The 125,959-nt window shown below is 45.9% G+C and overlaps 1 protein-coding gene and 1 long non-coding RNA gene across 2 annotated transcripts; one reads left to right on the top strand and one right to left on the bottom strand.

Annotated features, from left to right (window-relative positions):
• The first annotated feature begins 2,697 nt into the window (after positions 1-2,697).
• LOC146175041 (uncharacterized) lies at positions 2,698-3,275 on the top strand. The gene is made up of 2 exons (XR_014702080.1): positions 2,698-2,845; positions 3,093-3,275. It is a non-coding gene; the product is annotated as an uncharacterized LOC146175041 (long non-coding RNA).
• Positions 3,276-4,540: 1,265 nt separating this feature from the next.
• LOC146175040 (A disintegrin and metalloproteinase with thrombospondin motifs like) lies at positions 4,541-99,708 on the bottom strand. Its single transcript, XM_084584385.1, has 13 exons — positions 99,551-99,708; positions 88,812-88,904; positions 88,264-88,387; positions 85,135-85,191; positions 70,999-71,117; positions 50,478-50,549; positions 49,654-49,775; positions 48,902-48,951; positions 46,136-46,244; positions 12,951-13,118; positions 8,628-8,763; positions 7,233-7,352; positions 4,541-4,785 (listed from the first exon to the last, which is right to left on the bottom strand). The coding sequence occupies exons 5-13, from the start codon at positions 71,008-71,010 to the stop codon at positions 4,741-4,743; spliced, it is 834 nt and encodes a 277-aa protein (XP_084440511.1). The 5' UTR covers positions 71,011-71,117; positions 85,135-85,191; positions 88,264-88,387; positions 88,812-88,904; positions 99,551-99,708; the 3' UTR covers positions 4,541-4,740.
• Between the last annotated feature and the right edge of the window lie 26,251 nt (positions 99,709-125,959).

The following is a 125,959-nucleotide window of genomic DNA, read 5'->3' as shown; positions in this document are numbered from 1 at the left end:
AATGTCCAAAGCGACTCAGGCTATGAGAGATACTGTAGTGCAAGGCTCTGGAAATTTCGACCACCTGAGGTGCTTTAACGTGCACCGACAACACAGAGCACACGGGCACCTTGCGTTTCGGCTCCACTGAAAAGCGGCTGCCCTGGCTGGGATGCTGTTTATGAGGCTGGGCTCACAGACTGCATAATTAGTAGCATAATGATATTTTTAAATGAATGTCAATTTGATAGAAACGACAAAAGACAGACAGTGCTATTTTCTTAAATTCGTCAAGACAACCATGAAAAAAAAATCCCAACTGCTTCCTTTCATTTTAGGGACTGTTACTTCATTCGTGTGTATATTGATTTGGAAGAGTTTTTGTGAAAGCTGTAGTGATCGGAAGTGCAAGGTTACTTTTGTTTACGCTTCCTGTTGAGCATACTTCGCTTGGGCTATAGCAAAGCCCTTTTCATCAGAAAAGAGATTTCCATTAGCTTGTTTAATATTCAGCAATTTCTTAGGTTATCAATCCCGGAAGGCCATCTTTTTGCACTACAACTCGAATGACGCAGCTGGTGCTCCTCTAATCAGTCATTTTAGCGACTTGGGCCAGTCATCATGGTATTCAAGCTAATGTGCATATAATCCACTTGCACCTGACAGCCACCTGCAATGTCACTCTGGCAAGTCAAAGGCAATTAACCACCATGGTATTGCCAGGAGGGTCTCCTTTGAGAAGGAGTTGTGGCTTCTTAAGCTGATCCAACAATAGCTCAATTTCACTTTAACCCCTTGAGCACTATTATTTCGAGATTTTTAGCTAAAATTGCTTAAAATTACGATATCGTTAAAGGCCCCATTACATGAAAATTTGTTGTCTGTGTTGTGAGTGAAACATCAAGAGCATGGCGCTGGCAAGTGGCATGGCCGAACACACATTCTTCGATGATTTGTGTGGCTTAACGAGACCACATGATATCCAAAAGTTAGGAGGAGCTGCTAACTCCAGTCGTTCATTTGAGGTGGGAAGGTGAAATACGAATCAACATTCCAGTGCTCTTCAATGCTGAGTCAGGCTTGCTACACCTAGGCTACGCAGACATGTTGATACAGCTTGGTTAAAGCAGGGCTTTATATGTTGGGTGGTAGCCTACACTAGTCGCATCATACCCTTAAAGGCGGAGCTTAAGTGTCCCTTTAGTTTTTATTTTTACTGCTGGTTTCTATTGGTAGTGTAATAAAAAAGGAGGTATCCGAGACAAAAATATCTGAACCAGAAACTAAGTCAAATTAGCGCAGTGAAGTTTATTGCTCATTACGTGAAAAATCAACTGCCCGCCAATAAGCAGCAATCTAATCGAGTAACATATAGCGAGGTAACTGGAAATGTTTTACAAGGGACGACCCAGAATGGAAGCCCAGGGGGTTTCATCGGAATGTTGTCAATTTTCATCCACTGACACAGAACTCGCAATAGTATCGTCTGAGCTGTCATCATCTTCGTCGGAAGAACTACTCATGTCATCACTGTCGTCTTCACTTCCCATAACAATGCAAAAATTGGTGTCTGATCCATCTTCGGATGGCGAGGATGGCAACGAAGAAAAGCTTCTTTCCCGCGATGACGGGCCAGCAGTGCATGTGTTGCCTCTACCAGGCACCATTTTTCTCATTAAGGCTGCTTAAAAGGCTTTCAAGCGGTAGAACAAAAAGCAGTTAACGGGTCAGTGGTGCCATCTGTCAAATGGCGCATGACCTAAGCCACAGAGGAGCGCTGTACTCACCTAAAACTCTCAGGGTGAGGATCTATCCTGCAAGGACAAGCAGTCGTCCAAAATGGCTTGAGGGCATCTTTGCAAGGACGAGCTGCTTGTCCAAAGCGCTTGAGGGGTTAAATTATGAAAGCTACCTGTGCAAGCTGGAAACTAAATGTTGCCTCAAAGTAGCACATACAGAGCAGGGAGTGCATGCTTTTGCTAAACCTTCATTGGCAGTTTTTTTAATTGGTTGAGCTTCTGATGTACGAAAAGGATGTTAGTATTTTTAAACAGGAGGTGACAATGTGGGCACTGTGCTCTGTCTAAACTGGCTTTTAATGGCCTTTGCAATGTTAATGATGAGTAAATCCCTTTATTTTCTGACTTAAAATCTGTTTTTTTTATTGTTGAAATGCAAGCATAAATTAGGTCGTTAAAAAATCTCTTATTTCTTGTTTTTTCTTCTGCTATAGCAATGCACTATTAGCGCTCAATCCGTTGCGGAGCATTATGTGGCCTCTTTTTGGCTAGTTACTTTAAATACATATTACACAATTGTCAGGTTACACTAATAAAAATGTTAAAAGATGTTTGGCCTGATTCAAAATTAGATCAAAACACCGCTCGGGAAGGTGTCAAAAACATCCAATAGTTTTCGTATGCCTTCATTGTTGTACATGTTAAAGTACGGCTTCTTGAATGTGTATTTTTACTTGCGAACAAATGACCTTAATTATGCATTTTGGGGTTTCTTTGAATGTTCTTAAGCTGGTCTAAGTTTTTTGTTGTTTGTAAAGCCCCTTCATTTTCTTATTGCATATCAAGGAATACTGTTGTATGTTACAATACTGGTGATAGTACTAATATTTGCTTTTTGTTCTTGCAGGTGCACATTGGCAGCAATATTATGGTAAATCAGCAGTTGATTGACCGCATGAAACTCAGTGCGGGCAATCAAGGAACAAAGTTTGCGTGTAACTTGGTGCGGGTTGTGTTCTCACCCGAAGAACTGGAAGAAAGCTCACTCTATGGCCGTGTCTGCAATGCCCGCAAGGAACAAGCTCCAAAAAAGGCACTGGGCTGCCCAAAATTGGATGCTGTTATCTGTAAGTCATCGAGCTCATAGCCTGTGCATGTGATGCAAGAGCATTCTGAAATATTGTCCAAACAGCTGACTTTTCAGTGATGGTCAGGGCCATAATGCTTGCCTTAATGCATAATGCTGTGGTGCCTGCATGGCGCTCACACAGTCTGTGCTCTGTATATTTAATTTACAAAAGCTAAGGAAGGCTGGATGGAATCTAGCTTGTTCATTGCAGTCATGCTTCTAATGTTTTTTTTTTCTTTTTGCAGCCTACACCTGCTTGCTCAATGGGGTACTAGCCAAGGTGGTCACCGGCAGTTGCGCAAGTTTGCACTGGGATTGTGGACAGTGATCCAATTTTTTGTCGCAGGGTCTTCGAAAGCAGGCCTAATTGCAAGGCCTAAACAGAGGAAGTACATCTATTCAAATAAATATAAGCTCATACAAACAAATGTTTCAGTCTGAACCTACTTCCTTTGAACATCCACCAAATATCCCATAGTCATCATTCCTTCGAACTTCCTTTGAACCAATAATTGGCCACTGCCTGTGAACTCAACTCAAACTGACAACGGTCTGTTCCCTGGGAGCTCAAAGGAAATTCACAGGATGGTCAGAGAAAGTTAATTCACTGTGAATTCAAAATCAGTAGCCAATTCTCAGTTCAGAGGAAGTTGCTTCCTTCTGACTTTTTTGAGTTCACATTGAACTCAAAGGATGTTCCCATTTTTATAAGGGACGTTACACAATGTTATATTTTGTTTCACCATCTTTGCGAATCTGCGGCGCTGTAAACACGAAGTCGATACCGCGAATTGTGTATCTTTCAAGACGAACTAACAAGAGTGTTCGCTCGTCTGGCTTTACACAGCTACGCGCCGAGTAAAGCTTGCGCGATCAGTCACAGTCCTTGGGCGAGACAATCCATATTTATACATCAACCTCTGTTTTCGGTTCAACGCCCCTATGTCCGAGGCTGAATAATTCAAGCATATTACGAAGGTCATAGAAGACGACGCCTTTCAGATGCTACTGATGCATCCACGATTGTCCAAGTCATGAGTCCACCCCAGTTACGATAAGCTGCACAAGCGGCGCCTTCACATTCGACAACATCCCGCGCATGTCGAGTGACGTTATTGTAGAAGCTGAAAGACTTCGTCAATGAGGAGATTCTCGCCAGATCTGACTTCTTCCTTTCAGATCCAAGCTGTACCAAAATCTGGCTCCCCTTTGACAATCCATTGCCGATCACGTGGTGGGGGAACTTCCTGGTTTTCATGGTCAATATGAATACTTAAGCCACCATCAGCCATTCGGAAGCTGACGTACGCCGACGCCACTGTTGCTTCATCTGTGACATATGGCGCCACACCTGCCACCGCACCGGCCGCCGTTCCACTCAACTACGCCACAGCTGTCGCTGGACTGAGGCCACCTCGGCTAGACCTCCTCCTATACGCCTAAAGGGCCTGCGCCGCATTTGTTTCAGGTACCGCAGCCTTTTATCCATCGCCTCCGTCAAATGTACTAGCACTTTACTAGTTACTAGTTACTTTACTAGTACTAGTTACTTTGTGTGTTTTTTTTTTGTGAAAGTTGCAGGCTACTTGCAAGAATAAAATGAGCAAGCGCGTTACTTATTTAAATGCATACTATCCAGTACCCTAAAAACACATTTTTTCCAAAGGACAAACAAGAAATGATGATTACTCTTCTTTTATATACTTTATTATACAGGTATGTCTTTGAGATTGCCTAAATGAACTTGGTTAACTTCCCTGCCTTTCCTCCTCATCTTCCTCCTCCTCCTCATTGAACTTGTTAGGAGGTTCAATTGTCATTCGTGAGCTTAGAATGGCTCGTTAGTCAAGATGAATGAGCTGCCTTTGATTTAGGCTTCGCAGATTTCGGGATTTAGTTCGTCCAATAATGCTTTGCGCATGCACCTCGCCTACATGTCTGAAAACAAAGATGGAAATATTCAGTTTAAATTTGTAACAAACTATAGGGCGGAAGCATTGTTGAGAATAGTGTGTTAATTGTGGAATATTTCTCAATAAATGAGAAAACGTCTTACTGTAATGAAATAGTCGTATGTGCTCTAGCAAAATAACGGACAATGGGGTATATGAGTGCATAATAGTAGGTAGTCTGTGTTCACAAACGAAAACGCCTAAAAATGGGTTGAAGAAATACTTCCGCGATGGCACAGCATTTTCGGTACTTTTTGTTTTGAAATGCATGAAGATTCTGTAAAGTCTCGTGATTAGAAATAAGAACCTCATAAGTCGTTCTAGCTGGACACCAGAAGAAGGTCCAGTATAGATTCAGCAATTCCCAGATCGGCTTTAATGAAGTCATTTGTGAAGTTATATTCTAACTATGAAGCTTTTGCTGCTTAAATATAATAGCACCTTTCTGCTTTTAGTCTTCTATCGACAGGGAAAAGCGGCTGCAACACGGGAGAAGCGTGTTATGTGCCGATACCTCAATTTAGGTGATCGCTTGGGGATCGCCAATTTAGGTGATCGTCAATGCATCTTGATTGGTATTTCATGATTACCAACTCTGACGCTCACCTAAGGTTATGCTCAAAACATATTCAACGGCTGTAGAATTGTTAAGTTAGGGTGCCTGTGTTCTTTGTAGGGAACATTGTGAGTTCGAGTAGTTTGCTTAGTTGATATCACCTTTGGCTACCTGATCAAAGTTGATAAAGGGCGGCCTCGTGGACAGTACGGAGTTACTTTTGATGTGTTCGCTTCAACATGGCTAGCAGCGACTTGTCATACTGATTTTTATTATTTGTCTAATTTCATTTTAACTTCTTCGGCAAAATACCATGACTTGCTGAGTCCTGAAGAGAATATGTTGCATCAATATGCGTAATACTTTGTTGGCTTAAGTAACCTGTGAAAATATTGTGCTGTGCATCGCCCGAAAATATGTCGGCAATTTTCTAATGGCTTTTTATTTTGCAAAACGGAGCGTTAGTACAGCGTGCGTTTACTGCAAATAAAGTTTATCAAAATTTTCTTCTCCTCTATGTGCAATAATAGCCACTATATGAGTGCTAGAATGGATGCTTGCTGTGAATGGCGCTGCAAACCATGTCATTTGATAGATATTTTGATTGGTACTAGAGGCAGGAACAGCATGTCGGGATGTGCATGTGCGATAGATAGCTGAGAGCATTTAAAAAATGATGATTCGTTTGGCGTGAAGGATAATCAGAGCACCGAAAATTATATTTTAATGAGAACGCAGATAGTTTCATGGTCTCTACCAATAATAATGCCCGAATGAGAGCATGACATTAGTTACCATGTGTCTGCTTGAACCAGCGCCACGACAGCTACGGGGGCTCGGAAGGGGCCATTCATACGAAGAAAGTGATTAGGTGGGGCAAAAGCTTCCCCTTCACTATAACGCAGAGAGCGAGAGCTCAGAATAACATTTTGCACGACCGTTTTTAATGTGCTGTGCTCATGTTAGTAGGTAATGAATGTCTTTATGCAAGTGCCTGCTTTATGGTAACATCTCAACGGTGGATATGAATAATGAAGTGGGTAAGTTGATCAGGGCTTCGATTTCTGCATTTATTGTTCCTGTGTATGTCTCCTCTTGACGAAAAACACCTATAAATCCATGTAGCATAGGTCTAAAGGATTGCATTTTCATATGGGGTCGTCAGTAATTGCAACCGAATTGCTGTTTAGTGACCTTGACAGATTGGGAATTGTTACAGGTTTTTCGCTACAGACTCATTTTTATTAACACTGTGATAAAGATAGATTACAAGAATTTACTTTCTGCTAGCCGATATATTGGATTTGTCACACTGAAAGCACAGGAGGCTTTGAAAATCCAAACATGCAAAGGTACTTTGCGGATGATATTTAAAGCCTTCAATGTGTCTGAATTTGCTTTATTGCTACATCAACATTTTAGTTATCTTGTTGCGGCGCCTGATTCATAAGGTATCGCGGAGAACCGTACTCTCTTTTTCTGCGTATGATTACCGAAATTAATTTTCGTTAACGTATATTTTACGTCTGTATGCACTAATATTAGACGCCTACTTTTAATTTATTAATAACTTAATAAACAGAAATTGCTTCGTTACGTCCATAAGACCTCGGTAGATATGCTTTTAATCAGAACGCTATTATTTCATGCACAGGAGATAAGTCGAATTTACAAATCCCTACTTAAAGAAGTATCTTCTGTATGTGTATGATGCTTTTTGAATATATTGTGCTTAGCAGGGATGTAATCGAGAATGATGCACTTAGGTTTCATGACGGAGTGAAATAATTGGCAGTAGGGATATACTGAAAAAGAAAGGTTCGAGATGGTTTACCTCAGAAGTTCAGAAGGTGTCAAGAGGGCAACCTTGTGCTCACCTTTCCTCGGTCACATCTTAACCCTTCTGGCATGATAAATACTTTGCAATAGACATAGTTTTCCTCTTCGTCTTTAAAACAGCAATCAATAAGACACTTCAAGTGCAGCTCTTCATGTTTCTGCGTTGAGTAAAACATGATTTCATAAGCAAGTTCAGATTTACGAATCATTTAGAGATGCCCATGACAGTCATCGGCAAAATGCCAATTCATGTAGCCCTTGTGCTCAGTAATAAATTTGTTTCTAGTATTACTACAAAGTCTTTCATAGGAATTTGCACCGCTACGAATATAATGGCCTAGAAAAGGCACTTATCAACAGGGTGTGTCTTAACGTTCTGCCAGCAATATATTTTGAAATAATATTAAAAAGTAATGAAACAACAAACCAAGCGATGAAAAGGGGGAAGGCACAATACACCAGTAATATAATTGTCGCTCCTAAAATAATCAAAAGAAAAATATAAATGACAACTATATCCACAAGGCCGTCAACCTCTTGAAAGTTAGTGCTAATGTTACAGGGCTACCCAACGCGCTGGTATATATTCCGCCGTAAAAGAAAGCTGAAAAATTAGGAGTGGCTTCAGTGGTGCTGCTGATTTTAAATAGTGTACATTACTTCAAAACTTTGCCTGTATGTGTAACGAATTGCAGTTTTCAAAATATCTTAATGGTCGCTTAGAAGCAACACCTCAGGAATAGTAAAACGAATATTTTCATGATTGCATATGCAGCGTTCTAGCAAGACCGCAAATAATTTGGTTTAGAATAAATCAAGGGCAGAGACTAGGAAAGGAGGTTGCTTAAATCGTTTAATTCTAGACTACAATTTCTTTATCAATTTCTATTATTCTTTACATATTACACACATGTCCGAAGAAAACCATCGTCATTACGATTCCTAGAAATCAAATAGAGAGAAGGCCCGTTAGGGGCAAGCCACATTTCGGAAATATTATACAAAAGCTGCCAAGAGCATACCTTCGCAGGCTTTGTGCCTGACTCCCCAAGAAGCATCAGTTTGCAGAATTCTCTACGAGTCATATCTAATAGAGAGAAGGCCCGCTAGGGGTAAGCCACATTTCGGAAATATTATACAAAAGCTGCCAAGAGCATACCTTCGCAGGCTTTGTGCCTGACTCCCCAAGAAGCATCAGTTTGCAAAATTCTCTACGAGTCATATCTAATAGAGAGAAGGCCCGCTAGGGGTAAGCCACATTTCGGAAATATTATAAAAAAGCTGCCAAGAGCATACCTTCGCAGGCTTTGTGCCTGACTCCCCAAGAAGCATCAGTTTGCAAAATTCTCTACGAGTCATATCTAATAGAGAGAAGGCCCGTTAGGGGTAAGCCACATTTCGGAAATATTATACAAAAGTTGCCAAGAGCATACCTTCGCAGGCTTTGTGCCTGACTCCCCAAGAAGCATCAGTTTGCAAAATTCTCTACGAGTCATGTTTTGGCCCGGATATGACTCGCTTGTACAGCAGGGTTTTTCTTTAACTTGAATACATTCCGTTGACAATTTCCTGCACAATGACACAATAGTCATTTTAATCATGATAACCTAGTTATATAATAAATCTCAAAACTAAATTGCAGATAGCCTACAGCATGCGTAGGCTATATGTATAATACGCACACTGCCTTTGTAATATACAGATATTAGTGCTGTCCGTACGATCATTGCTCTCCGCTTCCCTTAAAGCAGCCTTTTAATTTCTCATTTCCTTTTCTTAGAGCGCATTTCAGATTGGTTGTATTCATGCACTAGAGCTTTCTTATAGGAAAAAAACGGCCTTCATAGCAAAAGCGTTTGTTGACTGGAAGCCGTAAGATATGCGGAGATGGTGAGCACCTATAGTTCTATTTTATATTTTTATAAAGAATTGCTGTGCACGTACTGACATATTAGGCTGCACTGCCATTTATTTGCAAATGGGATCAAGGGAGCTTTCTGCCTACATAAGCGCTATCCTTGAGTGCGGTGAACCTCGGGGCCTCCTCGAACTTTGGCGACGACCTCAGTTCAACAAAGGAATCGTATTGTGAAAGCAGACACACATTCTAAACATCCTCTTCAGCGTCCTTCATATCGCTGCATGTGCTCGGTGCCAACATGACTGACCACGAACCATCGTCGCTTCTGAAGCCGTGGTCCCAGATCCTTTGAATAGAGCTTTATTAACAAGTGCTTGCCCACCATCTACCAAGAACTTTTTGCGGCCATTCGTGTTTGTATATGCCGTCGCTGTGATGGGCTTAGCTCTTTCGTGAGGTGGGAACGGCGTGGACTCTTGTTGGCATTGCGATATGTCCGATGTAGTGATTCCAACACGCGGTTCTCCAACGGTCCTTCAAGTTTCCTAGCCAACCATTACCCTAGCATGACCTCTTGTTATGATTTCACGCTAAAAACCGTCGGAGCGGCGGTTGCGTTCCTTGTTTATAACCCCGCTTATATAGCTAATAATTGATGCGGCGCCTCCAGATGGCGCCAGAAAACCGTTGTCTACGCGATAAAGCTCGCAACCGCCCCAAAGCCGATTGCGACGGTAACCGCTTATTTGATCACAGAAACTTCATTTGTCAAAAGGATAAATGGGATTGAGATAGTGGCCACATATCTGCAGTCTTGGCTAAACCTCCGCGATTTGGCGCGACGGCTCCGAGATGACGCCACATGTGCAGTTCAAACTGAACGCTCCCATGCCTTGGTACTATACTCTGTTTAACAGAGACAGTCCGTGCCAAATTTCTCAAATACTCCGAGGTTGCCTAATGACGACATCTGCCCTTAACCTCGATAACAGCATTCTGCCGACCGCTTGGGTTCATGACAATGTCACCACTAAGCCACTAAGCCACTAAGCCGGCTGTCATTTGTCCCGCCTTTTATTGCAGGCTGAGTCCAGTAGTCCTCAGCGCTGCCCATGAATATGACATGAGAGTTTGGCTCATGATGACAAGAGCGACAACGTTTAGTTTATCTTAGCGACGCGCCTAACTCGTTGTACCGGGACCACGAGTGAGTCGATTTTTCGGACATTCAAGAGAAGTTTCTCAGAGGTATTTGGTGCGAAAACTCCGGGCCGAATTACGTACATAAAGTGGTGTCGCAATTGACTAGTTACGTTTTTGAAGATACATATGTATCTTTTGTTCAAACTTGTTAATGTCAGTATATCAGAAGTTGGCTAGATGAGATCGGTCTTGAAATGGGGGGGGTTGGTCATGGTGCCTTTGAAATGCTGTCATCGTGCGCGTTGCGCACAGTTACCGAGCCTTTATGGCCTGCCAAAGCTTAAAGGAGCTGCTGTTGGACAGATTCTGGACTCGTAAGGGCCTAGCTCCGGCTATGTGCATTTCATAGCTGTCGCGTGTAGCTGAAAATTGCTCTTTATTACAGCAAATAAAAAACTTGGTAAAAATAAGGAGCTTCAGTTTTCCCTTTCTGCCTAGCCACTATCTCTTCGATACAGTGTTAAAGACCTGGCTTTTAAGGTGCGTCATCCCAGGTATTGCCTCTCCACGCTCCAGACTTACCTATTCCCCAGACCTACGCAGATGGTTTCAGAAAATCATAGCCGTCTACCGGCCGATCAGTGTGCTATCGCCGCAATTTTATATTTCACAGACTCGGAGTAATATCAACTCTTCCTTACAAATTGCTATATTATGGCATTTTCAAATGGTCGCTCCGGAGCACATTTTCTTGCTCTGGGACGGCGATTTCGAATTCCACTGGTCGGCAAAGATAGGTTGGGCGTATTCCGCTGGTCGTTTGAAGCAACTCGAAATGCTCTAGCTCAAACCGGCGACCAAGTCGGATCTCGCCGGAAGTTCTTGCGGCTGATGTCGCCACTTCCGGAGGCTGCGAGATTTGTTTGGCTGTTCTATCCGTGTTAGCAATGTCGATAGAGAACACTGGGCATCATCGTTTTTTTGCGCAAATACGTCGAAGTGCGCCTATAGTAAAACGCCTGCAGCGTTAAAATCATGCGAAAACAGGTTGCAGAGGCCGCACTCCTCACTATGTATCAATCGCAAAACCTTCGGCCTTATGCTGCGACTTCATCTTTCGGAACCGGCTCAACGTTATTTCCGCCGAGCGCTCGACCCGTTCTGCTGACTCGCTCTGTAGCGCTTTAGGTCGGTTCGGGCGCCCATACCCGATCGACCAGTGGAAATCGCCATTATATTGATCATGTCAAGAAACTTTTATTGAAAGAACAAAGAGCGGGAAATTTATGGAAGGATTGGTCGGATGCTTAGTCCGGGATACCGGTGGCTAAGGCCGCTGGCCCTGCTCTTTCCACGAGGGCTCGCTCGCTCGTCCTGAAAGTCCGAAATGGGCAGGGCGGCTTCGCATCCTTCCGACGTTGGTTGCATTATAATGCCTAAATCTTTGTTATATTGTAAGGCCCATACCTTTTGGTACAAATTTGCCGCCTTCCCGCGAAATTTACATCCGGCTGGAAAAGGATTCAGGTTCGATATCGTGAAACATTAGATACGGCTTCTGTCAAGTCACTCCATTCTAATAGAATGCGCTAGTGCTGAAATTGGTTTTCTGATCAGTTCAATCGCTTGCGAGGCATTGCTCCTTCTAAGCCCTGGCATAACTCCTCGTCGCCACATATCCATCCTCCTTCCTGCGCTCCCGGGCTTATACTCCTCTCTTTTTACTCTAGAGATGACACTGTCCTGCACGCCGGCCCATAAATATCTTTACAGCATTGCTGTACGCAGTTGTCTCAAAATTGTCCAACCCAATGCATCTCTTGTCATTCTTGAGAAGCTTGAGGATGCCCCTCACCTCGGCAGTACTGTGCTCAGCGTTTACAGAGACCGCTCCTGCCTCTAAAAGCTTCTTCGCTTGCTTTATGGACGCCAATCCTTCTCTATTGCAGCGGGTGCAGCTTCTCAACCTGCCCCAGCTGTGCTTCTCTTTCCACTTCACCACATTCGTTTTCGACTTCAATAAAAGTCTCATGTACTTGTCTGTTTGGTCGATATCAACGCTGGCTTTCATATTGACAGATCTGGTATGCACCAGGGTCTATAATGAACAGCCAGGAAGAGTTTATCTTCTTTTACGGTGTATTGAGCACTATCTGACCCGTAAGTAATTACGTTGCTTATTCGCTCTAACCGCAGATGTTAAAAACAACCCCTCATGTTTTCCTTGCCAACGCTATTAGTTTGTTTATATGTGGTTCATAACAATATATTCCTTTTATCTCTCTCTCTCTCTCTCTCTCTATATATATATATATATATATATATATATATATATATATATATATTCATACAACATGTTTTGCTATGAACAATTACAACTGTTACTTTAAACTAAGTTTTATCATAGGCTTTTTCTCAATTTTTTTATGAGGGTATTTTTATGGAATTGCAATGGAAATGTTTCTTCTTTACTATTGTTCCAGTATGTACGGCCTTAATAACACTTCTCTCAGACTTTTGAGATCATAACAAGAAAATATTTCTTCAGGAAGGTGGTGATGCAATTGTGTTTCAGTGGTCACACAAACCACTGTACGTCCAAAACATGCTTTTTCTGGCCTTTTAGGAATATGATTTTAATGTTGAAACATTTAAAGTTTCAAAAACATTTCCGCATTAACGTCTGTACAAGTAAAATAGAGGTGTTGCATGAAGTATATAGATCAATATAAGGCTAATTCCTATTTCATACCTGTAAAAATATCGTATTTGTTCTTGCGAGCAGTTCGACAACCTGTACTTATTTGTGCCACCATCCGCATAACTCATTAGGTAGCCGTCTTCCGAAGGACAATCCTCAGCTCCGGGATAGCCTGGGAATTGGGCAATCGTGGAGGTGTTGTCATGACTGGCTCCCAGTCTGCAACGGATCAAGAAAAGGTTGCATTTCAGATGCAGACAATCCACTTCTCACGTCAAGAGAAATCCCTAAACGTTTTGCCGCATGCATATTGGACGTCCGGCTACGCTTGCTTCCACAATATAGTACACCAAAAGTATCATAACTATGATCACTTGATATTTTGGCGTTCTTAACTTACGATTTGTCCAGCCACACTCATCCATTCTGCGAAATACTGTGTGGTTTAGCTGAACAATTATTCTTTACCTTTATTCAAGCAGATTTAAAAATGCATTTTTTTCTGCACCGGTTTTTTGGATGCCTACATTAAATTTACCGATGCGTAAACGCCGTCGGTAATTGTCGTACACAATTGTGTCGCCCTATAGAAGCATCTTCCTGATGTTTCATTCATGTAAATTTATTTTACTATGTTTATTAGGAGGGGCGAGGAATTCTGGTGTACAAAGCCCTTCATTGATATCAAATATAATAAAGCGATATCAAAGCGTTTCATCTCTGAAGGAAACACTGGACATGCCATCCCAATCAGTGCGTAGAAAAATCACCCGTTTACTGTATATTGATACACTTAATCATAGTAGCACTCCGTTCACCCTGTCGCATATTTTTCCAACCCCTCATACGTCACATCGCGTAGATCCTGCCCATAGTGCTAACCCCGGTTTTGCCCGACGGGAAACTATAAATATTCACCATTTCTCTTATCATTAAAAGAATGGAATGAACTGCACTCAGATTCGCCACGATAAAAGAAGGACCTTTATTTCAGTCAGCATTACAAACCTACCTTGAATCATTACACTCTCGGTAAATATTTTGAACCACTATGCCGTCTTTTTTTCCTGCCGCTATTTTCTTTCTTTTCCATGAATTTTAATCGCGATTGCATTATACTCAATTTCAAGGATATAATTCTATGTTATCTCTTGGTGTTTTGTTTATGAGTGCTACTTCACCATCACTATTGTTCTGTTTGTTCGATGATTGTTTGTTTAACCAAAAATTGTATGCTGGCTGATGTCCTCTCTATGTAATGATGGATCCAGAGGCCCTTTAGGGTATCTGAACAAATAAATAAGCAAATAAATAAATAAATAAATAAATAGATAAAATGTTCTTATGACTGAATAGTGTTATTTACGTGCAATTACAATGCAAAGCTGTGCGCCATGGTGCTTGCCTACCTAGCACCGTACTCATTCCTACGGCTGGAATTTGATTCCGTAACGGAGGTCTGAGTAGTTTGACTGCATTGTTTCGTGTGCCGTAAAGTACCTATACCATTTACCATGGGCACGACACGTAGCGGCAAAGGCTCAGGTCGAAACTTTCCGAAGCTTAACTAGTGAAGACGCAAATTATATTGTCTGAAGTGAGAGTTTTGAAAAACCTAACAATATAATATACAAAAATATGCAATTGATTTCTTTTTACTTGTTTGGCTCATTTGGGTCATGTGTCAAACCTTTTGCCCATGTACTAACTATATGCCGTTTGAAAATATGCCTCGCTATCTTGCCTTCCAGCTTGGACAACATGAGGTCTGCAGTATTATGTAAATAAATAAGTAAAACTATAGACCACCCCTCGATTATGACTCCTGTCCCGAGAATAGCACTTTTTCTATGAACTATGACAGTTAACTTGATCCGGTTTCTTGGATTCGTCAGGACAAGTAAGTGAAAAGCCAGATGCAATATCAGTAAAAAATTGGGACGATGCTTAAGCCGCGTTTGAAGGCTACAATGCGACAGTTTTAAACTGCAGTCTGTGGTTTGACTTGCAGTTCTTAATTAACAAAACTTGGACTTTTCCAGTCGCTTAAGCTCTACTCACATAAGTTTTGCCTATGCTATGCACACACTCATTAGTACATAGTTTAAGGTCTCTCAATATTGACACATGCCATTCATAGACGACGAAGATTGGAACGGGCGATTCGGAAAAGACGACGAAGCAATACGGTGCTGCGCTTTTGTGCTGCCTTGACTGGCTGTTGGTGTTCTTCGGTGCCAGAGTGCCAGAAAGCCTTCTCTGTAACGTTACGTTACAAATCTGGTGGAGGAATAGCCAGGTATCGATCCAGTCCTGCATAATCAACCAGTCAATACGGAGCTTACCCCCGTACATCAACGCCTCGGCCGCCGCCTACGTGGAGAGCCCCCTGAATTCGGACCCCTTCCGGCCGCTACCAGGACGACGCACCCTCAGACGGCCGTAGAACCTGCTGCAATGACATCTGAGAGCGGGCTTCCCACCCACATTCTGTGTCATCAGCCGCGAACACCCCCCTCTTTTCATGGCGACGTGTTCGAGGACGGCGAGGACTGGCTTGAGAACTACGAGCGAGTTGCTCGTTACAACGGGTGGACTGATGAGCGTAAGCTCCACAACGTGTACTTCGCTCTTGAAGAGTCTGCACGGACATGGTTTGAAAACCATGAGGCTTCCTTCCCATCCTGGGCAGCCTTCTGTCGTGATTTCAAAGCCACGTTTCCTAGCGCCGACCGCCGGGAGCGAGCAGAAGCTGCGCTACACTCGCGCATTCAGCGCCAGAACGAGAGCGTGCGTATGTTCTTTGAGGACATGACACGCCTTTTCAACCGTGCAGACCCACAAATGCCAGAAGATAAGAAACTGCGTCACCTGATGCGGGGCGTTAAACAAGAACTTTTCGCGGGACTGGTGCGCAGTCCACCACGCACTGTGGCGGAGTTTCTCAGCGAGGCAGCGACCATGGAGACAACGCTGCAACACCGAGCCCGTCAGTACAACCGTGACGTGAACATCATTAGGTCCGACGCACCCCCTGTACATGTCGGCAGTGACATGGACTCACTACGCAATCTCATCCGTTCTGTCGTGCGGGAGGAACTGCAAGCGCTCCGGATGCCTTGCAACACAGCATCTTTTCCTTCATTGGCTGAAGTCGTCCGGGACGAGGTGCGTATGGCAGCTCAGCAAGTTGCTGACGTTGTTCCCCAGCAGCGCGTTCCTCACCAGACGTTTGACGCGAGGCCCACCTACGCGTCCGCCCTGAGTAAGGCTCCCCCGCCAGACCATAGTATCAACGCTGCAGCTCCAGCAATGGAGCCGCAGGGTCCCCGCATGGAGCACCTCGCATGGAGCCGCATGCAGCCTCGCTACTCCCCTCCGCCAATCTACCAGCCACCCCGTAAAAGTCAAGTATGGCAGCCCCGGGATCGTCGGCCCCTGTGCTATCATTGCGGTGAAGCCGGTCACCTTTACCGGGCGTGCCCGTACCGCCGCGTCAACATGCGGGGTTTCGCCTCGGAGGGCCCCTACCCTCGGAATGCAGAACGGCCTACTGAGATTGCAAGCGACCTTGCAGCGCGACAGTACCCCGTCACATCCGGTTACCAAGAGCGGCGGTCTACGTCCCCGACGAGCAACCGTTCGACAAGTCCCCACTCTTCCCGACGCCGCTCTCCCAGCCCTGGTCGGGAAAACTAATACCAGCGGCCTTCGGAGGCAGGGTCGCTGATGTCGGGAAATGTGAAGATCCTCCGTCATCGTCAGGCCGACCCGACGAGATTTCACTTGTGTCAGGTAGCGACAGCATCCGGCATACTACCTCCGATTTGTGTGTAACGATTGATGGAGTGGATGTCACCGCATTACTCGACACTGGTGCCGATTATTCTGTAATGAGCCGTGGTCTCGCCCGAGAATTGAAGAAAGTTTTGACAAATTGGTCCGGCCCGAAAATTCGTACGGCGGGAAGTCATTTGATTGAACCTGCAGGCAAGTGCACAGCGCGGGTCGGCATCCGTGGTTTTGTATATGTCGGAGAATTTATCGTGCTTCCTGAGTGTTCGAAAGACTTGATCCTTGGTCTAGACTTCCTGCAGACCAACGGCGCTGTCATTGACCTGAAAGAAGCGCGTGTTTCCTTTTCGATGAAACGAGCCGTGGCGCGCATTGAAAACGAAGATCCGGGTCTGAACGTTTTGCGTATAGTTGACGATGACGTGAGGGTTCCGGCACGTTCTAGTGTGCTGGTTCTTGTAAAGCATGATTTGTTCCACGATTATGAGGGCATCGCGGATGGGCACCTTCCGCTACTACTCGAGAAGGAATTAGCCGTTGCTCGAGGACTCGTACAACTCCAGAACAGTTGTGCTACTGTCCTCCTGACAAATTTTGCTAAGGAGATGCGGCATCTCGCCAAGGACACGGCTGTTGCCGTCCTTCACGATGTTACTGCCTTACCTCATTTATGCACCGCCGGAACGAACCCTAAAGAAGTGGCCGCACCTTGTCATGCTCTGCAAACCGTTAAAATTAGCCCCGACTTGAGGCCCGATCAAAGGAATCTTCTCTCGGCTCTTCTGAGCGATTTCGCAGACTGCTTCGCCACAGGCTCGAAGGTCGGTCGTACTCCTGTCGCCAAGCACCGCATCATCACCGATGAGACCACGTTACCGGTATGCCAGCGCCCGTACCGGGTTTCTCCTAAGGAACGTGACGCCATTAAAACGCAAGTGGATGAAATGCTTGCGGACGACGTGATCCAGCCTTCGACGAGCCCATGGGCGTCGCCAGTGGTCCTTGTCAAAAAGAAAGATGGCACCTTGAGATTCTGTGTCGATTACCGAAAGTAAAATAACGTGACCAAAAAGGACGTCTATCCGCTGCCCAGGATTGATGATGCCCTCGACCGACTACGCGATGCCAGGTACTTCTCCTCATTAGACCTCAAAAGCGGATACTGGCAAATTGAAGTGGATCAGAGAGACAGAGAGAAGACTGCATTTGTGACGCCCGACGGCCTATACGAGTTTAAGGTGCTTCCGTTCGGTCTTTGCTCTGCACCGGCCACGTTCCAACGTATGATGGACACGGTTTTATCAGGTCTCAAGTGGCAGTCGTGCTTGGTGTACTTAGATGATGTTGTTATTTTCTCGCCTACTTTCGAGCAACACTTGGACAGGTTGCGCATCGTGCTTCAAGCACTCAAAGGCGCGCAACTAACGATCAAGCCTGAGAAATGCCACTTTGCTTTCAAAGAACTACGCTTCCTCGGCCATGTTGTCAGTGCACAGGGCGTTCTCCCTGATCCCGAGAAGACTACCGCAGTGTCAAATTTTCCACGCCCTACCGACAAAAAGGCACTTCGACGATTTCTAGGTCTTTGTTCGTACTATCGACGCTTCGTCCAAGATTTTTCTAAGATAGCTGAACCACTGACAGCACTAACCAGAGATGACATACCCTTCCTGTGGGGAGACGATCAAGAGCAAGCCTTCCAGGAGCTTAGAAGCCGCCTACACAAACCCCCAATACTCGCCCATTTCGATGAAGACGCCGCCACAGACGTACATACTGATGCCAGCAACGTTGGCCTCGGCGCGGTACTCATTCAGTGGCAAGGCGGAGTAGAACGGGTTATCGCCTACGCGAGCCGAACACTCTCACGGTCAGAGGCGAACTATTCGACAACGGAGAAGGAGTGCCTTGCGGTAATCTGGGCCATCAGCAAGTTTCGACCATATTTGTACGGACGACCCTTCCGTGTTGTCAGCGACCATCATTCCTTGTGCTGGCTGGCAAGCCTTAAAGACCCGTCTGGACGCTTAGCTCGTTGGAGCCTCCGTCTTCAAGAGTATGACGTTACTGTTGTCTATAAGTCGGGACATAAACACCAAGATGCGGATTGCTTGTCACGCGCGCCATTGGACTCCACCGCAGTAGAAAACGCCGACGAGTTTCTCTTTATTGGGGCCATTACTCAATCCCATATGGCTGACCTTCAACGCAAGGACCCGGAGCTGGCGCCGCTCATCGATTATCTGGAAGGACGCGGTGGTAGAGTACCGCTTGTTTTTCGTCGTGGCTTGCAGTCATACGCTTTACGAAGTGGAGTTCTCTACAAGCGCAATTTTGAAAGATCAAGAGAGACATTTCTACTCGTAGTACCTACGCACCTACGGCCTGACATCTTGAGCGCTTGTCACGACGAACCGTCCGCCGGCCACTTGGGAGTTAGTCGTACGCTTGCAAGAATTCGGGATAAATACTATTGGCCGAAATTATTACCTTCAGTACGATCCTACGTTAAAACCTGCCGTGACTGTCAACGCCGAAAGACTCCACCCGTGAAACCAGCTGGATTTCTTCAGCCGATCGCTCCACCGCAAACTCCATTCCAACAAGTGGGAATGGATCTTCTTGGTCCTTTCCCGAAGTCAACTAATGGAAAGCGTTGGATTGTTGTCGCGACAGACTACTTGACCCGATATGCTGAAACCGCGTCGCTCACAAATGGAACTGCCACCGAAGTAGCCGAGTTTTTTGTCCACGACATCGTGTTGCGTCATGGCGCTCCGGCTGTTATCATTACCGAGCGCGGGGCAGCTTTTACGGCCCGCCTGACTAAGGCTGTGTTGAACCTTACACATACTAGCCATAGACGGGCCACGGCATACCACCCGCAAACTAATGGCTTGGTGGAACGGCTAAACAGAACTCTGGCCGACATGCTGTCTATGTACGTGGATATAGAGCATAAGACCTGGGATCAAATCCTCCCATATGCCACGTTCGCATATAATACGGCACTTCAGGAGACGACGCGGCTCACACCCTTCGAGCTTGTCTTCGGCCGTCGAGTGACCACTCCACTGGATACAATGCTGCCCGTATACACCGACGACGAACATGAGCTTGACCTGGACATTGCTAGTTTTACTCAGCGTGCGGAAGAAGCGCGGCAGCTGGCAAGACAGCGCATATACCTACAACAGCAACTAGACGCTGACCGTTACAACAAGGGACGGCGCTTCGCTGCCTACGAGCCTGGAGACTATGTCTGGATTTGGACGCCCGTTCGTCATCGTGGACTCTCTGAAAAATTGCTGCGTCGGTACTTCGGCCCATACCGTGTCCTTCGCCGCCTCAGCGACGTTACTTATGAAGTTGAATCCGCGACCCAAGATCCCTCAAGCCGCAGACGACGCCAGCTCACTGATGTTGTGCACGTCGTCCGGATGAAACCTTACCACGATCGCCCCGCTGACTAATCTTCAGACTGATGGCGCCCCGTTTTGTGCTGTGCTATCCCCATACCAAACTAGCATACTATGTCAGCTCATCGCATCAAGCAGCATTTGCAGCATCGAGGCGATGCTGCCAAGAAGAGGGGCAATGACACATGCCATTCATAGACGACGAAGATTGGAACGGGCGATTCGGAAAAGACGACGAAGCAATACGGTGCTGCGCTTTTGTGCTGCCTTGACTGGCTGTTGGTGTTCTTCGGTGCCAGAGTGCCAGAAAGCCTTCTCTGTAACGTTACGTTACAATATTTCAAATGTCACGCAACACGCGCTTCACCAAGCCGCACAAAAGCTCCTGCGCATCTGATTCAGCATCCAAGAATATTTTGGGCTTGAGTCGCCTCACCCTCAGCTGCCACGATTGGTAACTCGCCCCGTCAGGCAACCCATCGAACAATTCGTACTTGGCCATGTAAGTTGACAACTATCACCAGCCAGAAGCATGCGCACGAATTTTCGTTCCCAATGCTGATATCCAATTTTTCGGAGATCGGGGCAAAAACGCACTCAGGTTAAAGCGGTGCAATATAGACCACTAGAAAAGGCTTGAGGAACAATTCCCTTATCTTATCATTATCTTGAATTATCTTGAAGTGGATGACGCGACACCCACAGTTACGGGCTTTTGACGATCAGGACAGCAAGCGGAGACACCGCGTCCAATACCTTTGCAAGTCGCTTTATCAGTAGCCTGATAGAGGGTGTTTAAATGAAGATATTAAGTGTTTAAAAAATTGCTGATGCTCCCGTACTAACACATGCCCACGGACGATGGAAAGTCGGCGAGGGCGGTTTCGAAAGCAGCACGAATGGAATGGAGAACTACACAGGACAGCCGTTTCCGAACCACTAGCGTTTCTTTCTTAATCGGAGAAACGATGACGACAGCAAGTTTAGCAAAAAACGTGCGCATTATAAAATTAAAAAAAACTCGTCTAAAGAGGAAAGGGCGCGAAGAAGAATAAAAATGACCGTGGTGGGGTAGATGTTACTGCTCGGACCCAGCCCCGCATTTTATTCCCGCTCAGGGACTCGAGAAACGTTCATGTTGGCCGGCTGCACGGTGGAGCCAGCTGATATGTTCTCCTTCTCGCGAATTCCGGCTCGCGGCGCAAAACCCCAAGGTGTGACGGGAACACAGCCGCCCTCGCTTATAGAGGGATTCCAGCACCCGGGCAAATACTGCTTATTGAGGGAAGCCTGCTCCACGTCTTGGTGCAAGCGGAGGCAACTGTTTTGTTTTATCATCCCTATACCTATCTAACATACCCAACGATGTTAGTTTAATAAAACATCACTTTAAAAGAGCCTCAGCAAGGCCGTCCCGACTACAACTACCATCGAGAAGGAGTTTCCACCCACTTCTACTCTGACAGGTGGCACCCGCGACCTGTGGGTTATAGTTGTGGCATGAACGGACACATCTCTCGGTATTGCCGTCGGCGGGGCCTGCTGCCACAAGGAGATCACCCGCTGCCCAACGTTTCTGATCGTCTCGACGCAGAATTTTATCCGACACCGAGTTTGGATACATACCGCCCGGCAGAGTTGCGAAATGGATCGCCTCCTTCCGACCGCAGCCCGACGCCGCCAACCCAGACAGCGACGTTCGCCGTTCCCTCGGCGCCGTCCTTCCCCTTCGGGAAACCAGAAAGCGCGGTCGATGGGGGTGAGTTTGCTGGAGAATAAATATTACCAATACCTCTACCTCCTTTATGGTAAAGAACAAACTCGAAGTATTCATTGGCGGCATCCGCACCATGGCACTAATTGATACTGTGGCAACCGTCTTTATTACGAGTTTAGCATTTAAGAATCATTTAGGACTTCAAGTTATGTTTAGCATGAATCAAGGTAGGGTAATCTGTGGTGTTGGGGGTAAATCATTGGTGCCTTTGGGTGTATGCTGTGCGAACGTTGTGATTGGCGGCCATGCGTTTGAAACCGAATTCACAGTGTCGCCTTATTCCACACATGAAGTAACTTTAAGTATAGACTTTATGCAACTGTGTGGTGCAGCGTTAGACTGACGAAGTGAGCAGATCTCGCTAAATATGACCTTGATTTCAGCTCCTGTAGAAACCTCGCCGCTCGAGTTAGAAGCGTTTCTGTGTCTGAAGATACAGTTGTACCTGCTTTGTCCGGAGAATTCTTCCAGGTTATTTCATCTACACATTAGTGCGGGAATTTAGACGCCGTAGTGGAACCTACAACAGCTACCTGTGCAAAAGGTGTCTTTGGGCCTCGTTGCATAGTTTAAGTTACCAGAGGCTACTCCTTGCCGTGGACTGTGAACTATTCAAACGACCCAGCACTGCTACCTCATGGCATGAAGCTCGCTCATTTCGAGGAAGGTGTGTCGAATTCCGTGGCGGCACTAAGCGATTCTGCTCTTGAAGCGAAAACCCACCCTTTGGCAGAGTCTCGAATCTAGGTAATGATACATCTTATGGAACACAAGAGCGTCGAGTTTAGACTGACCTGCTTTCTAAGTATGTTTCGGTTTTCGACTTCATTCATCATTCGATTGATACTGGAACCTCAGCCGACCAGACAGAAGCCCTACCGTATGTCGCCTAGCGAACGTAAGCTTATTGATGAGCAAGTTCAAGATATGTTCCAATGTGGAGTTATCCAGGAATCTTCAAGACCTTGAGCGGCTCCACTTATCCTCGTTAAAAAGGAAGACAACACATGGCGTTTCCGTGTGGACAATTGTCGACTTACTGCCGTAACCAAAAAAGATGTGTATCCGCTTGTACGTATTGATAATGCAATCGACTGTCTTCACTCGGCGTCATACTTCTCTTCGGTAGACTTGAGATCGGAACACTGGCAGATGCCGATGAACCCGAGCGACAAAGACAAGACGGAAGATTTGACAGACAACGGTATTTATGAGTTCAACGTAATGCCCTTTGGACTGTGCAATATGCCTGCCACCTGATTCATGGACATCATTCTGCTCGGACTCAAGTGGAAAATTTCTGCTTTTTGAACGACGTTGTGAGCTTCGGACAGACCTTTCTAGAACACAATAGCCACCTTGCGATCGTTCTTGACAGCATTGAAAGAGCAGGCCTAGTCCTCAGCTTTAAGAAGTGGAGCTTTGGTGAATGCTCAAGAATTGTTCTTGATCGCTTGGTCGATAAGGATGGTGTTCGGCTGGATGCTCACAACATTGAGGCTGTAACCACTTTTACATCATCGAAATCAGTGAAGGCGCTTCGGACCTTTTCAGGACTGTGTTCCTATTTTCGGCGTTTTGTGCTCAGATTCTCCGATAGCGCCTACCCACTCACGTGCTTTTTGCACGAACATGCACTGTCCAATTGGACTGATGCCAGCGAAACTGCATTCCAAGCCAGCTCGAATTCCTTCTGAGGTCGGGACCCATCATAGACCACTTCTGCTCTTTGGCCCCGATCGAAGTTCACAAAGACGCTAGCGGCGTGTGCGTTGGAATGCGCTCATCAACGCCATGGCACCATCCAGCACGTGAGAGTTTATGCTAATTGATTGTTGAGCAAGTCGGAACGTAAAAGCACCGTTACTGAAACGTGTCTCGCAGTCTTTGTTATGGTGCAACGATTTCGTTTTACCTATATGGAAATGTTTTTACCATGGTCACCAACCACCATTCGCTCTGTTGGCTCGTAAATCTTCGTGACCCTTGCGGCCGACTTTCTCGATAGGCATTGCGTTTGCATTAGTTTAGCTTCACTGTGGCATACAAAAGTGGCCGTGAACATGCTGTCGCTGACTGTCTGTCACTCTTGCCGCTTTCGTCTACTAGTAGTCTTGGTAATAACTTTGATGACTACCTGGCGCCTATCTGAGCAACGTTTCCTGATCCTCAATTGTTTCAGACAGAACAACACGATGATCAGACTTTGGCACCGCTCTTCTCTGCGGCCCATGCTTCAAGAGATGCCCAATTCTGCATTCGGGCCGGCATGCTTTACAAGAAGAATTTCAAACCCGGAGGAGCACGTTTTCTTCTCGTCGTGCAGGAAAATCGCCGCATTCCGGTTACTGAAATGATGCACGACGATGCCACGTCGGGCCACTTAGGTATCGCCCGGACCTTTCATCCTACACAGGAAGGATTTTACTGGCCCAAAATGCTGCCACCCATTCAGCGCTATGTAGCTAGTTGTGTCAATGACCAGCGGTACAAGCTCTCTACTTCCCGTCCATCAGGGCCGCTTAACCCTTTTGCGCTTCCGACTGCACCCTTTGAGCAAGTGGGCTTCGAACAGTAACCGATGGATTGTGGTATGTGTTGACCATCCCACTCTTTATTCAGAGACAACCGCATATCCTGAGCCACCTCTTACGAAGTATCCCTATTTCTTCTACGATTGTGCGTTCTGCGCCATGACCCTCATCGAGTTCTGATCAGTGAACGTATGCGCGAATTTACGGCTGAGGTTATTCAATAACTCCTTCGTCTGCAAACTTGCGGTTACCGTCATCCAACACCATATCATACGCAATCGATGGGTTTGTTGAACGCATCAACCGCACTCTGACCCCTATGTTGGCGATGTACGAGGATTCTGGTCGCAAGAAATAGGATGATATCCTCCTGTTCATTAAGAACGCGTATAACACTGCATAGAATGAGACGAGTGGCTAAAGTCCGTATTACCTCCTTTACGCTTGAGTTCACTGCAGATGTCTCGATACCATTCTTCCTTTCTCTCTCACATCATCAGCATCACCATCATCATCATCATCATCATCCTGACTATACCCACTGCAGGGCGAAGGCCTCTCCCATATTTCTCCACTTCACCCGGTTCGGTGCTAGCTGCATCCACTTGACCCCTTCGAACTTCTTAACCTCATCCGCCCACCTAACTTTCTGCCGCCTGCTACGCTTTCCTTGCCTTGGAATCCAGTTTGTTAACCTAGGCGACCATCGGTTATCCTCTCTTCGCACTACATGTCCAGCCCATGCCCATTTCTTCTTAATTTCCACTAGTATGTCGGTAACCTGAGTTATTTCTCTGACCCACTCTGCACGCTTCCTAACTCTTAATGTTACCCCTACCATTCTTCGTTCCATAGCACACTGGGTTGTCCTCAGCTTAAGTAGAACTCTCTTGGTTAGCCTCCACGTTTCAGCCCCATAGGTGAGTACAGGTAAGATGCAACTGTTATATACTTTCCTCTTTAGCGATACCGGCACGCTGCTAGTCACAATCTGTGAGTGCTTGCCAAATGCGCTCCATTCCGACCTTACTCTTGTTATTTCATTTTCATGGTCCGGATCTGAGTTGACTACCTATCCTAAGTAGACATATTCGCCTACTACTTCCAGTACTTCGCTACCTAGTGTAAATTGCTGTTACTTTCCGAGGTTGTTAAACATTACATTAATATTCTGTATATTGATTTTAAAACCTACCTTTCTACGTTTCCTGTCTAGGTCACCAATCATTATTTGCAGTTCATCACCCGAGTTGCTTAGAGAGACAATGTCATCACCAAATCGCCGACTACTGAGGTATTCTCCATCTACCCTTATCCCTAACTGCTCTCATTCCGAATCTCTGAATACTTCCTCTAAGGAAGCTATATATGAATAGTACTGGGGAGATTGTGTCTCCTCGCCTAACACCTTTTTTATGGACATTTTGTTACTTTCTTTATGCAGAACTATGGCTGCTGTGCAGCCACTATATATATCTTCCAGCAATTTCACGTACGGCTCGTCTACCCCCTGATTTCACAATGCCTGCATCACCGCCGAGGTTTCAACTGAGGCAAATGCTTTTTCGTAATCAATGAATGCTATGTATAAGGGCTGGTTATATTCCGAGAATTTTTCTATCACCTAATTTATGGTATAGATATGATCGATAGTAGAGTACTGTTTCCGAAAATCTGCTTGGTCCTTTGCTTGATTGCAGTATAATGTTGTCCTGATTCTATTAGCGATTACCTTAGTAAATACCTTGTACGTAACAGACAGTAAGCTGATTGGTCTATAATTTTTAATGTCCTTAGAGTCCCCTTTCTTATGAATGAGGACAATGTTTGCATTCTTCCATGGTTCCGGTACCATCGATGACACCAGACACTGCGTATAGAGGGTGGCCAGCTTTTCTAACAAGATATCCCCTCCGTCCTTCAGCAAATCTGTAGTTATCTGATTCTCTCCAGCTGAATTCCCCCTTTTCATATTTTCTAATGCTTTCTTGAGCTCGTCCTTCGTAACTGGTGGAACGTCTGACTGTTTTCCCTACTGTCAATCTCCTTACGGTCCTGACTACTTTAGCTACTGTAGAGATCTGCATAAAACTCCTCGGCTACTTTGACTATTTTGTCCATATTCGTTATGACGTTGCCCTCCTTGTCCCTTATGGCATACATCTGGTTTTTGTATATGCCCAATTTCTTCTTTGTCGCTTTAAGGCTGCCCCCGTACTTTACAGCATGCTCAATTTTCTCCATGTTATACTTCCTTTTATCGGCCACCTTGCGCTTATTGATTAGCTTTGATATCCCGGCCAATTCAATCTGGTGTGTTGGATTTGAAGCTTTCATACTTTGGCGTTTCTTAATCAAATCTTTCGTCTCCTTAGACAGTTTACCGGTATCCTCTCTAGCTATCCTACCGCCTACTTCTATCGCACATTCAGTAATGGTATCTCTGAAATTATTGTTCATTGCTTCTAGGATAATGTCGCCATTCTCGTTTAGAGCTGAATTTCTATTCTGTAGCGAGATGCTGAACTCTTCAGCCCTCCCCTCACCGCTAATTCGTTGATGGGTTTCTTTCTTACTAATTTGTTGCGTTCCTTCTTCAGATTTAGGCTAATTCGGGACCTCACCATCCTGTGGTCACTGCATCGCACCTTCCCGATTATCTCTACACCTTGCATAATGGCGGGGGTTTAACAGATCATGAAGTCAATTTCATTTTTACTCTCCCCGTTAGGACTTTTCCATGTCCATTTCCGGTTCTTCCGTTTGCTGAAGAAGGTATTCATGATTCTTAAGTTATTGGGCTCTGCAAACTCAACTAGTAACTCCCCCCTGTTATTCCCAGAACCAATGCCATAGTTAACTACTGCCTGGTCTCCTGCCTACTTTTTCCCCACCTTGGCATTGAAGTCGCCCATTAGTACAGTATACTACGTCTTTACTTTTCGCATTGCCGATTCTACATCTTCGTAGAAGTTTTCAACTGTCTGGTCATCATAACTACATGTAGGTGCGTATGTCTGTACAACCTTCCGTTTATATCGCTTATTAAGCCTAATAATAATACCTGCCACCCTCTCATTACTACTATAAAATTCCTCTATATTACCCGCTATATACTCATTGACAAGGAAGCCTACTCCTAGTTGTCGCCTCTCTGGTAAACCTAGATAACACTGTACATGCCCATCCTTCAGTAAAGTATAGGCCTCATTCCTACGATCCCTACGATATCCCATTTCATACCCTCTAGTTCCTCTAACAGCACTGCTAAACTAGCTTCACCAGCTAGTGTTCTAGCGTTAAACGTTGCCAGGGTCAGTTTCCAATGGCGGCCTGTCCTAGCAACTTTATGTCAAACCGAAGGAGCTCGCCGCGTTGCCTGCCTACGCATACTGGACTCACAAGAACGCTCGAAGGAGTGTTATGACAACCGACGCCCACATGTTTATGTGCCCGGTAATTGAATGTTTCAGTGGACGCGTGGTTTAGCCTATAAGCTGCGGTTTCACTATAGCGGCCCTCTTGACGTTGTGGAGTTCCTGAGTGACGTGAACTACGTGATTTCCGCCGCATCAAAAGTGACAGATGCTCACGCAGGACCCAGGTGGTTCATGTCGTTTGGCTAACGAGGTTCCGTCCTCGACACCTTACTTAAACTGCTTGCTCTGAGGGCTTCGTCTGTGAGGAGGCAAATCTCACGTGTTTCAGGCCGTATTGGAATGGAAGAGGCTGCAGAGAGGAAGAGGAAACAGAAGCTGTTGTGCTGGTGGGCTTTGAGGAATCGCAGCGCTTAGACTGCGAATAAACACCCCTTTTACATACTGAGTACGTAACAAAATATTTATCATTCACTTTGAGAACATGAAATAGGAACTAACAGGCGTGTGATGTCATTTTCCTGACAAAACGCGCACTTGTATACAAATGTACAAAGCAAGTGATTTTCGACCGATGATTTTCTGGTTTCAACAATAATATTAGTGCGAAACATATTGGTACGTGGCAAGGAACACGACAGCTGAAGACACGTGAGTATTCCGTCGAGCACCAACCTTCTTGTAGCACCAACCGTTGCTATCACTTCGTCTTTTTCTGTGTCTCTGTTGTTGATCGTTGTCTTCTCCAACGTCCAGCGACGCAGGGAATATATGTCACATCCCCCCCACTCCTCGAAAAGCACAGTCCTGGTGCGCACTAGGTCGAACTACTGCAGATGTAGAACGGCTTCATCCGGGCGACATGAACAGTCTCGGCGCGTGGCATAGCGGACTGTTGCGGCGAATGCACAGGGGTGATATCGCATGTCCCAGGAGTGACTGGCTGTAAAACATGGTAAGGTCCTGCATAGCGTGGCAAGAGCGTCTCTGTCACGAAATCGGAGCACATTTTTATCAAGCCGGTACGGCGCGAGGCCGGTGCGGCGTCGCGTGGAAAGCATGGAGAGAAAAGCCTCCTTTCCTGCGCGGTAGAGCGCGTAGCTTTGTACGCGTTTCCATCACCCTCTCTCCCATTGCCCGGGGAGGACGGTGGTTCATCGGCCTGGAATGTGCCAATGACGACACGCGGCTCGATGGGAGGAGAAGGGAGCGCTGTAACCAGCGAAGCTAAGTGTGCGTGCGCGCTAGCTTTGGCGCGTGTTAACAGACACGGCGCGCCCTATTTAAAGAGACCGCGCTGCTTGTGCAGTCAGTCAGTCAGTCAGTCAGTCACTCAGTCAGTGCGACGTTATCGCCAGTGCTTCGGCTGGACTCCCGGGGATCACCCGCTGCTGCAAGCCCACGGACCTGCAAGGGAGCGGCGCTCGTCTTGTAGGGCGGCCACATCGTGACTCTTGAGGCGTCGGACTGCAACAGTGCCCTGTGAACAATTTGGTGTTTGTTTATGTAACTCTCTCGTGTTTTATTTGCGTTGTAAAGCCTCTATGTTATTGAATACCTCTGTAATTGCATGCTTAGCGTTTGTTATTCTGTGAAACTCTCGTCTGTGCATTTCAAGTGATCTTGTGTATTCCTTTGTATCGTCTCTTGCTGTGCATAAATTGTGTTTTGTTTGTTCCTTCTGACTCCAATCCTTACTCTGACTTGAACCGGCGACAGCTGGGCACCAAACGGCCAGCCCCTTCTGTCACTACAAGGTACTTGAATTCCGGCTGAGCTTGCCACGCAGGTCGAGGGCATCTCCTTTGCGACCGGAACAGCTACCCCCACTCACTCTAAGGGTGTCTGGGAGTGTTCGCACCGTTAAGGGCGCATCGTTAATAATACCCCTCATAATTATTAACGGGTGACAGTCTCACATAGCCCAACTTTACGAGTGGGAGTCCAGAGCAAGACGAGAGAGCACGGAGAGTAGGGGGCTACCCAATGACGAGAATCATGGTTCCGTTTTTGAAACTTTTGGGAGGAAGCCTGTCGTCGGTGAGCAATAACACGGCCGCCGTCAGCCCAGGAGATGGCGTCACGAACGTAGGAACTGGCGTTAGCGGTGGGAGGCAGTACGCGCTATCAAACGGAAACGGAGGGTCGTGGCCGTATAGAAGATAAAAGGGTGAGAAGCCATTCTGTCATGACGGGCGAAATTATAGACGATCGTTACAAGGGGCGAAGTAATATCCCAGTCACGGTGATCATCCGATACATACATTAACGGCATGTCCGGGAGCATGCGGTTGAGGCGTTCGGTGAGGCTGTTCATTTGTGGAAGTTAAGCAGTGGTGAAATAGTGCTTAATGGACCAGTACCGAAGATTTCGTCGACTACTCGAGCAAGAAAGCAACGACCATGGTCAGTGAGCAGCTGGCGTGGAGCAGGATGAATTTGTGGAGAAGAAACGCAGCCACGTCAGTTGCACAGCTGGTGAGTGTCGCTCGGGTGACGGCGTAGCGCGTAGTATAATCTGTGACCACCGCAATTCATTTATTCCCCGACGCAGAAAGTGGGAAAGGCCCGAGGACATCAAGGCCAACTCGGGATAACGGGTCTACTTGGATGTCCATCGGCTGCAGGGATTCAGCAGGCATAATTGAAGGCTTGTTCCATCGCTGACACTGTTCACAAGAAGCCACATACGACGAACAGAGCGGTAGACGATTGTACAAAGGAAGCGGCGGCGGACGCTGTCGTACGTACGAGATACGCAAAGATAGCCCGCAGTGGGCGCGTCATGTAGCTCCTAAAGAACGGTGGTACGCAGGTGTTCGGGGACTACGAGCAGAAGCTCGGCGCCATCTGGTCGCATATTCCGCCGGTATAAGGTACCATTGTGGAGCGCAAACAAAGCAAGGGTAGCATCAAGGGGATCAGCGCTGAGGCGATTGATAATTCTGCAAAGCTTGGGATCTAAGCGCTGCTGATGTCAATGTTTAAAAGGTCAGAGATGGCCAACACACATGTGTCATCGTCATACTCTTTCGCAGGTGGCGGATTTTCCGGGTTGCGGGACAGGCCATCAGCGCCAGAGTGCAGCCGGCCGGACTTGTGGACCACTGAAAAAGTGTATTCCTGAAGTCGGAGGGCCCAATGTCTACAGCAAACAGTAGCGTCCTTAAACGTAGAAAGCCAGCATAAGGATGGTGGTCGGTGATGACGGAGAACGGGCGGTCAAACAAGTAAGGGCGAAACTTTGTAATGGGCCACACGCGGGCTAAGCACTCACGTTCTGTGATCTAGTAATTCTGTTCAGCCGCAGAAATGAGGCGACTGGCTTAAGCAATGACACGAGTGCGACCCATCTGCTGTTGGGCGATTATAGCACCAATACTGTTACCACTGGCGTCGGTGCGTAGCTCCGTTGGTGCCCAGGGATGGAAGTGTGCCAGGGCGGGCGGTTTGGTGAGGGCTGCAATGAGCGCAGAAATCGCTTGAGGTTATTCTTGGTCCGAGCGAAATCGACTGTCGTTCTTTAGAAGATTGTCTTAGCAAATTTGCTTACAAACCGCCGAAAATAGGGTCATGTCCAAGAAAACTACACACGTCACTGGTACAGCGGGGTGTAGGAAATGCACACACAGCACGTATTTTGTCTGGATTGGGTCTAACGCCATGGGCGTCGACCACATGGCCCCGCACTTTGAGTTCACGCCGGCCGAAACTACACTTCTTCGAGTTCAGCTGAAGGCCAGCTCTTAGGAAGAAGCCAAGAATGGCATCAAGGCAAACACGAAAAATATAAACTTTGAGCATCAGGAAATACTTGCACAAGAGCTGAGCAAGACGGGTCGCTGTAGTGAGCGGATTGGAGCGGCTCCGCTCACTAATGTGTTCCAGTTCACTTGAACGGCTCACCGGCTCACTTACGTCATCTGTAGAGGTGAATATGTCGGTTATCTTATATATATATATATATATATATATATATATATATATATATATATATATATATATATATATATATATATATATTGTGAAAGAAGGCCAAGTCCATACGGCAAGGTCGTGAAGGCAAGGCAAGGTATCCCGTGTCAGCGTTTAATCTTATGGAGAAAACCCAAGCGCGCACCGGAGCCGGCGCCGCGGGACGATGATGATGGTATGTACAAGAGGAAGAAGAAGATCATGGTATGTACAAATGAAAGAAGATCCGTGGAGGGCTCACACAATCTGCCCGGGGGGTCGCAAGCGGCCAGCCTGGCCGCTCCTAACCAACCGATGTACCGCGGCACACAAATGGCTTCAAGCGAGATACATGGACAATTTCAGTTCCACGGTGGCGCTGGTCAGGTGGGAGATCAACAGGTGTGACTTGGTAGTTTACTGGGGAAGTTTGGTTGATTACCTTGTAGGGACCAAGATAGCGGTGCTGAAATTTATCACTAAGGCCAGGGGCGCGCAGTGGTGCATAGAGCAGTACTTCGTCACCAGGACGAAAAGAGACCACGCGATGCTTCGAATCGTAACGACTCTTGCGGTCTTGCTGGCACGCTTCTGTGTTGAGGCAGGCAAGATGACGGCATCTGGCCACACGGGATGAGAACTGGGGTGGTAATAATGAGGAGTAGTCTGGCGTAGAGAAGAAGGTAGTGTCGACGATAGAGTGGGAGGGCGGCCGAAAACGAGGAAAAATGGGGAGTAACCGGTAGTCCGCTGTACTGCAGTATTATAGGCGAATGTGACGAATGGTAGAACAGTATCCCAATTTCGATGATCCGGTGTGATGTAAATGGATAGCATATCCGATAGGGTGCGGTGAAATCGCTCAGTCAGACCGTTAGTCTGGGGATGGTAGCTTGAGGTTGTCTTATGGAGGGTGGATGACGCACGAAGAACTTCGGATACGACTGTCGATAAGAAGGCCGTCCCGCGGTCACTTAGAAGCACCCGCGGAGCGCCATGACGCAATACAATTGACCGCAAAAAGATATTAGCTACCTTTTCAGCGGAACCAGTCGGTACAGGGGCCGTCTCAGCATACCGTGTAAGGTGGTCGACAGCTGTTATAATACAATGGTTACCCCCATTGGAGAGAGGTAGGGGACCATATAAGTCGATGCCGACTACGTCGAATGGTGTGGCGGGACAAGGAAGGGGCTGTAGGAGACCAGCGGGGGAAGAAGTCGGCCGCTTGCGACGTTGGCACAGGTGGCAGGAAGCAAAGTATTTAGCTACGGTGGTAGACAGGCCAGGCCAAAAGAATCGTCTTTTCACGCGGTCGTATGTTTTGTTAAAACCAAGGTGACCTGCAGTAGCGTCATTGTGGAAAGCCGCTAGTATACGTGGGCGAAGCACACGCGGTACTACTGGGAGCCAGCGAGTTCCAACAGGATAATACACGTAGCGGCGTAGTATGCCATCTTCAAGCTTGAAATTGCGAAGCTGTCGGCGAATCGGAGCGTTGGGTGGGCTCGAAGCGCCTATAAGGCGGTCGATGATGGGCCGACAGTAGGCATCAGCTAATTGCTGTGAGCGGAGAGCGTGCTTGTTCTCAGAGTCGTCAAAAGAAACTGCAGTGATATGCGTCGGTGGAAGCGGTGATCGGCTGTGGTCAGAGGTGGAAATGCATTGTGAAGAAAAACAGCAGGCTGATTCCGAAACCGGGCAGCGAGAAAGAGCGTCGGCGTCTTGGTGTTGGCGGCGCGATTTATAAACGACGTCGAAATGGTATTCTTGCAGGCGTAGAATCCAACGGGCAAGTCTGCCTGTCAAATTTTTCAGTGAAGATAACCAGCAAAGAGCATGGTGATCGGTCACAACTCCGAAATTCCGACCATATAGGTAAGGGCGAAACGTTTGAACAGCCCAGACGACGGCGAGACATTCCTGCTCGGTAATGGTGGTTTTTCTCAGCCGCAGTCATGGTCCGACTGGCGAAGGCAATGACTTTCTCACGTGAAGTTGCATCACGCTGCAGAAGTACAGCGCCAAGACCGTAACCACTGGCATCAGTGTGAAGGATGGTAGGAGCGCTATCGCTGAAGTGGCCAAGAACTGGATCTGATGTGAGGGCGTGCTTTAGGTCGTTAAAAGCAGTGTTGCACCGTTCAGTCCACATGAAAGGGCTGCGCGCTTTAAGTAGTTCATGAAGTGGCGAAGCAATAGTTGCAAAATAAATCACCGGAAATAGGACGCCAGGCCGAGGAAACTGCGCAAATCTGTAGTCCGTTGCGGACGAGGAAATTTCAAGACCACGGTTATTTTTTCAGGGTCTGGGCGAGTGCCGTCATGGCTAATCAGATGTCCTAATATTTTAATTTCTTTCTCTGCAAAGTGGTACTTCATGGTGTTGAGTTGAAGGCCCGCTGAAGCAAGACACGTGAGGACTTCATTCAGGCGCGTGAGATGGTCGGTAAAAGTTGACGAAAAGATAACAATCTCTTCCAAGTAAGATAAACAGGTTCTCCATTTGAGGCCACGAAGTACAGTATCGATCATTCTTTCAAATGTTGCAGGTGCGTTACAAAGGCCGAAGGGCATAACACTAAACTCGTAAAGTCCGTCGGGAGCTGCGAAAGCGGTTTTTTCTTTGTCGTCCTCATGCATAGGTAGTTGCCAATAACCTGAGCGGAGGTCTAAGGTCGAGAAATATTCGGCACCTTGGAGAGAGTCAAGGGCGTCATCAATACGCGGCATCGGGTAGACGTCTTTGCGGGTAATTTTGTTGAGGGCGCAATAATCAACACAAAATCGTACCGATCCGTCCTTTTTTTTTAACTAATACTACTGGGGAGGACAATGGGCTTGTTGATGGACGAATAATATCGCGACGGAGCATGTCATTGACATTTTCTTCAATTACTTTTCGTTCCGAAAGAGAAACCCGATAAGGTCGTCGGCGTACAATTGAGTTACCTTCGGTAAGGATGCGCTGATGTGCAACACTAGTCCGTCCCAGTGGTGGGAAAGTGGCATCAAAAATGGCTTGGAGGGCTTGAAGCTATTGCAGCAATTCTTGACGTTGGTGTGGCATGAGGTTCGGATTGTTTTCGACAGCATGGAAAGAGAGACTTGCGATGAATCACGTTGCGGAGGTAGCGGGACAATGAGCACCATCATGGATATAGGGTGAGCATCCACTACGCATGGCAGGGAAGTTCCTTTAGTCAGTACGAGGGATTCACGGGAAGTGTTCGTGGCAGCTACTATTGCTGAGCTGCTGCGGAATCGTACAACACTTGATGTGAAGGCGATTCCACGTGCAAGATGACGATGAGATGGTGCGATGAGTACATCCCCGTCACTGATGTGTTCGGAAACAACGGTAATAAGTGTTTCGCACTGTGGAGGCAATACAGTATCAGCTGCGGCAATGAGGGAATGATGCCGTGCATAAATGTCAGATGAAAAATCACTGTCTGTCATATCGATGTCACGGTCGCTACAAGAAATTAACGCTGAAGTGGTTGAGAAAAACTCCCATCCAAAAATCATCAAATATGCGCACACGGTCAAAGCACAGCAAACGGCACATGGTGGCGGACGCCGTCTATAACAACTTGAACTGTACACTTTGCTGAAGGGTGCAGATTGACGCCATTTGCTCCACGAAGTTCAGGTCCATCATATCGTGTCGTTACTTTCCGCAAATGGTGGCACAAATCAGCATGAATAACAGAAAGTGCAGCTCCTGTGTCAATCAAAGCTTCGACCGGTAATCCTTCAGCTAAAGCGGAAATCATAATATACGGGCGATGAGGAGGACATTTTGTAAGTTCGCAAAGTGCAGTTTCTCCTCCAGAAACTGTATCGCTTAGTTTCCCGAATTACACCCAGGAACAGTTGTTGCTGGTCGAAGTGGCGAAATAAAGCGGCGGTATGGGGAAGGGGAACGGCATCGGGATACATGAGCCCCACTTGGTTCAGACGAGGATACCGGCGGTGGAGAGAATCGACGAGGTTGGCTGGGAATTTGTCGTCGCTGATAATATGCAGGTATGTCACTTTCGAAGGCGTCATAACCCCGTCGCTCGTTTTGAATGCGTCGCCGACAAAAGCGAGATATATGTCCTCGATTTCCACAATAATAGCAGACTGGGCGAGAGGGCCGCCAAGGTGCGTAATAAAGTGGCGTCGGTTGAGCCGTCGTCATGGCGTTGATGTGGATCTAGGGTGGTGCTTGGGGTGGGGAAACAAAAGGAGGAGGGGATGCAGCGACGTGAGCGTAAGTCGGTGCTGGGCAAGGTGCAGGAGGGTCACGTGTGACAGAGTGGTTGATAGTGGCCAACTCTCCTTTAATGATGTGGCGGAGGCCGACGTCGTTAGAAGGAGGAGACGAATGATCGCACCCGTGCCGGCAGAAAAGGCCGAGGGCTTGGAGCTCCTTGCGGATTATCGCTCGAATCATGGCTCGTAGATCGAGGTTAGTAGAGGTCGGGGCAGTAGTGAAGCCGGGCTGCAATCGGGAGGACTGTAGCTGGTCGAGGCGTTGGCAGGTCGTTATAATCGAATTAACACTTGATGGATTTTGGGCAACTAGGGTGTTATAAGCCATTGAATTGATTCCCTTCAAGACATGGTGTACACATTCAGATTCCGGCATGGTGGGACTGATACGCCGACAGAGTGCCAGCACGGCTGCTATGTATGACGCATAGGACTCATCGGTACCTTGACGGCGGATAGCGAGCTTGTTCCTTGCGATCTCCGTCCGAACAGCCGGGTCGGCGAAGTACTGTTGGAACTACTGCTTGAAGGTGGGACAGTTTGTGGTGTGGGGCTCGCGGTTAATAAACCAATTTCTGGCGACCTCAGTAAGGTAGAAAGATACGTTCAGAAATTTCAAAGCATCATCCCACCGGTTGTAGGCACTGCAGCGTTCATAAGTGTCAAGCCAGTCATCGATGTCTTCGTCGCGACGACCAGCGAACAGCGGCGGGTCGCGTTGTCGTGTGGGCACCATCGGAGGCGGCGGTGTAGCCGAGCTAGAGGGTCCGGCCGGGTCGGGACTGCTCTCGGTTGACATGACGATGGTATTGGTTAAACGGCGACCGAAACGTAGCTCCAGCGAGAAGCAGGGCACAAAACAGCAAGGGGATCAAGTCCTACCTCCACCAGTTGTGAAAGAAGGCCAGGTCCAGACGGCAAGGTCGTGAAGGCAAGGCAAGGTATGCCGTGTCAGCGTTTAATCTGATGGAGAAAACCCAAGTGCGCGCCGGAGCCGGCGCCGCGGGCGATGATGATGGTATGTACAAGAGGAAGAAGAAGATCATGGTATGTACAAATGAAAGAAGATCCGTGGAGGGCTAACTATATATATATATATATATATATATATATATATATATATATATATATATATATATATATATATATATATTGTTACGACGTTTATTTACACAGATGGTAGGATACGCTGGAGATTAGCACACTACAGCGGACAGACCCAGCTTCCTCGTCCTCTTCTGCTTATTCCACCAAACCTCATCTTCCTTCAATAAGGACCGCGGGAAGTGCGTGACACTGCCCCCTTCGCAGACGATACCCGCCGGGCGTGTCAATGTTCGTCACGTTGATAGAAGGGCTTCATGCGTGCCACGTGGGCTACTTGAGTCTTCCGAGAACGACGGCCTTGGGTGGTCAAGCGAGAGACTACAAAGTTGACTGCGCTGAGGCGTTCCAGTACAACGAAAGGGCCAGTGTAATGGTGCAACAGTTTCTGGCACAAGCCGCGCTTACGCAACGGCGTCCAAAGCCACACCAAGTCACCAGGGACATAATTAACATCTTGATGACGCTTGTCGTAGCGTTGCTTGTAGCGTTCCTGGGAGGCTAGAGTGCGAAGTCTAGCGAGTCGATGAGCTTCTTCAGCCAAAGAGAGAGTATGCGCTAGTGAAGTTTCAGCAGGGAGTGAGAAAGGCAGAAACGTGTCCAAAGTGCTTCGTGGAGGTCGTGCATAGAGAAGAAAAAACGGACTGTAGCCTGTCGTTTCGTGCTTAGCAGTGTTAAATGCGTATGTTATAAACGGAAGGACTTCATCCCTGTTTTTGTGGCGGGAGTCGACATACATTGCGAGCATATTGCTAAGCGTCCGATTGGTGCGTTCGGTAAGACCATTTGTTTGTGGGTGGTAAGGAGTTGAATGGCGAAATCGGGATGAGCAGAGGCGAAGAAGTTCTTCTACAACTTCTGCCATAAACTGTCGCCACGATCGCTTATTAACACACGAAGAGGCCCATGTCGAAGAATGATGGACCGCAGGATGAACGCCGAGACATCAGAAACAGTGGCTGACGGTGTAGCAGCAGTTTCACAGTACCGCGTAAGGTAGTCTACGCACACTATGACAAAGCGGTTTCCGTTGGAGGAACGGGGAAACGGTCCTAGAAGATCAATTCCTGCCTGTTCGAATGGGGTTCGTGGTGGCGTTATAGGCTGAAGATGACCCGGCGGTGAGCAGGTTGGGTGCTTGAAACGCTGGCACTGGAGACAGCTGGCCACATAATGTTGAGTAGTTTGACGCATCTTCGGCCAATAAAAACGTTCCTTAGTCCTGTGCAATGTCGTCGCGAAACCCAAGTGTCCAGCTGTGGCATCGTCGTGCATTACCCGAAGAACCTGACACCTAAGACTTGTAGGAACTACCAGAAGAAGCCGCGCACCTACTGACGAATAGTTCTTCCTGTATAGTACACCGTCACAAATGCAGAATGAGGTCTTGGGGTTCCGGGAACTTGCTGCCTCAAAAAGCGGCGCCAACTCGTTGCCGTGCCGTTGCGCAATCTTGAATTCGCCAACATCAGGGAAACTTGTAAAGATAGCAGCTATATATTCATCCAGGACCTCATTGTCGCAATCAGTAGTTTCAAGTGGCAACCGTGACAAGCAGTCAGCATCACCGTGCTTACGACCACTCCTAAAAGACACAGTAAAATTGAATTCTTGAAGGCGCAAAGCCCACCGCGCAAGGCGTCCACAGGGGTCACGAAGGTTTACAAGCCAACATAAGGATTGATGGTCCGTCACAATTTTAAATGCACATCCATAAAGATATGACCTAAACCGTTGCACACCGAATACAACGGCTAAGCATTCCTGTTCAGTTACAGTGTAATTACGCTCAGCCTTGCTCAAAGAACGGCTGGCATATGCAACGACATGTTCATCGCCATTGTGGCGCTGTATGAGCACAGCACCAATTCCAACTGCGCTGGCGTCAGTGTGAAGTTCTGTTGGAGCTGATGGACAGAAGTGGCGTAGTACTGGTCCTGATGTCAAAATAAACTTTAACTGACGAAAGGCGGAGTCACAATCGGCAGTCCACTTGAAAGGCACATCTTTTTGCAGAAGACAAGTAAGGGGATATGCTAGATCAGCAAACTTCGGAACAAAACGCCGAAAATAGGAGCAAAGCCCCAAAAAACTCCTGAGCTGTTTTAATGATTTCGGCGGTTTAAAACAAGTGACAGCTTCGATCTTTTTCGGATCAGGCCTGATTCCATCCTTGTCTATCAGATGTCCAAGTACCACAGTCTGGCGTTCCCCAAAACGACATTTCTTGGAATTGAGTACCAGACCAGCTTTCTCAATACACTCCAAGACAATCTCTAATCGACTGCTGTGTTCATGAAAAGTTGTCCCGAATATCACTACATCGTCCAAACAACACATACAAATGTGCCACTTCAGCCCGCGCAAAATTGTATCCATGAATCTTTCGAACGTGGCTAGAGCGTTACATAATCCAAACGGCATCACATTAAATTCATACAGCCCGTCTGGGGTGATGAATGCCGTCTTTTCTTTATCTTCCGGGTGCATGGGGATCTGCCAATAGCCTGATCGCAGGTCGACTGAAGAAAAATAGGAGGCGGAATGTAAGCAATCAATGGCGTCATCAATACGTGGCAGGGGATACACGTCCTTCTTGGTAACGGTATTCAGACGTCGATAATCAACACAAAATCGCCATGTGCCATCTTTCTTTTTGACTAGAATCACAGGGGCAGCCCACGGACTGGACGATTCCTGAATGATGCCCTTATGCAGCATGTCACGAACTTGTTCTTCGATTGTTTGGCGCTCTGATGGGGATACACGATAAGGCTTCTGGCGGATTGGATCAGCAGTTCCTGTATTGATTCGGTGCTGAGTACGGGAAATGGGAATCCGTGGTGGCGAGTCCCGAGAGAAATCGAAAGCCGCAGTATGTTTCGCCAGAACTTCCACTAAACTGTAACGGTCACTTGTTGGCAGGGATTTGTTAATCATGGCAAGAAAGTTTGTCTCATCTTCTTCTGAGCATGCGGTAGGCTGGGAATTGTCTGTGCTGAGCACGGCCACTGATTTAAAAGTGTCTTCGTCAAAGTTGGCAAGTTTTCGACCACGTGGTAATACAACAGGTTCGTTAGAGCAGTTAGTTGTCCACAAAGAAGAATGGCCATTCATGACTGAGATGATGCAGCGGGGAATCAGAATACTTTTCTTCGCGCAGTTGAGGGGGAGTGGCTCAACCACAGCGTCGAACGCATCACTGGCACAGCTAGAACTAACAACTCGTATAAACTCTGCTGACATTGCAGGAATGACTATGTCTTCCGAAACCGAAAACATGCTAGGATGGGTCCGCGAATTTTCACGCAAAGCAGATTCGATTCGAGTGCTCACAGAAATGTCTCCATTGCGAAAGTCGAGAGCGGCCCCACATTGCTCCAGAAAATCGAGTCCAAGAATTACGTCATGCGTTGATCGAGTAAGTACTGCGAATTCAGTTCGGAATGTGTGGCCGGCGATAACAAGCTTAATTCACAGAACAGACTCCAAGTGGGTTAAGCGGTTCGCCACCAACACCACATAATGTTGTCGCACTATCCCAAGCAAACATAATTTTACGACCAAGGCAGTTTTTAAAAGCGAGACTTATAATAGAAATAGTTGCACCTGTGTCCAACAACGCCATAGCACGTACACCGTCCACAAACACTTCAATTCGTTTTTTTAACATCGAAATGGGCAGAGGCATGGGTAAGCTAGAATCATTTGAGACCTCACCTCCATCGGCCGCACTCACTAGTTTCCCGGAGGTGGCGACCTTCGTCGGGGAGAAAGGGAGCGTCGTAGTCGCCGAGATGGTGGTGTCAGGCTACGGTGAGAGGCCGGTGATTCGTTTCGGTTCAGCACCATTCCGCGTTCTTGTCGGCTAGCTGTTGCACTGTACTCATTCCGGCCAGGTGTTCTATATGAATCCTCATTGTTAGCAGGAAGCCTTGTACGGGAGTTCACCCACTGTCGGCGATACTGCTGGTACGGACGACGGTTGCGGCAAAAGCGGGAAATGTGGCCGATCATTCCGCAGGCATAACACACTGGCGGCTCACGTTCGTTCGATGAATAAGGCTCATTGGATTAAACGCTTGTCGCTTGTATTAAACGTTTCATGCTGTGGATGTGGTCGACGAGGAAAACGAGAGTGCTCGCTGTTGTAGGCGTTGATGGTAAGAGGTTGGATGTTCGGGCGATGAGCAGCAGAGTATCGGGTGTCCGAAGGAGACGTAACAGAGGGAGCACGACAGGTAGAAGATGGGCTATTGTCTGACGAAGAGGTGCCACTATAGACGGGTCTGACGTGGCCCCCAATATCTTGATGCCTCCGAAGCTCTTCGCGGACGATCTGGCGGATTGTATCTGCCAGGATTGTCGTTTCAGACACATCCACACTAGCGACAGTTGTCACATTAGGCAGCCGACCAAACTTCGGAATGATACGGCGTCGCTTCAAAGATTCAAACGTGCGGCAGTGTCGTGTTACATCAGCGGTGGTATTCAAATTGTCCCTGCAGATAAGAAAGTTGTACACGTCTTCCGCTATTCCTTTCAGGAGATGACCCACTCTGTCTTCCTCAGTCATCCGAGCATCGACTGTTCTGCACAGCTTGAGGATTTCTTCTATGTAAGTTGTGCAGGTCTCCCCCGGTACTTGCGCTCGTTGAGCCAGAGTCTGTTCGGCGCTCTTTTTTCGAGCATCGGCATCACCAAATCCCGCTCTCATTTCTTCCATGAAGCAATCCCAGGTGGTAAGAGATGCTTCATGATTGTCAAACCATGTTAGCGCAGTTTCTTCAAGAAAAAATACCGCATTCGCCAACTTGGTAGTCGCATCCCAGCGGTTGTATTTGCTCACCCGATTGCAGTGGGTGAGCCAGTCATCCACGTGTTCCCCGGGCTTGCCATAGAAGTGCCGGGGTTCCCGATAAGGCTGTGCGGTGGTCGGATGAGCTGCTGGTGTGGGCTGTGTTGAACCATCTGCTTGCGCCATCTCCGTCCGAAGGGGGGGGGGGGGGGGGTAGCCCAGCAATTCTTCTGCTCCGGCGAAGTAGGAGAGGTTCCGTGGTGATCTGTAGCCCGCAAACTCCACCACACTTGTTACGACGTTTATTTACACAGATGGTAGGATACGCTGGAGATTAGCACACCACAGCGGACAGACCCAGCTTCCTCGTCCTCTTCTGCTTATTCCCCCAAACCTCATCTTCCTTCAATAAGGACCGCGGGAAGTGCGTGACAATATATATATATATATATAATAGTTATAAAAAGTAAAATGAATTTCGGCCCTCAAGTGACACAGCAAGCGGTGGCAATTACCATTTTAACGCTGTCCCACATTTTCTCTCTCTCGTGCTTTTTTTTCACTGTGCTTCGACACGCTGGCTTCTCGGCACCGCTGCTTGTTCGCGCGCCGTCAGTAAGGAGGCATTGGATGGTAGAACGGCAACTGTCGTTTTTCTGTCGGTGCGATGCTCCTTTGTGTTTGGACGTCTTTCACTTCCCTTCCGATCAGATACATAGTAATTGTAGTCAGTGCTCTCCGTGTCCCCTTCTATCTTCAACCTCGTCCTACGCGCTATTTCATCAAAAGAGTAGACTGCACGTTCGATTGTCTTTCGAGATACAAAATACTTCGTCTTCAACAAATGTTGCACCAGCCAACAATGCACCAATGATGAGTGTCGTGAGACATCGTTCGAACAGCAGCATGGCAATGAACGGCGCCATTCATTGCCAATTAAGGCTTCTTTACTCCCCCTTCAGTGGCAGTGGATCTATATCACGCATAGAGAGCCAAAGGGATTGCCGCGGACCACTTTACACAGCGGACGAGTACGAGTACCCGTCCCCTCTCGTCGGCATGGAACGAAACGACAAAACTGCAAGACAAAATCAGTTCGGGTACCACCAGCAGTGCGCCCGCGGTTCCCGCGGGAAGATCCGAAGGCAGTGGTTTGGTTATGACACTGACAAGAAAGGGCGGTATAGTCGCTTTTTCGCTTTGTGCTTTGAAAAATCTCACCCGGCTCCGACAGACAAGGCTCACTGAAAGAGAGAGAACCGGCTTTTCAAAGGAGCCGCCGTTCTAGCCATCTAGCAGATCTGCATCCATAGAACAAAAGAAAAAGAACACTCTCACTCGCTCTCCAAAAGGGCGGCGCACTCCGCTCAAAAGACAGCCGAGGACGAGAACATTATTGCGAATTTGGAGAGAAAGGGCAAGAGGTTGCTTCCTCGCATCGCTAATAGATGGCGCGCAAGTCGCACCCGGCTGTGACTATGCTATAATAACAAGAGTTTAGGTGGTATTGCGGATGCCTCCATTTCACCATCTGTATGGCGCGATTTGAATGCACATTCATGCCACCGCCACAATTCCCGTTTGTCAGCTATATGCCAGACAGCATTTTGAAACACTCCAGCGTCATTTTTTCTGCAATGCAATACTAAGCTGCATTCAATACAGCGTGAGATTTTGTTGGCGCTCAAAGCCTTGGCGCATTTTCTGGACGTGTTCTCATTTTCTATCGGTATCAAAGAGCAGTTTCGGTGGCAAGTAATAACAACCTTGCGTCTGCAACACAAGCTACTTTCTGTTTCGATTATTAACAGGATTATCTCGTCCTACACAATGGTGCATCCTATGTTCGTTTTTGCTCGTCCTCTGCAATGTTCCTATCTGAAATTTTCGGGAAACGATGGTGGTAACGAATCATTCTTTATGAAATGCATGGTCGTCTCACAGCTCCTAAGCCTTAATAATATGTGATGGGAAAGGACGGTGGCATGCACTATCCTCGTCCGCCCATACTGCCAAGAGGCGAGCAGGAGAAGCTGTCTCGCTTTTCCAGTTGCCATTAAGGACAATGAAACTATTTACCTTCTTACAATTTATAAGGTGTTTGGTGCATACTGCATGTGTTCATTCCAATTCTTGTATATGCTGCGCCTGAAGCCCGAGCGCTTAAGCATGACACTGCGGTGAACTGCACGCGAGTACGGCGACTAACCTAGAGACTAGCGAGTGCGATAAGGATGCCTCATCAGCAGCGTTGCCGCCAAATACGGACAAACGTTTCGACAGCGCTGTGGAAGACGACGTCTTTCAAGCCTAACAAAAAAGCCTTGATGTCCTGAATGCGCGAGTTCTTTTTGGGCTTGAAGTGCTTCCAGCTTTTTCATATCGTTCAGTCGTTTCTAACAAGCACGCCGCTTTTCGCCGTGGTCACGCAAGCACGTGTGATCGTATCATTGCCCTAACAGGGCAAATTCAAGTGTGTCTTCTTTTTTTACCAGCTTTTTTACTGAAGGCCTCGAAATATGAGGAGTGGACTTTTTGAAAAGGTGTTCTTTAGAAACCGGAAAATAAGGCATGCTCCTTCATTTACATAATAAGACCGTGGTTTAGCTGGCTACCTGTTACCGTCTATAAAGTCTGTACGTAAAGCAGCTGCGTATTTATCCTCCGTGAACGCTCCTCTTAGCTCTATTCGGCATTTGAGGCTGGCAAAATTCCTGTAGTGGCTGATAACAATGCACGTCCTGATCAGAGGTCCAATATTCCGTAGCTCACTCTTAACTTCATGCACAGCTCTGCAGAGATTTAGGACATATATATCAGGGAATATGACAAATGGCAACGTGATATCTGCAGCAGAAGCCAGTGGTCAGAGAGTGTAGCGCGTGCGTCACTACCCCTTATGTCATCGGGTAGCGAAAGCATTCTATCGTCCTTGACGACGTCCTCTTGTACGATCCGCCTCTCGAGGTCGACAATGCGCTCTTTGCAACCGCTCGCACGCGCGTGCTTATAATCCACCCTCGAATCGTGCTCAGGTTTTGCGTATTAGGGAGATTAACAAGAAACCTTGCCAAATGATAATTTTCGGCAGCAGGACGTCTGCAGCCGAAAGCAGTAGCTTGGGAATGTAGGAAGTCTGTCACAACCTGGGAAGCCTTGAAGTAATGAAGATATATTTATACTGCTTAAAGACACCCCCTTTTGCGATGTATGCCTTGTGTCCGGTGATTCGCATTTTGCAGCCGATGGTAGGGGCTTATTGATGGCTCGACGTCGAGTGCTGTGCAGCGGAGTTTGAATGGTCATCTGCTCAACAAACTAATTTGGGAGACGGCGAATATCCTCAGCCTGATATCCGAACGGAAAGCATTGGGTAGGTACTGTGTATTTTGTATCACGAACTATGAAATAGTGAGGAAGCGGCAGCATAATAAGGCAACAGCGCCAATGTCCCTTTCACAAGGAACATCGACGTCAGCTTTGTCGCTTTGTGAGTTGCAAGTGACAACCATGAAATGGCAGGGGCAATTACAAGGTTAACTGACTTGCAGCTGGATTGGATTACATCATGAGGCCACGGCACAGTCTAGTTGGCGGGAAGTGGAAAACCGGGTTTCGCTTTGTAATAGGATGGGTGAATCGAATACAGTACTCGAGTGCTAGTAGATCCCGATTTAGAAAAGCTGGCGCAAGAATTCATGCGGCTTGCACAATGAGGTGCGTTACAATTATATTTGGTGATCCTTTATATATAGTGTCATACGAATCTATGCTAGTCACTGCGTAGGAGTATAGACGTCTACATTAAAGAGAATGATTAAGCTAGTAGCAAAGGGCATGTACGTGCAACTAGATCACACGGTCGACTGGCAAGCGGTAATCATAAACAAGGCCGTTTTAAACCATGGCGGTTTAGCTGAAGTGTTTTCCTAGATTCTTATCCTACTCGGGGACACGTACTGGTGCGATGACGCTCTTACGCTGAATGGAGGGTACGTGCTGATGTTGCAGTGTCGAGTACTCGCATTTGAGTCCGTTAAGTCATGCTCACCTTTGCTAGATTCATGGCAGATTAGCATCTTCGCGAGGCAACAATACTCGACAGCTAGGTTTATTGTTACGAACGAGGAAGAACAAGCGCGAAATGGCATTTAATTTAAAAATGAAGAAAACACTATTATTTTAGGGTTCGCCCAAGGCATTCTGGTTACTTACAAATGTCCAATTTCGTGAGCTAGCGTGTACACCCCCTCATAAGTGTGGGGTCTGTCTTCTCCAACGCCAACTCTCTCATGAGTACAAACACCGCCAATATGAGCCATACCTGAAAATATTTTGGCTGAATGTCATAAGTGATTACCACAGAGCCCTAGATATCTTCTGTGAAAAAATAATCGTGGCACTTTATATAATTACTATAAGACAGGTTTGGAAGTGAAAGAAGTGTTGAGGAAATGAGCGTCTAATTTATATAAGAAACTTCGAAGTACTTCTTCAAGAGTATAGCTTTTCAATAAAAGTTTTTATTTCACATTTGTTCCTATAAGAAGCCAGTTATGTTAAAAAGTATCTGGGCTGCTGTCCAATCTGACGGCTTCGTATAAATTATTCAACTTTCCTTGAAGGGTGTCCCGTCAAAATTCATATAATAAATTTTAAACCTTTACAATTCGCCCGGAGCTACATACTCAGAGCTGTAAAGGCACAATACTAAATAGTTATAATAAAGAAACATTTTAAATTTTGCTTGTACAAACATCACACGAAGCATCTACAAGAAATGCCTCTGCTGCGTCATACTGAAAGCCTTTTTGTTTCAAGCTGGCTCGGTTCTAGAGAGCGTCATTGATCAGACAGTTAACAGAATAGACGCACAATCGGATAGGGCGAATTATTTCCCTCTCAGGCATATCAATCCTTCCATCCGAAAGGAATAACCCATTGAAGCCTTGTAAGGATATACAAAAAACGAATAAAGAGTTTTAGGCAATGAAAATATTGGGACACTTATTGTAATTTTTTTTCTATTCATGCTTCTAATCTCTTTAATACAATATTTAGGTTATAAGCTTAAGTTGATACACAATTCGAGCAAATTTGAACATTTGGCTATGCTGCTACCTACATACGCAACACTGCCTCATGAAACTTATATTAGTTTCATAAAAGTTAAGAAATATTTTTCAGGATCGGAAATCAGGATAAATATAGCTCGTTCCCCAAAGCGTGTGAATATTTTGATCCATGTTGCAGTTACCTACAGCTTCATTCTTGTATAAAGTTCTTGTGGCGGTAAATAAAACAAACACAATTCTTATCCGAACTCGCTTACACATGAAAATGTAACTTTTCAGTTTTTGATACAGTGTGGTACTAGAAAAATATTAGTTAATTTAATTACATTGCTGAAATACAAAGATTTCGCTCTTGGTCAAGGGAAATAATTTTAAGCTTATGAATTTAGGTCACTTGTTCACTTGACAGCATTATTAGACTGAATCAAGATTATGTTTATTTTGGTACTACGGCATAATAGGAACCGGAAAGTTTGAAGCGCTGGCAGAGAAGTCTAGACGAATGTATGGCATGAACTAACTAGTTGGCTCTTCGCATAAACTGTAAATAATACAATATCTGTAACAAAGTTAAAAATGACTACCGCATTTTTCGGTGTTCAAGTCGCAGAAGTTTTGGAAAAATTTCTTCATTGCGTCTTAATTAGGGGTGCACCTTATGAATGGAATAAATCCGGGCCGGGACGGCTACGCTTGATCCGCGCCCGAAAAGACACATCTTCACCGCGCCATGTCCGCGCTAATTAAGAGATCGGGATGGTCTAAAGTAATCCTGACACCAGCAATACGACGTTGCCCACATGTAACTACGGGATTAGAAATTTACAAATTTTGCATGCCAATATATAGGCTGGGTGGCGCAAGCATGCGCATGAGCCTGGAAATGACGCGCCACAACAGTGCACTATCTTCTGTCATTCAGAGTACTGTAATTTGAGAGAACTCAAAAAGTAACTTCAAATTGTTTTTGAGGAATGAAATGCAGTTTCGTGGAGGGTTTTATTGTGAAGAAGAAAAATATGTTCATTTTAAAATGGTACCTTGAAAATATCAGGTTTTAGTTTTCGAGCTGATTCCATTTGCGTCATTTCCCTCTGCCATTGCCCCTTCATTGCAGGGATCGCTGTAGCGTTATGGGGACCATAGTAGCGTGCTTCATGCTTCAAACCTGTCACGTCGTATCTTATTTCTCGTTAACCATGACGCTGGTTGCGAGGCAAAACATTTTTGACGCGAAATTCAAGCTGCGCGCAGATAATTTGCCATGAAGCATGGGTACTGGGCTGGTATAAGGTAGCTTCAGGTTTGCTGGGACTTGCGCAAAGCTACCAGCGTGCTCCAGGCAATGCAGTCCACCAAGAAATCCATGAAACAGTTGGCCTTGCATATCTACCCTCGCTGCTGCGGTCCCTCTTCATTCCATTTCCTTTCCTTCCTTCAATCTTTTTACTGCAACGGTTTTGACTAAATGTCGTGTGGAAGTGCACACTATCTCCATGCTTGAAGATAAAAAAAATATTTTGGAAATTACTGCTTACACGTTGGACGCTGCAAGCAAAGCTGTGAGAACTGCCTATCAAATGTTATTTACATATGCGGCGGCAGCCGCTAGCATGTATTTTTGTCGCACATTCTCACAACGGGATCCTGAAAGAGTTTTCTACCGAGTAAATATGTGCGTCTTCTAAACCAATGCGACTTATTAGTGTTTTCTTATAGAAAAGCTGCCGTTTGCAGTTAACAGCGACTTAAACAAAGGCCCGGCTTATACACCGGAAAATACGGTAATAAAATTTGATCTTCATTTGATAGGTTTGAACGAGCTTGAAGGATATAAATTCTAATAAATCATTACTTTTGTGCAGAGTGTTCAGGCGAACGAATTGGTACAAAATAAAAATCTCACCAATCAGTTCTCTGTTAATTGTGCCGTTTTGATTATGCACTACGTCCAAACTGCAATAAAGAAGGGAGTTTTGTTTTATTACCCGACATGTGATTTCAGAAGAGTTAATATTTTAAATATGTAAAACTCATGAGAGAATAACAGACACTTAAAACAGAAAAAAGACGATTACTTTGTTCTCAAGTTTTTCACGAATTTGGAGTGATGGCCTTGACTACTTCAAGATAAATGATAACTTCATGAAATGCTGTATTTTATGGCCCATTGATAAAGCGAGATAAATATTAGGAATAATTACAAATACGTCCCCTGATATGCCTCATGATGTACAAGAAAGGGTCCCGGGGCCTTTACTTCAAGGAGCCAATTCCTGAAAAAGCCACAGCGGCGCGATGAATTGGCTGTTGAGCTACGTTAGAAAAAAAATGACATACCTGCTTTCTGCTCGAGGCTGTCATCATGTGCGAGGCTAATGTTTTTATTTCGCAGTGGTACATGCGGCATGTATATTTTTTCACAAATGTTTATTAAGCCTCTCTAGTTTTATTTCTGGCTGCCGCCGGCAAGAAAGCGTCAACAAGAGCCTAACGCTGTTCTAAGGGTTTTCTATTTAGTGCCTTCGAAGCTTGCTAGGTGAGAAAAAGACTGGTTACACTCACGTGTACAAATAAATCGGGATAGCTAGTAATAACCCGTGAACTGTATATAATAATTCTCACAGCTTACAAGCGCTCTGCAAAAAGCATTCATACCTGGTCAGAAAGTAAGCGATGTCACAGCGATTGAAGACGCTTTCATTAGCGAGTTTCTCCATGCTTGCAAGCGCCTCCAACGCATCCACCTCGTCAGCTTCAACGCCGATAACAGCTTCAGTCTGGTGTGATAGGTGTTATTTTAGACAAGATTAGAGCTTAAAACATGGTAAATATAGTGCGCATAGATCAGATTGCTGGGAATTTATAATTAATTTCAAATGGCTGGATGTTACGAAATTGAGAAATGCTTGAATACCTACACCGATACTTACACCGATAATTTATGGAAAGTGACATGCATCTCATACATTTCTAGTTTACACCGTTCACTCCACAGCCATGCAGTTCTAGTCTTATAAACATTAAAACCAGTTTTTATCGCCTGATTTGGTTTTTACATCAGGCGATAATATCTTCTACGCCGGCTGTGAACGAGTGGCCAGCGTAAAAGGCCAAATTAAAAGAACAAAATACACGAGATTTAGTTCAAGTGCAAAATAACATGCACGCAATGTCGTATTTATGGTTGCTGTTCTTTCATGTCGAGAAATTTTATTCGAACGCGTAAAAATTTGCGCAAGACGGAAGCAAGTCTACAGTGAACAATTGTTTTCTCATCGTTTTCAGCGAATGAGATTGGAATTTCTTTTATCTCCTTAACATATAAAGCCAGATATAATCGCAGTGGTGGCAAATACATTGCAGCTAACGGTTAACAGACAGCTTTATGTGCGAGGCCGAAGCAATAAGATATATTCCCGCATACAGGTTAATGCTGGATATGTTCCATTCATATTTGAATGTTCAAAATTAACACTTACCATATTTGTGAAAATGTGGTTGAGCTGGAAACTAAGTTTTGGTTGTGTCATATCCATAAATCTGAGAGCGACCTTGATGAAAGAGAAACGGAACCTTTGCATTCTCTCCGCTTGTGACCAGTCATGCAGAGAGAATTAGGATGTTTCCCTATAACGGTAATTTTAACACCTTAAAGGTTTTGGCTGTAAAGACTTTCACAGGTACGATGATGCTGACTGCGCAATAATTGGAGCCGTAAAGGAAACATCGTGTGTGTGAAATAAAGCATAATTAACCCTATTGCTAAAGATTACTATTACTTACTTGGTAAAAGATGAATTTTGTCGTGTATGAGTCAATAATAACCGCAAACGTGAAGGGATTCGACATCAACGCGAATACACTTATAGATTTTCCCTATTCTGCGATGTGGCCTGAACAACCATCTCCAAAACTTCGGATTTAAGAACTTCATAGCCGGCCTTACCGCAGCGGGTAACTAATGAAGTAGGGCTGAAACCGTTTACTATGCTATAATGCAGACGGTGTGTATTCTGGTGTTGTAGAAATTGATTCGCTTCTGCGAAAATACCAGTAATTGTTAGGAAAAAATTATGGGGTTTGACGTAAAGAAGACAGGCTATTGAAGCAGCGTTTAAATGCACATTGTTTGCATTTCATTTTAACAATAACGTTGTCAGCTGAGAAGTTCGCGATATAATGCTGTCTCTAGAAAAAAAAAATGCAGTTGCTTAACTCAGCTAAACCAGGATACAGAAAACGAAAGCACTAGTAGTCGTGGATGACACCTAATCGTTTCTTTGTTGTTGTACTTGTCGCACCTTCGTCGCCGCCTTGCTTCGTCGCTTTGCCAGCCTCTTTTCTCCCTGTTAGGCAATTTCCATCACTCCTTTCAGTAAATGATAAAAACTTGCCCCTTTGGTAGTAAGAATGCTGAATGTGAGCGAAAAAAGGTTTATGTAGCTCAAAAAATGCAAGCCCGAAGAAAGTGGCATAAAATACTAGAGCTACACCGCTACCTAATGCAAGGTTGTTTACCGGTGACTTCCCACCCCTTGAGTAGACAAGATAAAGATTCTAGGCACGTGGCGACAGGAAAATTGTCATAACGGAGAAGGTATAGGGAAACTTGAGCGCTAGGCTCAATAAACAATACCTCTAATTAGACGCACCGCTCCTAAGGTTTCTAAGGCTGGTACAAGCCTAGTACAGAAAGGACGCCAAAGCTGCCCCGTATTGACACCTAGCTAACTGCGAGAACGCTGATTGAAGGCATCATCGGAAATAGCATAGAAACACCTCTTGGCCTTTCTATAATCATGTCTACGGACCGGTGAATAACGCTTTGAAAGCACGGTATGCTGGCAGAAGTGGTCAAGGCTAACCAAGTCTCCCACTATGAACGACCTGGAGTGGACGGAGTATGATTCTGAGATCCATTGTTAATTTAAACAGCGCGAACAGAAAGACACAGGACAATATGCAAGGAAGCCACAGTACAAGCGCTGACTCAGAACTCAGCCTAAGCCTTTACTCCAAGGCCCAGATAATAACAAATATGAAGAAAACGAAGCAATCACGTGAAACAGACTCTGGGTTCACCTGCTACACAAAAAATCACTCAAAAAAGAAGAGCAAGAGAAGTCTTGCTGACACAGTTATGGTCCCTAGAAATAAAATAGGCTACAGCTATTTCGTCAACTTTTCTTTGCGGCGATACAAAATCCTAACCTGGTTAAACATGGGAGTACACTTCTTCTCCTTCTTCATTGTTTCACATGAATGACAATTTGAGACCAGAAATGTGTTGTCCTTGCCACTTTCCAAGCTGTTCCGGTGTTCCAGTAATCTCCTGTTAGTACAGCGTCCTGTTTGTCTATATGGATGTTTACCAACTCGCCCAACAAAGTATCTTGATAATTCTGAGGCTAGGTACGATATATGAATGTCACTAGCATCACAAGACGGATGTCCAGACTGAAGTCAGGAAGCAACTAAAAATCCCCCCCCCCCCCCCCCCACTCCTATAACATAAAATGCGAACCCATAGAACTGCAAGAAAAGAAGAAAGGAAATGGCGAAAACTCGCAGACGCTATATTAGGGAAGACAGGACGTAGTCTATGTCGACGACACCGAGTAGGGGGTCAAGCATGTTATGATTGCGGTGTTAAGAGGTGATCAAGAAAACCTAAGAACAAATGGCTCGGTTAGGACGAACGTAGCTTACACGTTTGAAAAGGCGGCCATTGCCCACTATACAGCAGACACAATTGCTATTACAGTCAGAAATGATTGCAAAATTTCATAAGGCGATCTTCTCAAAGGAACGGTCTCTCTAAATCATATGGAAATATTTCGGGACAACAGAATAATAGACCTAATATTCGATGAGCCAATTCTCAGCTCAGCGATAATGAAGGGCCTCATGAGCTCGACTCTGGTCTTACCTTCCGGGTAGGCTCTTATTCTCAGTACACACAGCTTGGACAGGCACGTAAGCTATGCAGATATTGATGGGCATTATCGTCTAAGCAGAGCAGCGTTCCCACCGGCAGATAGAAAGCTAAGAGCCAGGAAAGCATCTGGAGTCCCTTAAAAACACTTTTCCGAATCAGACCTACCTTAAAAAGTGGTATCTAACAATTTTCAGACAGATGCAAGCAATCGCGAGATAAGGAGGATCTGGTACATACGAAGCTGGACGCGTGATTCCGTTCTCTCAGTGGTAGGGGCCTCTGAGCAGCGCCCGGCGACAGAGAGCGGAAATATTGTAAAAATGAACAAGAGGGCATTTAAAGACTGCCGTACTCGTTGCTTCATTGGTGCAAATTTGTTTCTTTATTTCCTGTTAAGGATTAAACAAATAAAAGAACGCTTCAGGGGCGCAATGGATTGACGCTACATAGCTGACCACTGAACGAATGAAACATCTGTTCGAATCCTCTAAGTGCAACTTTTTTCTGATTTATTTTTATTGCAACAATAATAAAGCTACAAAGACCTCGCCTGGGGCGTGTTCCCGTTTAGGTTGCATCATGGAATGTTTTTAATTCTTAATAGCCACAAAACCAGCCGTGAACACAGACACAACGCCACTGCATGACAACGGTAACACCATTTAATTATTTTCACCGTGATCATTTCCTGCCTTTAGTGAGTGTATGTGATCTTTAGGTTGTGTTCCGAGACGCCTCTCGGTAACAATCGCTGTTTAACCCACTGTGAAGCAACCAGTGAGGAGAAAGAAGTTGCGGGACCCTACCGTTGAGGAGACGGAATTACGCGACATGGGCGTGCCCGAAATCTAAGTTATAGCTAAGAGACAAAAACGAGAATTTGAGCAGACTACTGCTAAGCTCGCATACTGAAATTCAGCTAGGTTTATCACATCGAACGGCGGAAGAACACACGGGGACTGAAGAAAGGGTGGCACCATACGAGTCGTCCTTTGTTCAGTCCCTGCATTTTCTCGAGCTGTTCGATGCGCTGAATGGTTACAAACTGGCCCAAATTGCCCTACATAAGCTAGGTTTATTCAGGCTGGCTGAACACGCCACCCGTGTCCAAGGACTCCAGGTTGCTACCTAGTCAGTAGGCTGAAGCCTATGCTGTGTCTGTTGGATAATAGTTTTACCACCCCCACCGGCGGACTGCTTACGTTTCACTTTCAGTACAGCCTCAATGTCAAACCTTACAGCTAATTCTGAGTAACATTACCCTACTAAAAAAATGCGATTTTATAGGTCCTAAATGAGATAATATGGGAGTGTTTAGAAGGCGATATTGAATATAAAAGACAAAAAAAAGAGCATCTCGGACTAATAGGTGGACGCATATAGTTCCTGTATTCTTAAGAGGCTCGTGTAACTCCTGTATATACATACGTGATATAATTTAGGAGATATCGGAGCTGTGCATAGGTGCTGTATTGTCCCGTGGCCAGATACATAGGTCCTCTGCATTATTGTATAGGGGTTTTATGTGGTGTAATCAGGATTGTTTGATGGATGGTTGCAAAGACCAATTTCAATACACGCATGTGGTGTCCCAGCTCAATTGCACAAAGAATTGAAAAAACAACGAAGCATTTTGAGAGATTAATGAAGTAAAACCTATTCAAAACAGTTTTCAATATCAAACTCTAACGACTCCCTTGCGTGAATACATTAATTAGAAACAACAATCACTGTAGCTCGTCTAATCTTACGTTGCACGTTCATATCTAAAGCTGATGAGGAGCCTCCACTGCGAAAGTGCAAGAAATAAATCAGTCTTTCTCCAGGAACATGAAAAGTATGCTCGAGCACAACAGAAAGAAGTCGTCTCCCGCCGAACATACATCGATAGTTGCATAACAGCAGCGATGCTTATTTGAGTGTGTGCGCATAAAAAGGTGTAGTAAGAAGTTAAATACCGCCGCCGGTGATCTGCTGGGAGCAACTGAAAGTAAACGATGTATTATGACAGGCAGTACTGCACCAGATAACCCTGTATGTAGGAAGAAAAACATGTGCTCTAAGATGACGACAAAACAGCCACCAAATGGTAAATTAGGGCATTCTTAGATGTACCTCAAAGCTCTGATGCGTTATAATGATGGAGTAAACTGGCTATTTTATGTGGTGAGCAAAAAAGGTAAAAAGACTGCATGTTAATAGGGCATTCGGTGAAAGACGACCAGGCTTAAGAAGATGGTACAAAGCGTGAAACCTGCCGTACCACGAGCTGCACGCGTATCCATGCTGAACATGTCGCCGTAGTATTATGAGTAGCTTTCTCTACTCCAGGTTGAGCTTGCGAAGGCCATTTTAATGTTCTCAGAATAACAGCTTGTGGGGCTACTTGGCGCATGAAACCCGATACTGCGTGGCAAAGAGGACAACACCAAGAGAGAAAACACAATACAGGCGCACACTAGTAACTGCAGTGCAATCAAAAGAACGAAGGAGGAAGTTGTGCTTGTGTGTGAAAGAGGAAGTGTGGGTTCCTTTGATTGTATTGCAGTTCGCAGTGTGCGCCTGTGTTGTGCTTTCTCTCTTCGTGTTGTCCTCGTTGCGCCACTATTCCGGGATTGATTGATTGAAAGCATGCTTATTCTACAATAAAAGGCACTGGAGGCGCTGCGGTGCCAAGGAGGAGGGAGTTGTAGAGGGGAAAGGGTAAGGCTGCCTCCGTTTTATTGACGGACGTCCTAGGGGCAGCTAAGCGGGTACTGCATGGATCTCGGCGGAGTGCAGCCGATCGCCAACCAGCGGTGCCTCCGAGTCTTGGATAAACAGGAGTGACCGCCAAAGGTCGATGGCACGGATTTTGAGGCAATGGATTAGGGCAGGCCCGGGTCCAGAGAGAATTGCATGGTCCCCGTTTAATGGTGTCCAGGGAACGAAACAAAAGTCGTATGAAGAGCGGAATTTGCTTAACAGGTAGTTGATATCCGCACTGGAGTTGCACATGGGGAGGAACCAGATACAGAGGCCCATGTGTCATCCCCCGAAAAATGGTTCAGCAGGGAAAGCTTGAAAATTCAGTGGCTGTTTGTATCCTCCACAGAAGGACCGATTCTCGCCTCCTAAATACCTTCGAGGCAGTGCAGGTATAGGTTACCTACTGCTGTGAGGTAGGTGGAACGATATACTTTGGTCGAAAATCTGTCCGCGATTGAATATGCTACCACAAGGTGTTGTAGCGAAGGAAGGAGAAACAACCCTAAGCTCTGGCCATTACGACAGAGAGATAAGCGAGTGCTAGTCTATGAGCCTTCTCATTTCCAGGGATACCGCAATGCAAAGGAAATCAATTGATGCTAACATGCTGACCACGATCGTGGAAAACGTCGGCATTATGCTGATCATCTGCAGTACAGGGTACGCATAAAAAACAATGGCTCGTGCCGATAGGCAGTTTGAGACTATACACATAATGGAGAATGGGGTACATTCTAGACGAAGATGCGGGAGTTGATTAAAATAGTCCAATCTGGCCATTGTTTTTTCTCGGGTACTGGATGGAATTTTTGTAGATGTATATTAGTATCGGCCCTGATTTCCGGCTGTCTCATAATCAGTGGCTTTACAAGTGTGACTATTGTAGTCCGCAGAAAGTGCATCGTCCGTGTACACTACACGTTCAGTTTCAGGCGGTGCGCTCGTAGCCTAGCATGTCTCTAACGCCGAATTCGCTGAGGAGCATTTATATGAAGCGTGAATGGCTTCCCTTATATGAGTAGCATGCTTCCTTATGGCGGGGTCTTCCTGGCCAAAATGGGCAGTGCGTGAACATCGTGCCCAAGGAGCAAGAGTGTGTACTGCCGGGCATTTGTGCCGCGGAGTATCGCCTCCTATGTGCGGGTACGCATGTATATGAGCTCTGACTGGCCGTTGAGCTTGCTGCAGCTCTCGAGCGCATTGAGGCATGTGTACTTCGCAATTCCATACAAAGTCATCATCCGACCTTAAACCACGGTGGATCTGCAATCTGTGGCTCCACGCTCCTACGATCTCGAATTAGGGATCCAAGCAGCCCTCAACACCCCTCTACAAGAAAAGCCAACGCTGCGCGTTGTTAGCCAGCAGAACATTATAATGGTGTGTACTCACTGTGAGGAAGACGCGTTCCGCCTCACCAAGCTTAATTGTCTGCACCTCGACGGCAAGAGTATAACGGTCACCGCCTATGTTGCCTTGCCAGAGGATGTCTGCAGGGGTGTCATACATAATATCAAGCCTGAAGTGAGTGATGACTCTATCTTCCAAGACGTGTCCTCACCCAGCCATACCATCCTGGGAGCGCGTCGACTGGGCAAGACTACGTCGGCAGTCATCGCCTTCGCCGGGAAGAAGGTTCCCTTCACGGTCAACTACGGGTGGTCAGAGCACCGCTGCTACATCTACCGCAAAACAAGGGCGGCTTGTATCAACTGTGGAAAGCCAGGTCACCGAGCAGATGTCTGCCCGAAACCCAAGGGGGCTGCTTGCCAAACCTGTGGAACGCCGAGTCCAGATGAGACGCACGAGTGCACACCCGTTTGCGCGCTGTGCAAGGGCCCGCACAAGATTTATGCAAGAGACTGCAAGGAGAAATTCCAGAGACCGCTGAACAAGAACGCTAGTGCCGCGTCATCAAACGCGGCATCAACAACGAAACTTGAAGATGAAGAAGATAGGAGCAGGCCATGGCAGAAGAAGCAGCCTGCAGAAGCAATAAAGTATTTAGGGGTCACGTATGATGATAATCTTTCATGGCAGCCCCACATTAATCATATTCCTACGAAAGGGGCTCGGGCCGTGGGCATGTTGCGCCGAATTGGTTGTCCCAGGTCTGGATTGCGGAGATATGTCCTTTTAATTATTTATGTTATGTATGTGCGTCCAATTTCAGAGTTCGGTTCAATCCTGTTTTCTGGATCAGCAGCTTATAAAATTCGACCGCTTGTTCTCTTGGGGCGAGAAGCGCTTCGATTATGTCTTGGACTTTTAAAATTTGTTGCCAAAAATTTGCTCTACCTTGAAGCCCGGATTCCACCCTTGATATAAAGATTACAAATTGTAACCGTTCAGACGTACTTAAGGATATATGAATCAGAGTTTCACCGATCTATGTCTATTTTTTGCTGTCAACCGACCTCCTTTTTCGGTGTCCATTGGCCTAAATTTCACACCCCGCAGGTTGTTATGGTCAAAAATTTGCTGGACCCTTTAAATGTTTCCCTTCCTAGTATTCTACCCATACAAACCATCGGTTCATCCATTGAAATTGTCTTTGACGACATATTCTCGAATAATGCTAAAAACATATCATCCGTTATTCTAAACGGATTATTAGAAGATCATTTAAAAAGCTATTTTGCTGGTTTAGTTTTAGCTACTGACGCATCTCAAAGTAATGAAAAGGCGGGTGTGGGTATATATTGTCCACATTTAGACTGGTCTTTTTCTGTCCGGCTTCCGGACTTTACCCCAATTTTTGAAGCGGAGTTTCTGGCGGTGGTACTCGCTTTACGGAAATTAGACTCCTCTTTTTCTAAAGTGGCTCTAATTCCCGACTCTCTATCCTTGTGTTCATCTCTCTCTTTGTCGGTGGATTCTGCAATAGTAAAAACTTTTGTCTCCCTGATCCCTAGACATTTGAAAATTGTACATATGGTATGGGTACCAGGCCACATCAATGTGACTTTAAATGAATATGCTGACAATTTGGCAAAAGAGTCCCTTAATGGCCCCGTATTATCTATCCTTCCGGCGACCGCGTACATCACCGCAGCGAGGTTTCGAAGAAACGTCCTATTAAATATGAAAAATGGACATCTTTTAAGATCTGATGACTACCTGCATCTAAATTATTCTTGGAATAGAAAATTATGTCATTCACGGCAACTTGAGATTTCACTAACAAGGCTGCGATGCCGTATCCCACCTTTAAATTTCTATCTTTACAGGTCTGGTTTGGCACTATCTCCCGTCTGCGCATTTTGCGGTGAACAAGAAACATTAGATCACTTTTTATTGTTTTGCCGCCGCTTTACTACGCTGAGAAAACAGTTGATGGAAAGGCCATTGCAACAGCTTGGCCGTAGTTTAAGCAGCCCGACATTGTTATCATTTGGCGCCACCATCCTTGGGCACAGTCGCAGGTCTGTGTTTACCGCCATGCAAAATTTTTTACTGGACTCAAATCGTTTGCCTTGCTAAATATTTAAACATCACTTGTTCTACAATTGTAATGCCAATCTCCCGTGAGTGTTACCACTTTTCATTTTATATTTCACTTATTTCCCGTTTTGTTTCCTTTGCTCTACCCCTCAAATCATTTTTTATGCAAGTATATAAAAAAAAATCTTTGTTACCCAATTCTTGGCCGATCCCCCTCTGTGGTTATGTGCCATAAGTTATTTGGACAACAACAACAACAACAACAACAGCCTGCACAGCGACACAGATGAGCGTCGTCATCAGTCTCCCGCTCTCGTTCCGCCTCCCGCGGCCGTTACAGCTCAAGACGCCGGGCAACAGGCTCCACCCAGAACGCCAGTCACGTGGAGGCGGGTAAAGAACAAGGGAAGGAGAACCTCCTCAAGACCACCGGGGCGCCGAAGAAGACGTCCTCGGGTCAGCTTTCAGATTCGAAGGTGAGCTTTGCAGAGTGGCCTCCCCTCCCCTCGTCCTCCCCTCAGAATAACACGGAGTTGGAAGCACTCAAAAAAGAGATAGAAAGTCTGAAAAAACAAGTCAGTGCTTTAACAATCCAAAGCCAAGAGCTTAAGCGAGCTACTACTAACGCAATAACCCCGGTAACTCAGCCGACTCCTCAAAATCAAAAACAGCAGGTAGTACCTAGCTCCCAGCCCGCCTTAGGCGAGGTCTATCAACAAATTATCCAAGAACTGAGGTCCTTCAAGGAGGAGTTTCAAGCTTTTCCAATTTACGTGAACGCCCAATTCCAAGAAATTCGAGAGCAGATTGCAAACAACCGACGATACACGGAGACGGCAATTTCTGCACTTCGGAAGGAACATGCGTATAAAAGACATAAGTCGAAATTCGCTCGCACAATGCAAGTGGACGAGCCATCCGATACGGATTCAACATGCCAGCCAAACCTAGAGTAAAGATATGGCAGTGGAACTGCCGGGGATACAGGAGAAAGCAGGCTGCTCTAAATCTACTTATATCTCAGGAGTCTGACCCAGCGGCAGCTATCCTAATTCAAGAACCCCACCTAATACCTATTAAACCCCAAAACTATGTCACTTACCAGCACGACCAGTTAACTGCCACGTTAGTGCACAAATTATACACTGCCATATTGCACGACCATTTCGAGCCGGATATTGCGCACTGCTATATAACTATTCTTCCTCTCCAGAGAGGAGCGGCAAGCACGCACGTATTGAATGTATACAGCCCTCCTAAAGACAGGCACGCAAAATTGGGTTCCCTCATAAAGTAATTTCTGACCTTAGTGGGCCATTCCCCCTGCGTGATTGGGGGCGACTTCAACGCACCACACCCTTCATGGGGCTACCCGGCAGCGACACCAAAAGGCTGAAAACTGGAAGTAGTGACGCAAGAAGGGTTATCGACCCTCACCGATCCCACTTACCCTACGAGGCTGGGAAACAGTGTCAGTAGAGATACGTGTCCTGACCTGACGTTCACCAAGAACATACAAAGACCATTTGGAAGAATACCGAACAGCACCTGGGAAGCGATCACTTCATACTCTCTCTGGAGATAAGCACAAATGCGTGCAAGCGCAAAATAGGTATCGCAAGAGTTACGAACTCGGACAGGTGGAGAAAGGCCCAGACATCTCCTGCAAACCCTATTACCAACCTAGAGGAATGGGTTCAAGATGAGGTGCACACTTTGAAAGCGTTTACAAAAGAGGTCTGCACGACAGAGGACTGCCCAGCGGTCGATCCGCACCTTCTACATTTATGGGAAGCGAGGCACTCATTGATAAAGAGATGGCGCAGACAGCGGCTTAACTGCAAACTCAAGAAAAAAATAGAGGAGATAAACAAACAGGCAGAATCCTATGCCATATCCTTAGCCAGGCAGAACTGGAATTCGCTCTGTGATGGTATTCAGGGGAAGCTAGGGGTGTCAAAGACTTGGAAGCTCCTACGTGTCCTAATCGACCCCAGCAGCAGCAAGTCGGCTACTAAAGACAGGCTCACGAAGATCGTACACGCCACCCCGGGTACGGACACAGAGTTGATGGAAAAGCTCAAGACCAGGTATCTGTGCACGGACCAACTCGTGGAACAGCCGGAGTATTCTGGGCTGCCGAATCCCGAGCTGGACATCCCACTCACGAAAGAAGAAATCAAAGCAGAAATCGCGGCCATGAGAAAAAATGCAGCTCCAGGTCCAGATCAGATAACAGCGAAGCTCTTATTTAACCTCAGCGATGACACCATCACCTCGCTGGTGGAATGCTTCAACGAGCAGCATTGGGCTACAGGAACGTTACCAATATCCTGGAAGACAGCCGAGGTTCGGTTCATTCCGAAGCCGAACAAACCCCTTAAACTGGATAATCTAAGACTGATATCGCTGACCTCGTGTTTGGGGAAACTCATAGAGAGGGTCATCAACACGAGACTGAGTAGATACTTAGAAGATAACAACCTCCTACCTAACACTCAATTCGGCTTTCGCCCACACCTATCAACACAGGACGCCCTGTTGTACTTGTACAAAGACCTCCTTGAGACACCTCCCAAGGCACAGACAAGGGCCATCCTGGCACTTGATTTGAAAGGAGCGTTCGATAACGTTCTACATAAAAATATCCTGCAAAGCCTCGCCGATACCAACTGTGGCGCAAGAACCTACAACTATATCAAAAACTTCTTATCAGCCAGGCAAGCCACTATAAACTTTGGTGGAATAAAATCAGATCTCATCACTCTAGGCCCGAGGGGAACTCCGCAAGGGGCGGTACTGTCACCCCTCTTGTTCAACTTAGCTATGAAAGATCTACCAGGCCTTCTTTCCGAAATTCCCGGCATCAAACACACATTGTATGCGGATGATATCACTGTCTGGTGCAACTCGGGGAGTGACGCCGAGATCGAGGAGCGTCTTCAAGCAGCAGCGGACACGGTGGCCCGGTACGCCAGGGAGAGAGGCCTCCAGTGTATGCCGGAAAAGTCCGAGTTGCTAATTCTGAAGAACCCGAGGACACCCCTAGCACAGAACATCTCGGTGTATATAGAGAGCCACCCAGTACAGAAACCCACGGAGATCAAGATCCTAGGGCAGTATATCCCGCAGGGGCGACAGAACGCCACCACAATGAAGAAGCTTACAACATCCACCGAGCAAATCCTCCGGATGATACATCGTATCCGAAATAAACACCATAGCATGAAGGAAAGGGACACCATCCGCTTAGTGCAAGCTTTCGTGATCTCGCGGATAATGTACGGGACGGCATTCCTTAACCTCTCCAGGTCGGAAATTGAAAAGCGGGAAACACTCATCAGGAAAGCCTACAAGACGGCCCTGGGGCTACCGAACTCCACGCCAACGGCCAAGCTCATATCTCTAGGAGTACATAATACCCTCGAAGAAATGTGGGAAGCACAATGGCTCTCACAACTCAATAGGCTCGCACTTACAACACCCGGCAGAGAACTGCTCGAGAAGATCCATGTTAATCAGCCCTATACAATTGACCAAAGGGAAGAGGTCCCACGCGATGTGAGAAGACGCATCAACGTGTACCCCATTCCGCGGAATATGCATCCCGGATATAACATCGAGAGGAGGATAGCAAGTGGGGAAGCCCTGCAGAAGAAATGGGACAAGCAGATTAACACCCTTTACGTGGACGCAGCAGGACCACAGAATGGAGTCATGACTATTGTAGTCTCAACGCCTGCGGGGTCCATGGTGAACTGCGCCTTGGTGAAAACATCTAACCCCACTCACGCAGAGGAGGCAGCTGTTGCATTAGCTGTAGCATCTAACCCCAACGCCGTTGTGTTCACTGATTCCCAGAACGCCTGTCGTAACTTCAATTACGGATTAATTCATAAGTCAGGGTTGTCATTGCTAACTAAGCACCCACCCAACCAAGCATCAATCATCTGGTTTCCCGGTCACCTGGAACTACCAGGAGGAAACGAAGCCGCTCACAGGCATGCCCGAGCTCTTCTATACCGGGCGTCTCCCCCTGATGACCATGAAGGGTGCCGTGACCTGATAGGTCTAGCAGTGTATGCTGACAATCTCGCACCATACAGAACAGCCAGAAAGGAGTACCCAACACCACACAAATCCCTCAATAAGTTAGAAGAGAACATCCTTAGGAGACTACAAACCAACACATAGCCAACACCAGCTAAATTACAAATGTGGTACCCTACACTATACTCTCCGCAGTGCCCACACTGTGGAGAGGTAGCTAACCTCTACCATATGGTGTGGGCATGCCAATTTAATCCCTTAGTTGACCCCATTCCCAACCCCTCGGAGAAGCAGTGGGAGGCTATTCTGCTCAGCGATGATCCTGACCGTCAGCACTGGCTGGTGGGGAGGGCCAGCGCAGCAGCAGCAGCCAATGGACTACCGGACTAGGCGGCCCACCTACATATTCTGAGAATACTGAATAAATAAAGATGTTTTCGATCAAAATCAATCGCAAGTCCCGTGGCGATGAGTTCGGCTTCGTTAAGTAAGGGATTGAGCGCGAGCAACTGAGTAAGGTTTACAGGATGATACGGCAGCCCGTACAGGAAGCGCACTACATCATCATCATCATAACCAGTGGAATTATACCCAATGCAGGACAAAGGCCGCTTCCATATTCTCCCATTTAACTCGGTCCGATGTTAGTTGCATACACTTGAGTCCTGTTAACTACTGAACCTCATTTGCCCACCTACCTTTCTGCCACTCTCTGCTACATTTTCCTTTCCTGGAATCCAGTTATCTTAAACGACCATCGGGTATTTTTTCTTCGCCCTACATGTCCTGCTCATGCCCAGTTCTTGATTTCCACTAGAATTTCATTAGCTTGAGTTATTTCTCTGACACACTCTGTACGCTTCCTATCTATTAACGTTACCCCAACCATTTTCTGTTCAATAGACCTCTGTGTCGTCCTCAACTTAATAGAACCCTTTTCTTTAGCCTCCAGGTTTAAGCGCCATAGGGCCGTGCAGGTAAGACGTAACTGTTGTATACTTTCCTGTTGAGCGATACTAGTAAGCTGCTAGTCATAACCTACGAGTACTTGTCTAATGCACTCCAACCTAATGTTATTCTCCTTATTTTTCTTTCATAGTCCGAATCTGCGGTGGCTACCTGCCATAAGTACACATATTCGCCCTCTACTTCCAGTGCTTCGCTACCTAACGTAAACTGCTATTCCATCCCGAGACTGTTAAACATTACCTTAGTCGTCTGGATATTCCTCTTCAAGCCTAGCTATCTGCTTTTCCTGTGTATGACGTTATTATGTTTTTTGCAGTTGATACTCTGAGTCACTAATCAAGGCAATGTCATTAGCGAACAGCTGATAACTGAGGTATTCTTCATCAACCCTAATTCCTAACTACTCCCATTTTAAGTCTCTGACCAATTCCGCTAAGCAAGCTGTGAATAGTGCTGGGGAGATTGTGTCTCCTTGTCAAACACCTCTGTTTACAAGAATCTTGCTATTTCCTATATGCAGAACTATGGTTGCTGTGCAGCCACTAATTACAACTTTCAGTACGTTCACATTCAGCTCGTCTACACCATGATGTCGCAACGACGGCGCGACGCCGACGTTCCTACTGAGTCAAATGCTTTTTTGCAATCAGTAAATGCTATGTATAAGAGCACGTTATATTCCGAGCATTTTTATATCATCTGGTTGACGGTATGGATATGATCGATAGCAGAGTGCCTTTCCGAAAACCTGCCTGATTGTTTGCTTGATTGAAGTCTAAGGTTGTCTTGGTTCCATTAGCGGTTGCCGCAGTGAATAGCTTTTACGTAACAGATGGTAAGCTGATTGAAACACAATTTTTTAAGTGCCTAGCGTCCCCTTTTTTGTAATTTAAAATATATTTGCGTTCTTCCATGGCTCCGGTACCATCGATGACACCAGGCTTTGCGTATACAGGGTGGCCAGTTTTCCAAGCACGATATCCCTCCATCCTTCCACAAATCCGCAGCTACCTGATTCTCTACAGCTAGCTGCTTTCCCCCGTTTCATAGTTTCTTAAGTTTTGTTAACATCGTACTTCGTCACTAGCGGAACATCAGACTACTTTTTCCTACTGACAATTTCATTATTATCCTGATTAAATTGGCTAATGTATGGATGAGTATAGAACTCCTCAGCTCCTTTGACTATCTTATACATATCCGTGAGGACGTTCCCCGCCTCGTCCCTTAGCGCATACATTTCATTTTGCATATTCCAGATGCATATTCGAAGAGCGGCCAGCGCACGGACAAGTACAATTTTAAAGAAAGAAATGGAGTACGGAACTCTCGAGAAAGCCGATAGAAGAATTCGAGTGGGTGGCTAACTCGCAAAGGAATGCGCTGACTATGAGGTGAGAAGGTTAAGGTAAGGTCGAAAAGTACACCGATGTCCTTATTTCCTCAGCCCTGGAGAACACCGTAAAATTCACAGAATAACGGTAATGAACGTTGCGTTGTACGAGTAAATGAGAAAACCTTAGTTTTGGAAGAATTGAGAGTAAGCCCACTCCTCGTGAACCAATTAGAGAAAGCAGATATGTCCTATTGCGAAGACAAGCAATCTTGAAAAGAATGAATGGCGTTAAATATTTTTATTATGCCTGCATAAGGGAGACAAGCAGATTTCTTGACGACGGACGAAACGTCATTAATGAAAACAGGAAAGAAAAACGAGTCTAATGCTGGTCCTTGAGGAACACAACTGGTTGCAGGACAAACGAAAGTCTGTTCATTGACACTGACAAAGCAGGAGCGATCAAGGAGATAGCTACGTTGGAGGGCTACGATTGAGACTTCGACGCAAGAGATTAGAAGCTTTTCAGGAAGTAATGAGTGAGTAAAATCATAGAAAGCTTTGCTCAAATCACAGTACACAGCACCAACATGACCTGTCTGAAGGACTGCTGCAGAGGCATATGTCATAAGCGTGACTAGGTTGGTTGAAGGAGAGCGATCCGATATAAAAGATATGTTGATAGGGTATGATGACTTGTTTCAGACAAAAGGAAAGTACGCTGTGCAAAGCAATTCAAAAAGCTTGAAGATAGCACACAGAAGAGAAATGGGACGATAATTTCAAGCATTATAATTATTTCCTGACATGAAGACAGGAAACATGCGTGCCATTTACACAGAAACAGTTATTATATATAGCGGGTAACATGGGTAAAAAGATACTATATCGAAGGCTTTAATCATGGCTGCTGGAATGCCATCAGGTCCAGGAGATAAAAATGGTCTCACACGCTTAAGAGTCATAGTTCTCAACTTTCCGTTAAGAAGAATGGAATTAGGGGGTGCATCAGCTGGGAGGGCTACGGAATCGCAATAAAGGGATGTATACACGGAGGAAAAGTGTTGGGCACAGCAGTCGGCAACATCCCAAAATTTCCGACCAAATTTTCAAATTTTTCTGTTATTACGCGAATTCAATTTATCGAAACGCTTGCGAACGTATCGCCAGAATAATCAATGCAATCAATCAATGTTAATTGTAATGTGCGCAGCAACAACCATATTGGCATGGTACTGCAGCACAGGTGAGAATTAGAAATGCACACGCAAGTTTAACAGACGGGAACAGAAGACAAAGAAGAAAAAAATGACACGGTAAATGGAATTTAGACAAAATTAGTCTCGTACAGAATAAAAACAACCAGGGAGATGGCTTGAAAAACGTAACGCAACAGATCCAAAACAGGGAACAAAATAGTCAAATACGATACATACAATAACTGAAAACCATAAAACGTATCAGGTACGAATACACAGTGTTGAAGTGAAAATATCAATGAAATAGGTTTAAAAGAATCGTGAGAACGCATACAAAATTAAGCAGGACGAAAACACGAGTAAATACAAAATGACTTGAAAGAGGAAGTAGTATGTCATAAAAAGGACAGTTTATAATAGGAGGCTACCAACTTCCAATGAAAAGGAAGAAAGCGAGTTTCCGAAGACATCAACATGTGGACAAGGACTATTAAAAGCCTCTGTATTCTGTCCATAGGGAGTAAGAACGCAGAAGCGGATAAACTTGAATGGTCTGAATTCCCTCCTGGTCTTTAGCGGAACGCGCAGCACAATGCACTTATTGAGCTGAGGACGCATAATGTGGCCATAGAGGAGTTTTTACAGGAAAATGATATTTTCCCTGACATGATGGCAGTTAAGGGAATGAGGATGCGGTGAGGAACTCTGTGTGGAGCGAGCATTCATGTGGATGCGTAGAAACGTTTGCTGTACACTGCAATATTAATATAATAATAACAAAAAAATGATGGAGGAGGCTGTGTTAAAAGTGAAACATGTGCTTTTAAAAACGAGTTACTAGCTTGATTATTGCTGCCGCCAGCAGCCCATTGTGGATTGATTGCTGTGAAAGATGAACTAACAAAGGAAAAAGTTAAGCGTGCCTTCTGGTAACATCATAGGTATCGATATCTAAAGTTCTGTTTTATTACCCTGCATAATAGGACGTCGTAAAGGGTTGGTATTTCTCCAGGAATCCAACTTGCTACATGCAAACATTTCAATACTTTTAAAACAAATTTACATTATTTTTGCACATTGTAATGATCATATGTACAACATATTGTCAATAAATCTGCAGTAAATTTGAGTACATTAGGAAAATATATGCTGAGAAGATGTGGCGTTTTTGCAAGCAAGAAAGTAGAGAACTGTCTAGATACCTTATCGCCAATTGAGAAACGCGATGGCGTCTATGGGAAAATAAAAAGTTAAGCAGCGTGAAAAATCTTTCAAGCTTTGTTCATTACGTAATTAAATGTATTTCTTGTGTTTAGGGAAGGGAGCTATAATTAAAAGACGTCACCGACGGTCTATTAAGAGACGACGTGGTGGGGAGAAAGCGGAGATTAAGGGCACGTAAGCAGGTTGATCTCGGTTACGTTCGTTTTGACCTAAACGTAGAGGAAATACAGAATAGCAAATAAAGGTGATAAAGCTCTCTAGGATATTCGGTAATGGCGGCTGTTGAAGCACTGGGCTTTACTAAGCAACCTTTAGTGCAAGAGTATATAACAATATCTGGTACTGGAATCGCGGAAGAATCATAAGAAAGGGGGCCCAAATTAATTGAAAATATGTATACGAATCCAGCTTTCTTTATGTGGTGAGCACAACGTATTCACTAAGCTAATCGCTAGTAAAATCAGGGCAACCTTAGACTGCAATCGACCAAAGAATCAGACCCGTTTTCGAAAAGGATACTCTACTATCGATCGTATTCATACTATCGATAAGCTAATAAAACATACTAGGAATAGAATGAACTCTATGCGTAGCATTCATTGATTATGAAAGTCAAGGTGGCATTGCGAAATCAGGGTGCAGATGAGCCATATGTGAAAGTACTGGAAGATATCTAGGTGGCTGCGCAGCAACCGTAGTTCTGCGTAATGAAAGTAACAAAGTCACCTTAAGGAAATACATTAAGCCAGGAGACAGCATTTTCATTATGATATTCACAGCTTGCTTAGAGCAAGTATTCAGGGACTTAAAATGGGAATAATTAGGGAGAATGTTTGACGAAGTATATCTCCGTAATCTGTGACTCGCTGATAAAATTGCTTTGCTAAGTAACATAGGGGATGAATTGCAAAGCATAACTGATGGCGTAAAGAAAAAGCAGAAAAGTGGGCCTAAAAGTATTATGCAGAAGTATAAGCTCAGAAGACATTGTTCAACAGCATAGGGACGGAACACCAGAGGAGAATATGTAACGAAACACTGGCAGTGGTAGGCGAATATGTAAGCTTAGGACCGGTAGTACCGCAGATCCGGACCATGAAAGGGAGCTAACTAGAAGAATAAGTTTAGGATGGATCGCATATGGAAAGCATTAGAATAATTTAACTACCCGCTTACCGGTATGTCGGATATGCCCGAACTACATGCTATAGTAACACAGTGACTAAAGCTCCGCCCCCCTACCCTTAGCTGCATAGCCAGAAAACGTTGTCCTAGTGTGTATAACGAAAGACCTATTCTCAAAGGAAGCCTCACAATACAGCAGGTATCGTGTATAGTGCCAGACGACGTTGCAGCAGTGTGATGAGTCATGGGCTGCATCACACATTTTGAAACAGCGAAACGGACACAATTATTATTTGGCTATTATTTGTCTTTATTTATTTATTATTTGTCTGTTAGTGAAACTAATGAGCACTTACTAATCCCTCAGTGAAGCAATCACTATTAACCACCCCAATCGGTAAACCAACACTACGGATATTACATAAAGCGTCCATCATTTTTTGACTCGTCATTGAAACCAATGCGCAATCAACATTAGAACTCGATGCGCCATTTATGTTAGCAGCGACGTATCAGGTCCGTATTCCGCTAAGGTGCGTGCATCGAGGCAGCCTAGATTTTCCCGGGCTCGGCACGGTGTTCATTTGTCCTTGGAATTCCATCTCAAAACGGGGTAGGGCGACGGCTTCGCGGCGCAATGTAGGCTTTACGCTTCGCATAATATTCTGCAGTTTCCAAAACCCGTTGCTGTCTCGGCTACCGGATGGCGTTTAAAGTTAAAGCATATCTGTTACATTACTTGGTAGCAGTGAATATTGCTTCCGACACATTATTCGTATTGTACACGAAGCCCCCTAGCCTGCGAAATATAGCTTCTGGCAGTATGAATTGCCCGCGATTTATTATGTTTATAAAATTGTAGGAAGTATTCATAGAGTACAGCTTACAGCAACAAACATTCTAATCCCATATTTTATAGGTATACCTGTCCAGGCCGGAGCATGTAGCGAGTTTGGCTGCCAGTGGCCTCAAGTGTTCACTTGCCTTTTTTTTTCTTAGAGTTTTCGCCGCCGTTCATGTAAGAATGTGAGACCACAACGTGCCATAATGCTACAAAATCGAAACAGCGATTGCATCGATATTGTCACAATCACCTCATTTAGCGGAAAGAGTACGAAAGCAAAAAAGAAAATAAATAGCACCGGTTCTCCCCACAACCAGTTTTTGAAAGTTTAAACAGCTGTGCGCAGGGACTACCAGGGATAATATCTTTGGTTACAGTGAGCAGGATGTTGTCAACCCCCCTCCCCCCCCCCCCCTAAATTTCATCTAAGCATGATTAAGAGTTACTGATCTGCCACATATAGGTACCTACTGTAACGAAGGCACGGACGTTGAAAAAGACTGAATTGCTTTGATGCCTCTGTACCCCGCATGTCTATTACAGGGAGTAAGCAGGAAGTATCGGATTAAGCAGAAAACCGTGAAAACCTTAGAAGCGCTTTTAAAAAAAAATGCGAGTCAGGATTGCGTGAGTCAATCATGCTTTCACTAAAATACTGAGTGTTTTTTGTATCTGACTTAAACATCATAGACTTGAATAGATAACAAGGCATGTATCGGCGACCACGACGAATTGACAATACGTCCCTTGTCATCTTTTGTGGCGAGTAAGTTTAAAGGCTTATTTAACCGCCGGCCTGTGGCGACGTTAGGCAGCAGAAACAGCGTATTTAAGGTCATCGATTATTTATATCTGAAAATATCGCCGGCGCGTGCTGCTCACAGAAATCACATGGGCCAAGTTGCAAAAAGAAGTGCATTATCTCTCCCTAGGTATGCGGAGCTTTCTTGTCAACTTATCTTTGTACTTTTGCAATCTGCCGCAAATACAAAACTTCTTGCGCCTCCGGGGCACTTGTTGCGTATGGTCTAAAAACGACTGGCAAAGTTTCTTGTTTGTTGAGGAAGCTCATGAAAGAACCAAAATCTTAAAGCCGTACGAATAAAAAACAAAATATGCATACCGCATTTAACATCGTAGCAAGGTAGATGGCAAGGTCATTGATTGTCTCAAATGCACAAGTGTATTCAATACTCGTCAGAATACATGTTTCAACAGTAAAATTCGAAGGTTGCTCCTTATCTGGAAAGTAAAAGAAACTGTGAACGGTCAGATATTAACTAAAGCGGTCTTGAAACGATATTTAGAAATATATAAATATGAACATTTAGTAACTAACTAAAAAGGAGCTGTCTTCTTTAAAGTTAATATATTTTTTGTTTACTTGCGTACAATAACGATTGGCAGACCTCTGCATCTCTCATTCTCATGACATAAATTATTCGAACACATACATGCACTATACCATCACTTCCAGAATTCAATCACTTCCAATTATAAAGCGAGGAAAGTAGCTGAATGAGGTTAAATGCACTTGGGCTGAGGAGATCACTGCAGCAGCGCTTTAAATATGTAAAACCCACTGCACACTTAAGCTGAACATTCCTGTTGCAAATCGCGATAAAATTTAGCCGGTGCAGCAGGTCGCCTAAAGAAGTAAATACTTAATTATTTTGTTACAGGAGATGGTGTGCATCATATTTTAAGTGACTCTAGGTAATTAAAGACCGGTTCGCATGAATAAAACATTTTAATTATGAGCTTTTCATGCCATAGGTTGCTTTTGTGATAAAAAAAATCAGCACAAAATAGATTAAGCTAAGCCTTAACATTCGTATAAATATTTCTTTTTTGCATCATCCTGATATATAAGACTTTGGTTGAAGAGTTTGTGCATCAACATTAAAAACCAGGTGAAGGCAGTAAAGTAACAGAAAATAAAATTAAAGGCATTCGGTGCCACCGTAGGATGAAAATCGTGCTTGTCGCATCTGCCCGCCTGAAACCTACATTGATTCATTGAAACACGTTTATTGACAGCCCAAAGTCATGCACTTTTGCTTCTGTTGTCTGTGCGGGCATCTGGCCGATGTCCTCGCGAATATGGCGAGTTTCAGAAGCAAACAAGAAAGCAGGGGAGATCTCCGGGGAATAAATTGAAACACACATAAAATACGAGGATGGCAGAACATTGCTTTTCGTAGAAGTAAGAGTTTTCGGCCCACATTTGCTCGCACACCATCAACCGGACGACATACCTCCGTAAGAATTTCCTTTTTTCACAAACGCAGCATGCAAATAGGGTTTGCAAGTTCTAAGGCGACCTGGTGTAAGGCTTGTTTGCCACACTGTATCGACCACATGCACACATTTGGTCGATGCCACTCATGACCACATCTTTCTATTTTGAACTTTCTCAAATATGCATGTATACCAACTTGCCCAACTTTGCGCTCTAACTTCTATAGCGGGACATCAAGACTTTGTTGCTTCTTTGGGCTTCATCAGCAAGCGTGGCGAATTCTTCGTAGTTGGAGGTGGGTGTACCATCCCGAAGAAGCATCGCATCTAACTTGGTAGTCACTTCAAATTCATGAAGAGGTGGAAAGGCCTGTAGAATGTAGTTACTTGCACTGCGGTGTTATACGGAAACGTAACGTAGGGCAGAATAGCATGCCAGTTTATGTGGTCGACTTCTACATACATGGATATCATATCGGTCAGGGTTCTGTTCAGGCGTTGCATCGGTCCGTTCGTCTGGAGGTGATGGGTGGTAATTCTTTGGTGGGCTGTGCAACTGAGCCGTAATACTCCCAGCACTAGCTGTGAATTAAATGTGGTTCCGCGATCTTCGATAACAACAGCTGTAGCGCCATGGCCAATCACAATGTTTTCAAAAAAAGAAACTGCGTGATTTCAGCAGAGGTTCCACGCTACAGGGTTTTTGTTTCGCTATAAGGTGATAAATAACAGTGGCAACAACAACCCATCTGTGGCCATGAGATAGTGTAGGAAACGACCTCAATACGTCGACACGAATTTGGTGAAACGGAGATTTCGTCGAAGGAATAGGTTGGGGCAAACCAGCAGGCCTCAGACTCTCTGATGCTGAAGTCACGAAAAGATTTCACATACTGTCTAACTGTGGCTGAAAGCTTGACCCAGTACTACTTCTTACGTACACGTTCCAATGTGCGACTCAAGCAAAGCTGTTCAGACGATGGTGTATCGTGACCGACGCGCAGAAATTTGGCGCGAAGAGCAACAGGCATTATTAATACCTTTTAGTCGTTCCTGTAGCTGAGAGGCTTCAAACGTGAGTTTGTTCAAGACGTCATTGCCTAACGAAAATAAGGTCAGCGCACGCGAGGAACGGCGAGGTGGTAGTGGCGCACGACCTTCAGGTAAACAATGAATGGACAAAGCTCAGGGTCTTCCCGCTGCGTTTGAGCAAATGTTGACATTGTGACTGCTCGCTCCGAGGAAGGCGTCGTCATCCAGATCGGCGTCAGCCATGTCGAGTGTTGGTGGTGCGAGCGAGATACAGTTTGCGTTGGTGTGCGTTGCGCCAAATTTGTATATCACAGTAATGTCCATCTCTTTTAGCCGCAAACTGCACTGGATACGGCGTCTGAAGGGTGCTTGAGGTTCGCCAACCAGCACAGGGAATTATGGTCTCTGAAAACTGTTAGTGGTCGTTCGTAAAGGTACGGTATGAATTTAGCGAGTGCCCACATCACCGCGAGATATTTTGTTTTTCTTTGTCGAATAGTTCTTATTGGAACAAGAGGTTGTACGGCTGGCTCAGGCGATGACGCCCTCATTGCCGTCCTGCCACTCTACCAGTACAGCGTCATGTCCAACACTGCTCTCGGCTGTGTGGACTTCCGTGGCTGTGTCTCGTTGAAGTGACCTAATATCGAGATCAACTGACGACGTCTTTGAAGGTCCGTGAATGCAATCTGTTCTTGGCCCCAGACTAAAGGAACAGCATAATTGTGCAGGCGAGGTAAGAGCTGGGAGTTAAGAAAAATCACGCGACAAAACGCTGGAATTAGCTCAAACGCCTAAAAATTTGCGCCCAAAGCGCTTATCGGTTAGTGCCGGAAATATAGCCACCACGGACATCTCAGGCTCACGGCGGATGCCATCGGAGAATTTTGAGCTCGGCGAACGACATCGTCATCTGAGCAAACGAGGCAAGTTTGCCACTTGAGGCAGGAGAGTGCAGTATACATCGTTATTTGGAATGTGGCCGGTGCTGAACAGAGGCCGAATGACATCACCTTAAATTCATATATGCCAAAATAGCTCTCTTGGCCTGTTGGCTCATATTTAGCACATAAAAATACCAGCGCGAAACACGGGGACAAAGGAAGGCAAAACGAGAGGACGGGCACTGTTTGATGAAAATAGCTGTTTGGGACAGTTGGTTCATGCTTAGCACATAAAAAGCTACAGTGCCAGTCTTGTCATTTTGTGTTTCATAAAAGCTATCTGGTGTTATATAACCTGTTTATTTCGATATCGCTTTTGTTGAGCTCAATTTGCCAATAACCGCTTCTCAAATCCATGGAAATCCATGAGCATGGCGAAGCATACCCAAATAATCATAAATACAAGGAAGGGGGTAAACGTCTTTGTTCGTCACTGTTTAGGTTTTTCTAGTTGACAGCGAAATGTAAAGTGCCATCTTTTTTCCACACCAACCCAACGGTAGGTGCGCAAGGAATTGTTGAGAGCTCTCTATATCATGGTCAAGCATCTGCTGCCATGATGGCTAATCCAGTCTCGTTTCGTTAAAGACAATTGGTAAGGCCGGTGCCTCACCGGTCGTTCGGTGTCTTTGAAGCAAAACAGTCCGCGAACAAGTCCGGAAGGTTCGACTTCTTTGATGTCACACCTAGGCGTTAAACTTGAGATTGGCACTGAGAGGAGATGGCTGATGTTGAACGTAGGCGAAAACTTCACAGTTCAAATTTCATAGAGAAATTTCACTCTGTCTAGGCAGTGGATGATGCCCTTCCTTGCACAAAGTTTTACAACACCTCTGTTACACAGATGTACCTCCTAAAGAGCAATGACTTTAATACAGCAGAAAGTCGAGCTAGTTGCTAGTTCGTACGCAGCAGAGTAGTTGGCGACAAATAGGACACACACACACACACACACACACACACACACACACACACACACACACACACACACACACACACACACACACACACACACACACACACACACACACACACACACACACACACACACACACACACACACACACACACACACACACACACACACACACACACACACACACACACACACACACACACACACACACACACACACACACACACACACACACGCACACACACGCACACACACGCGCGCGGAAACAAGGATAATGCTTCACTGACAGCTGATTAATTGCTCACCCAACATCCTCTTCCTTCACCATTTCTAAGCACACAACACTTCTTCTTTGACGGTCCTCACATCGATCTAAAATCTAAAAAGACTTTTTCTTCGATAGGAGAACAGAAGTCATGCTGACGCAATCATCAGCAGCTAAAAATATCTACTAGGCTTTCGAAATCTAATTCGTTAAACTGGCCTAGTTCTTCGTCAAAACTGCTACTTCATTCAGTTCTGCTGTTGACAATTCTTTTTCACATAAAGTGCAGTCTGCAGTGTAACGCAAGGTTAGTCCCGGACTTATCCAAAATCGGAGAGGCATGTTCTCCTATCCTATCATTTATGCATCTTCCTGTCTGGCCGATGTAATTCTTGCCACAGGACATAGGAATGCGATAAACAATCCCTTAGATGCACTCAGAATATGTTGTTCTATGCGCTATTTTGCGGTTTGATCTATTGCGATTTGTCTTGTTCGATGCGCTATTTTGCGGTTTGATCTATTGCGATTCCAATTTACACGCGCACATATACTTCTAGCTTTGTTCGGAGCCGTAGGAAGTATATGAATGCCGTACGTTTTCCCAATCTTCATAATGTAGTGGGCGAAGCCGTGGATATAGGGCACGAAAGAGCTCTCCTTCCTCAGCAGCAGATGTCCATTCTCTATTCTTTGCCGCTTATTCTTTGTCAACTAGCTTTCGGGTATGTTGCATATGACTTTATCAGGAAATCCTGCTTCTATAAGCCTCTCATACTGGTTTAAGAAACTTTGACTAATACTGTGATGGCATGATTTCTTAAGAGCTGAAAACAAAGCAGCCTTCGCTATGCCTCTCTTCACTGTCTTCGAATGATAAGGCGTGTATGGCAGGAATTTCTTTTTCGCTTGGGGCTGATAACTCCAACATGATGTCCAGCCAAGAATTCAAGGCGCAAATCCAGGAACCTTAGAACACCTTCTGGGTGTTCCCTTGTGAACCGAAGATGAGGACAATATTTTAGAAAACGTCCCTACGCTATGTCTCTGAATTCTTCTGTATCACGTCCCTGACACAGCATAAAAAAGTCGTCGACATTACGCATGACCTTAACAAAACAGTTGTCGGTTAATTCTATCACAAGCCGCAAGGTACACATCACTCAAGGCCGATGCCACCCTTGACCAAATACAAGCTTCACTCTTTTGAACTTATAGAAATCATTAATAGATAGCAACGGTTGACTTAGGGTAAGCTCTTAGCAGTTCTAGGAGCGTGTCGATAGACACACCGGCTGAATTTTGGAAATTAATAGCATCATGATTATCAATCGTGTCCCTTAGTACTCTGAACAAACCATCCTGTGGAATTGAATAACACGTATCTTCAATATCTAGTGAAACCCAGATAAAGTCTTCTCATATTTCTTGATGTGAAATATGAACTCTTCGGAATTATTTGTACTAAAATAATCATCCACTTCAATTTGGCTTAAATGCTCCACTAGGTACGAAGAGAATAACATCTTCCAAGTGTCTGCTTCTCTGAAGAAAAGCCTATTGTTGTAGGCGGAGATGAATGTAGAATCTCAGCATAACAGAATACTGGAGGATTGGCAGTCGGTGGAACAAGTAGCTTGATTGCTTGTTGTACCTCATCGCGTATATTGTTGAAAATGGAAGCGGGGGGAGGCTGGAGACGCCCAGTGTGGAGGTGCTGCAATTCTTCCCGAACAAATTGCCGCACAAGCTCACGGAGCGCGTGATCATTGTTATCTCGTAGAAAGCTAAAACAACTGACGACTGATAGTTGGAGGGTGCGGTCATACTGTATGGTAATTCCCCCACGATATGTATGAGGCTCAAATTTGAAGGGACCAATCATTAAAAAGCTGATTAAGACTGGAGAATCTATATTCTAAGAAAGCGGCGCAGCACAAGGAATACGAGTCTGTAATTACAGCCACTGCAGTCTACGGTGGGTCTAGTTTACGCAGAGCAAGCACAACTACCAGAAACTCCTCCTTGAAAATTGCCACGAAATCCAAAATTCGGACAGAAAAAGGCCAGTCTAGAAGCGCACTGCATATTCCAACGCCGGCCTTTTCATGTCATTAAGAGGCATCAATTGCTATTAATATGCTAATTGGAAGGCTTTGTAAATGATCGTCTAATAATCCATTTAAAATGTGAGGTGATAAATGATTTCCTTGATTGGGGAAAATATCATCGTTGATAATTTAAACCAAACGGTTCTAGTAAATTTCGCACCAGTAGTACCAGCAGGGTCCCAGTCGGAAAAAGCTACAAAAACATTTCGTTGTTACAATCGAATTTCTGTGCGGTTTTTGATGGGAAACTTGTGACAACATATCATTCTGTAGTAACAAAAGACATTTCTGTAGTTACGATCAAAAAGTGCTGCCGAACTACAGACTACCGAATTCATAAATCCAGAAAAGGAACGCAATGGCTCCATAGGGTGAAAAAAAACAGCTGCGACTTCCTTGAACTTTATAAAACGTATTTCGTCAAGGGGAGGAGGAGCCTGAAGGGGATGGCAAGACGTTTTGTACTCTCAGTGCTTCAGCCCAGGATACTATACCAGGCCCAGTACCAAGGACTCACGAGGCGACAGTGGGCAGTGTTGGAAACAATAAATAGGGACGCAATACCCACAATAACTGCTTCTCAAAACTTAGCCACATCCCTATTTTTCTTGAATATGTGCTGCTCAACGCATTGACAGAGCTCATTGAACAGCGAGAGGCAACAAATCATATGAAACGAAAATATGTTTTAACGAATGCATCCTTGACCAATTCGGTGGCAAAGCAAACACCTACCATGACTTACCCCTTCCATGGGAGTTCACGACAATTACTACAAACAAAACGCCTAAACTAGGTCGTCAAGATAAGCCGGCATCTCACCCTCTGGTTGATGTACTCCCAGGAGCCTGTATTGCATCTACAGATGCGTCGATTATAGAAAATGGCGGCAGAACAGCAGGTACCAGCCCGACTCACGAAGAGCTAAATACACAATGCATATAAAACAGAACTTCTGGACCCGCTTGTGATGGACATTCATGCAATTCGTAATGCAATGAAGGCTATAAATAAAATAGAGTCCATAATAGAAGCCCACACCAACACAGACTGCTTAGCCACCATAAAACAACTGAAACGAGTGACAAAGAAACTAAGTGTAACCCCGGAGACCAATGCACCTAATAAGAAAGCAAAGATACACTTCAAAATATATTAGACACAAGATAATGCTACGTACGCCAAAAACAGAAAAGTCAACAACCTCACACACAAAGTTCCAAACACTAATGCACCGCCTACTAAGCTACCTTTTGATGCCCGTTTCTTTGTCACCATCCTAGTATCATTTTGGCGGAAAAGTACACGTGCCCTCATCACGCCGTGTACTTACCCCCTCCCTAATAACTTAAGCAGACGGGAGGAGGTATCCCTTAGAAGAATAAGGGCTGGGGCGGCCCTTACCTGTCGGTCAAGTGTCGATAGGACTCTCAAGACACAGGACCGACCATCTGCCCGAAATGTTCAATACTAGCTGCAGAGGCGGATGTTCGCCACTTGCTGTGGACTTGGGCGTCACGAGGGCGTCAAGAACACGGATTCTCCGTGAAGTGGGACTGTCGGTGACGAGGGACGAGGATTTGTTCAAGTGGAAAACAGACAACAAAAGCAAAAGTCTTCTCTTGTTTCTGACTGAAAACGAGCTACAGGACCTTTTATAATATGCCTCATGGCAAGTTCGCGAAAAAAGAAACAAAACTACAAACTACAGATAAGTACTACAAAACTACAGAAAAATCTGATATTTGCGACAGAACTACAGAAAATTTTGTCGTATTTTTGACATGGCGCTGTAGTTTTGTTCGACTGGGGTATGAAACCTAAGCATGTTTACTCCAAAAAGAAAAAAGAAAGAGGTCGGATCACAAGAAAAAAGCTAACAAGGAGAGATGGAAATGTGATTCGTATCTATTCAGATAGTCTGGACTGACAAAAATTGTAATCTAGCTAACAATGATGGAATACGGGTTTCAAGCTAAAGTACATTGTTAGCCACAAGTTTGGGGATGCCAAGGCATTACCTACAAGCTCTTCCTGCTCCAAAAGAACGAGCGGGCGAATTTTGCTTGTAGGTGAACAAGGAAATAAAACCGATCCAAATTCGAAAATTGGTTGCACATAAATTATTAAAAGCGGATCTCTCGACATTCCAGAGAGGGCATTGCTTAACCTGCACATTATGCCCGCCGCACGAGCCCCTTTAGCTGCAACATGGTTAAGGAGAGCCATCTAAGTAAGATTAACATCATCAATAACACTCACACACTTCAAAGACTACTTCAAGAATCATTCATTGCTGAAATATCAGAGAAAGGTTCATAGGATCCTTAATTTTAAATATCAACTACAGCCGTAAAAAAAAAACAATGTAATCCGCATAGACCTACGTGCGAAAGTATTGATGAGCCTGAATCAAGCTCAATAGAATGTTAAAACCACGGGCGAGTGGAGTGCCTCTTGAGGAACACCGCTATTTTGTTGATTGTCTAGCAGAATGAGCACCATTTAATGCACAATAAAATTCTGTTTTGGACGAATTCTGATATCCATCGAACTGAAAATGTGGAAACCGCAGATTCTCTAGTCTTTTGAACAAGATACTCGACTCTGTCATAAGCTTTTGCTAAATCTAGTGTCACCAAAGCAACATGCATTTTCCGGCATGGCCGGTATACACATACGATGCGAGACATTTTGGGCGAAGACCTATTCGACAGGGAGAGAATATGTTCTTTTTTTATACTCTATAACATGTAGAAGTACGACCATTTTAATTACTTTAACCAATTCGAAGGTAATGATTTAGGTATAATATTGTCCAAAGTATAGCCGCCACTATTGTGTTACAGCAAAGGTTTCACTTTGAGTAGTACCCATCCATCATCATCATCATCATCAGCCTGACTATACCCACTGCAGGGCGAAGGCCTCTCCCATATTTCTCCAATTAACCCGGATCTGTGCTAGCTGCATCCACATGTCCTCCGCGAACTTCTTAATCTCATCCGCCCACCTACCTTTCTGCCGCCCCCTGCTACGCTTTCCTTCTCTTGGAATCCAGTTTGTCACTCTAAGCGACCATCGGTTATCCTCTCTTCGCACTACATGTCCTGCCCATGCCCATTTCTTCTTCTTAATTTCCACTAGAATGTCGGAAACTTGAGTTATTTCTCTGACCCACTCTGCACGCTTGTTATCTCTTAATGTTTCCCCTACCATTTTTTGTTCCATAGCTCTGTGGGTTGTCCTCAACTTAAGTAGAACTCTGTTGGTTAGCCTTCACGTTTCAGTCCCATAGGTGAGTACAAGTAAGATGAAACTGTTGTATACTTTCCTCTTGAGCGATACCGGTAAGCTGCTAGTCATAATCTGCGAGTGCTTGCCAAATGCGCTCCATCCCAATCTTATTCTTCTTGTTATTTCCTTGTCATCGTCCGGATCTGCGGTTACTACCTGCCTAAGTAGACATATTCGCCTACTACTTCCAGTACTTCGGTACCTAATGTAAACTGCTGTTTCTTCCCAAGGCTGTTGAATTTTACCTTAGCCTTCTGCATATTGATTTTCAACCCTTCCTTTTTACTTTTCCTGTCTAGGTCATCAATCATTATTTGCAGTTCATCCCCTGAGTTGCTTAGCAAGGCAATGTCATCACGAAATCGCAGATTACTGAGGTATTCTCCATCTACCCTTATCCTTAACTGCTCCCATTCCGAGCCTCTGAATACTTCCTCTAAGCAAGCTGTGAATAGTACTGGGGAGATTGTGTCTCCTTGCCTAACACTTTTCTTTATGGGAATTTTGTTACTTTCTTTATTGCAGAACTGTGGTTGCTGTGCAGCCACTATGTATATCTTCCAGCACTTTCACGTACGGCTCGTCTACCCCCTGATTACGCAATGCCTGCATCACCGCCGATGTTTCAACTGAGTCAAATGCTTTTTTCGTAATCAATGAATGCTATGTATAAGGGCTGGTTATAGTACGAGCATTTTTCTATCACCTGATTGATGGTATGGATATCATCGGTTGTAGAGTACCGTTTTCGAAAACCTGCTTGATCCTTTGCTTGATTTCAGTCTAAGGTTGTCCTGATTCTATTAGCGATTACCTTAGTAAATACCTTATACATACCAGACAGTGAGCTGATTGGTCTGTGATGTTTAAGGTCCTTAGAGTCCCCTTTCTTATGAATGAGTATAATTTTTCGGTTCTCCCATGGCTCCGGTACCGTCGATGACACCAGGCACTGCGTATACAGGATGGCCAGTTTGTCTAGCACGATATTTCCCCCGTCTTTTTAGCAAATATGTAGTTATCTGATGCTCGCCAGCTGATTTCCCCCTTTTCATAGTTTCTAGTGCTTTCTTGACCTCGTCCTACGTCACTGATGGAACGTCTGTTTTTCCCTACCGCCAGTTATCATTACGGCCCTGAATACTTTGGCTGCTGTAGAGATCTGTATAGAACTCCTCGGCTACTTTGACTATCTTGTCCATATTCGTGATGACGTTTCCCGCCTTGTCCCTTATCGCATACATCTGGTTTTTGCCTATAACCAATTTCTTCTTTAGCGCTTTAAGGCTTCCTACATTCTTTACAGCATGCTCAATTTTCGCCATGTTATACTTTCTTATATCAGCCACCTTGCGCTTATTGATTAGCTTCGATATCTGGGCCAATTCCATCTGGTCTGCTGGATTGGAAGCTTTCATACTCTGGCGTTTCTTAAACAAATCTTTCGTCTCCTTAGACAACTTACCGGTATCCGCTCTAACTATCCTGCCGCCTACTTCTACCGCACATTCAGTAATGATATCTTTGAAATTATTGTTCATTGCTTCTAGGGTAATGTCGTCATCCTCGGTTAGAGCTGAATATCTATTCTGTAGCGAGATCCTGAATTCTTCTGCCCTCCCCCTAATTCGTTGATGGATTTCTTTCTTACTAATGTGTTCCGTTCCTTCTTCAGATTTAGGCTAATTCCGGACCTCACCATCCTGGGGTCACTGCATCGCACTTTCCTGATTACCTCTACATCTTGCACAATGGCAGGGGTTGAATTCCTGATTACCTCTACATCTTGCACAATGGCGGGGGTTGAACACATTATAAAGTCAATTTCATTTTTATTCTCTTTGTTAAGACTCTTCCAGGTCCATTTCCGGTTTTTCCGTTTGCTGAAGAAGGTATCCATGATTCTTAGGTTATTGGGCTCTGCAAACTCAGCTAGTAACTACCCCCTGCTATTCCTAGAACCAATACCATAGACACCTACTGCCTTGTCTCTTGCCTGCTTTTCCCTACCTTGGCATTGAAGTCGCCCATTAGTACAGTATATTGTGCCTTTACATTTCGCATTGCCGATTCTACATCTTCGTAGGAGCTTTCAACTGCCTGGTCATTGTAACTACATGTAGGTGGTATAGGCCTGTACAACCTTCAGTTTATACCGCTTATTACGCCTAATTAGGATGACTGCCACCCTCTCAATAACACTATAGAATTCATCTATATTACCCGCTATATACTCATACAAGGAAACCTACTCCAAGTTGTCGCCTCTGTGGTAAGCCTCGATAACACAGTACATGCCCATCCTTCAGTACAGTATATGCCTCATTGGGCCTCCTAACCTCACCAAGCCCTATGACATCCCATTTCATACCCTCTAGTTCCTCTAACAGCACTGCTAAACTAGCTTCACTAGCTAGGGTTCTAACGTTAAACGTTGCCAGGGTTAGTTTCCAATGGCGGCCTGTCCAGCGGAGGCGGGAGATCTTAGCACCCCCTGCTGCGTCACAGGCCTGACCGTCGCCGTGGTCAGTTGTTCCGCAGCCGCTGGTAACTGAGGGCCGATGATTTATGGAGCTTATCATGAGAGTTTGTGGCCCATTACTGCACCAGGTCGGCCAACGCCTGTTCTGGTGAGAGAGTGCGTTGGCGAAGGTGTTCATCGGCATCAGATCGCACCCCAAACCTGTTTATGCAATTCCATCGACACGCGGATTTTTTTTTTTTAATCCGGTGGAGAATTGCGCGGCAGCGGAATTTCAGCCCCGGTCCTCTTGCATGCGAGGGGGATGTTCTACCGCTACGCCACCGCTGCACCTGTGTCCATCCACTAGGTATCGAAAGATGCCTAATGAGTCAATTAGCACTTCTAATAACGAATTAGGAGACACTTCAATTATCACCTTTATCATTTTTTTACTTCATCAGGGCCAAGAGCAGCAGTTGGCAGCCTCATCACTATCGGGGAAAGCTCGAAAAGTGCAATTTGGGGGTTATACTTAACAAAATATAATTGCCCTACAAACATAGAAGTTAAAGAAAGTCCCGAAAAACCGCGCTTCCCCAATTCTTTACCAATTGTTCGTATTATATCGACAGTTTCGGAGTCGAAGCACATGAGTGTATATTTTCCTAGACCGGTATCTTCTTTCGCGATCCTAAAAATCTGAAACATGCGTTTTGGTTATTCCATTTTTAGAGGGTGATCAAGTGCTCAGATCATAATCATATTTTGCCTGCGCGACTGTGGGACTGTGCGTTTAAAAGTAGCTGCAAATATGGATAATCATACCAATTGTTGCGACACTGGATGTGAAGGAGCTTCTTCCATGCAGCCTTTCTTCTTATCTAATCACGCAAACAATCTGTTGCACCGTTAAGTTTTATTCCCTTTTGATACAGGCACGAAGAATTCAGACTTTTTAAGGCAGGCTTTAATGGCCAGGCATTTGCGTTTTGATTTTAATTCTTCTGTAGTGTTACCCACTTGTGCAAGAGTAGAACTGAAAGGTGACTTAAATAGGTTTTAAATAACATTAGACATCAACTGAGAAGTTGGAGTTAAGCGGCAATAACATAACAAGCAATGGGCAGAGAAAGTTAAATCTATCACATATTAACTGTGGGCGCGTACGAACGTAGGTCAATAAGAATTTGTGCAAAAATAGCTATTTCCTGTAACTCAATCCATCAGGTGCAAGCTGCGGCAGAGATCCGTCTTGTAACCCCACGAAACATGGTGAGAATTAGTCTTCAGCTAAAAGGACCGAATTCTGACAATCAGCTATAGTAACAGGTCTAGCAGTCTGGTGTCCTGAACACGACTAGGAAAATAAGCATTCGTTAAAGAAAACACACAGAACCTAGTAACTTCGAAGTCTAATCCAATACCTCGGAAGCTAAAGTAGAACATTGAAAAGAAATTTTATCCCTGTGTTAGAATTTTGAAAAAGTGGTATTAATAACCCTCCACCTCCTGACTGCCGATCATCTTGTTAGAATGGATTGATAATTTTGTAAATGAAAATGTTTTTCAGTTGGTAGTCAAGTTTCTTTCAAAATAATAACACCTTGATTATTTTTTAAAGAAATATAATCTAAATATGTTGTTGATGAAAGAGGCGATCTAGAGTTGCACTGAATAACGCTTGACGCCCTTATGGTTGTGAAATCTGGTCAGCAGCAATTGTCTGCTCAAAAATATTAATCTTTTGGTTACAGATGAACTTTCGCCTTCATGATTATGGCTGATGACGTGGTGAAGAAGGGTTAGACATGGGCGATCTACTGCATTGGAGAATTCGAGTATCTGAGTTCACCATCTTTGCATCATAAGCCTCACCTAATTTTTGAAACTTTTGCATAAAAGGAGCACCAGGTGTGGCAAGAGTGAATGTATATCAAAGCTGTGTTATCTCTCCTCCAGAGGTATATAAAAATAAGAAATTAGCCTTACCAGCCGTAGAATTATCTCGGATTTCAAAGGTAGAAGGGCTGCTGCTTGGGTCCGGAACTGCAAAAGATTACAGAATTCAAGTTTGTTAACACACGGAATAACGAAAGCGTGCAAATACTATTCCTAGGTCCATTAGGGGCTCATTACATGATTACGACTAATGCTATTCCGACGTCTACATCTTCATCTTTAGAGACATTCATATCACGTGATATCTATCTAATCTGGTTGTATCATATGATTACCGTTAATGTTGGCCTAAATTCCCACTGAGTGACGTTATCAGCCTTATTTATCTTATCTTATCATTTTACCAGTAACGGTCACTATCTTATCAGAAACTACTATTTAATGACATGACGTGCATGATTAGCATCAAAGCTTATATAACTTTTCATTCAGTTGCATTATCAGTCTTACATATTTATTTCATGTATCACCCATCACTCTCACTATCTCCAACTTTATCTTTATAATAACTATTTTAAGAGTGATTGTATAAGTAACTACCTTTCTATCTGGTTCGGCTGTATTATTAGTGTTAATGTTGATATCAGTTCCAACTGTTTTATGTTAGCAGTCTTCTCTCACTAGCTTACCTCACAATTATCATGGTTCGCATGACTCTTACGACTTCTTACTATTTTTAGGCTTAGATGCAGCGTTATCTCATTATCATATTTGATGTACTCTTACTATTGTCCTTATCATCGCAATTTCCGATGCATATCTTGTGGTCACACATGTCACCGCTACGCATGCAACAAGAAACGATTCCTCTTTGTAAGCGCAGTTAAAGAGACTTCATAGTCACATGGAACGTCTGGGGCAAACAAGGAATAGGTCGAGCCAGAAACTCCACCGTAATAGAATGAAAAGAAGTCTTACGGAAAATAAATTGTTTGCTTTTCGATATGCGGGGTTTGTTATAACAAATATATTAGTGCATGCTAGTTCTTCGTTAAAGGCAATCCAATAAAAAAGAGACCGACTGACAACAATCTGCAGCCATTGGATCAGACCACATGAGCTCTGCATGTAAACCATGGTATTCTCGATAATCAGTTACGGTAGTGGTGACTCCAGATTATGCATTCAAGATTATTGCTCTTAAAAGCTTCAGCTTCTACTTTTGGCTCATGAGGTCGGTTGTGTATCGAATATGGAAAAGGTGTACAAACTCCGCCTGACATTCTTATCCAAATGTAATGCAGCTGAAACCTCTGAAGCCCGAAGGAGGACTAAAAAAACATCGGTCGTAAACAGAGAGCCCCCGGACAACTTACTGTTGTGCTTAGAAACCCTATTCAATGTTGCTCCCTGTGCCCTTCAGTAAGTGTAAATATGGGACGGAAGTCTGAGTATGCTGCTTACTAGTATATAGATGGGGCTATGGATTATTTCTGCTACCTGGAGTTCTTTACTAAGTACGGGCACATTTTACGTCGCCTCCAAAGAAACGCGCCCGCTGTGGTGGGGACTGACAGTATTCTACCGGCTTAATAGTCAAACCTCTTAACCTTTGCGCCACAACTGCAGGCACGGTGAAGGAAACCAGAAGTCATAAAAAACGTCGTCTTTTGGGCTTCAGGAATAATTTAAAACTCTTTTGGTTTGTTAAAGTACAATAACATCCCACAGTGCTTTGACGTCAATGAAGTTAGGCTTTAACCAAGCATTGCCACTGCAGCCGGGATTGAACCAGCGTTCCTGTTCTCGACAGTCTAGAGTCGTGACAAATACGCCAGTTATTCGTTAAGGACTCTGGATAAACACAACTGTGAGCACGTGAGGTCTTTAATGTCTGCCGGCACCGCACAGCTCACAGGTGTCTTGCAGTAAGTAAATACTTTTCAAGATATTATGCTCAACATGCACGCAAGTCATTTTCATTTAGTTAGCATTCCTCACATCTATCATGCCACAAATTATTAGCCTCATTGCCGATGCAAAAGACGACATTTACGAAGGGCACCTGTTGCAGCTGTATTTATAGATTAAGCGTGATTGAATGCCATGTGAAATATATGCCTTTGTGATTTGAACATCGCCGTTTCCAGCTAGAAGACATGTATTTTGATGCATTTTTCGGTTTCTATACTAGCATTATTCTGCAGAAAAATTTTTTGTGGACGCTTTACAAAGGTCTATAAAGCTACAACGCAGTGCACAGGTCTCGTTCCAGTACTATGCGAAAAAAGAGGTTGCCGTATATGTCCTGCATTTCACTTTCACAGTGAGGACTTTCTATTGCGTCTTTAGTACGGAGACAGAGTCTAACTTCTGAACGAGACCTACATCAAAAGAGCAGATGGTAAGGACAGAAAACACTCTGCTGTTATTGGACTGGCCTGCTGGCGATACAAATGGCTGCTAGGTCAGACCCGCTGTATCGCGAACGCTGCAGGACCGCAGCAGCACGATGCATTAACCTCTGGGAAACGGCAAAAATATTGTGCTTCCAGATTAAGGTGAGTTTGAAACCGTCGTGAAGATGAGTTCTCTCAGAGGGTTTAGGTAGGCCGAAGATCCTATTGTGGCCATTTTGCTGGCGAAGAATTTAGCCTCATAATGAGGGTAATCTTGTGCGATGTCGGAAGCTGGTGGTTTCCAGGTGCAACTTGAAGTCAAACGCATTGGCTTTTTAATGAGAGATGCAGGCTAAAATTTTGCGTTCGAGTTTTGTTGACGCAGTAGTTAAATCTGGGAATTCTTTTCGACGCTTGCAACAGCAACTATTCAGCTTTAGTAGAGCGAATTACGCTTAAGGAATACAGTTGAGCTTGTCCAAATAAATCACGAACGCATCTTGCGGACAGACTGATCGTGTAAAGTGGGTGCCTCCTTGAATAGAATCAGCCATGCTAACGAAGCCCCTTCTGAGCCATTGCTCGCAATTAGGGCTGCCGCTGGGTCGGTAAACTTTTCGGCCAAGTGTATTGCTGTCTGTACTGCGAATCATATTCAACAGTGCTGCATCTCACGCTACGGCAGAATTAGGGGGTCGGAATTGCTTTTAGAATAGACTGTGGTGTCTGACACACACGGTAGATGCGTAGGTACGTTTCGGTGAAAAGCACCTCACTGTTAAAATGTGCTAAAGGTTGGCAGAAGAATATTGCAGCTTACTTATCTCTAATGAATTCTTGGCTTCTTCCGCGATCTTGACAATCTCGTGCGGAGTAGCACCGCCATCAGATCGCTGCCCACGAAATACCGGAGCAATCCTAAAGTGATGATTTACAATGCCTCGCTGGGAAGTGAAAAAAATTACATTGAAATACTTGTTTAGACACTGCTGATTACTCCATGAATGCACAAAAAAGTTTTCGATTTGCAGTGCGTACTTCCACATATTTTCAAAATACATAAAATGGATTGACTTCAAACATAGACGCATTTTAGAGATTTTAACTAACCTTGAGAATATTATTTTAAACTGACTTGTTGCATATACATTGTTATACGCATTATTATTGTAGGTTATATGTCACATGCTTTCTTACTAACGTGATAGATTTTTGGCAAAAAACGCACTTTTTTCATAGGCCGGACTCTGAGCATGACTGCAGCAGGCGGCCTTACTTTTTAAAGGATTATTTTAGAGTGGATTCCAAAACATGCAGCTGTTTTTGCCTGTTATTTCAGAAGCTAGGATGTGTCGAGGGATTACTTACGATCTCCACGCTGTTTTCAAGTCTTTTAATCACAAGCGTAGACTGGAGGTTTTTGTCCTGGTACAAATTTTTTCCTACTTCTTGTCCATATAGCTGCATAGTAATTGGAACACACAAATATGGAATATTTCCACACTTATCTAAGTTAATTTAAGTTTAGATAATTTTTTGTAGTGAGCGCATGGACGTCGTGGTGACTTGACTTCATGCATGCAAGAAATAAAGAAAATGTCAAGGCAGTGGCTTCATGCGGGAAATATTTAGCAACTAGAGATGCCACACATTACACCCATATTATGCGTTTCATAAACCAGAGACTATGGAACAGAAAGTGGTAGGTGTAAGGTTAAGATACAAGAAGCGTGTATATTGGGTCAGAAAAAAAATCGAGTTAATGTCATTCAAGTTCATTCTAGCGGAAATAAAGAAGACATGCATGTAGTGCGCAGAGAGGATAATCGGTGGTCGCTAATGGTAGTAAATTGGATTTTAAGGGAAACAAAGTACATCAGGGGGTGGCGAAAAGTCAGGTGGTGGATTAGGCTAAGACATTCGGATTGGTCAAATCGATGCAGCTAGCATAGGACCGGATTATTTGCAGGAATATGGCATAAGCCTTCGCCCTAACTGTGAGCCCTAAAGTGGATATAGTCATGCTTATGGCGGTGACATTCAGATGATGCAGCCAGAATTGCTGCTTAAGGCTCTTATCGTAGGTCTAACTTTCAATCGCACTTCAGTTGCATTCGTCTTCACTTCTGGAACAAGCACTGCTCAATAGTTTACGCTATTGAAAGCCTTCAATGGCTCATGACTCGCCAGCGTGTCCGTCCGTGCGTTTGTCCGCGTGAAATGTCCCCCTTCTTCTCGAGATTCCACATGATACCACGGGATTCTACTTGTGAAACATCTTGATGAAGTCATCAGAAAAATAAAAATCCTGTATTCACCTAGGATAGAACGTCCATTGGTCCAATCCCCAACCTAGCACTTTAACCAACTGCGTCACGCCCGGGATCGTAAAACTGACATACGTCTTTTTGTGTACAGTGACGATGATAGTGGCGCGCGAGTGACAGATACTGAGCCTTACCTTTCCAGTAAACGCCAGTGAACTTTGATGTGTCCTACTGAGTGCTGGTTGTGTTCGACCAGGGGCACGCTATATGTACCGTGCGCAGAAGCAATGCTCAGGTGTTCGCATTTCGCCACCGCAGATTATGCAGTGCTCGCAGAATTTGTTTCATTTAAAACAAACGCTGCACACATTTTGTGGTCTAGCATAGTAACCTGGTCTACTTTGCTTCGGCTGCGGGGTTGCCTCAAAAACGGTGGGAGGTACACATTCTCCTTTTTTTCACATTCTTCTCTTGACACAGCTGCTGAAAGTATTGCTTGTTGCCAAGCCAATTTGTTTTCGCTATGTGGCACTTGGCACACATATTTTCTCTCCACTAGGCCCGGAATCACCATGGTAAGAGGAGGAGGCACGGAAAAGGTTTAAAAAGGAGGCTCGTCATTAAGTGTGGCTCCTTGGCTCAATGAAGGGAACGAAGAGCGTAAAGCATTCCCCTAGCGCTAAACAAAAGCTTATAATCTCGCCACTTCCCTTATCCTATCCCTCTCGCCACAGCTCGTGCGACGGCTCGTCGTCCATTGCCCTGTTGCAGTGCTTCGGCGTTAGTGACTCCAGCGGTGCCGAGATCTCGAAGATCAGGTCAGAAATAACGAAGCGTCCGCCTAACACCATAGCCACACCCATGAGCGCGTCTGGTATGGCTGTAGACCTGTAAAGCGACGTCACCACCCAGAACATTTAATTTGGCGGCGCTTGCAAGTGGGCGCTTCAAGTGAATGAATGTGAGAACTTTGATTTAAAACAGTATAGACAGTTTAACTCCGCCAACCAACGCAGAACCAAGCGAAATAGTCCAAATCTCAACTACTCTTAATCATTGAAATCATTTCCTACCTAATTAATGGGTTCGCCACGCAAGTACTGGGGGTGAACAAGGTCTATTATCGACTTGGATCAAGTCGATTTTGGTGTCGGTGAATCCAATCAAGACATAAGCAGCGTTTAAAACAAACGCTTTCGCCTCTTGGAGCCTCAGTATTCCGAAGTACCCTCTAGACAATTTTTAAACGGCCACACAAACCCGGGATTTCATAGCGGATACTTCAACTGCTAAATTATGGTACTAATCAGAATTTTGAGCACACAACAGCCGAGTCGTTGTTACAGGGTTGCGTCAAAAGGAGAAACATAAGTAACCTCAAGCCTTCTTTGGAGCGGCGGTAGCTACAAGCCCCGCCCAAAAGCTCATCAGCGCGTGGTGAGCTGGCTGTACACACATTGTTAATATTACCAGCGCGAACAGGAAGGCATACTGCTTACGGAAATTCAAAGGCGAGATGTGCCTCAATCCTAATTGTTGCTGGAATTTTATTGGCTGAAATTTGTTCGGATAGAAACAGGGGCTGCCCATTTTTATACAGCCAGACAACACGCTGTAATCTCGTCATCATCAGCAGCGGCCTGACAACACCTACTGCAAAAGCCTCCCCATATATATTGTTACGGGGTAGGAGTGACCTAGGACGTAGACCCAGTCACAGAGAAACGAACAGTCACTCGAACACCACCAGGCACAGGGACAGGAAACACACTTAATGTGTCCATCCACACCCACATTGACATAAGAAAACACAGGCTACACAGGGAATGGACGATAGCACATGCAGCCACAATATCACACCAATAGGAAATTTAACACAATTCACAGAGAAAGTAAAAATCCGGCGAAAGCCCAGTATATAGTCGAAGTCCGTGGAGACAGACCGGTAGGCAAAGCAATATCAAGTAATGCCGTCCCACGGCAACGGCAGCTCACTGAAATGTAGCTAGGTGTAGTCATTGCTCGCAGGGCGCCATTTCTCGATGACGTCCACCTTGCCCAGCGGGAGGCTGTACTCCCTGAGGCGTCGCGTCGCCCTCTAGAACTCCGGGGGCATGCGGCGGGAGTGATACCGCCATGGGGCTTAGAAGTATGCCAGCATGATCTTGGCGTTGGCGATGATGAGCTTGAAGTTCACGGCGGGCATCTGGAGCGATGCTTCCGCTGGTGGCGCAAACAGCGCAACCGCCTTCTCCGTCATCGCATAGATTATCCCTTCGGCCGAAAGGCTGTTGCCTGGGTGCGAGAAGAAGAGCGTAGGGTACCTGTTGACGCCAAAGCGGATGGTCAGCTGCTCTTCGACCGTGGTGTCCATTTTGGTAAACAGCACCTGCAGGCCCCGCCGCATCAACGTGGTTGCCACGAGGCGTACTCAGGCTCCGACGTTACGCAGTGCATACACATTAGCGCGTAGAAGTTAAAGGAGCATGTAGCGCGTGTTATTGACCACCTGGTCTAAGTTGGACTGATCGAAATTGAAGAAGTTCAGCTCGACAATGACACCCATGGCCTCAGTGTCCACCTCTATTACCGTGGGTGCGATGTCAGGCTCGACCTTCGGCTTCTTGTGCTTGTCCTCACCCCCCTCTACACCCTCCGTGCACGATGAGGAGTCCTCACTGACGGTCTTCCCTTTAACAGTTTGATCTCCTTGGTAACCCTCATCACTGCTGCCCTCTGCGGCCTCGGTCTCCATCCTTGGTCTCTCTCCCTCGGTGCCTTCAGTTTTCGTGGGCTCCTGTAGCCCAGGTGCCAGCTTAGATTTGTCCACATCCAGAGTCGGGTGTTTCATTCCGGTGCATCCATTGAGCTCCAGGTCTATGTCAGCACATGAGACCTTCCCTGCAACCCCTAGAATGAAAATCAAAACTGTTACCCCAGCCTTTAAATTGACCAACTTGATTTTTGGACGCTGTGCTCTCCAGGCACACATCTGTCGAACCAAGTGCTGATCGCGGTGAGCTGCTGCAGGCGCTCTACTTCTGAAGTGGAAGAACCATCCTCCTGTGCCAGGTGGTCGCCCATACTGTGCGGTAGCTGTTGCTTCTTGAGCCATTTCCGCAGCTCCCTCTTAAAGCACACCAGCCACTCCGACTGGGCAAGCCAACCATCCACCTTGACTGCAGGCAACAAACGCTCCAGCAGCTCCTACTTCTTTTGCTCACATTCGGCCAACAATCTGTCTTGCAGGCTCTTGATTTCCTTCGCGTGCCTTGTCTTCAATGTCTCTAGTTCCGTGCCCAACTCCTTAACTTAGGCATCGGCGTTTCATTCGTGTGCCTGCATGGTCTCTTCTTTACCTTTTTTCGCTGACTCCATCTCCTGGTTGGATGTCTGGAGTCTGCCTCGAGCTTCTTGCGAAGCGTGAGGGCTGCCGACCATTGCTTCTGGTCCTCATCCATCTCCGCCTTCAGATCCCACACCTGCTTGGCGAGGGCCCGCCGCTTGTCCTCGGCCTGCTCATCGCGCGTCTGCAGACCACGCTCGTGCTGGGCCTTGAGTGCCTGAAGGCTGACGTCCAGACGCCGCTTGGCTTCGTCGGCCACCTGCTGCTCATCTTCCAGCTCCTTGAGACCTGTCTTCTGTGCATACAGGGACCGCTTGGCCTTTTCAAACTCATGCCTTGCGGTGCTTTGCGAGTTGACCAGGTCATCCTTCTCCAGCTGCAATTGCTTGCGCTACCACTCAAGCTCCTCGAGGGTATCGTTGCGCTTCTCGAGCTCCACGTAAGGGCCAGGATGCGGGTCTCCTTCCCGCGCCATTCCCGCTCGACTATATCCCGCTCGATAGCTAGCCGCTCCGACCCGGCCTTCTCCGCCACCTGCAGCTGGTAAAACGTGCGCTGCTTGTTAGCGGGCTCTGAAACCCTGGCCCTCGGTTTTTCAACCTCTAAGGTGACGTCCTTGACCTCGGCCCGAAGCTGGCGCTTGCACGTGTCCAGCTTGTCGTTGAGGCCCTGCAGTTCCTGGATCTGCCACTGATGGGCGTCCACGTCTTTCTGGAGCCGCGCGCGGGCATCATCCGCCTGTGCGGCTCCCTCGCCCTCCTCATCGGCCTTCTTGAGCTTGGCCTACTGCTTAGGGAGGGTGGCGGCTTTCTTCTTCAGGTCGCGCTCCCGCTCCGCTATTTCATTCCGTAAGTGGGCCTTTTGGCCGGCGGCAGCGGCCGAAAGCGGGTGTGCATTATCCCGCCGCTGCCACCAAAATGTTACCCGGTTGGAGTACATTTAGGACGTAGACCCAGTTACAGAAATAGAAAGTCACTCGCACACCACCGGCTTAATTGTCCTCCACTGCACGCTGTCTCTTCCACGCGCTAGCGCCGCACTTCCTCGTAAAAAACCGCCACCTTGTGCCAGTTGCATCCAACTAGTTCTCGCAGTCTCTCTTTTGCGTCTACTAAAATAAACGTCACCATTTCTTTCTCAATGCTATACCAAGTACTCTGATACATTTGATAAGCCTTTTTTGAGGAGTCAAATATCGGCCCGATTGGTGCGCTTAATAGCTAAAAAAGTACTCAAATACAAGCAGTTTACGCGTAGCGCTAATTTTGAAATGGTACACGACAGGGAATAGATTACTAGTTACTTTGGTACTCATACGCTCAATCTTGTGTAGTTTTCACTCCCAACTTCGACTGCTCTCCAAATAGGTCTGAAATTTCAGAGCTTATAATAATCAGTTGTTGCATTGCAATATTGCAATAAACAGTGTTGCGGTCCACTGTATGCTTCTCAAAAATAATGATGGCTTCTTAATTCCTTTCGAGAGTTGCTAGTTTCTTTGTACTCTGCACCTTCTACCCTGCTTTATATAACTATGAAAAGCATGGTGCTAGAGAAACGTGTGCCTTAAATCCAATCTCTATCCTTACGAGAACCATCCTACACGTTGACCCGTTGAAAGGAAACGCTAATCATATGAGTTAACTTTTGGAGAAGGAGGTGCCTTTAGCCCACTTGCGTTTCTCCTGAAACCCAGACAACGCCAGGTGCAGCCAAAGGAAACAAATGTTGAAAGCGATGCTTGGAAGAAACAAGTTTCAATTTCATCCTGTTCTCTGCTCAAGCGAAATGGCTCAATTATTAACATTTTGTTGCAATGAAGCTTATACGGTTATACTGTGCCGAATGATAAATCTGTTAAGCCGTTTGGCACGCACAGTGGTGAGAATGAAATTGAATTAGATAAATAGGGCCGTTATATATACGTAGCGTGGAGACAAATACGTAACCTAGAATAAAACACTGCGGCTGCATTGTACACACTTCGGAACTTACCTGTAATAGATTTCAGGGCAGGCTCCTTTTTGCAAAACAATATCGTGTCTGAGACCAGTAGGGCCTATGTAATAAACCAAACCCAATCGCAGGACGGTTATCACTTTTTACAGCGAAATTCGGCGCCAGGTTCAAAGTATTTATTCGACAGCATAATTAGCTACAAAACCGGCAGAACTAACTGCATATTTCCAAGTAAAAGTAGAAGCTTTCGAATTTCATGCGTTTAATCCTTGGTCTAGTATCTGTGACTTTTAAGGCCAACAAAATTATGCAGGTGATTTGCCATCAAAACAGGCAACGACGCCTCCTCTCTGCATCTAGTGCTGCAAACGCTACCGATGGATATAACAAGCTGACCCTGCTTAACAAGCTATTAGCAAGCACTGCGGCGAAAGGTAGGGGGGACCTAGACAATTTAGAATGGCGTTTGCAACATGGCTGGATGCCAAACGTTTGCTGCCGCCACCGCTGACAGAAATGGCAGAACCGCCATCGATGACTTGCTACCTCTGAACAGCTCGGCGGCATCAAGAAGCACAAACACGCTTAGCGATCACTGAGCACAGATCTATAGCGTAGATCTGAGGCGCGCCAAGCACTGCGCCACCCCGGGGGGCCAAAGGCTGTCAATTAGTTGCCTTCGACTTTTGAGGAGGAGCTGCTAGCAGGCAATCACTTATTAAACTCCATCGTTTTGTTGCGGATTCAATACTACGCTAGTCGGTGAGCCATATCGCGGAGCCTCCGATGAGCCTAGCTGCGCATGCGCGAGGAGCGAGACGTCCCACGAAGCACGTCTGGAGAGCCGCGCCGGAGCCGCCGCCGACTCCTCAACTGTGCGGGTGACTCAGAGGTGCCGCCGCCACCGCGCCAGCTGCGCATGCGCCAGGAGGAAGTGACGTCACACGTAGCACAGATGACGCGGGAGAACATTTTTGCCGATCCTCGGTGCGCAATAATGTGACACATGCGTGACGTACCCTATACGTCACGCACACGTATCTCATGGAGTTTTTTTTTTCCTTGAGAGGCGTGCTGCTCAGTCAAAAGGCGCGATGCGGGGATTATGTATAGTGAGCGCAGGTTCTGTGCATTCGGAATCTTTTGATTTCCGTTCTTTTTCTTCCGGTGATTTGGTAAGGCGGCTAGCATTAGAGGCGATGCAGGGATCGTGTGTTTACTTTCTTCATTGTAATGAAAACTTCAAGAGTACTTACCATATGCGGCGCCGCACATATATCGAGTAACTCAGCATGAGTTATTTACACACGCGCGCGTCGACACACATTGCAGTTTTGCAGTGTGTGGAAAAGAAATAACTGTCAAGACTGAGAGTCTCTTCCAAGGATGAGTAAACTTTAACGTTTGGACAAATTATACAATATGTTGTTTAGCGTATGGGCAGACAATGTTTCGTCAGTATAGTTGTTTAACAAAAGAGGCATAATCTAAAATGCAAAAGCGTCCTATTAAGCCAAGTATACGCGCATTCAAAAGCAGTCAAATATCTTTAGCGCTACCCAATTCTGGCGCTCAGGTTTAAGAAGCTCGCACCAAACTGCAAGGGACAATCAATAATCGAAAGGAAGGATACGTGCATGCTGTCCTGTTTTGCTGAGGGTGCAGCTCCAAGCCGTCACTATTTTGAAACCGCGCTGTCTACGTTAACTAGCCTGCCTCTTTCTCTTTCATCCTTTCCGCACTTTTAGCGGGAAAAATAAAAAGAAAGAATGCGTGCTGCTGGTCGACTAGAGCCGCAGGTCGGCTGCACCTTCGCCTTTACCTTCTCCTCTCGAAGCCGCGCACTGACGATGGCCATGCGCCTCCTTGCATCCTTCCCGCGCATTCGACTTGAAAGGCAGCTTGATGCTACCCTGTCATTTCTTTCAGCAGAAACCATACCTCCAGTAAAAAAAATAAATATAATGATATGAAAACCCCTTCCGGGCGCGCAGGAGTGACGCAGCCCCTACGTCACTACAGTGTCGTGTGATTGCGCGCGCAGGCTCTGCAGAACTGCCCTTCCGCTGGTGCGCGGGGGCCACCGCCGACTCCTCTGCGGCGCGGTGACTCAGGTGCCGCCGCCTCTAAGTTCGCTGCGACGCGCATGCAGTGACGTCATTGTTCTTCCGATACACCGCCGCCACTGCGCATGTGCGGGGGGCACATATCTGGCACCGTGCCGGAACCAGCGCTGTCACCTATGGAAATATTGAGCTGAGCTGAGGCTGATCGACAAATCTTCGTAATTTGTTGCTTCCGGAATTTTTCTCGGGATGGCGATTGGTCAGACAGCAGCCAATTTTTTTTTCTAAACGGGATGGCATCTAGACCGATGCTTCTTGCTTACATATGAATTTCCGTTTGGAAGTTTACGTTGTAGTGCCCAAAGAAAGGGGGGGGGGGCAGTAACAGTCTTTGCAGACCCTGGAATGTTTCAACTTACGATATTGCTTATTGAATGGCGCATCTCGCTTTATCATAACGACCAGAAGTTCGGTACGGCTCGAGAATTTGCTCACAAAAAATACAGTTATGGTCAGAGTTCAACAAATGATTCGATTTCTTCCTGTCGTTCCGTAATAGCCACTGTCATGGGGAGTGGGGGTGTATACTTCGAAGAAACCGCAGTCCTTGATAGAAAAGCGATGTTTTTCAGGCTTTATCGTGAATTCGAAGACTATTGCATCGAGCTTTTCCCTCAACCTTAGGGCTGTCGTCGAAAGTTGTCGCGAAGAGAACGACGTCTTATTGATATCCTTAGCAACTTTTGTATTTTGGTTGCTGCCAGCTCATCACAATTCGTTTTAGTGTCTCTAGCGAAGAGCAAGTACGAAATGACATGACCTAAAACTCGCAATTGTCAACCTGTATGAAGAATGCTATTTTCACTCTCTCATTCACGACGACGACTTGTCAGTAACTGCTTTTTAGGGCCATAACAAAGAAATTATTTGCCTTGCCGAACCTGCCCAGTGTGTCTCGAAAAACAGCAAAGAATAAAGAAAAATTGACGCCTGCTGTTTTTGTCTCCAGATCCCTTGGTGACGCCCTCGAACTATTCAATGGCTGTATCAACCCTTGGTGACGCCCTGGAACTATTCAATGGCTGTATCAAGTCAGTAAGACATATTTCTTCCATTTGGTAACGAATTGTTTGCGCCGTTAGGTAAAACAAGGTAGTTGCTTTGGCGTGACATTGCACTGTGGTGTTTTCTAATGTTAGAACTCGAACTCTTTCGATCCACGTTTGTCGATCTTTTGATGACGGCGATGCGCGTACGCTGTAATTCCGGATGAGACTCATCATCATCATCATTATCATCAGCCTGATTATACCCACTGCAGGGCGAAGGCCTCTCCCATATTTCTCCACTCAACCCGGTTCTGTGCTAGCTGCATCCACTTGACCCCTGCGAACTTCTTAATCTCATCCGCCCACCTAACTTTCTGCCGCCCCCTGCTACGGATGAGACTACAGATTGCTAATAGTCTGTTACCGGGAACGCTGGGTTGATGTCGAATGCTGGTTGTGTTCTGTATTCAGTTCAAGGGGAGGTTCAAAGTCTGATTTGAGAGAATGAATGGAAAGACTACCTCAATACAGTCCTAAAAAATATAATCATTGTGCCTTTGTGCATGCTCACCAGGCGATGCTCAACAATGCAATTAGGATTTTTGTTCCTCTGTTCTAGACTCGGTCGATGCTTACGATGCCGATCCCTGTTCCAGCGGCAAATGCAAGTTTACCTCGAAGGAAATTGTTGATGTTTTCAGCGTCTCCACTTCATGTAGGGTGCTTACTCTTGACCGGTGTGAGATGATTACTTGTTCGCTAAAACGCCTAGGTCCACATAATTTAGTTATGCTGCGGTGGTGGTAGGGATACAACCTGCGTAATCGTGATGCGCTTCTATAATTGCTTTATGCTCAGGTTGGACGTATATGCCCAACATCGCGACTCAGTGCTGAATTACTACAGAAGTGTCGGAAAAGGTACGTCAGATGAGTGTTATTCACGCTGTTCATATCCCTGACGACATAATGATGAAAGGTTTTGTGGATTCAATTTTCACGCCATCCCATAAAGTAGCCACTTTCTTCAGCTTAACGGAGAACGGTCTACCAATAATAGAGCAGTGGGTACCTGCATTTTCCAGGGTAGCAACTTTATGGCCACCAAAGTTACCTCAAGAGTGTACATCTGTGTCCTTCTATAACAGAATTTTTTTGGCCACGGCTCCGCCACTGACTATTGTTACCGACAGGGTTTCTCGCTTTCGTCGCGCGGTCGTAATAATGTCGCGCTATCGGTGGCGTGATCATGGCTCGTTCTAACTGCTGCAGTGCACTTAATATAGAAAAGAACGGCACTACCAAGATATTGAAGTGTGAACTTTTACAAATATCTATATCATAAAATGTTTGATGAATATGGAGATTTCGCGACCAAATGCAATCTTAAAGTAACGATATCGTGTTTTAAGTCCACTTACAACCACTGTCTTAGAGTCGATGCCAGTTGATGTTGTGATGTATAAGTCATCGGCGAATATCGATGTTTTTTCAAGATTTAATATAAGATCCTCATGTATAAGCAACACAAGTGTGTCGTAATCATCTCTGCTTTCCAAAATCTTGGGATATATTAATGTATCTGTAAGAAAGGTTTGAGACCTCTTCATCTCAAAAGAATCCGTTAGTCGTTTGCGTTGGCGAGTTAAAATACTGCCATAATATTTTGGGCAGCTTCTACATGGCTGTTTTTTGCACTCTTGTGACATGAAATCTTTACACCGGAACGAAAAGAACTAACGGAAGGACAATTCTGCGCTCTTCAGAATTGAAGCCGCTGAGAAAGTTAGTGCATTATTACATTAAAGTTATGACCCAGTTTTTTTGCTATGCTTGCTAAATAAATGGAACACTCCGAAAATTACTGTGGTCACCTGTCGGCGGGAAGTGCAGCGTACTTAACTTGAAGTGTTTATTAGCTACAGGTCTTGTATATCTACCGTTTCTTCACAAATAAAGACAGTGTTCGAAATAATCTCATGACAATACAAAATTTAGGCACAGGTAAAATTCTTGGAACAAATATTTATAGCTGCACACCTTTGCGACCATATAGACTATCAAGTACGTGTATTATAGTTGAAGGCATATGATCGAAAATGAATTGGAGGTAGTTTAAACTTGTCGAGTAAATGCATTATAGCGCCTATGTCCTTTTTAACCTGGTCTGTGTATTCCTGGCAGAAAATAATGAATGTATACTTTTACTTTGCCAAGGAAGGCCATTTTTGCAATTTTCATTTTTTTCCTGCATCCTCCCAGAATCTGCCACTTCTTTCAATGTAATCAGCGGGCTTTATTTACAATTTCTTATGTGGTCTTTGCCCTAAATGCCGTGTTCAGGTTCATTTCTAAGATTTTTTTAGGTTCTTATTTCCACATGCTTAATATGTAGCTAAATCTCGTTCGTGCCTTGACATATTACGCCCAGTATTTGTGTTCCGGAAGTTCACAGATCTTTGCCCGGTATATGTTCAACACCTTTCATTGTTCATATTGCCCAATTGCATGCCTAAGGATACACATTGTACTTGCTAATTGGGCAAATCGACACCAATAGGCTTGCACCATCATTAGTGCATGTATGCAATAATTGACCTACCAGGCGTTTGTGCCAGTGATTACACGCATAAATGCAGTGTCTCCGAAGCGAAGAACTTCAGACAACATGAAATGACGTTCTGAACAGTCGCTGCTAGTTAAGTAGATAACCTGGGCTTGCATGCAGTATATCGCAGTAGTGATGGATGCATCGCGACAAACAGAACTTGCCTGCATAGGACCTCCCGGCGATAAGTCCAAGTAGAAACAGAAAACGAATAGCCGGCTTCATTTTATGGTTTCTAAAGTCGCGTATACACCGCACAAAGTACTTCCTTTAGAGTGTCCCGTGAAAGCAGATTATCAATTTAAAGGCCCCTAAAACCCTCCTATATACACATATGATGGGCCCGAGAAGCTTTTATTCGAAAGGTGTGACGGTTTTCTTGTCTCTCGGTAGGTACGCATACGAAATGGTAATATAGACGCAGCTGTGCAAAAACAAGTCAAGGTGTGTGATTGATTTGTCAAGTAACATTAGAAAAAGACAACAAGGGTGGCATTTTGATGACATTTTCTCCATTGTTATTTGTATGCCTATGACAATCAATTTTACATACGTCTAAGTGCAGATTGCATTCAGAGAAACTTTTAGGTTGAAGGTGACTGTAATAACTGCATTCTGCTCGCGTTCGTTTGAAATGTCGTTCAAGTGATTATTCCTAGTGTTTGTTTTCCAAGAATGTCTCCCGAGAAAAGCAGAACACCAGTCAGGTGGAAATATTGTGCCCGATGGAAAAAACGGTATGCCCGCGCGGTCAGGCGGGGGCAGGGATCGAACCTAGAACTTCTCGAATAAGAGGTTACTTTAACGCTTCTGCTGCTGCAAAGGCGAAGCATGACACCCAAGACGGTATGCAAACTTTCCGGGCTGCGAGGTTCATTCGAAACTGAGCGCTGAGTCGAGACCGGTCCAGCGATGTTACGAAGCTTTTTCCTAGCGCACACCAATGAAGAAAGCCGGGCTCTAGGCCGGACAACACTTGTACCGTTTTTTGCCGTTGTGCCTATTACGGGCGATTTCTGAGCAGCTTCTTACGTATCGTAGAATATCTGATGCGGCTGGCAAACGAAGCCTTGCATTTTAAGTGCGAAACGCAGGACGAGCAGTGAAGGAGTTTAAGCATCGACAAAAATCCCCCCCCCCCCCTCACAGCCCCGCTATCTTCGGGCACTTTGCCGTAAAACGCGGATAATGAACTCAGTATAGACGCAGCGTGCAGTCTTGGACTATAGGCGTCGTCTTCGTTTAGACAAATCTACGTTATAGAGAAAGTAATCGCATGCGCAAGGAGCCGCCGAGTCCGATTACTCGACTAATGAGTAACTGCCTCGCAATCATCTGGACCACTTCAAAATTCAACCTGTACTTAAGGTTCGACGGTTCAGCGCAGTAAGGGGTCACCACGCGCTCTGCTGGCTCTTCAGTTTGAAAGATCCCTTCAGCCGTCTCGCTCTGTGAAGCTTGTGTCTTCGAGACTTTGACATCACTTCAGCCTAGAAGTCTGAGTGCAAGCATTCTGACGCAGACTTTTTTCCTGGGCCCCCGTTGATGCTGCCTAAACCAAAAAGACGACAATGCGTTCTTGGGACCAGCAGGCGCTAACAGGTTCGCAGCACAAAAGGTGCGTTCTCATCATGAGGTGCAAAATCTAGTCGATTACCTCGAAGGGATCACGTATCGCTACCATCGTGTGGGATCGGCGACGGATTCAAGGTCCTCAGTCAGAGAAATGGATATCTCCGGCCATTTCAGCGCGCCGCCGACCGCTATCAAAGTTTCTCCGACCGGCGTGTTCCAACATGTTACAGTTTCCTGCCTGCCATGTGTTTGCACGAGCGCTTAATAACCGTTGCCTTCGGGAAGAGTTACCGAACGTGCCTATTTCGGTATTGTTCCTCCAGTGCCAGTCGGCTGCGGCGAGGCCTGCATGCATGCGCAATATCCGAAGTAGGCCTTCGCGCTCTCTTGATGCTCCTTCCCTTCATCTATATGGAACGCCGAACGTATAAAAGTGGCTATCGCTCCTGCCGAGCAGTCGCCGTGGATAAACCTGCTTTGTCAACGTGTCTCCCTGCTCCGTTGTACCTACTTCAATGGCGGTTTTATTGAACCTAAGCGCAAGTTTAGGCGTGCGAAGCCAGCACCACGGCTCGCCTTGCGGCGAGCCTGGGGAATAGCGCCGCAGGCGCTGCCTGTCAGATGACGGTGGTAGCACCAGTAGCGGGCGCGTAAGCGCTCTTCAATTCGAGCGGGCAGTAGGAGGGGAGCGGCGGCGCTGGTCGCGTGGTGCGTCAGTATAATGCCCATCTACCAAAGATTAAAATTATGATTTAGTAGGCTTTCTTTCAAAAATGTTGATCTCGTTGCCTATTATGATGTATGAGATGAGAGGTGTTAAAAACGTAGAAGTTGCCCAATAAACTAAACATTAACTGTTTTTCGCCGTAAATCATTTCTCGTGGTTTTAGAATATACCTAATGATGTTACCGAAGTAATGAATTATATTACCTGAATGATTTTCCTACTTGCGGGCGAAGATGTCGAAACACTGGCTATTGCCACATTTTTGAATGAGTCTACTCTGTAATAATTTACACGAAGACCTTCGCAGCCTCGTTTCGGAGCGAGCATAGGTTTTGGCTTTGTAAAGGCATCTTCCGCATATTAGATTATTATGGTGTTCACGGCATTTTTTGTGGTGTTGCTGCGCTGGACAGCTGATATTTTGCAGTTTTGCCACCAAAAGGAAGTGGATTCGAATATTACAATTACAAAGAATGGCAAGTACACACCTCATCTTTTACTGCAATAGCGGCGATCAAATATGCAATAGTATTGCTGTAAGGAACGGTTTAACGCTTTTCATTTGAGACATGGAATAACAAGTTGTGGAATTATGCTATTATCGTTAAACAGGCGATGACAGGGTCTTTCGACTTATTGCCGTTTTATACACATTTGAATATTATACTGGTCTGTGATTCTACAAGCAAGTTTTAGTGCTTAGCGCGTGGCGCATATTAAAAAACAACGCCATAGAATTCGGAATCAGGAAGCTCCTCCCACTGAGAATATTATACTGGTCTGTGATTCTACAAGCAAGTTTTAGTGCTTAGCGCGTGGCGCATATTAAAAAACAACGCCATAGAATTCGGAATCAGGAAGCTCCTCCCACTGAGAGCGACCGCCATTTATAAATATTCGCGTAACATTCAAAGTGAATCGATATAAAAGGACCCTTTCTTTTTTTGTGTGAACGATTGACACAGTAATCGTCCCTCATGCAGAAGTGCTTGCTGAAGAAGTTCCCGCACAAAAGCGATATAGAGTAAGATATATGTTTTCAGCATAAGGCACGGTCGAAGTCAGTGGGCTGCAAGGTTAGGTTCCTTAGCTTGTCGAAGCATTGACCCGTCGCATTAGACAGGCGACGACGCCAACACGGTACACGGTCACTCATCACCATAGTGTGAGGTTTTCGGTCCAGCGAAGCCGCCGGAACTGGCGATCGCCCTATCAGTTTTTGTCCAAGCGGAGACCGAACGAGAACTTGACGCCCGATGGGTTAACGGCCTGAACAGCTGTACTTGTCTGCAGATTAACCGTGTTAGAAAAAAGAAAAGAAGAAGCTACACTTTAAAAGTACCTCCTTCTCATCAGTATTGACCTTGGCCAGAAATATTAGTAGGCGCCGAACTGCCGGTCCTTTACGCGACGGGTAGGCCTAGCGCGAGTACGCGGGATTTGGATCTGAGATTTTGGCGATTACGCAGCGCGCATTCACCAGGTTAAGCGGCTGCATGTGGCCATCGAGTGTAATTCTGGTAGTAATGACCCCAAATCGACGACTGCTTACAACGCAAAGCGCACACACGTTGAACGGGAAGCGTCGATGTGGCCCTGTCTGGCGAGCGAAGCTGGCAACTGTTAGCGGCGCTTGGGGATAGCCGGCACTGGGCTTCTAGTAGCCCAGTTGCAGTTTGTGAAGAAATAAAGGTGAAACTGGGTGTGAAAAGAAGTGGTTATTGTTGGTATTACTAGTCAGCGGGCGTGTTGTGCCACGAGAAAGAGCAGCATGCATCCAGTCATTCCAAAAGCCATGTAACTATATCCTCGCCCAAAGATTCTGGATGAACTGGATGAACAGGGATGAACTTGTACTGTGGCATAAGAAGAGACTGTGGACAAATATATGCATGATGAAATGCAGGCCGAAGCAATGAAGAGACCACGAGAAAAGAACACCACATGTGGTGCTGCATATTTCTTTTTGCCTTGCTAAGCAACTCGGGGGATGAACTGTACATAATGATTGGTGACATAGACAGGAAAAGTAGAAGGTAGGCTTGAAAATCAATACACAGAAGACTAAGGTAATGTTCAACAGCCTCGGAAAGGAACAGCAGTTTACATTAGGTAGCGAAGTACTGGAAGTAGTAGTCGAACATGTCTACTTAGGGCAGGTAGTAACCGCAGATCCGGACCATGAAAAGGAAATAACAAGAAGAATAAGATTAGGATGGAGCGCATTTGGCAAGCACTCGCAGATTATGTCTAGCAGCTTACCGGTATCGCTAAAGAGGAAAGTATATAACAATTGCATCTTACCTGTACTCACCTATGGCGCTGAAACGTGGAGGCTAACCAAAAGAGTTCTACTTAAGTTGAGGACAACCCAGAGGGCTATGGAACGAAAAATGGTAGGGGTAACATTAAGAGATAGGAAGCGTGCAGAGTGGGTCAGAGAAATAACTCAAGTTACCGACATTCTAGTGGACATTAAGAAGAAGAAATGGACATGGGCAGGACATGTAGTGCGAAGAGAGGATAACCGATGGTCGCTTAGGGTAACAAACTGGATTCCAAGGGAAGGAAATCGTAGCAGGGGGCGGCAGAATGTTAGCTGGGCGGATGAGGTTAAGAAGTTCGCAGGGGTCAAGTGGATGCAGCAAGCACAGAACTGGATTAAGTGGAGAAATATGGGAGAGGCCTTCGCCCTGCAGTGGGTATAGTCAGGCTGCTGCTGCTGATGATGATATTTCTTTTTGTACTGCGCTTAACTGTGTCTTCACGTGGTGTGGCCAGTAACTGAGATGACTGCGTCCCCTGTGCCGAGACATATCTCGACTGTATGTTTTCCAAACTGGTGGCATTTGTCTTCGCTAGGCTCTATTTGTCTGACCGGTTCAAATGCACTATAAATAAGCTAGCTTACAGTTACTATGCAGTTGTAAAGGCAAATATTATTTTTTTGCGGAATGTACTATTTTAGTTGTATTTGTAGCTATCTAATTGTCATAATAGCTACTGCAGCGAATCTTCCGGCAAAATGTAGAAATCTGATTCATGCGCTTTGCAGAGACCATGGTAAATATCATTGCTTGCGATAGTTCATGCATCTCTAATCATAATATATATATTATGATTAGGGCAGTCGCCCTGGTACTAAGCCGAGGTGTTTCTATAGCTCGGGGGCTAGTCAACTTGACCGATGGACAGACCGAAGTGCTGCTGACAAACTTCAGCGACGAGCGTCAGCAAATTCCGAAAGGCACAACTGTGGCCTTTTTCGACAGCATCCTAAATGCGCAGCACTGCTTCTCACTGCAACAGGAAGGGCCAATGTGCAAGACACCCGTAACCATCGTCGATGTGAGTCCAAATTTGTCTTCTTCAGAACGGGACCGCCTTTTGGATCTCATAGATCAATTTCGAGACTGCTTTGCTTCCGAATCACGGGTCGGCCAAACGCCCTTGACAAAACATCGAATCATTACGGATGACTCGAATCGCCCGATTCGACAAAATCCTTACCGTGTGGCTCCGAAAGAACGTGAAGCCATTCAGCGCCAGGTGGCCGAAATGCTTAGAGACGACGTTATTCAGCCGTCAAAGAGCCCCTGGGCTTCCCCCGTGGTGCTTGTTAAAAAGAAGGACGGCAGCTTACGATTTTGCATAGACTACCGCAAGCTCAACCAAGTGACTAAAAAAGACGTGTACCCTCTTCCTCGCATCGACGATTCCCTTGATCGCCTACGAAATGCACGTTACTTCTCATCAATGGACTTGAAAAGTGGATATTGGCAGATAGAAGTAGATGAGAGGGATCGGGAGAAGACAGCATTCGTCACTCCCGACGGATTGTATGAGTTCAAGGTGCTTCCGTTCGGTTTGTGCTCGGCACCAGCAACATTTAAGAGGCTGATGGACACTGTACTCTCGGGACTTAAGTGGCAAACATGCCTGGTGTATCTTGACGACGTGATTGTGTTTTCGGCCACATTTGAAGAGCATCTACGCCGTTTGCTAGCTGTGTTTCAGGCCATACGATCTGCAGGCCTCACCGTAAAACCCGAGAAGTGCCACTTCGGTTACGAGGAGCTGCAGTTCTTAGGCCACGTCGTTAGCCAAGAAGGTGTGCGGCCTGATCCTGAAAAGCTCTCCGCAGTCGCCAAGTTCCCAATACCTACGGACAAAAAGACATTGCGGCGCTTCCTGGGTCTTTGCGCCTATTACCGTCGGTTTATTGCTGGCTTCTCACGAATTGCCTGGCCATTAACTTCGTTGACGCGTGACAACGCTGTCTTTAGCTGGGGTGAAGAACAGCAACAAGCTTTTAATGAGCTGCGGAGGCGTTTACAGACACCACCTGTTCTGGCACACTTTGATGACGTCGCCCCTACACTGCTTCATACGGATGCTAGCAACGTGGGCTTAGGTGCTGTGCTGGTGCAGCGCCAGGATGGTGTGGAAAAAGCAATTGCTTACGCCAGCAGGACCCTATCTAAAGCGGAAGCGAACTACTCGACAACCGAAAAAGAATGCCTTGCAGTGGTATGGGCGGTTATGAAGTTCCGCCCTTATTTGTACGCTCGCCCCTTTGAAGTCGTTAGCGGCCATCACTCTCTCTGTTGGCTGACGAACCTAAAGGACCCTTCAGGGAGACTCGCGCTTTGGAGCTTTCGATTACAAGAATTTGACATGGCCATTATTTACAAATCTGGAAGGAAGCACACGGATGCTGATTGCCTTTCCCGAGCGCCGGTCGAACCTTCCACTATGAACGATGAAGGCACTGCGTTTTTAGGTGTCATAGATGACGCAACGCTTTCCCAACAGCAGCGAGAGGACCAGCAATTGCTCCCTTTTATTGATTTCTTGGAAAAGCGAACTACGGTTGTGCCTAAGATTTTCGCCCGAGTAATGCCTTCGTTCTTTATTTGCAACAACGTACTTTACAAGAAGAACTTCCGCCCAGGGGGAAACAGTCATTTACTCGTCGTCCCATCAGCTCTCCGCAGTGAAGTTTTGCAAGCGTGTCACGACGAGCCAACCGCCGGTCACCTAGGCTACACCCGCACTTTGGCTAGAGCACAGCATGGATACTACTGGCCAAAACTGCCGGCGACAGTGAAACACTATGTACGTACGTGCATAGACTGCCAGCGCCGTAAATCACCCCCTGTAAAACCAGCTGGCCTACTCCACCCTCTTCAAGTGCCAACGAAACCTTTTAAACAAATCGGCATGGACCTCCTGGGACCGTTTCCGACGTCCACAGCCGGTAATAAATGGATAATTGTCGCCACCGATTATCTAACCCGCTGCGCGGAGACCAAGGCTCTGCCAAGGGGTACCGCCGCTGAAGCAGCTCGGTTCTTCGTTGAGAACATTGTCCTGAGGCATGGCGCTCCGGCACTCATTATAACAGACCGAGGAACTGCATTTACGGCCGAACTTTTGGAGACCGTTCTCCGCCTCAGTGGCACCAGTCATCGTAAAACTACAGCCTATCACCCCCAAACCTACCTTCAAGAAGGACGGTCCACCGTCCGAAACTGTTGGAATAAAATAGATAATCGGGAAAGTTGTGTGACATCCAGTTTATATATATATATATAAGAAAAAGTAAGTACTATCACTCGAATCCATGCCCAATTACAAACGTAGTATATTGGTAACTACATCACTACTGCTATTAGTCCTTGAAATTCAGTGCGCTTTTTTTTGTTGCTATCCCGTAATACTTCATATACATTAAATGATAGCTTCAACCTGCCTTTCTGTTATAAAGTACAGAGAGAATGCTAGATTCAATTTCACAGCAAACATTTGCAATACCGCTCCTATTAATGTGAAGTCAGCAAATCAGCTGAGTGGGAAGGTGTCCTGCAATAACAGTATGAGAGAGCGGCAAAGGCGTTTGGTGATGCCAGCCTCAGTGAGCCACACTCTGCCCGGCCTGCTGGCTCGGGTATCGGACTGTGGTATAGCACTGAGTAGGTGGCCTTTTTTGTGTGTCTTATAGATTATCTTCTCTTTGCCGTTTAAGCAAGACCCTTATGCGCCGCCGGAGACATGGTGGACAAGGCGTGGTAAATCATCCTTCCAAGGCTGAGGTCATCTCGCATCACTATTCTATAGATATTAGCTTTGAAAGCGTAATGTCGGTTCGGCACCTGAAAAACCTTGGCCCCTTCTCTGATCACAGGCATTTTTGTAAATATTGTTAAGAAGCGGACAGACTAATGCTCGATTACAGTGAAATGATGTTTAATGAAATTTTGCCGAGCCTAGCGTGAGCGCCCCTGTCCGTGCAACTGTCCGCTTATTATTCCTTGAATTGTCCGTAACATGACCTGGGCCACCGAGCGATCGTCTGGATCGTGGACGAGGAAGTTTACCGATGTTGATTATTCCATGGTATGATAATGGGCGTGTCTGGATGCTTCAAGAAGAAGAGAAAGAAGGAAGAATAGGCTTGCTGGCACGATGATACCTGATGAACCTTGGTCCAGGACAATCTCGGGCCACATGTTGCCGAGACTCGATGGCGGAGTCCAAGGCACGTACCGCATGGCATAGGCAGGGGATGATGTCTTGAAGTATAGCGGTGTCTTGTGTCGTGGGGTCTTTGGTCGGCAAATCTGGTCAGTGGAGTCACATATGACCATTCGTGTCTCTTCTTGTGCCTTGTGGTCATCTGTGGCCGTCTCGCGTCAGTCTCTCCTTCATTATGTCTTGTGGTCGGGGCGGGGGGATGGGGCAGAGGAACGGCAAGGTCTTGCTTGGTCCGGCAGGCTGGAAAAGTGCCATGCGATGCCTCCTAACAACGCTCCGTCTCCGCTCTGCTACATTTTGTCGCCTAACACCAGAAGCCGCCGGGTATCTGCTCATTTTGTCTTTTCCCTCCGTTCTGGATGGCGACTACGTTGTTTGCCCCATAACCGACGTGACTCTTCAGCGTAGCGTCGCTCTCCCTCGCATTATAGTGCATGTAGCGAATAACAGCACTTGTATTCCAGCCCTGAACTTCAACTCTTTTGTGCAACTTCTTCCTGAAGGCATTTCTCTCGCCAAACTGACCCCATTGTCGGAGTTTAGTGTGGCTGCTCTTTTACGTGACCCTATTGCTGGAGTGCCGACACGACCTGCGCCGTTGCCACCTCAGGAGGTCTGCATATCCGGCATGGTTGCTCCTGAATTGTGGCCTGATCGTGCTAAAGCACTCACGACCCTTCTGACATCTTACAGCGATATTTTTGGTTTTGGTGACCGACCCTTGGGTCAAATGTCCCTCGTAAAACATCTCATCAATATTGGAGACGCCAGCTCAGTTCACAGACCACCTTACCGAGTCGCCATTTCTGAGCGTAGCCTCATACAAGATGAAGTCGACAAGATGTTGGCAGGGAACATATAAAGTTTTCTAGCAGTCCCTGGGCGTCACCGGTCGTGCTTGTTAAAAAGAAGGGCAGTACCTGGAGGTTCTGCGATGATTACCGACAACTCAACAAAATTACAAAGAAGGACGTTTACCCGCTCCCCAGGATAGATGCTTAACAAAAACTTGTGTAACCTGTATGAGCTAGAATATGAATCCCCTGGATCATATATGGACGAAATTGCTAGTGTCAAAAGTCAGTTACAAAGACATGATATCGGAACGATACAGGGGTGCCTTAAATCGATCTCGTGTCAAGCGTGCTTTGCACTGCGAACGGCCGACGAGGCAAGCTTTGCTTGATGAACGTCATCATGCGACTGCAAATCTAATTCCGGGAATTATGCGTAATGGCACATTGGTTACGAGTACGAATGAGGTTACGTGCGCATTCGTGGATTATTACTCGATGTTGTTTAGTGCCACTCCTCCTGTAAGAAATTCTAACATCTCGCGTTTCACATCCCTGGTGACCACTTTATCAGAAGGATGATGCCCTTAACTGCTTGCACGGTGCCAGTTATTTTTCTTCGATTGATCTTTGTTCCGGTTATTGCCAAATCGCTTGTCAACGAATGGAACCGAGAGAAGAGCGCCTTCGTCACACTCGATGGCCTGTACCAATTCAAAGTGATGGCATTTGGTCTGTGCAATGCGCCCTCAACATTCGAGCGCATGATGGACTCTCTTTTGTGTGGTTTCAAATGGACGATGTGGTTATGTTATCTCGATAACGTTACTGTTTTTTCCTCGACCTTCGAGAGCCACCTCTATCGCCTTGATGCCATTCTTGGAGTCTTCCGAAGAGCTGGCGTTCAGCTTAACTCGAAGAGGTGTAGCTTTGGCCAACGTGAACGCAAGGTGCTCGCTGACGTTGTCGATGCCAGTGGCGTTAAACCCGACCCAGACAAAATACGTGTTAAGTGCATTTTCTACACCCCGCTGTTCCAGTGGCGTGCGTAGGTTTCTTGGCCTATGCTACTACTTTCGGCGGTTTGTCCCTAACTTTGCGAAGACGGTTCGTCCACTCACCAATCTTCTGAAGAACAACGCTCCATTTTACTGGGACCAATAACAAGCTCAAGCCTTTTCTGCGCTCATTGCGGCCCTCACCAACCCACCCATCCTGGTACATGTCAATCCATCGGCACCAACGGAGGTACGCACCGACGTCAGTGGTCAAGGTATTGATGCCATTCTCGCCCAACATCAGGTGGGTCGCACTCGCGTCATTGCTTATGCTAGTCGCCTTCTTTCTGCGGCTGAGTCGAATTACTCGATCACAGAACATAAGTGCTTAGCCCTCGTGTGGGCCATTACAAAGTTTTGCCCCTACTTGTTTGGCCACCCGTTCTCCGTCATCATCCACCACCATGCCTTATGTTGGCTTACTACTCTGAAGGATCCTACTCGTCGTCTGGGGTGTTGGGCCCTCCGCCTTCAGGAATACACTTTTTCTGTCGTCCACAAGTGCGGCCGGCTACACGCTGACGTCGACTGCCTGTCGTGCAACCCGGTAGATCCACCACCTGTGAGCGAGTGTGACGATGACACGTGTGTTGGCCACCTCTGACCTTTTAAACATTCGCCATGAACAGCGCTTAGATCCCAAGCTTTGCAGCATTATCAATCCCTTCAACACTAATCATCTTGATGCTACCCTTGCTTTGTTTCTGCTCCACAACGGCACCTTATACCGGCAGAATACGCGAATAGATGACGCCGAGATTCGGCTCGTAGTCCCCGAGCACCTGCGTGCCAACGTTCTACAGGAACTGCATGACACGCCCACTGCCGGTCACCTTGGTCTATCTCGTACGTACGACAGCGTCCGCCGCCGCTTCTTTTGGTCAGGCCTGTACCGCTCTCTTCGTCGTTACGTTGCTTCTTGTGACCGGTGTCAGCGACTGAAGAAGCCCTGGGTGGTGCCTGCTGGACACCTGCAGCCGATCGACATTCCAGTAGACCCGTTGTCCCGATTTGACCTTGATCTCTCGGGCCTTTCCCACTGTCTGCGTCGGGGAATAAATGGATTGCGGTGGCCATGGATTATACTGCGCGCTACGCCGTCACCCGAGCGATACCCATCAGCTGTGCAACTGACGTGGCTGTGTTTCTTCTTCACGACGTCATCCTGCTCTATGGTGCTCCACGCCAGCTGCTAATTGACCGTGGCCGTTGCTTCCTTGCTCGAGTAGTCAACGAAATTCTCCGGTACTGCTCCATTAAGCACTATTTCACCACCGCTTACCATCCACAAACGAACGGCCTCACCGAACGCTCAGCCGCACGCTCACGGACATGCTGTCAATGTATGTCTCGAATGATCACCGTGACTGAGATATTACTTTGGCCTTTGTAACGTTCGCATATAATTCCTGCCGTCACGACACAATGGGCTACTCACCCTTCTATCTTCTATACGGCCGCGACCATCCCCTTTCGTTTGACAGCGTACTGCCTCCCACCGTTAATGCCAGTTCCTATGTTTGTGATGCTATATCTCGAGCTGACGCCGCTCGTGCTATTGCTTGCCGCCGACTAGCTTCCTCCCAAAATTCCCAGAAATGCCGCCATGATTCTCGCCACCGGGACGTCCACTACTCTCCAGGCTCTCTCGTCTTGCTATGGACTTCCGCTCGTAGAGTTGGGCTGTATGAAAAGCTCTTGCCATGCTACGTAGGACCCTACCGTGTTTTACGGCCAGTCACTTCAGTGACATACGAGGTCACCCCTGTGCATCCGTCGCTACTGTCCGCTATAACATGTACCGAGATTATTCATGTCGCCCGAATGAAGCCGTATTACACCTGCGGTAGTTCGACATAATGCGCACCGGAACTGTGCTTTTCGTGGAGGGGAGGGGGGGTAACGTTACATATATGCCCTGCGTCGCTGGACGTTGAAGAAGACGGCAATCAACCGTAGTGACACGGAAGGAATACGAAGCTGTAGCAACGGTAGCTGATGCTACGAGAAGGTTGGCGCCTACCCGAACATCAGCCGTTGCGTTCTCGAACTAACCTTTTTGCCACGTATCAATATTATGTCCAGAGTTGAAGGATGGTTGCACGCGCGAAACTAAGAAGTAGTGTTTAGGCACTCATATAGATATACATCAACATCTCTAATTATTTGCATAGGTATGTGGCGGAACCTCAATAAGTGATCAGCTGTTATCAAACATTCACATTTCCACGTATCGTAGTCATCTGCAATGTGATAATTCACGTTCAAAGAACACCCTAACCGGAATAAAAATGTATCTGTCAAAGTTTTGGCGTCGGACTCAGTAGTTCCTAGGGGAGTCGTAAAAGAAACGGGCGACGTCTGCGCCGACCTGCCGTCGGCCGCTCTTATACACATTAAGTAATGCCGAAAGTTGGGCAAGTTGGTTAACGTTCATGATGGAAAATAGCGCGAAAAAGTACACGAAGCGCCGTGTCTTATACACAGCATGAAAGGCATTTTTGTGTAGGCGGGACACTCAAAGCGCGAGAAGCTTTTGGTGATTCTGAAGGCTTACCAGCAAGCAAAGTTTGTAAGTTACAATGGTGAAGCAGCATCTGTGTAGTTATGCACTATAGGTCATTGCAAAGTATTCCTGCTCGATGATCGTGTCGTTCCAGTGTTACTCGCATAGGCGACTTCTAGCATATGCAATAACACGTATTTTCACTTTAATGTCCTGCCTCAAAATAGCCCCAATGCCAACGCCACTGTGGACTTCTGTTGGTGCCGTAAGATTGAAGTGGCGTAGTATAGGACGCGATACCAGCAAAATCTCCACTTGATGCAATGGGCTTCACGCTCGGGGGTCCATTCAAAGGAGCGCTTCTAGTAGCAGGCGCACAGCAGTCTGACCATGTCAGAAAAGCAATGTATGAAGCAAATAAAATATGAGAATAGCTCCCTTAAACTAGCCAAGCTCTTCGTCAACACTGGCGACTCGCGGATGTCGCTCGGCTCGATTCGTCACGGAGGGGGCGACCCGCGAGAAGCGCCGATCGACAACCAGTGTTCACATCGGCATGCGACTCGCTTCACGACATCCCCTTCACCGAACGAGATTTGAACGAAGAGCCAACTTTCTTGGCGACTCGCGGAGGTCGCGCGACACGATTCGCCACGGAGGGGACGATTAGTCACGGAGGGGGCGACCCGAACGAGTCGTCAGCGACCCGTTTGAGGGAGTCGCCATGGAGTCGCTCGCTGACCGATTTCTTGCGACGCGACTTGAAGTCGCAAAGCTACTGAGCCAATCCGCAGCGCTTCTGCCTCCTTCCAGGGCGGGAAAATTCAAGAGTGCATGCGCGCGTGTGCACGATCGACTTCCTGCGCCCGCAGTTGTTGGGCACACATGTTAAGGAGCACTGCGAGAGTGAAGCGTACTAATTTACGTTTGTACTCGTATCCCTGGTGATGTGCTTGACGCTCGGGCATGAGGCGATTTCGTGATCTGCTATTTCGCGAGAACGCTAACAACAGCGCACACACCACCGCCGCTTCCGTCTTCGTCGAACTATAGCGCGTTGGCGGTCAAAACAGTCCTAAATATGGGAATGACCATAAGATCCGGTTCTTCGTTGATAATTTCACATATTCATACGCGAAATGAGTCCGAATTGATCTACCCCGAGCGCGGTATCAGAAGCCGTAAAGGCGCGAAAGCCGAGCCTTCGTTAAAATCTCGTTCTGAGAGGAGTTTGTCGTGAAGCGAGTCGCATTCCGATGTGAACACTCCCTGTTGATCGACGATTGTCGCCGGTCTCCCCCTCCGTGACGAATCGAGCCGCGCGACCTCCGCGAGTCGTCAGTGTGAACCAGCCTTTACGGACTCTGCTACTTAAGTCGCGTCGCAAGAAATCGGTCAGTGAGCGACTCTCAAACTACCTGAAACGGGTCGCTGGCGACTCGTTCGGGTCTCCCCCTCCGTGACGAATCGTGTCGCGCGACCTCCGCGAGTCGCCAGTGTGAGCCAGCCTTTAGGGTGACTTGACCGGCTTGCAAAGCCGCAGTTTGCTTGAAACCAGATTGTGCCCTACGTTCGTCAATGCAATTCTTAGCCCTATATATTGGCGGTCGCCAGACCGGCACATTATAGGATTGAGGGTATGGCCTACACATGTAAACAGGTCAACACAACGGCTATCAGTTTGGTATAGTCATCGGTCTTCGCAAACACTTACAAATGTCTTCCATCAACTCGTGCAACAGACAGTCCCTGAATGTTTGGATGGTGTTTAGAGCATTGGAAAGCCCGAATTTTGTAAAATTGAACAGTAAATGTCTCTTTATGGTGACAGGGGCGCACCGGAATTTATAAGTAACGTGATAACAGATCAAGAATAGCGTAGTAGTAACAGATCGAGAATAGCTGCCGATGATGTGATTAGGCTATCAGGTATAAAGCCTTTCTTGGGGCTACCACTGAGAAGAGGTTAATCGATGAAGAACTTGTGAGTACCTTCGTCGTTCGCACCAGCGACACAAGGACAGCCAAACGCCTGAAAAATTTCTGGATTACCCTTTGTCTGAAGTTTCTTCAACATGTTTGATGTTTGATGATCGTTTTGTGCTCAGATCGTAGTACGCGCTAGGGCTTCTGGTGCACCCAGCATGAAGAATGGTGTCAATATTGTGAAGAGTACAAGCGGTAAGTCGACCTAGAAAGTGGTCCAATTCGGTGGAAAAAATGGGAGATAATTGAAGGAAAAGCTTAAGCAGGAGCTGGTGTTGTGTGCTACTCAGGTTGATGTTGTCCACGCGAGTAGTGAACTGACTGACCGCGGGAAATGAGAGGAGGAGGAGGAGGAAAAAACTTTATTTAAAAAAAAAGAAAATGTAAACACTCCCAGGAGGACCTACCTTTATGCGTAATTTGCATAAGTAGGTGCGCTATACGAAAAACTTCGCCCGGTCTGAAAGCTATTTAATACAATATGCGCTAGAAACTGAGTAGTGCTATAATTAACGCTATTACCAAATTATGGCTAGACAGCTTTGTACCTAATACCTATAAATTGGCGACGATAACCACCATTCGAAACCCAGAGAAGCAACTTTGGTACATCCCGCCCTATTTCCTCGCCATTCATTATCATCATCACCATCATCATCATCGGCAGCAGCAGCATGACTATATCCACTGCAGGGCGAAGGCCTCTCCAATATTTCTCCAATTACCTCGGTTCAGAGCTGGCTGCATCCACTTGACCACTGCGAAATTAACCTCATCCGCCCACCTAACTTTCTGCCACCCCCTGGTAAGTTTTCCTTCTCTTGGAATACAGTTTGTGCCTTAAGCGATCATCGGTTATCCTCGTTTCGCACTACATGTCCTGCCTATGGCCATTTCTCCTTCTTGATTTCCACTAGAATGTCAGTAACTCAGTGATTTCTCGGACCAATTCTGCACGCTTCCTATCTCTTAGTGTTACTCATACCATTTTTGGTTCCATATGTGTTGTTCTCAACTTAAGTAGAACCATCTTGGGTTGCCTCCACGTTTCAGCCCCGTAGGTGAGTACAGGTAAGATGCAACTGTTGTATACTTTCCTCTTGAGCGATACCGGTAATCTGCTAGTCACATTCTGCGAGTGCTTGCCAATTGCGCTCCATCCCAATCTTATTTCTCTTGTTATTTCCTTTTCATGATCCGGATGAGAAGTTACTACCTGTCCTAAGTAGAAATATTCGCCTACTACTTCCATTGCTTCGCTACCTAACGTAAACGACCGTTCCTTCCCGAAGCTGTTAACATTACTTTAGTCTTCTGCATATTGATTTTCAAAAATGCTAGCCACGCTACTGTCATGGTGGCTGGGGCACCATAGTTTTGACCAGCCTAAATAAACTGGCTTTCGTCTGTCCATAGGTTCTGATGATCAGTTGGCTTATTCGGCATAGCTCGCTCTGTCATCACACCGGAGCCACCATTCTTGCCATGGATGTCGAAATTGTTTACTATAACATAAGTCATTCTGAAATTCTGCATTGTTTAGAGAAGTTGCATTTACATCTTGGAGCAATTTTATAAAATTCTTCCTTGAAAGCAGAAGATTACACATACGCCTCAGTTGTGACTGCATCAGACGATTTCTCGTTCCGAGATCTTGCGCCCTGGGCTCGGTATTGTAAAGAACGTACGTTGGTTTTATTTTCTTCATTCCGCTTACCTTTCGTTTACATGATGCCACTGAGGTTCAGGTGTTACAGTATGCTGGTCCTATTACGGTGTGGAGCACTCATCTGATCTGCTGACCCAAGCGGCGGCTCTACAGTCGGATTTAGATACTACCGTCTATGAAGCTACATCAGTCGACCTACATTTTTGAGGAAACAAAAGTACGTTCATGCCACTGACCAACCACCGTGGCGGGGGGGTTAAGCTCAATGCGCGTCCAATTCGTATCCCGATATCTGGAGGCTGATTTCAAGAAAGTGCAATATTTAAAATTCCGTCTTACTCTATTCATTAGTCCTGACAAGTGACTGCGTGCTTTGTCGGGCTAAAACGCAGGCTATGCAAGCCTTAACACCAGTAGGATGCATTGCTCTCGAACCAGTGGTGCTAGCTGCCAGGTAGCAAAAATTTATGAGCTCTGTTCTGCAACCGCGCCTTGTTTATCAAGTCTAGTTCCAGGACATAATCATGGCTCAACGGGATCTCCCGGAAGTCGTCATTCGAGAAGCTATGAGAGTTTTTATTTGTCTTCTGCGCATCACACGGATCATGGCATTTCAAGACAATTAGGGCTCCGCCAAAGACACCAGAAAAGCTGGAGTGGCAGCAGCATGATGCTCGTAGCCTTAATGTCAGCCTGTTGCACTGATTAAAGGCACTATGGGCTTATATTTCACAACACGTCATACTGTCGCTGCCATCATCAGTTCTCTCGCCCTGTAATTTAGCGACAAGAAAGCGACTTATCTTCTTCGACCTAACTCATCTCAGCGGCATCGTCCTTTCGCGAAAGAATCATGGAAGAAACCTGGCTTCTTCTTTGATATGTGGATGAAAGAATCCTGGGCTGCGAAGGGAAAACTGTAGCTCGCTATTCTTGGAAGCCTGCACCTCATAGGATTTCCGGGTTTTAGTTCACAGAACCTTTCTTCCTTCTGTGCTGAGCTGGTTGCTATCGAAGACGCGCTTAGTTTTGTAGCCGTCGTTAGCTTCCCTCTTATGGCCCATATATCAACTGCGCCGATGCCCTTTAAGCAACGCACCTACACCGCCAGATCAGTCGCAGCCCAGAAATATGTGATCCTGTAGTGCTATCTCTGGCTGGGAGTGGCAGTTACAGACACTTATCCCCATTTATTCTTAATTGCAGACTGTCCAACTTCTTAGCAGTGCCGGCGTGATGAAGTGTTCGGGAAACACTTGATGACTACCCTTGCTTTGAGTGAGAGCGTGCCTGTTTGGCTCCTAAACTGCGTCGCTTGGACGTTCGTCCTCTTTCAGAAGGAAAATGATTAGACCTCGAAAAAGTCTTCATCAATAAGGAGACCGGTGAAGGAATTAGTGAAAACCGTAAAACACTCGGGGTTAGGTTCCCAACTATAAACGTTCAGTGCACGTCCTCCCTCTCCTTATCACATCGGTCTACGGATACTAGAAAACTGGTTTCGTTGCCGCCATTTATTTTCCTTTTCTCCATTTGTTCACCTTCCCACGCGTGAGGTAGCCCATAGTTAACACCCCTGCCTTCCGAGTATTCTATTTCTCTCGATATTTCTCTCTATTTGCCAGCCAGAATTGGCCTGTAGATGGAGCTGCGCGCGCAGGTCATGCGATCGATTTGAGGGTCAGTAGGAAGCCATCCAAGCCACCCCTTTATTTTTCACATTGTTGCTATAGAGGCTGTTTTTCATTAGAAAAATAGATGATTGTAAAAATGTCCCTTAACAGAAATTCTTCAGTACTCAGCTCACAGCTTAGTTGTTTCGTATTCCCACACGTCTCATATAATTTCTTTTGTCCCCTAGAAGACCACTAAAATATGCGTTTTTAAAACTTTAGGGACTGTGGGAGTGGAATGCTGCTCTGGTGTGGTCCGAACAAAGAAGTAGAGACTTCCTCAGGTGTGTTAATAGTGAACAGCTCAAATAAAATCGATGATTTGGATTTAGTAATGACGCAATTGAAAGCAAAGCGTTGGGGGCTAGGTTCTGAGTTTTTCCTTTAAAGGCGGAATAATTTGCAGAGCGCACATTTGTGTACACGGATTTAAAGTTTACTGAGTGCTGAAAATAAACATTTATTACTTCCAATTGTGTTTCTCAATGATTAATTCATTGGGTGAATTCTGGTCATGCTCTTGCGTTTGATTCTCTGGAATATCGAAACACGAGACACTTCTTTCGAAAACTGATTAGTGTATATATTGAAGCAACGCAGTGAACGAAAAAAGAACAAATGAGGAGCAGACAAACACGACCGCTGGTATGTGTCTGCTCCATTTTCATCACATTTATTGCGTTATGGGTTTTCAGTTTGTACACTCATCTCTACTAACGACGCACTTGCGGTTGCCTTTGCAGACATTCGGAAAAAGTAAATCACTGAGCGCAGCCACTTGCTTCGTGAGTCAGTGGAGAAGACACTATATTCCAGCCTTTCAACTTCTAACGGTTACGTACGGTCATATACAGCATTCGAAGAAAAATTGGAAGGTTCCGAAAAATTAATTGGAAGAATAAAAACGCAGCACGCACCCGGATATTTGGCGCATTACTTCGCACATCAATCGTTCAAGCAAAACGATGAAGCTCTCATGTGAATTCTTAACATTGTCCTCACTGCTTCATGGCATTAGTTCATAAAACAAACGTTTTCTCGCTGGTGTTGGTGGCAATGCGATGAGGCGAATCATTTGTGCTTTGTGTTCAATACAGCAGAAATACACTGGAAAAATGACGCCTGCATGCTAAAATATAAAATGTTCCTTGTTCTTTGAAGCTCGTTGGTCCTTCCTTTTCTAATCACGTTTTTCGCAGACACCCCGCCTGCATGTCTGTAAATAGGCGTAATATACACTAACCAGCAATGCTATAAATAGGTGGGAAAATTGTCTTCAGGCAAGGTTTCAAAAATCGCCCCATATATTAACCTTAGTATGTCTCGAGGATAGTGCTTTTTGTTGATTTACGAAAGGTAAGTTTACCTTCAGCCGAGAGAGAAGTTTCGACAACAGGTAAGATCACTATCACGCGTGTATTTTTTACAACTCGCTTAAGCAACGGCATGTAGCTATGAAACAAACAAAATAAATATAAGCCAAGGCCGATCTCGCATTCGTTCTAATTTAAATATATGTCTTTTTAAAAAAAACAAATATTTATTTACAGTCGTGTACGCATATAGGGTTCTACTTGGCAAACAACAGTTTCCGTGAAGACAGCTGCCCACCTTAGTGCTGCTAACCTAAGGTATTTTTGGGAAATAAAATAAAAATGTCTGACGAAATGGAATTCGCTAAGGCGAAATTTAAGTGCAACTCTCCAGGTATTTTCACTTTGCAATATACTGAGATAAATTAGTCTAAACGATTATATCGGGTACGGCGGGCGGTGCACTGGTTAAGTCGCTCAATTACTGTTCCCATGAATGCGGTATCGAATTCCGGCCTCGGCGGGAGCTTTTAGACGGGAGGCGAAAAGCAAGGTGCCCGTGTGCTGTGCTATGTCAGTGGATGCTAAAGAACCCCATGTGATCGAAATTCTCGGAGTACTCCCCTACGGCGTCTCTCATAGCCTGAGTCGCTTTGGGACGTTCAACCCATAAAAACAAACGAACAAACTAATATCTCTGTGCATACGCTCAATTATCCCTCATAAGTATCCTTCAACTGACTGTCAAATATTTGCTCGTTTGTGCTTAAGCCACAGTAGGTGCTTTCATGTCACCTGCGGCGCCGCTGCCATGCTTCTACTACTTCGCCTTGAGTTGCGCGTAGACGGCGTGAGCATCTTTTTTGCTGAGTAGATATACTGTACTATGGACAGCATTACGGATAGTTACGCTCCACTTTTAGGGGCATGAGGGGACAGTGTTATTGACCCTAGCCTTCTGCTCCCCTTTACGACTTACGTTCCCGTTCATAGACGTGTTGCAATTTGCCTGTCGCTCAATGACTAGTAACCAAATTTCTGTCCGTGATATATCACCCGTCATCTCAAACACACATACTGTACTTTGATAAGTTTCCTTAATAAGTGAAAAGCTATTAAACGTATATAAAAAGCCTCTCCTTGACCGATCCTTCCGAGCGCCTATTCGTAGCCTGGCAATTGCATGCCTTACTCACAGTCCACTGAAAGCGGGCTCAAATCACCATGCCGCTTTTCTCCCTGACAGCTGCTGTGTCGGCAGCTGGAAACATGTTTTTTTAAATTCATACCACATCAACGCCTAAAATTCATATGACCTACCAACGCTCACATGTAACAGATATCGCTGCCTACCTCGCGCTCCAGGTGCCATAGCACTATCGCTCCCAGTTACTACGATAGCTTACAATTCTTGCAATTCGAACGCCCCCTGGCAACCATATCGCATGGTGCATTTATGCTTCGCTCTAGGTGCAGGACGCTGTAGCGTTAAGTACTCCTTATGATCGAAACGGTGTCATTAACTGCACTCTGCGGGACGTCTGGGTTTTTAATGAATTTGCATGGTTTGCTGCAACAGACCAAGCACAAGACAATGTCCCAGACTGGTCATGGTGGTGGTGAAAAACTTTATATTTGGGAACCTTAAATGATTACATGCTTATGACGGGTCGGCTCTTGGCTGCGTGTTGTGGCCGGAAGCTGGTGCTTCCCAGCGACACCCAAAGCCCAGTACGTCAGCCGCTTTTGAACGGCCGGGTCAGAGCTGGACACCGCAGCCTCCCATCGCTCAAGGTCAGAGAGTTGCCAAGTGGTTGGAGGGTGGAATTCCGAGCATTTGATCATAATATGCTATAAATAAGCTTTAGGTGCCCCACACAGGGTGCACTGTGGCGAGAACAGTCCTGGGTGGATCAAAGATAAGAAAGCAGGGGATGGGAATGTACGGAACTGAAGCTGGCGCCACGTCACCTGTTGTAGCTTAGTCATAGATTTGTGAGGAGGAGGGTAGATTGTTCGTTGATCAAGGTAATGGAGAGAGGTTTCGTGATTAGATACAATGTGTTCGCGAGCATCTCCCCAGTCAGTGGCAGTCCTTGCTCGGCTGACGTATCCTCGAGCAAAAGAGTGAGCTGCTTCGTTGCCTGGGTGACCCGTGTGAGCGGGCACCCATATTTATTGAATAGGGTGTTCGGGTGGGGGGAGGGAGGCGAGGAACCGGAAGGCTGGGGTAGAGATCCGACCGCTAGCGAAGTCCGTACGGCGGATTGAGAATCGCTAAAGGTGGTTGTGGCAAGGGTAGTAGCTATGGCGAGGACAACCGCCGCCTCCTCCGCCTCCAGAAAAGGGAAGGAAAAAGTTGTACCGGCCGCGACCAGTTGCAAAGAGTTGGAAACAGCGCTGAGGACGAACGCAGGGTTGGAGGGGTATGAGGCAGCGTCTACGTAAACGGTCTCTGTCTGGAAGCCATAGTGTTTGTGAAGAGCTTCTGCGCGTGCCTTGCGGCGAGCGACATGGTGCTCTGGGTGCATATTCTTTGGCAGGGGATGTACCTTAAGAACGCGGTGTATCGCAGGGGGAAGTGTATGTTCCCATGTAGCACAAAGTAGGCTATGAAGAATGGGCCCCGGTGGGCTCAGTGTGGGTGCTGCAAGAGGGGCCGACGTAGGCCTGAAGGGGGCTGTCGACAAAGCCCCAATGGGCCCTACTAGAGGCGGATGCTGGCAGCCCTTGCGGGGCTGCCCACATTTTTCCGGCATTGTTAAAAGGGCACATCCCGCCAACTCCCCGCGATGGTCCTACTTTGGACCAATTTGGGCAGCCGCTTTGGAGGAACATTTTTTTTTATTTCAGGTAGCCCCTCAGAAAATGACATAGGACCAATGCGGGTTCTATAGCGCTAGCCGCACTTGGGATTGCCCACATTATTCTCGTATGGGTCCGACGCAGGAAATTGATGGAAAGCCCTAGTCCAAGTTTTCCCAATCAATATTTATGCACATAATTAGGTAATTATTTTATACATGTCTGCACTTTCTAAACAGCCACAATAATAAATTTTACAATAATTCATACCATTCATCTAGCCGAAGTGACTTCATGTACATCTTCTTCAGGCTATGGAGATGTGTGTTCTGAACAGCAATATTGTGCTGGGAGTTGCAGGCTGTTCAAAGCAAGCACCTAAGGGGCAGCGGTTAGCAATCAGTTTGTTTTAGTATTGGTAGCGCAATTTGCATGAGCAGGAGAACTAAAGCCATCTAAATTTCTAATCGACTAAACATGGCAACAGCTGTTATACAAATCTACTATGATAGTAATTTAGGGGAACATCTAATGCAAATAAGGGTTGCAAACAATGATTACGCAATTGCACGCACGCCTTCTAGCCCATTACGGCCGATATGGGACCTACAGCGGTTTTGTGTGGGCAGCCCCAATTGGGCTGGGTGTTGGTTTTGAACCTAAAGGCCACTTGCTGTTGCACGTGCCTTCAAATTCCCCACAAGGGACCAATTTTGGTATCATGCTGGCCCTCCCGCCTCCAGCCCCATTACGGCCTATGTGGGATATAAAGCAGTTTTATGTGGGCAGCCCCAATTGGGCTGGACGTTGTTTTTGAACCTAGAGCCCGCCTGCTGTTGCACGAGCCTTCAAAGTCCCCAGAAAGAACCGATTTTGGTACCATGCGGGCACGACCGCCTTCCAGCCCCATTACAGCCTATGTGGGACCTAAAGCGGTTTAGCTAAGGCTGCCTCATTTGGGCTTCACGAGGGCTTGCCCAAATTGAGCCCTTATTCATATTTCACCTGCCCTCAAGTAACCTACAAGGGGCCGATTGGGGCAGCATGCGGGTATGACCGTTTTCTTGCCTCACTACGGCCGATGTTGATCCCACAAAGATTTAATGGGGGCGGCCTCATTTCGGATATATGAGGGCTTTCCCATAAAAAGCCCACATTTAGGTTGGATTGCCCTCAAATGTCCGGCAAGGGACCTTTGTGGTCTGGATGCAGGAATGTGCTCTGCATTAGCCCAAGAAACACCGCTATGGGACCCATGCAGGAGAAGCAGGGGCAAGCCCAAATGTGGCTTGCCCACTTTTGTCACATCGGGGACCGATGCCTACTGGGGCCCCACATTTTGTGCTACCTTGGTTGCGTAGAGCAGTGACCGGGAGGTGAGAGATGGATGCGAGCAAGGATGTTCCGGCCGGTGAGGGTAGATCATAATCGCTCCAACTGGGATGAGCGGTGGGCTTCCGTGAGCTCAGCTAGGAAGTTATGGACGCCCATGTGAAGAAGGCGTTCATTGGAAGCGTAGCGGGGTAAATTGAAGGCGGCCTTGTACGCCTGTCGGATAAGGGCGTTAACCTTGTCTTCCTCCACCCGCGTGAGGAAAAGGTAGGGGAGCGAGTACACGACACGGCTCAGGACAAATGCCTGTACCAGGCATCTGAGGTCATGCTCGCACATGCCACGATGGCGATTGGTTATGCGGCGATTGAGGCGGATTGTTTGATGAACCATCACCGTCAGCTTAGTGATGGTTGCGGTATTCTTGCCATTGTTTTGTATCAGAATACCAAGAATCCTGATGTTGTCCACTTCTGGTACCCGGGTGTTGTCAGTTGTCAAGAAGATGGGGGAAGGATGGCCTTTGTCTCTACGACACCTAGGAGGTCGGAGTATGAGAAGCTCCGATATGGTAGGGGAACAAGCCAAGCCGACATTTGCGGCAAAATATACTACAATGTCTGCTCCGGCCAGTAATGTATCTTCCATGGCGCCAATGTTACCTGTGGTGGTCCACAGTGTAATATCATCAGAGCATAGGCAGTGGGGCAGGGCAGAGATTTAGATGAGGGAGTGTGCCATGGGGATAAGGGTAATATTAAAAAGCAGTGGAGTGAGGACAGAACCCTGTGGGGTGCCAATCCTACCGAGTTTGAAAGATGGAGATGAGAGCGAGCTGATGGAGATTTCTGTTGTGCGATGACTAAGAAAGGCGGATATGTACTGGTGGACACCTCACAAAGGCCTTTGATAATGTCCGTCACGCAGCCATTTTAGATGCTCTCTCATCGCTTCAAGTCAGACTGGTCATAGTGAGCTGTGGGCCACCCTATAGTTGGCGACGCTGCCCATGGTGGGAAAGTAGGCATAAGAGGTGCGCTCTGAAAATGACAATGCAGCATTGATTTGGAATGTTGCGTTTCTGAGGCTTTGATCGCAGTGCTTCCGTACAATAAATTATTTACCCCGTGCGAAAGTCTGCTCTTGTACCCTTCTGCGAGTATAGCGTGTGTCTGAAAAGTTAGCAAACATTTAAATAGTTGGACTGTGTAATGCGTTTCATAGATTTATGACTATAAAGGCCAAAT

This window comes from Amblyomma maculatum, chromosome 11 (assembly GCF_055883805.1).
Source record: "Amblyomma maculatum isolate TAMU_Amacu chromosome 11, ASM5588380v1, whole genome shotgun sequence".
Classification (NCBI taxonomy): Eukaryota; Metazoa; Arthropoda; class Arachnida; order Ixodida; family Ixodidae; genus Amblyomma; species Amblyomma maculatum.
This window is presented reverse-complemented; position numbering and strand designations above follow the sequence as displayed.

Bases quoted from the DNA above. Each gene is read 5' to 3' on its own strand.
- LOC146175040 (XM_084584385.1), bottom strand. The intron at 13,119-46,135 runs GTAAGTAACCAG...GATCCGTTGCAG, and splicing joins GCTCACGAAATTGGACATTT to ACTGGGAGCCAGTCATGACA. The intron at 8,764-12,950 runs GTATGAAATAGG...GTCATTGTGCAG, and splicing joins CAAATACGATATTTTTACAG to GAAATTGTCAACGGAATGTA.